The sequence below is a fragment of the Erinaceus europaeus genome, chromosome 13 (genome assembly GCF_950295315.1).
Source record: "Erinaceus europaeus chromosome 13, mEriEur2.1, whole genome shotgun sequence".
NCBI classification, from domain to species: domain Eukaryota; kingdom Metazoa; phylum Chordata; class Mammalia; order Eulipotyphla; family Erinaceidae; genus Erinaceus; species Erinaceus europaeus.
The window spans coordinates 32,540,946-32,678,516 of NC_080174.1; the positions used below are offsets into that span (position 1 = coordinate 32,540,946).

The 137,571-nt window shown below is 41.7% G+C and overlaps 2 protein-coding genes across 4 annotated transcripts; both read left to right on the forward strand.

Annotated features, from left to right (window-relative positions):
* Window positions 1–11,770: 11,770 nt before the first annotated feature.
* On the forward strand, window positions 11,771–51,777 carry UBE2J1 (ubiquitin conjugating enzyme E2 J1). Of its 2 annotated transcripts, none has more exons than XM_060205480.1 (8): window positions 11,771–12,246; window positions 28,241–28,314; window positions 29,608–29,739; window positions 35,103–35,187; window positions 35,414–35,519; window positions 38,282–38,411; window positions 39,689–39,733; window positions 45,880–51,777. In XM_060205480.1, the coding sequence occupies exons 1-8, from the start codon at window positions 12,216–12,218 to the stop codon at window positions 46,156–46,158; spliced, it is 882 nt and encodes a 293-aa protein (XP_060061463.1). In that variant the 5' UTR covers window positions 11,771–12,215; the 3' UTR covers window positions 46,159–51,777. The 2 variants fall into 2 exon arrangements, with proteins under 2 accessions (XP_060061463.1, XP_007533595.1); XM_007533533.3 differs by having other exon boundaries at window positions 11,850–12,246; window positions 39,614–39,733.
* Window positions 51,778–53,734: 1,957 nt separating this feature from the next.
* GABRR2 (gamma-aminobutyric acid type A receptor subunit rho2) lies at window positions 53,735–113,386 on the forward strand. 2 transcript variants are annotated; one of them, XM_060205492.1, is made up of 10 exons: window positions 53,735–53,982; window positions 64,633–64,739; window positions 84,110–84,177; window positions 85,748–85,971; window positions 94,049–94,131; window positions 94,923–95,063; window positions 100,388–100,540; window positions 103,690–103,886; window positions 109,990–110,240; window positions 113,249–113,386. In XM_060205492.1, exons 1-10 carry the CDS (start codon window positions 53,873–53,875, stop codon window positions 113,295–113,297), a joined length of 1,383 nt encoding a protein of 460 aa, XP_060061475.1. In that variant the 5' UTR covers window positions 53,735–53,872; the 3' UTR covers window positions 113,298–113,386. The 2 variants fall into 2 exon arrangements, with proteins under 2 accessions (XP_060061475.1, XP_007533596.1); XM_007533534.2 differs by lacking the exon at window positions 113,249–113,386 and having other exon boundaries at window positions 109,990–110,747.
* Window positions 113,387–137,571: the final 24,185 nt, after the last annotated feature.

The following is a 137,571-nucleotide window of genomic DNA, read 5'->3' on the forward strand; positions in this document are numbered from 1 at the left end:
AAAGCGCAAGGATGGGCGTAAAGATGCTGGTTCAAGCCCCCGGCTGCCCACCTGCAGGGGAGTCGCTTCACAGGTGGTGAAGCAGGTCTGCAGGTGTCTATCTTTCTCTCCCCCTCTCTGTCTTCCTCTCCTCTCTCCATTTCTCTCTGTCCTATCCAACAACGATGACATCAATAACAACAACAATAATAACTACAACAATAAAACAACAAGGGTAACAAAAGGGAATAAATAAATAATTTTTTTAAAAAGGGGACAATTCCACACATTAAAAAATTTTTTTTTATTTATAAAAAGGAAACATCGACAAAACCATAGGATAAAAGAAGTACAACTTGACACAATTCCCACCACCAGACCTCCATATCCCATCCCCTCCCCTGATAGCTTTCCTGTTTTTTAACCCTCTGGGAGTATGGACCCAAGATCATTGTGGGATGCAGAAGGTTGAAGGTCTGGCTTCTGTAATTGCTTCCCTGCTAAACATGGGCATTGACAGGTTGACAGGTTGACAGGTTGACAGGTCAATCCATACTCCCAGCCTCTCTCTTTCCCTAGTGGGGAAGGGCTCTGGGGAAGCAGAGCTCTAAGGCACATTAATGGGGTTGTCTGTCCAGGGAAGTCTGGTCACAACCTGCTAGCATCTGAGAACCTGGTGGCTGAAAAGAGAGTTAACATACAAATAAATTGTTGAACAATCATGGATCTAAAGGCTGGAATAGTGCAGATGAAGTGTTGGGGGTCCTCCATTTTGTAGATAGCTAGTAGGCATATTTTAGTTAATTTCAAAGGGCCTGTAGCTATACTAGTGTTGTTTTGTTTTGTTTTGCCTGAGCCTGAAATCTGGTATGTAGGTGGATCCAAGTTATTGTCTAGGGAGATGATATCATGGCTGGGAAAAGGACCAGAAAGCTGGATCAGGGAAGAGAGTAGCTCCCTAATGTGGGAAAGGGGTATAAATATTGTTGACTATAAACCCCATCGATTTGATGTGATCTGGGACCCATAATTAGCTTAGGAGCCTGTGTGACCTCTGTATCCCTCTAGATCTGAGCTCACATTCTGTGGTCATGAGTAGGAACATTCCATGCTGTCCCAGTATCGACCTATCTTCCTCAGGTGTAGCATAGAGTATGTTGTCAACATTCTCTACCATTGTTGATCCAAGTTGAGGGCAAGGTCATATGGGGGCCCACAAAGGGGTCTATTTTGTTATTCTTGATAGAAATGACTGGTAACAATGGAGAGAGGGATTTATTCGAGTTCTAGGCCCGTCAAGTCTTTTTGGGAATCTCAGGATTCCTGATTAGGGCCCCAGCTGGTAGAATGGCCTGATGGTGATTAAAGAGTCATCATTAAAGTATGCCAGTCTCTTGCCCTTATTCAGCTTTTGCAGTCCTTGCTTTGTTAAGGTTAGCTTTGGAATGAGTGAGAGAACTGTAATAGGAAATAGGTGAGGAGGGTATCTAAGTCTAAGTGGACATTATTTTATTATGAACTTGATTCTGACTCACTACAGACCATTGTGTATTTTTACTTTCAGATATATATTTTGCCCTAATTTATGGATACATGTGAACATATGCTCTATCTTATGGGACCTGGCCTATATCTAGGTTTTGGGACTTCCCACACAATCTTTAAAAAATATTTATTTATTCCCTTTTGTTGCCCTTGTTGTTTTATTGTTGTAGTTGTTGTTGCCATTGTTGGATAGGACAGAGAGAAATGGAGAGAGGAGAGGAAGATAGATACAGGGAGAGAAAGATAGACATCTGCAGACCTGCTTCACTCCTTGTGAAGTGACTCCCCTGCAGGTAGGGAGCCCGGGGCTTGAACCAGCATACTTACACCAGTCCTTGCACTTTGCACCACCTGTGCTTAACCTGCTGCGCTACTGCTCGACTCCCCCAAACAATTTTTATCTCTAAAATACAGTTGTGGAGCTGGACAGACAACATAATGATTATACAAAAAACTTTGATTATTATACAAAAAACTTGTGGCTCCAAGGTCCTAGGTTCAACCCAAGCACCACCATAAACCAGAGTTGAACAGTGCTCTGGTAACTCTGTATCTTCTCTCTGCATCTCTCTCATTAAAATTAAAAAAAAAATTAGGATATCAAACAGAATAGAGGATCTTTGATTTTTGCTTATTCAAACCATTACCCTGAGACTTTTTAATTATTTATTTATTTATATATGGTAGCGTTTCCCATGAGGCAGAGAGGAGAAAGAAACAGAGAAGCTCCAGCACACACAGGGTCGGTTACCTCAGAAATGAAAGTCTGATGCCCCACCAGTCAAGTTGTTTCCCCAGTTACAGCTTGAAATTTCAATGTGTGTAACACAGGAAATTGCCCTGGCCTGCGGGGTTATCGACGGAAACCTAGGGTAGGGGGCGAGAGAATGGAGGGGACAAGAGACCCGAAGAACGAGAGCAAGACAGGTTTCTGATCAAGCTCTGAAAATTTTATTTTACAGCCGCATTTTAAGCACACACCATGAGGAAGTTCTGCTAAGGTAGTGGGGGGAGGGAGGTGGGTGAGCAACTTTCCAAAGAGTTAGACGGTAATCGCAGTTACAACGATCGGAATGTCCATTCACCGGTTATGTGAGAGACTTAGCTAAGGTTTTGGCTCCCGGCAGGAAATGAAACATGGATCTGTGTTAAGATTCAGAAAGTTACCTTTCAGTTATAATCCTCTGTTGGGCTTCAGATCTATAATTAAAATTGCTACTTAGCATACCTTTGCTGGAATCTTCTATAAGAGTCTGAAATCTAGCCTATCTAACATCCTACTAAACTTTCCATGATGGTTTGGGTAGTCTTTATATGTGTGCCAGAAGTTTGATCCTTCTTGGCTTTTTCCTCTTATTTGCTTTCTTTTTTAAAATTTTTTTATTATCTTTATTTATTTATTGGATAGAGACAGTCATAAATTGAGAGGGAAGGGAGGGATAGAGAGAGTGAGAGACAGAGAGACACCTGCAGCACTGCTTCACCACTGGTGAAGCTTTCCCCCTGCAAGTGGGGACTGGGGGCTCGAACCCGGCCCCTCTTGTTTGCTTTCGATCAGTTTCCCAGTTCTTTCAGTTTAGTGTTCACAAATGTTTATTGAATCTATTATCTCTCTCTACCACTATCCTGGTCTCAACCACCATCTTTTTGTTGAATCTCAGTATTCTCTAAGCCAATATCTCTTCACCTGCTCACATAGGATCAAGTGATCTTTTTAAACCATTATAATTTGGGCTGGATGGTGTTGCACCTGGTTGAGTGCACCTGTTACAAAGCACAAGCCCCTGGTCCCCATCTGCAGGGGAATGTTTTTTGAGTAATGAAGCAGTGCTGCATGAGTCTCTCTGTCTCCCTCTTTCTTCCCCTTCCCTCTTGATTTCAATCCTTAAATAAAGATGATAAAAAACCATTATAATTCTGATGACATCTCTTCCTTTCTTTTCTCTCTCTCTCTCTTCTCCCTCCCTCCCTCATTTCCTTCTTCCCTCCCTCCCTTCCTTCTACCCTTCCTTCTTTCTAGGATATATTATCTTCATGAAGAGTTCTTTCTTGAAAAAAGACAAAGCAAAGAGAAAATACAAGACAACTCTCTCTTATGAAGCAAAGAGAGTCTGGGAAAATGTTTCTTTCTGTTCTGGCACAGCTAGCTGGTAATGATATCCATTTGCAGACATCTACACCAAACCAAACTCCTGGGGAAATCAGGCTGGTCCAGTGATGTTCTTACAAGATGATAGAAAACTGTGGCAAATCTGACATTTTTTAAATTTTGTGCTAAAATATTTTATCTATAATATTTATTGAAAAGGGCCAGGTAGTGGTTAAGTCCTCACATTACAGTGCACAAGGACCCAGATTCAAGCCCCTTGTCCCCACTGTTGGAGGAAAGCTTCATGAGTGGTGAAGCAGGGCTGCAGGTGTCTCTTTTTTCTCTTCCTCTCTATCTATGCCTTCCCTCTCAATTTATCTGTCTCTATCCAAAAAAATTATAATATTTATTGGATAGACACAGAGGGATGTGAAGAGAGAAGTGGAAGATGAGATGGAGAGAGACACCTGTAGCAGAGACACCTGTATCACTGTTTGAGCATTTGCAAAACATTCCCCCTACAGATGGGGACTAGGGGCTTGAACTTTGTGTATTGTAACTTGTGTGTTTTAACAGGTATGCCACATATGTCCACTGCCTAGAACTGCTTTTTAAGAAATTGACAACTTATTATCAAAGTTTTCTATCATTATTTATTGGATATTTTATATTATTATTTTTATTTATGTATTTATTTTTTAAAATATTTATTCCCTTTTGTTGCCCTTGTTTATTGTTGTAGTTATTATTGATGTCGTTGTTGTTGATAAGACAGAGAGAAATGGAGAGAGGAGGGGAAGACAGAGAGGGGGAGAGAAAGATAGACATCTGCAGACCTGCATCACCGACAGTGAAGCGACCACTCCGCAGGTGGGGAGCCAGGGGCTCGAACCAGGAACCTTATGCCTGTCTTTGGCTTTGCGCTTAACCTGCTGAGCTACCGCCCGACTCCCGTATTTATTTATTATCACCAGTATTATCACTGAGGCTCGGTAACTACATGACGAATCCACCATTGTGGCTGCCATTTTTTCCTGATTTTTTTCTTTTGTTGATAGAGATAAACTGAGAGAGAAGGGGGAGGTAGAGAGGGAGAGGAAAGAGACCTCTGCAGCATTGCTTCACTAATAGTGAAGCATCCCCCCTGCAAGTGGGGACCACAGACTTGAACCCAGGTGCTTATATATGGTAATGTAAGCATATGGCACCACCACCTATCTCCCAGGAATTGAATCTTGAGTGGAACACAACACTGAGTAAGTAATTTGTTTTGAGGATTCAGATACTATAGCTAATTGCCCTTTGTCTGCAGAATTACCCTGAGAAGTTCCACAGTTTATGAATGTACTGAGTATTGTCTGTGTGTTAAAGCATGTGTCACATGTTTATGAATTGTCATTTTGTGTGGACATATGTGGATACTACAGTTGCAAATGAAAAACACATTTTGTGAAAGCTCTGGATGCAGTATCTTTGTCATTTTGCATTTTTCTAATGAATATAAGTGGAAGCTTGTTTCCTATTTTTTACAATTTTATGTATTAACACAAGATAGAGAGGGGCATGGGGATGCTGAGGGTTGAACTTGAGACCTTATGCTTCCAAATTCAGGGTCCTACTCTACCTGCTGGATCCCCCATAAACTTGCTTTGAATGTAGGGAGCAGAGTTAAACTGCTCACGCTAGTTTGTAGGTGACTGTGTTTCCTCCATGAGTAAGAGGCTAACAGGGTTCTAGAGAATGCCAAATTAAAGTCACATAACCTAGACATAAGAGACAAAGGTAGTGTAGCAGAGACATGGCCCAGAAAAGCTATTTGGAAAGGACTCAGAGGGAGGAGAGTGTTGATCCTCTATACCACAGCTTTCACCCAACACGTCATCAAATCGCTGCTTTCTTGCCCCCTGAGTAACAGTTTCCTCTTGTTTGCAGGTGTTTCCTTTAGAACCAAATTTAGAAAATCAAGTCGTTTTTGTAAACTCATTTGCTCATTCAGTGAAGGAAGGGAAGGCTATGAGCATTTAATTTTTATTTCTAACTTTTAAAGCATTTTTATACTCAAGAAATACTGAGGAAATATAATTTAGGCAAATAAAGTCAAAACTAGTTCTAAGATTTTTTCTTTTTCTTTTTAAATTGATTTAATAATGATCTGAAAGACTGTAGGATAAGAGGGGTACTATTCTTTATCCTTCAGGGAGTATGGACCCAGGATCATTATGGGGTGCTGAAGGTAGAAGGTCTGGTTTCTGGCTTCTCCACTGGACATGGGCATTTGCAGGTCGGTCGATACTCCCAGCCTGTTTCTGTCTTTCTCTAGTTGTGCAGGGCTCTGGACAAGCAGGGTTCCAGGACACATTGCTGAGGTCACCTGCCCAGGGAAGTCAGGTTGGCATCATGGTAGCATCTGCCACTTATCTGGAAAAGCATTAATATATAAAGCAGAACACATTGTTTACTAATCAGGAAATTAAAGGTAAAAATATAGCAAATGAAGGACTACAAAAGCTGGATAAGGGCAAGAAGACCAGCATACTTTAATGATGGTTCTTTTGCTTACTACCAGGCCACCTCATCTCCCGGGGCCCTACTTAGGGAATTCTGGGATTCCCACACAGACATGATGGGCCTCTAATAAATCTAATAGATCCCACTTTCCACTGTCACTGTTCATCTCCATCAGGGCCTTTTTGTGGGCTCCTGCAGGACTTTGCCCTCAATGTGGATCAGTAATGGTAGGGACTGCCCCATTCTCTGAAAGTAAGTAGGGCCAAAATACTCTACCACTTGAGGAAGATGGGTCCAGCAATGTGTGCAGCCTAGAATGTTCCTAGCTATGACCACAGAATGCAAGCTCAGACCTATAGGGATGCAGAGGTTATACAGGCTCCAATGCTGAATATAGGCCCCAGATCAGATCTATAGGGTTTACAGTTAAAGGTACTTATATAATTTCCCCAGGTTTGGGATCTATCCTCTTCCCTGATCCCGCTTTCTAGTCCTATTTTCAACCCTGACACCATTTCCCCAGATAATACCTTTAGCCTACCTGAATGTTAGCTATTGTGCTCAGGCAAAAATCAGTAAAGTCATGGGCCCCTTGGAATAGATCTACTAGCTTTTTCCAAAATGGAGACCCCAAATCTCATCTGCTATATTCTTGCCTCTAGGTTCCTGATTATTAAACAATTTGTTCTGCTTTATATCTTAATGCTTTTTCAGCCATCAAGTTGCAGATGCTACCAAGATGCCAACCTAATTTCCCCAGGGCAAATGACCTCACCAATGTACTCTGGAACCCCATCTCTCAGGAGACCTGCCCCACTAGGGAAAGATAAAAACAGACTGGGAGTATGGATCAACCTGCCAATGCCTATATCCAGTGGAGAATAAATTACAGAAGCCAGACCCTTCACCTTCTGCACCCCATAATGATCCTGGGTCCATACTCCCTGAAGGATAAAGAATAGGAAAGCTTCCAGTGGAGGGGATGGGATATGGAGCTCTGGTGGGAAATGTGTGGAATTTTACCCCTCTTATACTATGGTTTTGTCAACATTTTCTGTTTTATAAATAAAAATTTTTTAAAAATAAAAATATAGCAGATGAGATTTGGGGTCTCCATTTTGGAAAAAGCTAGTAGGTCTATTCCAAGGCGCCCATGACTTTACTAATTTTTGCCTGAGCCCAATAGCTAACATGCAGGTGGGCCAAAGGTATTATCTGGGGAGATAGTGTTCAAAACAGGAGTAGAAAGCTGGATTGGGGAAGAGAGTAGCTCCTAAATCTGGGGAAAGTATATAAATGCTGTTAAATGTAAACCTCTCTTCCATCCCCTTTCTCTAATATATAGTACTTTGGGTGAGTGAGATGCTGGATTTATTCTGAGACACCTCATAAAATATATCTATGGGGATGAGGCTGTGGCACACCCAATACAGCTCACATATTACCATGCTTGAGAGTCAAGTTCAAGTCCCCAGTACCAACCTTCAGGGGGGACGTTTCATGAGTGGTAGAACAATGATGCTGGTGTCTTTTTCTCTCCCTATTTTTCTCTATCAATAAAAGAGAAAGAAAGAGAGAGAGAAAGAGGGAGAAAGAGGGAAAGAAAGAGAAATGGAGGAAGGAAAGAAAGAAAAAAGGAATGAAGGGACAACAACAGCAACAAGCCAACTAGGAGTAGTGAAATCATTGTATGGGCACTGAGCCCAGCAATAACTTGTGGCAAAAAAGGAAATATAATAAAATAAATTAAGTATATAGGGCAGGGTTAGTTGATATAATGGCTATGCAAAGAGACTGTCATATCTGAGACTTCAAAGTCCCAGGTTTAATCCCCCATATCACCATAAACCAGAGCCGAACAGAACTCAGGTAAAAAAAAAAATATATATATATATATATATATATGACTATGCCCGAGTGCATGCTGACCTATCTCTTCTTTCTTCTCTCAATCTTATATAACATTCTTTTTATTAAAATATGTATTTCCTTTTGTTGCCCTTGTTTTTTATTGTTGTAGTTATTATTCTTGTTGTAATTGATGTCATCGTTGTTAGATAGGACAGAGAAAAGCAGCAACTCTCCTGCAGGTGGGGAGCCAGGGGCTTGAACCGGGATCCTTATGCCTGTCCTTGCGCTTTGCACCACCTGAACTTAACCTGCTGTGCTACCACCTAACTCTTGTGTCTTCATTTTCATTGAACTCTGCAAACATTTTGTTTTCTTCCTTTATTTCTTCTTTGACCCAGTAGTTGTTAAGTAGTGTACTGTTGAGCTTCCACATTTTGGGACTATTATCTTTTGTTGTGTTAGTTTAATTCCACTGTGGTCTGAGAAGATGCTTGGGATGATTTCAATGCTCTTGAATTTGCTAAGGCTGTGTTTGTGGCCTAATATATGGTCTATCCTTGAGAATGGACTGAGTAAAATGTGTATTCCAGTTTCTTGGGGTGAAAGACTGAAAATGTCCAATAGTTCTAAGTTTATCTCATTTAGCTCCCTCATATCTTTATTGATTTTTCTGCCTTGATGATCTGTCAAGTTGAGAGTGGGGTGTTGAAGTCCCCTACTTTTGCTGTGTTGCTATTAGTATATTGCTGTAGCTCAGTAGATGTCTGATGTATTTAGATGGCTTCTCATTGGGTGCATAGATGTTAATAATTGTTAAGTCCTCTTGATTGACTGATCCTCTGAGCATTAAGTAGTGTCCATCCCTATCTTTTTAAATTTTACTTATTTTAAAGTCTATCATGTCAGGTATGAGAATAGCTGTTCCTGCCCTTTTTTGTTGGCCACTGGCTTGTATGATAATTTTCCATCCTTTCACTTTGAGTCTGTGTTTGTCTTGTTGGGTTAGGTGGGTTTCCTATAGACAGCATATTGTTGGGTTGTGTTTTCTGATCCATCTTCCTACTCTGTGCCTTTTAGTAGGTGAATTCAGGCCATTGACATTTATTGATATCATAGACTGAAGATATTTTAATGCCATTCTTGTAGATTTTTAGAATGTCCTGATATATGGCCTATTATGGTGGTCTGTTTATAGAAGACCTTTCAGATTTTCCCTTCCTTAGTTCATGCCAAATGTCATATACTACCCTAGCCCCAGCTTCAGCACACTTGCTGGTAGAGTTTTTTTTTTCACAGAGTTACAAATTGGGAATAAAGTTTTAGACCTTTTTTCTAGAGCTAGAGTAACACAAAGTGTTTCTCCCTTTTACTCTCCACCTTCAGTCCTGCTTGAGGGACAAGAATGTCTCCAAGTAAATTCAATATAAAGGACATGCTGAACATTTGCTGTCTCACTTAATTTCCACTTATTTGTTCATTAATCATTTTAGAAATTAGTTCTCTACCAGCTCCTTTTGAGAAAGAACACATAGATGACTCATCTTTGAACCTCCACCCACGGGGCCAAGATGGCCCCATTGCAGTCAGGTGTGCAAGTTACAATCTGCAGTGTCCTGATGAGCAGTGTTGAGATGACCCAAGTCACCATCACTACTTTTAATAGCATCTTCAGCCAAAGACAAAAGGCAGAAGTTAGGTTGGCAGGTAGGTTACTTGGAAAAGCACAGTAAAGAGTAACATTGTTATGTAAATTTGCTAGTGCCCTCTGTGAGATTTACCTTGTGCTCTAGAATCACAGTTTGGAGTCTCTTTCAATCACAGAGGACACTAGATTTTTCTTCCTAGATATGAATTTCCCTTACAAAAGAGAGATGGGGGGGGGGGTGTGCCTGGAAAGTGGTGCACCAGGTTAAGTGCAAAGACCCATGCAAGGATCCTGGTTGCAGCCCCTGGCTCCCCACCTGAAGGTGGGTTGCTTCACAAATGGTGAAGCAGGTCTGCAGGTGTCTCTCTGTCTCTCTCCCTGTCTATCTTCCCTTCCCCTCTCAAAATTTCTGTCCTATAAAAAAAAAAAATGAAGAAATGGCCACAGGAAACAACAGATAAGTGGTTGAGTAAGTTGTGGCATATATACACAACAGAATACTACTCAGCTATTAAAAATGGTGAATTCACCTTCTTTACCTCCTTTTAGATGGAGCTTGAAGAATTCATGTGAAGTGAGATAACCCATAACCAGAGACTAAAGATGGTTTGGATAGGAGTCTGTCACCTTCTCAGCTTACTAGCACCTGGGTAAACCTGCCCCTCCCTCCCAAAAAATTTAGCTCTCTAGAACTGAAATTCCAGCAGTAAGCATCAAGCACCTATCTTGGATCCATTAAGACTCAATCCTTCCTCCATCTTTAAACCTTCAGAACCCAAAGTCCTCTTTCTCTTTATCACTTTTCAGACCAGGAATCATGGAGTTAGTTTACCTCTGAGGTCAAGCCTCTCTTACTCACACACATTCCCCCAAATCTAATGCAATTCCCTTACTTTTATTTGGGCCAGGTTCCAAATTCTTTTTAATTTTTTAATTCCTTACATACTTACAAGTGTCTTAGATCTAAGCAAATTAATGGAAGAATGAATATTGTTACAAAAACCCACTCAATTCTCTCCCCCCCCCCCAATTCTTAACAAAGCAAAAGACAGTACAAGATTTGGGGACTCTGAAGAGACAAGGGAGGATTACTACATGGAATTTGGGGACCTAAATCTTTAAGGCAGAGGAATTTTGGGACCTTAATCCTTAAGGTGGAATAAGATAATAGGGGCGGGTGGTGGTGGTGGTGCCATAATGGTTATGCAAGAGACTCTTTTGCTTGAGACTGAGTTCCAAGTTCAGTCTCTCACACCACCAAAGCACTGCTGAGCAGTGCTTTGTTAAAAAAAAATCAAAACTGTGGAAAACTATAGTGGTTGTCTATGGGGGTAGTGATGGGGACACAGACGTTTGGTAACGGGAGTGGAGGAAAATAAATATAAAAAATTTAAGCACTGGGAGTCGGGCTGTAGCGCAGCGGGTTAAGCGCAGGTGGCGCAAAGCACAAGGACCGGCATAAGGATCCCGGTTCGAACCCCGGCTCCCCACCTGCAGGGGAGTCGCTTCACAGACGGTGAAGCAGGTCTGCAGGTGTCTTTCTCTCCTCCTCTCTGTCTTCCCCTCCTCTTTCCATTTCTCTCTGTCCTATCCAACAACGACAACAACAATAATAACTACAACAATAAAAAACAAGGGCAACAAAAGGGAATAAATAAATAAAATAAATATTAAAAAAAATTTAAGCACTAATAAAAATTACACATATATGTGAAATAAAAAAAAACTTTAAAAAGATGATGGTTTGTTTGAGGGTGAAAGCTACTGATATCATTCTTGCGGAGAAAGCTATCTTGTGGAAACGTATCACTGTGACAACAAAAATCTCGTAACTCAACATTCCCTTAACTAAATGATAATGGAATGCAGGACCTAATACCACTACTCCATGCTCTTATCACTGCCTTTTCCCTTCCTCAGGTAACTGTTTCCACCACAAGGTTTTAAGAAATAAAGTCCTTCAAAGACAAAGCAGGGCAGGGCGCGGCAGCAGGTCTGTAGCCCAGAGTTCCTCTGAGCTTTCGAGGGTTTGGGGGTCCCCGGCGCCCCTGTGCGGCAGGCAGCCCCAGGGCGGCTCCCTGCAGCTCGTCCCTCCGCAGAACCGGCGGCCAGCGGCCAGGGGCTCCCGGCGGCCCCGCGGAAGGTCGGCTTCGGCGGCGGCGAACGGAGGGCGCCGCCCGCCCTTGCAGATCGGGGCGCGGGCTTCGCGGAGCCAGCGGCACTAACCCACCGCCACGAAGCCACTGCCACGTCAAGCCGACTTCACAAACCCGGGCGAGGGTGGGTGACGCAGGCCGGACGGCCACGGCGGGTGGGGCTCGGCCAGGCGAGGAGGCTGACCTCCAGCGTGGCCGTCCGCTTCAGCGACGCCGCGGCCGGCGCCGGCGCCTGCCGGGCCCTCAGGGAGGCGGGGAAGCCGCGGAGGAGGCGGTGCCGACGCGCAGCCCGCGCCCCTCCGGCACCTCCCACCCCGCCAGCAGTCTGGGCCGGGTCTGGGCGGCGACGGCGGAGCCCCTTTGGCCGGGCCCAGTCAGCCCGGGCCGCTCTGAAACCGAGCGGCGGTGCACCCGGAGGTCGGAGCCGGGCCAGCGACCCGCCATGGAGACCCGCTACAACCTCAAGAGTCCGGGTGAGCGAGCCTGGAGGCGGTGGGCGGCGCCGGCGGGGGCCCGGGGAGGACCGGCCGAGCCACTCGGGCGGGACTCGGTGCGGTCCCCGTGCGACAGCCGACTCTCCCCGGTTTCGCGCTCTAAGCGAGACCGCCGCCTGCCGCTGGGGGTGCAGGCCGCTTGCGGGGCGGTGGGGCGGCCCCGACTGCGGGTCCTGGGGGTCGGCCAGCGCCCCGCGACTCCGGACCTCTGTTTTCTCCATCTCGGTCCGGAAGGGCCGGGTTGTAAACTCACCCTAAGAACTGGCGGGAAGATGATGTCGGGGAGTGAGAGCCAACAGCCTCCGGGCGGTACCTGCTCCCCGAACCGTCCCCGTCGCTCCCACCTTTTCTGAGGAGGGGACTGGGTTGCAGCATTTGGGGGCGAATAGAATCACAACTAAAAAGGAAATGTTCTGCGCTAAGCCAGAAAACTAGTAGGCTCAGAAACTAGTTAGTTGAGACGTGTACATTAGAGCGAACCGCGACGTCTGCCTTACTAATTAATATAAAGGTTCCCCCCAATTGTCTATTTTTGGTGTATTATACACGTGTAAGAAAACTAATATGCTCTTCAGATTGAGGAAGGCTCAGGGTGATTCCCTGGACTCAGTGGTTTTCCTCCTCTATCTGTGCTTGCTTACCTTGATAATTTGCAGGAGGGAGGAACTCCACAATTCAGTTCTAAATAATAATCCTAGGATATTAATGATAGTTTGACTTGGAGTAACTCTTGTTACTTCATTTTCCTTTCCAAAACAAAGACAATACTCAGCTTTTAGTAGGAAGCAGCAGGAGTTAGCATCCTGGTAGAAAGAATTGACTTAGTATTTGATTTTCTTTATATATACTTAAGAACTTGCAGACTCCAGAGAAAATCCGAGGGTATTGATTGAACCGAGCTTTTAAAGAACAAACCATGACTGTTTAATGATAAAACAATTTGATGATGAACAGTGTTAAAACAAAAAGAACAGTGAGTATAGAGATATTTCTGAATCATTTTCTGTATTTGAAGAAAAAGAAGAGTTTGACTTCATATGTATATTTTTGCTTAGATTTCTTGCAGTTACAATTTCAATTACCTTCTTTACGTCAGGAAATTCTTGTATAAATGATAGTGGCATGCAGAAATTGCCTACCATGAACTTCAAGACTCCTGGGGCTTGGGTGGTGGCTCACCTGGTTGAGCAAGGACCCAAGTTTGAGCCCCTGTCCCCACGGGTGATTTGGTGGGTTCCTGAAGTCGTTCTAGTCCTGTCTTGTTGCAGTCCCAGGTAGTCTCCTTTGGAATTCCTAGTTGACCCAGGAGAGGAGAGAAACACAGCTCAATTAAAAAAAAAATTATTTATTTATTTATTCCCATTTGTTGCCCTTGTTGTTTTATTGTAGTAGTTATTATTGCTGTTGTTCTTGATGTAATTGTTGTTGGATAGGACAGAAAGAAATGGAGAGAGGAGGGGAAGACAGAGAGGGAGAGAGAAAGACACCTGCAGACCTGCTTCACCGCCTGTGAAGTGACTCCCCTGCAGGTGGGGAGCCGGGGTTCAAACCGGGATCCTTACTCTGGTTCTTGCGCTTGGTGCCACCTGCTTTTAACCCGCTGTACTATCACCAGACTCCCTGAACCAAGCTTTTCTAACTTGAGTGCTGCCAGGCTAAGAAAGGTTATTTTATAAGGCATTAAATAGCCAAATGTGTAGAATTGTTCATAACATTTGGGAGGCCACAAACACCTTTAAAAATCTGGTAAAGCCTGGGTCCATGCTCCCAGAGGGATAGAGAATGGGAAAGCTATCAGGGGAGGGGGTGGGATATGGAGATTGGGCGGTGGGAATTGTGTGGAGTTGTACCCCTCCTACCCTATGGTTTTGTTAATTAATCCTTTCTTAAATAAAAAAATTAAAAAAAAAATCTGGTAAAGCTATGCGAATGTACCAAGAAGTACATTCTCTCAATTCAGTTTTTAGTGGTTTCACCACCAAACCCTTTACCCCAAAAGCCTCTTTTTTTTTTTTTAACCTTCATAAGCCTTAGTCTTAACTATGAGGATGATGGGAGAGCAAAGAGGAGGAAAATAAAGCTTAAGTTAAAGTTAGGTGATAGGATGATTAAATTATTTAATTATGATACATTTGGTGACTGTGTGGGTAAAATATATGGTAACTTGGGCTGGGAAGACAGCATAGTGGCTATGCAAACGACTTTCATACTTGAAGCTCTGCACTCCCAGGTTCAATCCCCAGCACCTCCTTAAAAGTATGGTGCCACCTGGTCACATGATAGCAGGTTCCTTAGAACAATTGAGATTACCTGGTGGACTGTCCAAAGATAATGATAATGCAAATGTAACGGTGCGATTGGGGAATGGAGGGTTGGAGGCTTCCAAAAAGTTGTCAGAGAACACTGTTCAGTTTTGAAAGTTTATCATGCTGGAGATTATAAGCTATAAACATTTTCTGGCATTTTATACATTTCCAAACTAAATATATCCTACAGTCAGCTGACTGAGCTTTGGTACCATGTACTTCAAGCTGTGTAATAAATTGCTTCCTCTTTTTTGTTTCATTTCCTCAAAGATGACGTTGCTGTTCTAACCTAGCATTAACAGCAACAACAAAAAATGGTTTTGTTGTTGTGTAGGTCATTTGGAGTTCTCAAAGAAGGTAAATTATATAAGATAGGGACTGGCTGGTAGCTGACCTGATGTTTTATACCCATTATTTATACCCAAACACCTGGGTTCAATCCCCCAGTCCCCACCTGCAGGGGGAAGCTTACAACTGGTGTAATAATGGTACAGGTGTCTCTTTTTCTATATGTCTCACCTTCACTCTCTTAGTCCCTCACTCCTTTTTTTAAAAGGTTTTGTTTATTTAAAGACTTTTAAAAATAAATATTCCCTTTTGTTGGCCTTGTTTTATTGCTGTAGTTATTATTGTTGTTATTGATGTCGTTGTTGTTGGATAAGACAGAGAAATGGAGAGAGGAGGGGGAGAGAAAGAGAGACACATTGGGAGTTGGGCGGTAGCGCAGCGGGTTAAGCGCAGGTGGCTCAAAGCACAAGGACCGGCGGAAGGATCCCGGTTAGAGCCCTGGGCTCCCCACCTGTAGGGGAGTCGCTTCACAAGCGGTGAAGCAGGTCTGCGGGTGTCTTTCTCTCCCACTCTCTGTCTTCCCCTCCTCTCTCCATTTCTCTCTGTCCTATCCAGCAACGACATCAATAACAACAATAATAACTTCAACAATAAAACAAGGGCAACAAAAGGGAATAAATAAATAAATCTAAAAAAAAGAATTAAAAAAAAAGATACCTGTAGACCTGCTTCACCACTTGTGAAGTGACTTCCCTGCAGGTGGGGAGCCAGGGCTCAAACCGGGATCCTCATGCTGGTCCTTGTGTTTTGTGCCACGTGCGCTTAACCCACTGCGCTACAGCCTACTTAACGATTTTATTTATTTTTAATGAGACAGATAGGAGAACAGAAAGGAGAACCAGACATCACTCTGGAACACGTGCTGCTGGGGATTGAACTTGGGACCTCATGCTTGAGAGTCCAATGCTTTATCCACAGCACCACCTCCTGAACTAGTGCCACCTCCTGGACTACATCCCTCACTATATAGAGATAGAGATATGCAGCTGCCAGGAGTGGTGGAATCATGTAAGCACTGAGTAAGTCCCAGTGACAGTCCAGGTGGGAAAAACAAAAAACATTTAGATGAGATATGGGATTTATTGAAAATGCAGGGAGGAATTGTGAAATTGCTTCTTGTCTTTGTTTTATTCTCAGGTCTATGGTATATTTATTTATCTTTAAAGATTATTTATTTATTAGAAAGATAGGAGGAGAGACAGAGAAAAAACCAGACATCAGTCTCTGGTACATGCGCTGCCGGGGATCGAACTCAGGATCTCATGCTTGAGAGTCTAGTGCCTTAGCCACTAGCCATCTCCTGGACCATAGCCTATGGTATTTTTAGAGCAATGCATATGTAACTAAAAATAGTGCACAATGTGGGAGACACAACCTTTCTATCTGGTGTATGTTTGTCTTAGAGGTATGAGGTATGGATGAATGGGACAGCAAAGAGGCTAGTAGTTGCCTTAGGATCAACCTTTTTTTTTTTTTTTTTTTTTTTTAATCTGTTTTGGCCAATGTAGGGAACCCTCTTAGTACAGAATAGGGAGTTGTCCTCAGAAGGGGTCAATGAGCATATTTAACTGGCAATTGGCAACGGTACCCACTGCTTCCATCAGAAACCCAGGGGTTATTTGATCCGTTTACTTGATGTCTGCTGTATCTCCATGCTATTTGTTCTTGTGCTTTATCGTCCAGTTCAGGCCTGTTTAAAATTCTTTTAATTAAAAGAATTAACTTTCTTAATTTAAAATAAATGCTATTTTATAAGGTTTATCTCGGTGTACAGTTTCTCATCTCCCCAGAATATATTTTATTCTCCACCAAAGTATCATCTCCCTTCACCACAGGGAATTGGATCCCTCACCCCCAAGCCCTTTTTACATCTCTACCTTAAAAAAAAAAAAAACATCTCCAAGGTAAAAAACAACAGCTCAGATTCATCAGTTTTTTTTGCACCCCCTCAGATTGAAGTTTTTTAGTAGCTAGTTATGAATAAAATTCAAAGTAGACTGCTTAGCTTGGCCTTCAGGGCTGCTCATAGTTTCTTACCTTCCTCTCCACTCCTATATTCCTTTGCATTTCCACCAACTATACCATTTTGTCTGAGTGGCTGTTCTTCTCACCTATTTTGCCTTGGTCTCTGTTGGAGTTTCTGCTTGGACTATCTCCCTTTAACCTGTCTGAAATCCCCATTAGTTTTTCAAGCTTCTTTAAGGTTCCCCCTTGTCCAACTCTATCAGACAGAACTAAGGTAGTGTCTGTATTTGTGCTGTAATTGTTCCCATATCTTTCTCACTGTGAACTTTTTGAAGGCATGAACTTGATTTTGGTCATCTTTCTGTCTCCGTTGTTTTGCTATTCTGAAAGTGAATGCCTCTAAATGGATATGTTTTTTTTTCTTTTTTTTTTTATAATGGGCAGAAACATTAGTCTTAAATATTTACTTAAGTATTGCAACAAAGCACTCTGGGGAAGGAGGGGAGGGCATGGCGGTGGTTAGGATCTCAGTGCATAATGGTGGAAAAGGACCTAAGTTGGGGTCCTTTTAGAGTGTTTTGCATACACCTGTTATAAACAGATAAGAAATTCTACCCATGTATTAACAACTGTATTGTAAATCATTAACCCCCCCAAGATGATAAAAAATATTTACTTAAGTACATACACTATAGGGACAGGAAGAGGCAGTTAGGAGTTATGACATTGGGTTCATGTCTCCAATATATCTGTTGGGTTGTTAAACCTATTTTCCTACGTTTTTCTATGTAAAAATGTGTTGTCACTTTGCCGTAAACCCATTATTTCTTCTGCATTTTAGCCATGCTTTGGACATTGATAATATTCAGATATTTACTATCCAAGAGAGATACCTGTGACAGTGGTCTCACAAAATAGATGATATAGAAAATAAAAGTTTCTCTTTGTCCTATCATCTGTTAATAATTACAGAGATTGGGCCAGGCAGTGGCATACCTGGCAGAACACACATTATTATCATGTTTGAGGATTGACACATACACACACACACACACACACACACACACACACACACACACACTTACCTCTGTCTCTATCATAAGAAAAAGAAAAAAAAGAGAAAGAAAGAAAAAAAATTATTGGGGTCATAATTGCTTTGATAATTTTTTTTGTCTCTGTCCTAAAATTGAGGTAATAATGCTTATTCTTTTTTTTTTTTTTGCTTTCATTAAGTGTTGACTATATTGCTACAGAATAATTCATAATAATTTCAAGTTAGTATAATGCTTTATAATATTTTATATTATAGGCAAAGCCAAAATCTATTTTCTTATGTATTTCAGTGTTTATTTTTGTTATAACAAAATATTGTTCTGTTTATTGTCTTTTCCATGAGAGAGAGAAATTTGATCTTTGTTAAAGATCCTATTAGTAGAAGTTTTGTCACAAATGAAAATGAAGGGAGTCGGGCGGTAGCGCAGTAGGTTAAGTGCACATGGCGCAAAGTCCAAGGACCGGCTTAAGGATCCTGGTTCAAGCCCCCAGCTCCCCACCTGCAGGGGAGTCACTTCACAGGCGGTGAAGCAGGTCTGCAGGTGTCTTATCTTTCTTCCCCCCCGCCCCCCGCCTTCTCCTCCTCTCTCCATTTCTCTCTGTCCTATCCAACAACAGTGACATCAACAACAACAATAACTACAACAACAATGAAAAACAACAAGGGCAACTAAAAGGGAAATAAATAAATATAAAAATAATAATAATGGGGCCGGTAGTGGCGTACCTGGTTGAGTGCACATGTTACAGTGCACAAGGACCTGGATTCAAACCCCTGGCCCTCACCTGCAGGGGGAAAGCTTTGCGAGTGGTGAAGCAGGTCTGAAGGTGTCTGTCTCTCTCCCTCTCTATCTTCCCTCCCCCTCTCAATTTCTGGCTTTCTCTATCCAATAAATAAATGACGATAATAAAAAATAATAATAAATAAAAATACAATAAATAAAAAATATTTAAAAAAATACAGATGAAAATGAAAGGTAGCCTGACCACGTGAAAAATGCTGTCTTCACCCATGAAACCTAGTGCTTGAATCCACAATGAGTGATCATGTGGACGCCATAAAAATCAAGAACATAAGCAAACATACAGGTCCTGGGGCCGGGGCGTGGCTCACTTGGCTAAGCGTGCACATAGTACTATGTGCATAAATATGCACAAGGACCTGGATTCTAGCCCCTGCTCCCCACCTGCAGGGAAATACTTCACTAGTTAGTGGCAGTCTGCAGGTGTTGCACAGAGATAAGAAAGGAGTTATAATGGGAAAAGTTTTCTCTCCAGCTGAAGCAAGATTAGGGTATCATAGGTGGCAGACTATCCTCTAACATTAGTTACAATTGAAACTTGATTATTCAGTAGTATTGTTATTTCTCCTTTGGACCTGAGGTGTGATACCATGAAGCCAACTACATATATTCAAGGCCAGTTTCAAGCCAGAGAGAATCATGGAGAGGGCTTTATATTTTTTACCTTAACTTGTTCGTTGGGGAAGAAAGAATTGTGGAAAGAAGGGACTGAGTGGTGGTGTACCTGGTAGAATGAACGTGTGACAATGTGCAGGGTCTGGTTTCAGGCCCCTGGCTTCCACTTTCAGGGAGAAAGTTTAACAACTGTGAAGTGGTGCTATAGGAGTCATTCTTTCCTTCCTTATCTCCCCCTTCCCTACTGATGTCTGTATCCAATAAATAAAATATATTTTAAGTGTGGAAATAAAAGAAGTATTATGGTAAGAAATTATTGATTTCCATTTGACAGATTTAAGCATTGAGTCAGAATAAGACTCAAGTGACATGTTCAAGAATTTAGAACTAAAAGATGTCAGAATCAGAATTTTGATGCAGTTCTAATACCAAGTTCTCATTCTTTTTCTTTAATTCATTCATGTTATTTCAGGAAATATATTATGAAAACTCTAATCTCACCTTTTGTTTGACTACACGGCTTTATCTCTCACATGGCATGTGACTGTGCAGCCTATAAACTAATAAAATCAACATATTCAGTTGTTGAACCAATAATTAGTCCTTTACATACAATGTTGTATCTATTCTGATCCTTTCATACATCTCGTAATGCGGGCACTATTGGGTGTATACTTTATTCTGTTGTACTGAGCTGAGAAGGGAAGAGGCAGAGAAAATGTGCTGAGGGTGTGGAATGAAGTAAGATCTGACCTCTGCAGCTTAAATCACTGTTCAGTCAGCTGATGTGGAATGAAGGAAAAACAGGCACCTTGGCATCTTTGATTGCCGACAACAGCCAAAGTAATTAACTCCTATGATTTCACTTCTCTCTAATATTAATTTTAAAAGAATGTTTGTTTTATGTGGCTTTAAACCAGGGAGTTTTCAATCCTTTTTCCATGGACTCTTTAGATCAGGAGTAGGGAACTTTTTTTCTGCCAAGGAACATTTTGGTATTTATAACATATTGCTATGAGAAAAGCTCTGGTTTTCTTGGCAGGGCCAAAGCAAGTAATTTCATGGGTGTCCAGTCTGTAGGTGGGCCAGGTGTTCCAACCCCTGCTTTAGATAGTCTAGGTGGGAGAGGAGTAATTAGCCACACTGACTTCCTCCACTGAGACAGCTGTTTTCTGTTTTATACATTGAGGTTTTTTTTTAAATTGAATCTTACTGTTAGTTAAATTTAATAGCCATTGCCTTTGAAAACCAGTGTCCTTAACCATATTTTTGGAGATTTTGTTCCCATCTATTGGCTGGGTTCTTTGCCTTTTGCTGTGAGAAAAGAATTCAAGGACAAACCAATTTGTGGATTTGTGGGGAGAAAGATAACACTTAAGTGAAGAGTAAAACACATTCAGATTTCAGCTGCATTTATTAATCAAACTGAGGAGTTGAGCCTGAGGGACTTAAATTTGGGAACGGTCTTCAGATTGCTCTGAGGGAACTGGTTCAAAGATTAAGTCCTGGTATAGAGAGACTTTATACACTGTGTATATATGTAAGGCTGAGGTTATAGTAAATATCTTCAGGAATGCTACAAAGTAGAGTGAGTCAGACAACATCTCCTTGTGTTATTTATCCTTGTTGAGACAAGCAAGTGAGGTTATTACTATTTTTTTCTATCTTGTTGACTTTCTTCTGGGTGTCAGGCATTCTAAACCAGCTGTTATTTGTGTTTCCTGGATGCTGATAAACATCATGTCTCAAGTTCTCATGTCCCTGTTCTGTCACACAGTCAGGAAGTTTTGGGGGTGCAGACTTTTCACAGAACTAGGGCAGCTGAATTCTGACTTTTGGCTCACACACATGTCCAAGGAAGTTGGTGGTTTCAGGCTGACTGACTTGATCATTCATGGTCCCTTTAATACTTGTAATATTTAGCTAAATTAATATGTGCTAGACCCTGAGAAAACTTCAGAGAGATAGCTCATTGAGTAGTAGAGCTTGCCTAACCTCATAGGAGGCCCACAGTCCTGGCACCATGTGAGAACATCATGGCCTTGGGTAATGTGCCAGTGCTTTGGTGTCTCTCCTGCCTTACCTGAATGAAAAAAGTTGACCTGGGAGCAGTGAGGTAGCACATGTATAAGGCCACTACAATAACAAGTAAAAAGCTGCAGTGTGTAGATTGCTTTGCAGGAAGGACAGATGTTAAGTGAGTTGAGTTGGGGGCTTGATTTAGTTTCTAAATCCTTGATTAAATGGAAAAGGAGCTAAGTTAGGGTGTTTGGCAGATATATGTTGCAGGGAGATGAGAAATGGCACCTGTGTATCAACAACTCTGCTGTAAACCATTAGGCCCCCCCCCCCCCAATAAAGTGATAGAAAAAAAAAGGGACTTCTGGGAGGCATGGCCATGGAATAACTGGGACCAAATCACCTCTCACCTCTCCTCCCAAAACAACAAATAAATACAAGAGACTCAACTGAAGTCATAATCTACAGCCAAAAGTTCTGCAGCCTCAGGTGGGTGTTCATGTGTGGTTGGAGCAAGAAGGGGTGTGGGTTTGAGTTGAAAAAACAGCAAAGTCAGGGAGTCGGGCAGTAGCACAGCGGGTTAAGCACAGGGGCCAGCATAAGGATCCCGGTTTGAGTCCCCGGCTCCCTGCCTGCAGGGGAGCCGCTTCACAGGCAGTGAAGCAGGTCTGCAGGTGTCTATCTTTCTCTTTCCCTCTCTTCCCCTCTCTTCCCCTCCTCTCTCCATTCTCTCTCTCATATCCAACAATGACGACATCATCAACAACAATAACTATAACAATAAAATAAAGGCATCAAAAATGGATAAATATTAAAAAAAGAAAGAAAAAGAAAAACAGCAAAGCCAAATCAGAGCTCTGGGCGATGTGGGCGCCATTTGGTGATTTCACTTTAAGCACAGCAAGTAAGTAACATTGTTCCTTAACATTGTTCCTAGTGCCGGAAGAAAAAAGAGACAGGGGCTTAACCCTCTCAGTCTTTGACTCTGGGGGGCTTTAGCCTTCTGAATTCAAGGCAAGGACACAACATAAAACAGGGCATTTGTGACTGCAAGACAGCCCAAAGCACACACCCCCCCCCCCCTTCAGATTATACAAACAAGAGAAATCTAGGGATCACAATAGCACCACCTGCTGGCCATCAATAACCAGCACAAAAAAATGTGCAAGCAGAGAAACAGAACTAAACAGTCAACTGTGCCATGTCAGCCAGACAGAAATGAAACAGGAAATCCAAGTAATTACAGGTTTAGAGAGACTCTCAGAGACAGACTACACAGAGCTCATTGTGAGGACTCTCCAAGAAATTAAGAATTAAAAGCGCATGTTGCTATGGAATTAAAATGCATGAGAGAGGAACTTATAACAGAGATCACTAAGAATCTTCAGATCTTGAAAGAAGAACTTCAGTCAGAACTCCAGGGAGTAAAAGACACTCTAACTGCAATCTATGCCCAGGTAGAAGGCTTAGCAAGTAGATCCACACATTCAGAAGAAATAATCTCCAATCCAGAAGATGTGGCCAGCCCACTCTTTCAATTCAAAGATGAGGGAGAGGAATGGTTTAGAAAGACTGAAGCAGCTGTCTGAAATTGCAGACTCTTATCAAAAGATCGAATATAAGAGTGATAGGTATATCTGAAGAGGAGGACAAGGCCAAAGTCCATTTTCAGAGCAATTTTAGCAGAGAACTTCCCTCACTTAGAAAACCATCAGAACATTCTCATCCAAGAGGCAGAATGATCACCCAGATTTATAAATACAAAAAGACGACCCCCAAGGCACATTATTGTAAAACTATCAAAAGTCAACGACAAGGAAAAATTTTTGCTGGCTGCTAGGGAAAGGAAAGAAGTTACATACAAAGGCAGAGCTGTAAGGCTTTTTATCAGATTTCTCTTTACAACTCTAGAGTTAAGGAGAGAGTGGAATGACATATTCAAAATTCTAAAGGAGAAGGAATTACAGCCACAAATATTGTATGCTGAAAAATTATCCTTCAAATATGAGGGAGAAATAAAGGTTTTCTCAAATATTCAAGAACTAAAGGAATTTGCCACAATCACCCCCACCTTACGAGAACTACTGAACTGAATCCCATAAGACAGGAGGAAGCAAAGGAATACACGTTCCAAATACCAAGATGCTACCATGATGTCAACCTGACTCGCCTGGACAGAGGACCTCACCAATGTACCCTGGAACCCCACCTCTCCAGGGCCCTACCTCACTAGGGAAAGATAGGGAAAGGCTGGGAGTATGGATCAACCTGTCAGTGCCCATGTCCATCAGAAAAGCAATTACAGAAACTGACCTCCCACCTTCTGTACCCCATAATGACCCTGGATCCATGCTTCCAGAGAGATAAAGAATAGGGAAGCTTCCAATGGAGGGGATGGGATATGGAACTCTGGTGATGGGAAATGTGTGGAATTTCACCCCTCTTATTCTATGGTTTTGTTATTTTCTATTTTACAAATAATAAAAAAGAAAAACTTTATGCAAAAGTTCCAACACATATGGATCTGTATAACTTTGGGAGTTGCTTTTCAGTTAATCTCTCTGCCTTTAACATTCCAACCTGTTCCTAGTTGTTTTCCTCTTATTTATTCTGGGCAATTCCTGCTGCTGTTCAGCTCTCACTACCTGACACCTTTTCTGTCTGCTCTCAGCTGGCGTAGTAGACCTCCCTTACTGCATGTACTGAACTATGTCAGTTGTTCTCCAAGAAGGGTTTGGGGGAGTCTTGAGCTACCTGGCTTTGCTATCTTAAACCAGTATCCAGACAATTGCACCTGGAACTCAGGTGGAAAAGGCTGAGATCAAAGGCTTGACCTTTGAGAGCCAACAGGGAAGGAATCAGGGTGCAGTTAGGGTTGTAGGCCATGCTAGGCTGCTAACAGTCATTTGTCATGGAAACGAAAGGTTGAGTATACCATTATAACTGAATAAAATGGAAGAGAAGCAAAATAAGTGAGGTGTGTGAAGTCTTGGAGAGCTAGTTGATGGGTGGTGGTTATTAGAGAAATAGGGGAATGAGTGTCCCACTGGAGGTTGTTGCTAATAACTGAGTTGCACCACTGTGCCTGCCTTTGTAACTTTCTTACTTCCCCCTCAGCAATGCTCAACTGTTTGAGTATAGACACCAAATAAAAGGAAGGTTGGATTAAGTTGGCTAGAATTGGATTTTATTAGGGAATTATGAATTCCTAAGAGCCAAGTGTCTGGGTAAAGAGGCAAGTGGGTTGAATGCAAAGGGTGAAGAAAGTTGTGTCAGAGGAACAGAGATTTTTTTTTTTATTATTATTACTAATATTTATTAGTGATTTAATATTGCTGTACAAAATTATAAGATAATGGGTATAATTGCACACCTTTCCTACCACCAGAGTTCTGTTCCCATTCTCTGCATTGGAGTTTCCCAAGAGAGTATTTTTTTCCTTTCTTTTTATTTATTTTAATTTTATTATTTTTTAATTTTTTTTGCCTCCAGGATTATTGCTGGCGCTCAGTGCCTACACTACAAATTTACTGCTTCTGGAAGGCCCTTTTTGTTTATTGTTGTGGTTATTATTGTTTTTGTTATTGCTGTTGTTGTTGGATAGGACAGAAATTGACAGGAGGGGAAGACAGAGAGGGAGAGAAAGACACCTGCAGACCTGCTTCACTGCTTGTGAAGCTTCTGCCCTGCAGGTGGTGATCCAGGAGCTCAAATCGGGATCTCTGTGCTTTGTGCTGTGCGCTTAACCCGCTGCGCTACTGCCTGACCCCCTTTATTATTTTTTTACACTTATTTCTATAACTAACCATACACACATATATTTGTTTATTTTTTCCTGTGGTCCTGCCTTCTAAGTCACACCTACTACTTCCAAGTGTCCTTCAGTTTTGTTTTTGTTTTTTTTCCTCAGCTCTTTCCAGGTGCTGATGGACATTTACCCCTCTGGGAGTATGGCCCAATTTTTTTTTTTTTTTTTTAACCAGAGCACTGCTCAGTTCTGGTTTATGATATTTCAGGGGATTGAATCTTGGACTTTGGAGCCTCAGGCATGAGAGTCTCTTTGCATAACCATTTTGTTATTTACCCCTGCCCGCCCAAAATTCTTTATGGGGTGCAGAAAGTGGAGGGTTTGGCTTCCGTAATTGTTTCTATGTTGAACAAGTGTGTGGGCAGGTCAGTCCATTCCCCCAGCCTTTTTTTTTTCTTTCCCCTCGTTGCTTTTTGTTTTTTTCTTTTCTGTTTAATAGAGCTCAGCTCTGGCTTGTGGTGGTGTGGTGCTGGTGGAGGGGGGAAGATTGAACTGGGGACTCTGGAGCCTCAGGCATGAAAGTCTTTTTGCATAACCATTATGCTTTCTACCCCTCTTAACACCTCCTCTCCCCCTTCCATCTTTCCCTAGTGGGGTAGGGCTCTGGAGAGGTGAGGATATGGGACACACTGGTGAGGTCATCTGCCCAGGGAACAGCTCCCAATTCTTGAGACTGTTATTTGCCAAGCCCTTTAGAGATGCTTTTCTCTCCATTATCTAATTTAACCTTCTTAGTTAATGCTTTATGTAGATGAGAAAACCATAATTTAGATAGTTCACTCCACTTTGAAGCCTGTTTTAGGTAGTCCTCTTCCATCACAACTGCTGTCTCCCCAGAAAGGGGTTTTATCTGATTGCCAAACAGTGTAGTGAGGCATCTGAAGCAAACTTATAGGGGGGATTTAGGACACTTTTAAGTCCCAAAGGAAACATAGTAAAAACAATATGCTGAATGCTGCTTAACTGGAGGTGTTCCCAGTTTTGTACTTAACAATGACACAATATATTTCAAAGCATGAGCTTTCAGGCATGGCTCTGATGAAGAAAGAGTTGGGGGCCGGATGGTGGTTCATTTGACTGTGCGCATATGTTAAAATATGTAAGGACCTGGGTTGAAGCCCCCAGTCCCCACCTGTAGGAGAAAAAGCTTTGCAAATGGTGTTGGAGATGTCTCTCTGCCTTTCTAGCCCTCTCAATTTCTAGCTGTCTCTAGCCAATAAACAAGGATAATAAAAAACAATTTTAAAAAGAGATTGTAGGGAGTTGGGCGGTAGTGCAGCAGGTTAAGTGCACGTGGCAGCAAAGTGCAAGGACCCCTGTAAGGATCCTGGTTCAAGCCCCTGGCTCCCCACCTGCAGGGAAGTTGCTTCACAGGAGGTGAAGCAGGTCTGCAGGTGTCAATCTTTCTCTCCCCTTCTCTGTCTTCCCCTCCTCTCCCATTTCTCTCTGTGGCTCTAAGCGCAAGGACTGGTGTATGGATCCCAGTTTGAGCCCCCCCACACACACACCTGCAGGGGAGTCGCTTCACAGGTGGTGAAGCAGGTCTGCAGGTATCTATCTTTCTCTCTCACTCTCTGTCATCCCCTCCTCTCTCCATTTATCTCTGTTCTATCCAACAACGACGACATCAATAATAATAACAACAATTACAGCAACAATAAAAAACAAGGGTAACAAAAGGGAAAGTAAATAAATATAAAAAATTTAAAAAATAGTACTTTTTAATTTCTTTTTCTATTTTGTTAAATAAAACAGAGAAATTGAGAGGGGAGAGGGAGAGAAGAAGATACCTGCAGACCTGCTTCATCACTTGTGAATATTCCCCCTTCAGGTGGGGAATAGTGATTCAAACTCTGGTCCTTGCACATGGTAACTTAAGCTTAACCACTGCTTGGCCCACACATTACTTTTTGAAGTCATTGTTCAACTTAGTTAAAACCTTTTTTTTTTTTTAATATTTATTTTATTTATTTATTCCCTTTTGTTGCCCTTGTTGTTTTATTGTTGTAGTTATTATTGTTGTTGTCATTGTTGGATAGGATAGAGAGAAATGGAGAGAGGAGGGGAAGATAGACACCTGCAGACCTGCTTCACCGCCTGTGAAGGGACTCCCCTGCAGGTGGGGAGCCGGGGTCCTTATGCCAGTCCTTGTGCTTTGCGCCACCTGCGCTTAACCCGCTGCGCTACAGCCCGACTCCCAAAACCTTGGTTTTAAAATAGACTTCCTAGCTTCTTTTTACCCTAAAATCTCTATTCCCATCTGCTCTACTTCTGCTTTTTGGTTCCTGTTTATTAAACCTTTTGTCCTGCTTTATATCTTACTTCTTTTTAGCCACCAAGTTGTGGATGTTATCATGATTTCATCCTGAACTCCCTGCACAGATGACCTCACCCGTGTGTCCTGCAACCTCACCTCTTCAGAGCCCTACCCCACTAGGGAAAGACAGAGACAGGCTGGGGGTGGTGGTGGTGGGAGAAGTGTAGATAACATAATGGTTATGTAAAGAGACTACTGAGCCTGAGGCTCCAAAGTCAAAGGTTCAATACCCCTCCACTCTTCATAAGCCAGAGTTGAGCAGTGCTCTGGTAAAAAGGAAAGGAAAGAAAAGAAATGAGCTAGGGATATGGATCGACCTGCTAATGCCCATGTACAGCAGAGAAGCAATTACAGAGCCAGACCCTCCACTTTCTGCACCCCATAAAGAATTTTGGGCCATACTCCCAGAGGGATAAATGTTATTAGGGGAAGGGCTCTAAATTCTAATTCCATCAGGGTCTGGGGAGAGAAGAGGAATTTAACACATATACTACCATTAATATCACCTTATACTTATGAAGTACTACACAGTTTGTAAAATATTTGTACATAATTACATAACAATTGTATTCATGAGGCTTCTTGGTATATGTAACTTAATATGTACTCTTTTAAAGTCTTCCGTTCCCTCCTTTTTTGCATTTTTTTTGTTGAAGTACAAATTTTTCATTGATTTGTAAGTCTGTGATAACTACTTAGGAGAGTATATTTTAAATATCTCTTATGAATTGTCTTCTAGCTGTTAAACGTTTAATGAAAGAAGCAGCAGAATTGAAAGACCCAACAGATCATTACCATGCACAGCCTTTAGAGGTGAGTTTCCATCTCCATCTACATATGGATTTAATACTTTCCTGTGTTAAACACATTCCTTAGATTGTTTTTTGTTGTTTTGAGTCATTAAAGATGTATTTGATGTAGCGTATCAATGTGTTTTATTTCCTATCTTTCCTGAGCGTCTCACTAGCCCTCAGTGCAGACATTTAGAAATAAATTTCTCATCTCTATAAAATGGGTCTTGGCTACTGATTTTGTTAATGAAGAAGTGGAAAGAATCCTATGCTGTAATTTGAAAGACTCAGTCTATGCAGGTTTCTCTGAAGCTAGTTTGATTTTTTTGTGTGTGTGCAAACATCTCTATCTCCTTTTATCTGTAAAAAGAGTGTCTACATGTGCATCATCTGGCTTATTAATAATGAGAACAAAATGTAATTATGTGAAAATATTAAAAAAAATTTTTTTCACCTTAAAATTTTTTTTTTAATTTTCCCTTTTGTTGCCCTTGTTGTTGTAGTTATTATTGTTATTGATGTCGTCATTGTTGGATAGGACAGAGAGAAATGGAGAGAGGAGGAGGAGAGAAAGACACCTGCAGACCTGCTTCACCCCCTGTGAAGTGTCTCCCCTGCAGGTGGGGAGCTGGGGGCTCAAACTGGGAGCCTTAGGCTGGTCCTTTCACTTTGCATCATGTGTGCTTAACCCCCTGTGCTACTGCCCGACTCCCTATGGGCAAATATTTTACAAACTATATAGTATTTCACAACTATAAGGTGATACTAATGGTAATATATGTGTTAATATCACTGACCACTTATAAAAAAAGTTTTTATAAATCTATGAGGAACAATTTTTAAAAGTCTTAAATATTTCAAATTTATAGTAATTACTTGATTATAAGTATAATTAATAGTAAAGGGTTAATTTTCATTTCAATTAAACCTAAAATCTTATGAATGCATAAAAACTGTCCTGATATCTTTAAATCCTTTTTTTAAATGACATAAGTTTTTATGAAACATGAAAGTTAGATTAAATCTTATAACTTTATACTTGATATTTTGTGTATTAGGAACTGTGCTTGTAACCCAGTAATAGTTCTAATACTCACTGATAAAATCAGTAAAACTTTTTGGTCCTTGCTGGTTATTGTTTTTGTTCATAATGATCTTGTTGCTGTTGTTTTTCTTTTTTCTTTTTTTTTTTTTTCCTATCAGAGCACTGCTCAGTTCTGACTGATGGTGACTCAGGGGATTGAACATGGGACTTGGGAGCTTCAAACATGAGAGTCTCTTTGCACAACCATTTTGCTATCTCCCCCACCTGCAGGATAACCTTTTTGAATGGCACTTCACAGTTAGAGGGCCTCCAGATTCTGAGTTTGATGGAGGAGTTTATCATGGACGGATAGTGCTGCCACCAGAGTATCCCATGAAACCACCAAGCATTATTCTCCTGACGGTAAGAGCCAGTGACTGTTGCAGATTTTTTTAAAAATTTTTATTTGTAAAAAGGAAATACTGACAAAAACCATAGGATAAGAGAGGTACCACTCCACACAATTTCTACCACCAGAACTCCGTATCCAATCCCATCCCGACAGCTTTTCTATTCTTTAACACTCTGGGAGTATGGACCCAGGGTCATTATGGGGTGCAGAAGGTGGAAGGTCTGGCTTCTGTAATTGCTTCCCCACTGAACATGGGACATTGGCAGGCCGATCCATACTCCCAGCCTGTCTCTCTCTTTCCCTAGTTGGGCGGGGTTCTGGGGAAGTGGGACTCCAGGTTACATTGGTGGGGTCGTCTGCCCAGGGAAGTCTGGTTGGCATCATGGTAACATCTGGAACCTGGTGGCTGAAAAAAAGAGTTAACATGTAAAGCCAAACAAATTGTTGACTAATCGTGAACCTAAAGGCTGGAATAGTTCAGGTGATGAATTGGGGATCTCCATTTTGTAGGTAGTTAGTAGCCCTATTTTAGTTATATCCCAAAGGGCCCATGACTATACTAGTTTTTCCTGGGCCTGACATCTGATATGTAGTGGATCCAAGTTATTGTCTGGGGAGATGATGTCATGGCTGGAAAAAGGACCAGGGAAGAGAGTAGCTCCCAAATATGGAAAGGTGTATAAATATTGTTGACTGTAAACCTCATTGATTTGATCTGATCTGGGGCCCATATTCAGCTTAGGAGCCTATGTAACCTCTGCATTCCTGTAGGTCTGAGCTCACATTCTGTGGTTATGAGTAGGAACGTTCCAAGCTGCCCCAATATCAGAACCCATCTTCCTCAGGTGGTAGATAGAGTATGTTATCCAGCCTCCCTTTGGAGGATGGAACATTCTCTACCACTGTTGATCCACATTGAGGGCAGAGTCCTATGGGGACCCACAAAGGGGTCCAGATATTAGTTTTGTAATTCTTGGTGGTGATTACAGAGTATAGTCAGCTTGCTCATTTTCATTAAGAAATAAACTAAAACAACTGAAGTGTAAAGCTGCACTCCTAAAATTTTGATGTTATAAACCAATGATAAATCAGTAAATTTTGATTAAGAAAAAAGAAAGTGAATGCATTATTTTGCATTTAGAAACATGACCTTGGGATTACAAGTTTTTTCTTCAAAAAAACTAGTTCTTGGAAAGTTGAAGCATCAGAAGAGTGCTAATGATGCTAACAAATACAGAATTGCTATAGTATAGTTGTTAGGATTCTACAGAATGCTAGGCACCATGTTTGAAACATAATGTACACAATGAAAAAGGTAGTTAATGTTATCATACTTCTTAGTCATATTGTATCCTTCAGTTTCTTCCTTTCCTTACATTCTGTTCTTCACTTTCCTCATCTTTAGATACACTTAGGATAAGAACAGACACAGAATCCTTAATAAATGTTAATGTTATTGCTGTTATTTTATTTATTTATTTATTTATTTATTTATTTATTTATTTATTTTTGCCTCCAGGGTTATCTCTGGGGCTTGGTGCCTGCACTACAAATCCACTGCTCCTGGAGATCATTTTTCCCATTTTTGTTGTCCTTTTTATTATTATTATTGTTATTGCTGTTGTTTTGTTGGATAGGACAGAGAAATTGAGAGAAGGAAAGACAGGGGGAGAGAAAAAGACACCTGAAGACTTGCTTCACCGCTTGTGAAGCAATCCCCCTGCAGGTGGGGAGTTGGACTTGAACCAGGATCCTTACATGGGTTCTTACACTTTGCACCATGTGTGCTTAACCCTCTGCACTACTGCCTGGCCCCCCATGTTATTGCTGTTAAGAACCTAGAATTTCTCCCCATCTTCACATATTTTATCGCTATGTGAAGGAAAACTTGACCCAGTTTTCTCTTACCTTTCTTGAACTATTGTTCCATTAGTAGGTACCTCTTATGTTATAATTTCTTTCCTTTATTTTCTTTTAATGAATAAATGTGTTTAGTTATCACAACCTTGGGAAAAAAAAAAAACTACGAAAGCCTTTCTGTATCTCTGCTAACATGTTAAGCTACTACTGTATTTTTCTGTTTGGCAACTTTTAAGGCATCCTTAATTGGGGTTAGCCTGTTGTAGTTTAATTTCTACATGTAGCAAACTATTGAAACATGATTATGTTGACAGTCTCAGAGACTAAGTTGAGAAATTTTATCAATTGTTAGTCTCTTTTCCATGTGTTTTTAAATTTATTTTATTTAAAAAAATATTTATTTCCTTTTTGTTGCCCTTGTTTCCATTGTTGTTGTAGTTATTATTGTTATTGATGGCGTCATTGTTGGATAGGACAGAGAGAAATGGAGAGAGGAGGGGAAGACAGAGAGGGAGAGAGAGAGATAGACAGCTGCAGACCTACTTCACTGCCTATGAAGCTACTCCCCTGCAGGTGGGAAGCTAGGGGGCTCGAACTGGGATCCTTACGCGGGTCCTTATGCTTTGCACCACCTGCGCATAACCCGCTGTGGTACTGCCAGACTCCCATCTTTTCCATGTTCTAGGTTAAACTTCTGACATACATGGGATAGAAAATGGTAGAACAAAAAGTGTTCATCTGTAAATTATAAACTTTTACCTATATTTGATATAGTGGAACTAATTAGTTTTAAAACCAATAACCCTGGATTCTAACCAGTGCTCTTATATAATCCCCTTGAAATTTAGTTTTCTCATCTGTGCATGGTAAACATAATCAAACTAGAGTTCCTGGCATGTTGAAGCTACTTAAGAAATATCAATGTTGGGAGTTAGGCTGTAGTGCAGCGGGTTAAGCGCAGGTGGCGCAAAGCACAAGGACCGGAGTAAGGATCCTGGTTCGAGCCCTGGCCCCCCACCTGCAGAGGAGTTGCTTCACAGGTGGTGAAGCAGGTCTGCAGGTGTCTGTCTTTCTCTCCCCCTCTCTGCCTTCCCCTCCTTTCTCCATATCTCTCTGTCTTATCCAACAACGATGACAACAATAATAATAACTACAACAATAAAACAAGGGCAACAAAAGGGAATAAATAAATAAATATTAAAATAAAAAAAGAAATATCAATGTTGAAAGTGTTAATATTGACATTAGGAATGGAACCAGGATTCTGGAGGTGACCAGCTGTTTCAGGAATCAGTTTTTTCAGTTGCTAGATTATGGGGAAAGACAAGCGATCCTGGGAAAATAAGTGGTGGTGGATTAGTTAGGGTGGTAGGTCTTTATCAATTAGTAACTGACTTTGCCTGTTTTATTTTAGAGACACAGAGTGAGTGTCTCTAAACCACAGCATGGGATGGGGAGACAGCATAATGGTTATGCTAAGACTCCCATGCCTGTGACTCTGAGGTCCCAGGTTCAATCCCCAGCCTCACCATAAGCCAGAGCTGAGCAGTGCTCTGGTCTCTGTCTCTCTCTGATTAAAATAAATACATACATTAAAAAAGGATTAGCTTTTTAAGTATTAAAAACAAACAGATAGAAAACCACAGCACACCAAAGCTGTGGGGGCTAGGTTTGAACCTGAGTCATGAACATGTCAAAGCAGCACATTAGCCAAGTAAGATAATTCTCTGGCCCAAGTACAGAAATATTTAAGTAGTTAGCCATAGGTATGGTCAAACATAGAACACTGCCTGAGAATCAATTCTGGCTTTCTGATTTTTCAAAGTTTGCACTTTCTGGTTTGCTTCTCTCTTTTGAAAAGTCTTCTCTAACTTTTCATTAGACAAACATGGATTACACCCATGCTATGCAAGCTATGGTATGGGCACAGCAAAGAAAAAGTCAAGACACTCTGCTCACATGGCGTTTATGTCTTAAAGTCTTTTCTTCCTTGCTCTCCATTTTTAAAAATTTTTATTTATAAAAAGGAAACACTGACAAAAACCATAGGATAAGAGGGGTACAACTCCACACACTCTGGTGGAGTTCCCGCCACCAGAACTCTGTACCCCCTCCCTTCCCCTGATAGCTTTCCTATTCTTTATCCCGCTGGGAGTATGGACCCAGGGTCATTTTGGGGTGCAGATGGTGGAAGGTCTGGCTTCTGTAATTGCTTCCCTGCTGAACATAGGTGTTCGCAGGTCGATCTATACTCCCAGCCTGTTTCTCTCTCTTTCCATAGTGGGGTGGGGTTCTGGGGAAGTGGGGCTCTGGGGAAATGGGGCTCTAGGATACGTTGGTGGAGTTGTCTGCCCAGGGAAGTCTGGTTGGCATCATGGTAGCATCTGGAACCTGGTGGCTGAAAAAGAGTTAATATACAGAGCCCCTTGCTCTCCACTTAAGTATTATAAATTTAAACTTCAGTTTTTTTTTTTTTTTTTTTTAATATTTCTGTTAAGTGGTTCCAGTGACCACTTCTGTGAAGTCAGATAGCAGAAATGTCTGTCTTCTGACATCAGCATGTCTGTATTCCTACCTGCCTGCTGGGCATCACCCATAGCTCTTCTACGAAGATAGCAGATCCATGTCAGACACCAAAACCATTATCACTGATCTTCTTTTCTTATGTTCCTAGTTTAGGAAATTGCAATATCCTTTTGAAAATCTCTCCTGTCTTTGAGTCTTACTCTCCATTCCTGTTTTCACCAACAGCTAGTTAAGATTTTATCCTGGCCTCTGCATCTTTCTCTTTAGATCCTCACACTACACTTAGGCACTCAGGAGGACATTTTTATGTCAGTTATTTAGATCTCACTTGTGCAACTCAGATTCAAAAAGGTGCTATAGTTTCTAAAAAAAAAAAAAAAAAAAAAAAAAAGCTTATATTATACATTTAGCACCCATTAGATATTTGTGGACTGTCTGTGCCTAAGATGATAAAAATCTGTATTGCCTTGGAGATTACATTACTCCTATTGTAATTTTGTGGAGTCAGTGCCTTGCACATGCATTCCTTTTTTTTTTTTTTTTTAATTTGAGGAAATGTTTTACAAAACTTGTTTTCTTGGGGACACAGTTTACAACTCCTCAAAATAATGTGCCAGTGTAAGTCATAGTGTCATCTCCCACCAGCTTAGGGCACAGGATTTCGAGACTCCTTGATAACCTTATATCTCCCCTTATAGTATTTTCCAGGCTGACTTTTTCATTCAGAGAGAGAGAAAAAGAGAAAGGGAGACACCACAGTATCAGAGCTTCCCCTGGTGCCATGGCTTTCCTAAGTAATTCTGAGACTCTCAAACCTGGGCTACACACAGGGCAAGACATGAGCATCCCCACCTGCTAAGCTATCTTTCCAGCTTGGAGTATACATTTAAACATTACTGTTATAGTGTTTACATATAAATAAATAAAACATAGTTGTAAAGAGTAAAGCATTAAGCTCATGTTTTTTAATGACTTATTTATTCTTCAGGCTAATGGACGATTTGAAGTTGGCAAGAAAATCTGTTTGAGCATCTCAGGCCATCATCCTGAAACTTGGCAGCCATCCTGGAGTAGTGAGTATTAATTGAAAGCATACATGAATCTTATGAAACTAGTCAATTCATGATTATAATGTTTTCTTGAGATTGAACCTGTCTTGAGTAGATGATTTTGATTTTTTTTTTTTTACTAAATAATAACACTTTTCTTTGTCTAGATTTTTGTCAGTGTTAAAAACCTACATGTCTTTTTTTCTCTTTTGCAAAGCAACTTAGATTGATGTCTGTTTTCTTATTTCAGTAAGAACAGCATTATTAGCCATCATTGGGTTTATGCCAACAAAAGGAGAAGGAGCCATAGGTTCTCTGGATTATACACCTGAGGAAAGAAGAGCGCTTGCTAAAAAGTAAGTTTTTGCATTTGACTATTCAGAGAGGTTCTGTTTGTTGTCTACTTTGTGAGTTACCTTGGCTACAGGATCTAGTGTTAGTTTTCCTATTTTAGAAATGGAGTTGTATGGGCCAGTTGGTGGTGCACCTGGTTAAGTGCTCACATTACAGGGCGAAGGAGTGAGGATCAAACCCCTGGTCCCCACCTGCAGGGGGAAGCTTCATAAGTGGTGGAGCAGGGCTGCAGGTGTCTCTGTCCCCCCCCCAAGTTTCTCTCTATCTAATAAATTAATAAATAAAATATTAATACAAATTAAAAAAAAATGGAGCTGTACCAATTCCCCAAGGGGTGAATACCGAGTCAAGTCTAAAGAATAGAAATACAACACATTTTTGCATGCCAATTATGTAGCTTGTTATTTTTCTGCATCCTTTATGTTTTAAATATCTTCTTACTGGAGTCTTTTGGAATTTCTATGTATATTATTCTCTCATTTGCAAATGGTCATAGTTTTACTTCTTTCCAATTTGGATTACCTTTATATCTTTTTTTTTTTTTTTTATCAGAACACTCATCAGTTCTGGCTTATGGTGGGGCAGGGGATTGAACATGGGACTTTGGAGCCTCAAGCTTGAGAGTCTCTTTGCATAACCATTATGCTATCTACTCCTTATCCTTTTTAAAAAATATTTATTTATTCCCTTTTTTATTTGTTCCCTTTTTTATTTATTTGTTGTTTTATTGTTGTAGTAGTAGTTGTTGTTGTTGGATAGGACAGAGAGAAATGGAGAGAGGAGGGGGAGACAGGGAAGACACCTGCACACCTGCTTCACTGTCTGTGGAGCGACTCCCCTGCAGTTGGGGAGCCAGGGACTAGAACCGGGATTCTTCTGCTGGTCCTTGCGCTTTGCGCCATGTGCGCTTTAACCCGCTGCGCTACTGCCCGACTCCCTATTCTTTTATTTTTTTATTATTATCTTCATTTATTGGTCAGAGATATCCAGAGATAGAGAGAGGTGGGGGAGATAGAGAGGGAGAGAGCAACACCTACAGACCTGTTTCACCGCTCAGCTTCAGCCCCTGCGGGTAGGGACCAGGAGCTCGAACCTGGGTCCTTGCACACTGTAATGTGTGCACTTAACCAGGTGTGCCACTGCCTGGCTCACCCTATCCTTTTCTTTTTAATTGCTCTTCTTAGGGCTTCTAACACTATATTGAATAATAGTGGTAAAAATAGAAACCTGTCTCCCTGATCTTAGAGGAAAAACTTTCAGTTTTTCACCATTGAACATAATGTTTACTGAATTTGTTATAATGGCCTTTACTATGTTGAGATATGTTATTCTATATATGTTTTGTTGAGGTTATTTATTGTAGAAAAATGTTGAGTCTTGTTGGGTGCTTTTCCTTCATCTATTGAAATGATCACATGATATTTGACCTAACTCATGTGGTGTATTACTTACTGATTTGCATATCAACATTTTTCTGCTTTCTCTTTGAGTCTGATTGAAAATTTGTCTGGTTTGTTATTTATTTTTTTTGTAGAGTAAGTTCTTAGTTTCATTGAAAATCTGAATGTATTTTTCTGTCTAAATTATTTCTGCTTTAATCTCTGTTAATTTATTTCCACTGAGAGGAATTGCATGATAGGTCTGTTTTAATATTTTAAGTAATTTCCATACTTTGCTTCCAGAGGGCCTAGGCCAATTTATATTCCCACTTACAGTGTAAAAGGGCTCCTTTTCTTCCACATCCTCCCCAGCACTCATTTTTATCATTTTTTAAAAAAATATTTATTTTATTTATTCCCTTTTGTTGCCCTTGTTTTATTGTTGTAGTTATTATTGTTGTTGTCGTCGTTGTTGGATAGGACAGAGAGAAATGGAGAGAGGAGGGGAAGACAGAGAGAGAGGGGAGAGAAAGATAGACACCTGCAGACCTGCTTCACCGCCCGTGAAGCGACTCCCCTGCAGGTGGGGAGCCGAGGGCTTGAACCAGGATCCTTACGCCGGTCCCTGCGCTTTGCGCCACGTGCGCTTAACCCACTGCGCCACCGCCCGACTCCCGGCAGTGAGCATTTGTTTGCACTTGCTTTTTTATGTTGACCTTTTCTCTTGATACTTTTATTTAACTATTTCATCTACAATGTAAAAAAATTTTTTTTGGTCTATTTCTCTACTTCTCTATTTTGTGTATTTAGGTTCTTAGTTATGATAGACTTATATTTATTTTCTCTTTCATGTAGTATCAGGGAATGAACTCACACATGTTCAATATTTGCTATTTAACTTTCTAATATAGCTTTGTGTAAAACAAATATGTAAGTAGTACTACTTTCGTATTTGTTGAGTGTTTCATCAGAACTGGTATTGTTGTTCAATATTCTATTCAATACATCTAATTTTTTTTTTTTTTTCTTTTTACCAAAGCCCTGCTCAGCTCTGGCTTAAGGTGTTTCGGGGATGGAACCTGAGACTTTGGAGCCTTAGGCATGATAGTCTCTTTACATAACCATTATGCTATCTACCCCTGCCCTGGAAATATATCTATATAAAGATTTTTTTTAAATGAGAGAACCATAGCACCCCTCTGGCATATATGATACTGGGGATCAAACTTGGGGCAACCATGCTTGCAAATCTAATAATCTAGCCACTGTGTTATGCAGCAGAATGAATTTATCTCATATTCTTTAAATTTAATAATTCAACACTTAAGTCTCTTGAGTTAACCTTCAAATATTTGATTGTATAAGTCAAATTTCATTTCTACCAGGTCACAGGATTTCTGTTGTGACGTTTGTGGCTCCACAATGAAGGATGTCCTATTGCCTTTAAAATCTGGAAGTGATTCAAGCCAGGCTGACCAAGAAGCCAAGGAATTAGCTAGACGAATCAGCTTTAAGGTACTATAGATTTGTAAGCAAATTGTAATTATGTGACCCTTTTGCTTACTGCCAAATGTTTCTTTGAGATTAAAAAGTAATCCAGTATAGTTCTTTAACAGGTTTCTTGCTCATTAATAGATTGCTATCAGACATATAACAGCTTTGTTATTTTATCTCATCTGTAAGCAATAATGGTGCTTATCTTATAGGTTCTTATGAGAATTAAGTGTATTAGTACTTAACATGCATTGCACTTAGAACTGTTCCTTGTGCCTTACTTTAGGCATTATTGTAGAAAATATAGATGTGTAGGCCAGATGATGGCACATAGTAGGAAGCACAAGGACCAGAGCAAGGATCCCAGTTCAAGCCCCGGGCTCCCTACCTGCAGGGGTGGGTGGGGGGGGTTGGTCACTTCACAAGTGGTGAAGCAGGTCTGCAGGTGTCTCTTTGTCTAGTTATCTCCCCTTCCCCCCTCAACTTTTTTCTACCCTATCCAAAAAAAAAAAAAAGAAAAAAAGCCACCAGAAGCAGTGAATTTGTAGTGCTAGCACCGAGCCCTAGCAATAACTCTGGAGACAAAAGAAAGAAGGAAAGAAAGAAATATGGGTAAGCTATAAGAAGAAAATAACCATGTGTAATCTCATGTACAAGATTTATCTCCCTAGTATCTCCCCTTTCTGCAAATATTTTACCCAAAACATGTTATTGCTTCTGGAATTTAATGAGGTTCTATAAAAAGTATCAACCTGCTTTATGCAGTATTCTGCCTTTTCTCTCTCATCACCTCTATCCTGTCCTTCCAAGTTTAGTTCTTAGGAGATAATTGGCCTTTTTTTTATTGTGGTACCTGGAGGTGCTTTGTAACTTTTAGCTATTTCTTCCTTCTGAGGATTCCTATTAGACTTTTATAAAATCATTTCTCTGAAGATTTTAGGGCTAGATATGATTTGTGCACCAAAAGCTCAGATTTTAGAAACTATGAAGCATATTTCATTTAATTTTATTGTATATTAGTATAAATATTGGATTTGCTGAGGAAATACTAAGTGGTTTGATTGTAGGATGCTGTTCCAGTTCTCATTATGGGTGTTCAGCACTGAATTGACTGATAGTTGATTGATATTGAAGTTATAGTTAAGTGGAATTTAGTAATAGGTTGTAGGTTATTATTTACATTTCTTCATATAACACTGCTCTTCGGTTTACCTCTTTAATAGGCAGAAGTCAGTTCATCTGGAAAGACTATGGCTGAGTCAGATTTAAACCAGGCTTTTTCACTTAATGATTCACAGGACAATATACCTACAACATTCCAGGGTGCTACAGCCAGTACATCGGTATGTATTTTATCTCTTACATATACTTACATCTTTATCATTATTGGCAGTAGCAGGAGGAGATCCATAGGTGAAATAGTTATTTTGTTTCTCCTTACAAATGGATTTTAGCCCAATTCCCTTTAATAAATTGTAATATCCTAAGCAGTTACTTATACTTTCTGGGTCTCCATTTTTTTTAAGTGTATTTATTTTTGTTTTGATATTACTACACATACATTTCTTTTTCTTTCTAATTTTGAGAGTACAAGTAAAGCACTAATTTACTACCTATGGAGTTTTACTTGTTTTCTCTTTAAAAAATGATTTTTTTTGGGGGGAGGATAGGCAGTGTCACACCTGGTTAAGCACACACATTACGTTGAGCAAGGACCCAGGTTCAAGCCTTGGTCCCCACCTGCAAGGGAAAGCTTCATGAGTGGTGAAGCAGTATTGCAGGTATTTCTCTGTCTCTTTCCCTATCTCCCCACCTCCTCTCATTTTCTCTATCTAATAATAAATAATGTATATATAGAAAAGTGTAAAAGGTTTTTTTATATGTCTTAAAAAATATTTATTTGGGGGGGAGTCGGGTGGTAACGCAGCAGGTTAAGTGCACTTGACCCGAAACACAAGGACTGGCATAAGGATCCCGGTTCCAGCCCCTGGCTCCCCACCTACAGGGGAGTTGCTTCACAGGCAGTGAAGCAGGTCTACAGGTGTCTGTCTTTCTCTCTCCCTCTCGGTCTTCCCTTCCTCTCTCCATTTCTCTCTGTCCTATCCAACAATGATGACAACAATAATAACTAAACAATAATAACTACAACAATAAAACAACAAGGGCAACAAAAGGGAGTAAATAAATAAATAAATATAAAAAATGTTTAAAAAACTAAAAAAAAATTTATTTGTGTGAAAGAGGAAGAGACCAGAACACTGCTTAGCTCTGGCATATGGTATAACAGGGATTGAACTTGGGACCTCTGGGGCCTCAGGTGTGAAAATCCTGTGCTCCAGCATCTTGAATTATCTAATACCTGGCTCTAGAATTCTAAATTTATTCATATAGTTTTTTCTCCCCTCAAATAAAGCAATTCGCTTACAAAAATGAGTGGTGATCTTTTTTATACCTGTAAGGATAGCTTCTTACTATTTGTGATATATTTACATCTGTTTTTAGTCTACTTCAAATCTAGGTCAGTCCCTCTGATATGTATTCTACCTAGACTTATTTTAGTTGCACTTTATTTTCTGATTACTTGTTACCTATACCACTTCCAAGAATATATATCACTTGTGGCAGGACTTTTTTGTTCTATATTGTACCCTCCATGCCTGGCTTAGTGCTCTGTATATAGTAGGTCAGCACATCTTTGCTGATTGAATAAATGGATTTTAGGGTTAGTATTTTAAAAGAGTAGTGTGACTACAGGTAAGGAATTTATATAAATTAGATTGCATAGATAAGATTATTTCCATAATATTTTTCGTTCTGATTTTAAAGTATATGACTTAGAATTATTTTCATAGATGTGATTAATTGATAACCAACCCCTGGTTAAAACACTGACAAGCAATAAACTGTAACTGCAAGTTAAGCTCTTAATTGAATTTACTTGTAAATTATCTCAATCTGATGGTCTAATCTGATCACTATGGAAATAATTGAAGCCTGGTTTTGATTATTGGTGACTGCTTTACATGGAAGTGTAATATAAATCTGTTAAGATGTTACACATCAAATCCCAGATAAGCTATGGTTTTTTATCCTTGAGTGGGCAGGAGATTGCCCAAAATCTAAATACAGGAGATAACCTCTGGCCATCTGCTGCTTTTTTATGCAGATATTTTAGCTATTTATATATGGGAAAAATACTGATAGTAGTTTTATGTTCTTCCAGCCTATCAGATATTTTACCTTTTCCTAGGAATTGAGGGTGTGCATAAGTCAATCCATTTCTTATTAAAAAGCAGACACAAAGTTCCATTACAGCAGCTATTTATTTTAGGTCATTTCAGAAAATTATATATGTATTACAAGGGACCTACCTATAATTTTTGTTTTTGATTCACATGCTTCCACATACTTGGAAATGGTTACTTGATCTTTGTTAAAGAAATGAAGACTATTATGACTTAAATTTTCATTCTGTAATATGTGTATTTGAACAGTTGAAGGCAAACAAAGGCTTAGGTGTCCTGCCACAAAACCTATAGCATTAAAAAAAAGCTAAAGGCCACTTGATTACCTATGTGGCAGTTCAGTATGAAAAGCCAAAACTTTGCTTGTTTAGTTCTTCAACTCTAAATAATTTAGGTTCCTCAGGGTCTGGTATAGTTTTCCTTTGCTGTAGTTGTGTTAAATAAATTTTAGAACATAATAACACTAGGTTTTAGTCAGTAATATATCATCTAAAAGGCACTTGAAATATAGGAACCTAGTTAAAGTAATATATTGCTATAAATATTTCTGTTAAGTGCATATAGTAAAATAGCATCTAGTCAATGCTTTTAAACTTTTGGATCCTCACTACAGAACTGAGGTAACCAGAGCAGAGAATGCCTGAGGCCCTAGGTTCAATCCCTGGTACAATATATGCCAGAACTGAGTGGTACTTTTGTTTGCTTTTCTCTCTCTTGTAAAGGTTTGAAAAGTTATTATAAAAATAAATAGATGGTGTGGTCTGGGAGGTGGCACAGTAGATAAAGCATTGGATTCTCAAGCATGAGGTCTTGAGTTCAATCCCTGGCAGTACATGTACCAGTTATGTCTGGTTCTTTCTCCTGCTATCATTCTCATTAATAAATAAGTAAATAAAATATATTTAAAAAATAAATTTATGACTATGAAAATTATTTTAAAAAGAGAAATTGAGATTATTTAAACTTTTTGATGTTGAAGTGGACATCATATCCAAAATGTAATTTCTTCAGGATGGCAATATAGCTTACCTGGGAAGATACCTGCTGTGCCATGGGTATACCTCCCAGGTTCTATCTCCCAGACCCACAGCACTGTGAGAACCTTGATGTTCTGATGTCTCTCATCCATTCCTTCTCTGTCTGAAAAATGCAGCCCAGGGTAGTGAAGCTCCAGCAAAAGGGGGGTGGGGGGATAATTTCCTTTATAGGTAACCAGACTCATAGCTGTTACCAGTGTACCCCCCACTTTTTAAATAAAGTTATTTGTTATTGGATAGAGACAGAAAAATTGAGAGGAGATGGGGAGATAGAGACAGAGAGTTACCTGAAGCCCTGCTTCACCTGAAGCCCTGCTTCACCACTCGTGAAGCTTTCCCCCTGTAGGTGGGAACCAGGCTCTTGAACCCGAGTTCTTGCATACTGTAATGTGTGTGCTTAACCAGGTGCAGTACACCTGACCCCCACTATTTTTTTAAAGCCTTTTAGCAAAAATATTAGAATTACTTTATTTACTTGTTCAGGGTGGGGGGGGCAGCGGGACAGTCACTGGGGTTTCACTGCTCCAGGGTCTTTTGCAGATAGACACAGAAAAAGGAAAAGACACCATAGCACTGAAGCTTCTTCCAGTGTGGCAGGGGCCAGGCCCAAACCTGGATCATGCTGATGGCAAATCGGGCACACTAGCCAGCTGTTTTGCCAGCCCTACCTACTCAGTTCTTTTTTCTTCTAAATACTGAAAATTCCTCTAGTGGAAAGTATTTTTTTAAAATGCTTTTTATGTCTATTCAATTTTAAAGTTGCTCTCAATAAAATGCATTCATTTTGAAGAACATGTGTTGACAATCAGCGTAAAGTTTCCTACAATAGGAAGAATTAAGGGCCATTCGTTATTAGAGGGAAAATTAAAGTGTCTGCAAAATCAAATTGAATTGACATTTTGTAGAGCTTTTTTCTTTATAGATCATGTTTTGGGGTGTGAGTGACAGCTCTCTGGGTAGGGGAGGTGCTTTGCCATGTTTGTGGACCTGGGTTTGAGACCTGACACCATATAGGAATTCCACGGCACTAGAGAAAGCCCCAGTACCATGGCATTTCTCTCCTCGCTGAATGAATAAGTTGACCAAGTGTAGTGAAAGTATGCTTGTGTGAGACACCAGCTCTGCAGAATCAAGCCCAAAACCATATTTTGAATAATATTTTTAATTATTTGGTTACACACTGTAGTCATACTGTAACCTAGCTGTCATTGGAAGGGTAGAAAAATGTCAACATCCATAACTTTGATGGGGCAACTAGTGTGCCAAAGCAGAGGATATAGATACATTGAACTCCCATAGTTAACACCAGATTTTCCTCAGCACATATTCAGGATTTTTTTTTTATTTATTTAAAACTTGTCTTTTTATTGGCTTGGGCTAAAATTGAATATTTATATTAGTCGCTAGTCATTTGCAATTCTTTTTCTTTTTTATTTAAGAAAGGAGACATTAACAAAATCATAGGATGGGGGTGTACAACTCCATACAATTCCCACCACCCAATCTCTACATCCCGTCCCCTCCCCACTAGCTTTTCCATTCTCTATCCCTCTGGGAGCATGGACCCAGGGTCGTTGTGGGTTGCAGAAGGTGGAAGGTCTGGCTTCTGTAATTGCTTCCCCACTGAACATGGGCGTTGACTGGTTGATCCATACTCCCAGTCTGCCTCTCTCTTTCCCTAGTAGGGTGGGTCTCTGGGGAAGCGGAGCTCCAGGACTCATTGGTGGGGTCTTCAGTCCAGGGAAGCCTGGCCGGCATCCTGATGGCATCTGGAACCTGGTGGCTGAAAAGAGAGTTAACATACAAAGCCAAACAAATTGTTGAGCAATCATGGACCTAAAGGTTGGAATGGTGGAGATGAAGTGTTGGGGGGTACTCACTGCAAACTCTAGTGTACTACTGCTTTCAGGTATATATTTGCCCTGGTTTATGGATACGTGTGGACATATGCTCTATCTCCTGGAACCTGGTCTATATCTAGGTTTTGGGACTTTGTTAGGACGTGAACCATCTGGGAGGGAGTTAGAGAATACTATGAAAGGAAAGGTCTCACCCAAGTGATGAGGCTGAAGGGTTGTCATTCCACACCCGAAGTCTCTGGACACAGTCTGAAGTGAAGCATGCTGGGGTGGCACTCGTTATGTTGATTAGGTTGCGATCAGCGGATGCAATATTATTTGATAAGAATTGGGAGAAGCATATGGGAAAGTGGGCCCTACCCTAGAGTCCCAGGACTGGGGGAAGTTTATGCTCTATAGTGGAAATGTGATGTTCCTGCTGTCTTAGGGTTCAAGAAGACAATGGATAGTTATTGTTAACATCACATTATTTGGTAATTGGGTTAACTTTGAAAAGTCCCTTTGTTAGACATACAATCAATTTTCTCCCTCTCATATTAATTAAATAGTGATTTATATGACTGTATGGACATGCAGCTTCCTGGGCCGGCAGGGGTGGGGGTAGGGGTGGGGGTGGGTTGGTGGGATGGGACACAATCTTTTGGTGGTGGGAATGGTGTTTATGTACACACCTATTAAATTGTAGTCATATAAATCACTATTTAATTAATATGAGAGGGGGAAAATTGATTGTATGTCAGGATTTTTTTGACATTATAACTTGACATAGTTCAAACACACTATAAAGGATTCTTCTAATGCTTGCGCTCAACCCAGTTCTGGGAATTGCAAGAAAGGGAAAGCCTATTTTGAAAACCACATCTAATTTTTGCAACAGTATTGCTGCAAAGATCTAGCAGTTGGAAATCATTGATGTAGTAAAATAATATTGAAAGAAATTTTGGTAATGAACAACATGCTGCTTGAGTGTGTGTGTTGCCATTTAAGATGGCAGATTTCCAAGCAGAAACTGAAAATAGTTTTTCTCTTTACCGCCTCCCCCACCCCCCAATGTGTGGCAGATACTATTGGAATTATAGCTGAGGGAGGGTAGAAAGTCATCTGTGAAGAATATGGGTAAACTCTGTCCTTACCTGTTGTTGATAAATTTCTTCTCCACATGGTGAATACTCAGGTAAGTTGTTTTGCTGGTTTTTAGGATAATTGAGTTAACTAGTCTTGACATTCAGTTTTGCCCTTTGTCATATTTAGTACTCTTAAGTTCCTGTCTTCCTGAATAGATAACAGTATATGCACTTATATATGTCTTCTTTGCCAATTTCAAACACAATTTCTTACAATTTCCTAGTATGTTGTCCAGAACCTCTCGGCAGCTTCCCTTCAACAGCCTGCCCAGCCAGTAGCTAACAATACCTCCCTGAGCCCGCGGCAGCGCCGGGCCCAGCAGCAGAGTCAGCGAAGGTTGTCTACTTCACCGGATGTAAACCAGGGCCAGCAACCAAGAGAGAACCACACCGATCATGGCGGGTCAGCTGTACTGATTGTCATCTTGACTCTGGCACTGGCAGCTCTAATATTCCGACGAATATATCTGGCCAATGAGTACATATTTGACTTTGAGTTATAACATTGTTTTGTGTCTTGAGAGCTGTGACTCAACTGCTTCATTAAACATTCTGCATTGGGTATAATCCAAGAATTGTTTACAAAAGGGTTATTTTGTATTTACCTTCCCTCCCTCCCTCTTCTCTCTCTCTTTCTTTCTTTCTTTCTTTCTTTCTTTCTTTCTTTCTTTCTTTCTTTTGTCCTTATAAATTCAGTATACAGATAGATGTTCAGACTCTGTCCTTTTTCGTTTAAGGGACTGGAAGTAAAACTCTTTGTTCTGCTTTACAGGGATATATATAGTTTGTTTCTCATGCCTAAGCTTCTTTTTATGTATGTAAATTTGTGGGTTTTTTTTTTCTGTATAGCCCTTTGAAAGTTTTGGATAAAAGATGGTATTTTGAGTTCTGATGAGTCTTACTAGCTACACAGTATCATTTGTTGAGTGTTTAATTTCTACTTATGTAGAATTATGTAAAAAAATAAATAAGAGTTGAAAGGGAATGTGAAACCCCTCAAATAGCTTGTTTAAAATGTCTTTCATAGGAAACATACCAGCATTGCCCATTCAGTTATTGTCTTTGTGTACTTAAAAAATCCTTCAGTAAACCCCCAATAAAGAAAAAAAAAATCCTTCAGTAAAAATAGATACTCTAGTCAAACATTTATGAGGAAATAAGTTTGCATCTTAATTATGGACTTATTACAAGAGGAGATAATGCTTTGTAAACTCTTTCATAATGCTGTCATTCCTTTTTCTCCAATAGGCCCACAGGTTTAAAGAAATACAGAACAAATCTTCCATAGATCATTGTTTTAAGGAAGGAATGGTTCAAGCCACAAAATTGCTTGATTTTTTTTCCTCTAGAAGTAGGAGGATTTTCAGATTCGACTGTATGCTCTGCTTAGAATGTATCTTTTGAGATGTATTTTCTTTTATGCTTAGCTTTGTAATCACTATAAATTTAATTATTCCACTAATATGCACAATGTTGGACTGTTTCATGCACCATTTTAATAGAAAACTCAGGGCCCAGGTAGCAGTAGTAAAAATTACAAAAATACTTACTTAGAATTTAGTCACCAAATCAAAATGGAAGAAATCATTTCCAGTGCAAAATTTTATGGAATATATGGGATAATTTTAGCATAATGCCCGGTGAGAACATACAATCACAGAAAATATTCAGCAGCATTGAAGAGTATTGTTAATAAAGATTTAACTTTTATTGTAGGTACCCTCCCCCAAGCTTTCAAATAGGTTACTCTTTAAAAGTGCACTTGCTAGTTTTGTTTTTATAACTCATTGTTGTAAATGGTGTTTAGGTTCTAGACCAGTTCACAGAAGTTAGTCCACAGTGTATCTGGAGTACTTTTAGGAATGGTATTCACCAAGTCCTTATATGCTTCCAACTAGCTGAAGTTATGGGTAAGTTAGAAATAATCTTTAAAATTACTTAAAGGGCAAATTTAATTTTTACTCCTGTTACGGTTTCTTTGGTTCTTTGAACCATCAGACAATTTTTATTTTCATCTTAAGTCAATTTTCCTTTATTGCCTATGTTTAAATTAAAAACTTAATTGTATACTATTATACAGTACATAGTTGTCTTCAACTTCAGTAAGTTAAAAATGTAAAGATGTTTGCAGATTATTTCTATTAGATTTTCTTTTTTTTTTTGTATTACATTTTCAGCTGAAGTTGGTAAACCTAAAAAGCTAATGGTTATGCAAATAACTTTCATGCATGAAGCTCTTGAGTTCCCAGGCTCAATCCTCAGCACCACCATAAACCGTGGCTGAGAAGTGCTCTGATAGAAACAAAACAAACAAAAAAAAACCCCACCACCACCACCACCACCACCACCACCACCACCACCACCACCAACAACAACAACAAAAAACCTCAAGGACTTTATGAAGACCTCAACATGTAAGGGAAATTGTAGGTGGCCATATTATAACTTCATTGCCATGAGAAAATGCTTTCTGAGGGTGTGTTTTGGAACACCAGGAGTTACTGTATAGACATTTATGTAAGTAAGTGGATACACACAAGTGGTCAAACTCGAGGAAAGATGCTCAATATTATTAGGGTAATGCACATTAAAAATGTTTTATGTTTTCAGTGCTGTTGGTCTCTCTTGCTTAGCTGGAGGTCACTGACTCTTCTGGGGAGACCAGATAGTATTACCAACTGGGAAGGAAGTCTCCGTGCTCACAGTCTCTGCTAAGATTAAACTACATGGCAATGTTTCCTTTATTTGCTCAGTCAAATTTGAGCCAGCCTTTGAATCTATGACCTCAGTACATATTTTTTTAATATTTATTTATTTTCCCTTTTGTTTCCCTTGTTTTTTTATTGTTGTAGTAGTAGTTCTTGTTATTGATGTCGTTGTTGGATAGGACAGATAAATGGAGAGAGGAGGGGAAGACGGGGAGAGAAAGATAGACACCTGCAGACCTGCTCTACTGCCTGTGAAGTGACTCAGGTGGGGAGCTGGGGGCTGGAACTGGGATCCGTATGCCAGTCCTTGCGCTTTGTGCCATGTGCGCTTAACCTGCTCTGCTACCACCCGACTCCTGACCTCAGTGCATATTTCACGGACTACATTATTTTAAAGCTCATGAGGCCCAGAAATGTTTGCATTGTGCATGTCCTTTATATTTGATTTGTCTCTTCTCTCAACCATCAATTGACAGGTCACCTTCTTGCTTGTTATTGGTATATTTTAGCATCTTAAACCTATCTGAAAGTGACATTTTGCTCTTTCCCTTTCCCCTCATATATCCTGCCTAAAAATGTGTACGTTGTCAATCTGACCCCCATTGTGGAGTTAGCAAAATTAATCTGTGGGTCCATTCTTACTCAAACCTGAAGGATCTCTTCAGGAAAACATTTTTGTTCTGTTTTGCAACCAACATTATCACTGGGATTTGGTGCCTGCACAACTCTACCATCCCCAGTGGCTTTTTTCTTTTTTGGTGGGTGGGAGGTGGGGAAGGTGAGGGAGAGGAGAGAAAAGGAAAGTAAATAGACTCCTGCAGCATTGTGTTACTGCTCATAAAGCTGCCCTCCTGCAGGTGGAGACCAAGGGCTTGAACCAGGTTCATTTTGCATAGTAATGTGTGTGTGAGCCACTGTCAGCCCCCCACCCCCAAAAAATTTTTAATGCCCCCCACCTTTTTTGCCTCCAGGGTTATTGCTGGGGCTCGGTGCCTGTACTATGAATCCTCTGCTCCTGGAGGCCACTTTTCCCATTTTGTTGCCCTTGTTGCTCTTGTTTCTGTTGTTTTTGTTGTTACAGCTGATGTTGTTGGATAGGACAGAGAAATCCAGAGAGGAGGGGAAGACAGGAGAGAAAGATAAGATAACTGCAGACCTGCTTCACCACTTGCGAAGCAACTTCTCTGCAGGCGGGGAGCTGGAGGCTTGAAGTGGGATCCTTATGCCAGTACTTGAGCTTTGCGCCATGTGCACTTAACCCACTGTGCCCAGACCTTCAGTGACCCCCGCCCCCACACACACTTTAAGTCCTTAAAGCATGAAGTCAAAACTGACTTTAAGATCTGAAAGATAAAGAATGACTTAGAACACCATTCCCCAATCTTTGGATTTAGGTAACTGATTTTTTTTTTTTCCCCTTTGGTCTACATAGCATATGACTACATATTAAGTTAGTTAAAATCGCATGCTTGAGAAAAAACATTGTCTGTTTCACCTATAACTATTCAAACCTTTCACATTTTATGTGTCGTGAGGCTTATATGTAGCACTTTATATTTTCATGCTGCTTATTATTTTATTCTGCTGAAATAAATTTCATCAAAATTCTCAGTGTTTTTTTTACAGAAGACTTAAAATTGTTTTTCATTTCCTATTTCAAGAGAATAAGAAACTGTTTTTGTTATTTTTGACTGTGAACTTTCTGATATGTTCCTACCATTTTTATAGTCCAGAATCAGCAAACAAGCAAACCTCACACATTTATTCCAAATACTTGAGCAGATATATTGACAGAAGTACTGAAGAGCTTATATTGTTTGTATTACTTTCAAGTAAGTATAGAATGGTGAAGGCATTTAGTGTACTTGACTTTTACTCGAGAATGATGTGTATTTTAGAGCCTTTGTGGGAGGCTTACTTTACTTCAAAGCCATTAGGTATGCTTTTTGAACAATTGCCTTCAGATCTAGTTTAAGCTGCTCAATAAAACCAGTGACTATTCATACCTTGTTTGACCAAAGACTGTATTCTTTGTCACCCAGTTTTTTTTTTAATCTCCTGTCTCCTCTACCATATCAGCTAGCGTTTTTTCACTTCTTATGCTCACTGACAATATCCTAATTAGCTATCATCTCCTCTCAATTAGTGCAATAACCTCTAACATGTCTCTAGTCTTGTCCCTTTCATCATACTACAGCCAGAGTCTTCCAACATAGAGACCTCATCTTGTCTCTCATTACTGACAAAAAAAAAAGGGCCAAACCCTTAGGGAAGGACACAGCTGTGTGCGACCGAGTCCTTGCTTTGCTCTCTGGCCTAATCTAACCTCATCGTATTCTTACTGGGGCTCTCCCACAGTTAAGAGCTTGTGCCTTTGGGGCTAATCCTCTGGTCTCAGAGAAATGAATAAATATTAAAATTATCATGCCTACCAACTCACAACATATATAGTAGATCCATTTTGAGTTAGTTTTTGTAAGGGGAGAAATTCAATAACATTCTTAGAAGAAAACAAAGTAGGTAAATTAAGAGCACAAGCAACCAAAGAAAACATAAATTATATTTTGCCAAAAAAAAAAAAACCACCTTTGTTTCAAGGAATACCATCAAGAAAGTAAAATGACAATACAGAATATCTAAAGAACTCATCACTCCGCTATCTCAAATGGCAACGAATTTGTGTAGGCATTTGTATAAGATACACAAATGGTCAGTGAACAGATGCTCAGTGTCATTAGGGAAATGTATGTCAAGGTCATAGGGAGTTACTATTTTACAGTAGTTTTGATGATGTGGAGAAATTGGGGTTCTCATACATGGCTCATCAGAATGTAAAGAGGTGTAGTCACTTTACAAAGCTGTTTGGCAATTTTCCTCCCCAAGTCAAACACAGAATTAACCATATGACCCAGTGGTTAACAGATACCACTCCTGGGTATCTGTTCTAAGATCTGTAAAAATATCTCCCAAATTTGTATGTGAATGTGTGGATATTTATAGCACTACTGTTGTTAATAGCCCCAGGCAAGGCATTCAAGTGTCCATCAACTGATGGGTGGGGCACAATGTGTTGTATTTATGTGAGCGGATATCGTTTGACAACGAAAAGTTAACGTTACATATTACAAGATGGATGAATCTTGAAAATATGTTGAGTAAAGTTAACCACAAAAGGCTGTTGTATGATCCCATTGATCTGAAATAAGCAAACTTGTTTGATTACCTAGGATGAAAGGGGGAGGGGTAATGTGCAGTGACTTGGAATGGATATGAGGTTTCTTTTGGGGGAGTTGAAAATAGTCTAAAATTTTGACAGTAGTGATAATAGTACAACTCTGAATATGCTAAAAAACCACTTGGAGGGGGTGACTAGTATGTGAATAATAATTCAATAAAGCTGTTGTTAAAATACCAGTATGGTGTCCTTTCTATTGCAATCACAGTAGTTAGGTTACTGAAAATAAGACAAGTTGACAGAAAAAAAAAAATTGGTAGGACCAGAAGTTGCACTTGGAATGAAACAGTACAACTGATTAATTCTTAAAAAAAAAAAACAAAAACCCCAATTTCCAAGCCCAATTCTAGGGTTCCAGGTCCTTTACAGGCCTGTCCTGAATGATATGAAGTACATGGAGATCGTTGCAACAAAACATATGAAGTCATTTAAATGGGCATTACCTTTTTCCACTAATTGTTATCAGAAGTGAGACTCTAAAGAAAATTGCCTGGGTAGTTTCTGAGTGACCAGATTGGGAAGTGACAAATTATTCCCTACACTGAATTATTCCCAATCCCATTTTCCTATGTAACCTGAAAACTATTATTAACTGAAGTGGATGGATACCCAGCTGCCAAGATTCAGTCACCTCTTTTTGTCCCCCCTTCACAACATTAAGCCTGTTGGCTACTCTCTCCATAGACTTAATTTTCATAGCCAACTTCTCACTCTGTGCATTTGTCCTGCCTGCTCAGCTATTTTTTTTTTTTTAAGAGTTAAGATTCTCCAGGAGTCTGCTCTTAAGACTTGGAGAAAAGAAAGAGAACCATGTACTGTGCACGTGTGTGTGCTGCTAGGGATTGAATTTAGGATCTCATGCTTGAGAATCCGATGCTTATTTACTGTGCCAACTCCTGGACCACTCCCTGGAATTTCTTAGCAAAGGTAAATACTGTGATTAAACTGCTACAATATACTGATGATGCCAAATAACCTTTTATTTTTAATCCAGACCTTTCCCCTCAGCTCGAGGTTTACATTCCTGCCATTTTTGTCCTCCCTCCCTCCCTTCTTTCTTTCCTTCCTCCCTCCCTCCCTCCCTCCTTCCCTCCCTCCCTCCCTTCCTTCATTCCTTCCTTCCTTCCTCCCTTCCTTCTTTCCTTCTTTTTTTTTGATAGACAGAAATCAGGAGGGAAGAAGGAGACAGGAAGTGAGACACCTGCAGCACTGCTTCAATGGGAAGCTCCCTCTCCCCACATTGGTGTGCCATGACCCAGCACCCCCCAACAATCAAGCCTAATTTGAGATCTGATGCTTTAGGATTAAAGAAAATTGATCTGAGTGATGAGTTTACATAATGTGAATAATTTATGATCTTAAAAATCCAGATGTGGGGAGTCGGTTGGTAGTGCAGGCGGCGGCAAAGCACAAGGACCACCGTAGGGATATGGGTTCGGACCCCCAGCTTCCCCACCTGCAGGGGAGTCGCTTCACAAGCAGTGAAGCAGGTCTTCAGGTGTCTATCATTCCTCCTCTCTGTCTCCCCTCCTTTCTCCATTTCTCTCTGTCCTATCCAATAACAATAACTACAGCAATAAAAAACAAGGGCAACAAAAGGAAATAAATATTTAAAAAAATCCAGATGTGTTTTATGCTTTGACAGAATGGCTTCTCACTGAAACAATGTATGTTTGGGGGAGAGGTGAGCAGGCATCCTTAGCCCGAGAGCAAATAGTCTCTTAGGACAAGCAGTGAAGTGACCCAGTGAGAACAGGTCACTTTTGTATTTGCTTGGTGTCCCCAGGCATGTTTAGCCGCTGAGTCCTCCCTGTAAATCCACTCAGAATCCAAGCTGACTCCCCAGCAGATGTGACAGGCTGGTTTCATGCAGCCAGAGTGACAGATTAGTGATCTCAGCAAAAAGCTGGAATGTTCAGAGAGATTTAATTATTTTTTTATATATAACAGTTCTAACAAAAGCCATTCTAGGTCTCAGCAGAAGCAGAGTTTCACAGGAGGACAAACTTGCTGGCTAATGGCCAGTCACTAAACAGCAGGGAGGGCAAAGCCTTGGAGTTTGTGACTGGGGTAGGGGTGGGAATGGGGGTGAACAGGCATCAATATCAAATATTTGATTGGGTACAGCAGCCTAGCCATCCACGTGCTTGCAGCCCCTCCGAGAAGCAGCAGCAGTGCCAGGAGGCAGATCCGATCAACGGTTAAGCCCTGGGGGTCCAGCCCAGTTGCAGGCTACCTGAAAATAGCCTGTGTGGCATCCTAGGTGTTCCCAAAATGCCTTATCCTGCAAGACTTCTTCTGTTCTTCTGCCTGGTGGTTCTCGTGGAGAGCAGAAAACCCAAGATGAGGAGATGGACAGAGCAGCTGGAGATGCCCAAGGCAAGGTAAAGTGGGTGGGAAACACCACTAATGGTCACAGCCACAGCAGCCACGTGCAGTGGGGCAGCTCCCAGAAGGGTTCAGGGTCATCACATCCTAATATAATCTGTTCTCCAGCTGGAGACAGATGGGGGCTCAACCTCCCCAAGAATAGCCACTCTCGGGACTCAGGTGCTCTATTTTGCCACCTGTGGATAGAGAGCAAAACTAGATGGTGCTGAACCTCTGTTACCCGGTGTGTGTGGATGGAGCATTGTGACTTAAGTCAGTGGAAGACTTGTACTTCTCAGTCTGTGCTGCTTTGTTTCTAAGTGGGGTGGGGTACATCCTGTAGGGGACCACAGTTGGCCTGGGGAATAATTATACTTGAGTACTAGTACTAGGGAGGGAAACTGTTACTGGAATTTAACCTGAATGATTAAGAAAAAAATCAACCAGGGGCCAAGTGGTGATGTACCCAGTTGAATGTACACATTACTATGTATAGGGCTGTGGGTATTGCTCTCTCCCTGTCTATTATACACCACCCAATTTCTAAAAAAAAAGATGGAGTGGTGGATTAATTTAACAGGCACCCCAGTTACAGTGATAACCCTGGTGGTATTAAAAAGGAAAAAGAAAAAAGGGTGTGTCACATGCCTGAGGTTACTGGTTCGAATCCTAGCATCTCATGTACTGGAGTTGAGCTCTGACTTGTTTTCACTCTCTCAGTGATAAACTCTCATTGTATATCTCATGGGATAAATACAAATAATTCTAAAAATCATTTGGGAGTAGCTTTATAATGATATCAAGATTTTATGTTTTCAGTGTTAGTGTTTGAAATTTACTAGGTTAACAGAACTTGGGTCATTATATATGGTTGAGCATGTGCTCAGTTGGGTGTGCCACCACCCCAGTCCCTTATTTTGAATTTTTTTTTTAAGGTAGAGATCGAGGTAGAGGAAAAGAGACCACAGCACCAAAGCTTCCGTCAGCATGGTAGAGGTTAGGCTCGAAACTGGGTCATGTACAAGGCAAAGCAGCACACTATCCAAGTAAGGTATTTCTCTGGCCCTTGTTTTGATCAAAAAATTATGTATTAGGAGTCAGGCGGTAGCACAGCGGGTTAAGCACATGTGGTGCAAAGCACAAGGATGGACATAAGGATCCCGGTTTGAGCCCCTGGCTCCCCATCTGCAGGAGAGTTGCTTCACAGGTGGTAAAGCAGGTCTGCAGGTGTTTATCTTTCTCTCCCCGTCTCTATCTTCCCCTCCTCTCTCCATTTCTCTGTCCTATCCAACAACAACATCAACAACAAGGGCAACAAAAAGGAAATTATTTTTTTAAATTATGTATTATTAGACAGAGAGAAAGGGAGATAGAGATAGAGATGGGGGGACTGGAGCACTACTCTGTTGGGTGTAATATTGGGGACTGAACTTAGGACTTGATGCTTGGAGATCAGATGCTCTGCCTGTTGGGCCACCTCGTGAGCCACTTTTGATTTTTAAAGATTTTGAGAGAAGCAGAGTACCACTCTGGTATGTGTGGTACTGGGGTCCAAACCCAGCACCTCATGCATTCAAGTCCTATACCTCCCAGTAGTACAAATGACCTTCTATAATATGCTATGTGGGAAACATTCCAAGAAATATTAAGCTGTGAATTTGTAGTCAAAATCATTACCTGACAAACAAGTACAAAATGATACACTCTAGGCCTGATGTAGCTATAGGAGTCATTCAGCAAGAAGAAATGAGTCAACAGCTAAGATAGAAAAGCTTGTGTACAGATGTTACACATCTGTCCTCTATCAGCTAAGCATCAAGGGAATTAGTGATTCTGAATATCAACTAAGGCCTGAATGTTTTCAGGTTTGTAGCTCTTTTTTTTTTTATAAATTTATTTATTTATTTGAGACAGAGAAATCAAGAAGGAAGGGGAAGACAGACACCTGCAGCACTGCTTTACTACTTGTGAAGCTGTCCCCCTCTGCAGATGGGAGCCAGGCGCTTGAACCCTGGTCATTGTGCATGGTAACAGATGTGCCATTATCTAACCCTTTGTTCTCTATGTTTAATAATGCTAGTTGTCAGTGACAGTATTTTAAAACTGCTTCAAGTTTATGCTTCAGAATCCATTGCTTTATTCACTGTGCTGCCTCCTGGACCACCAAGTTTTTTTACTGCTTACACAGTGGACAGTTATAAAGATATACAAGTGTGATTGTATCTTTATTTTTAGATTGAAAACTAGATATAAATAAGGGTTGAAATCTCTACATCCTGTGTTCCTGTGTACTGTCCTGAGCAACACAAGTGCATGTCTCTACTTTGGAGAAGCTACACTGGGAGAAACATGTTCGCTATAGGATTCAATCCTACTCAGTCAGAAAATCTACAGACAGCAGTCATCCAAGCTTAAGCAAAAGAGATGCTTCTTTGGAAGATTCATTCTGCTTGGGCTGTGGAGGTGGCTCAGTCATAGAATGCTTGCCTTCCCTGTATGAGGGTCTGGGGTTGGACAGCACACCACCTGAGTACTATGGACAGTGCCAAGGGTGAGAGGATGAAGCTCCATGAGTGGAGGAGTGGTGCTTTGCTCTCCCTCACTTTCTCCCTCTCTTTCTCAAGGTATAGAGTTAAAAACTGGGCTAAGGAGGCATTTCAGTGATACCACTGCACATGAATGAGGGTCTGGGTTAGTTCCTTAGTAAGACTCTTACATCAGCCACTGAGTTAGAAGGTACTTCAGAGTTCATCTGGTTTAGCAACCTACCCTGAATTCTGATTCTGAGAAATGTGAATGAGTGCTGTGTGAATAAGGGGTTCTGGTGGTCAAAGAGGCTTGGGAAAGCCTGACACATACCATTTTAAGTGCAAACCTTTATAGTAAAATGCTTATAACCTTTATTATGCAAATGACATGTTGAAGGCTGACACACTATGTAGTGTTTTTAAGAAAGCAACAACCCACACAGTTTTTGGATTATCTAGTGGGATTCATAGTCTGCAGAGCAAGCACTGAAAATATTCATTAAATAGATGCTAAAATATTGGCTCAAAGGCATACATACTCCATGTAGCTTGCTAGAGGTTGACAGGACTAGAATGTGGCCTCTGAGTTACTTACCTTGGAGGAAGAGAATTACGTAGTGGTAGTTACTGAGGTAAGCCCCAGGTCCTCCGTGATGCCCAGGGATCCCACCTGGCAGTATGGGCTGCTGTCACACTCTCTGTAACTCCTCACAAGACCCCTGGCCTCATTTCCAGGAATCTGCATGAGGTTGGGGGCAGGTTGTACCTGACCTTTGTGGGTGAGGAGAATTTTTCGAGATTCATCCCATGATATGTCAGAGTGAATGAAAAGGTGAATAGTGCAAATAATAGAAACTACTGAACTGAAGAAAAGGGGAAAAGGGGCAGAGAAAATATTGCTTTGGAAATTCGGTTCTGGACCTTTCTGTATCCATCAGGGCATGTCCCCTAATCAGAGAGCCACAGAGCAATGTCTGCCTGAAAAATTTCATCCAAGTATCTATTTTTTCAAAATTACTTTTACTGAGGCTGGGGAGGTGGCTTAGTGGGTAAAGCACATGCTTTGTGTTTAGGGGATCCCAGGCTTTATTCCTGGCACTGCTTATGTTGGTGCAATGCTCTGGTTTCTTTATCTTTCTCAGGAAGGACTGGGAGACACTTAATCCGGTAGAGCATACACTTTACCATGTGTGAGGACCTGGGGTTTGAGCCCCCAGGTACCATATGAAAACACGTGCATGGGTGGTGTCTCTTTTTTTTTTTAAAGAAAAATTATTCCCTTTTGTTGCCCTTGTTGTTTTATTGTTGTAGTTATTATTGTTATTGTTGGATAGGACTGAGAGAAATGGAGAGAGGAGGGGAAGACAGAGAGGGGGAGAGAAAGATAGACACCTGCAGACCTGTTTCACCGCCTGTGAAGCGACTCCCCTGCATGTGGGAAGCCAGGGGCTCGAACTGGTATCCTCACGCTGTTCCTGTGATTTGCGCCATGTGCGCATAACCCACTGTGCTACCGCCCGACTCCCCTCTCTTTCTTTTTAAAGATTTACTTCTTTTTCTCTTCTCTTCTCTTCTCTTCTCTTCTCTTCTCTTCTCTTCTCTTCTCTTCTCTTCTCTTCTCTTCTCTTCTCTTCTCTTCCCTTCCCTTCCCTTCCCTTCCCTTCCCTCCCCTCCCCTCCCCTCCCCTCCCCCCCCTCCCCTCCCCTCCCCTCCCTTCCCCTCCTCTCCTCTCCTCTTCTCTTCTCTTCTTTTCCCTTCTTTTTTTTTTTTTTCCCTCTAAGGTTCTTGCTGGGGCTCGGTGCCTGCACTATGAATCCACTGCTCCTGGAGGCTATTTTTTCCCCTTTTGTTGCCCTTGTTTATCATTGTTATTGTTATTATTGTTGTTGTTATTGCTATTATTGCTGTTGGATAGGACAGAGAGAAATGGAGAGAGGAGGGGAAGACAGAGGGGGGAGAGAAAGGTACCTGCAGACCTGCTTCACTGCTTGTGAAGTGACTCCCCTGCAGGTGGGGAGCCGGGAGCTTGAACTATGATCCTTATGCCAGTCGTTGTGCTTTGCACTATGTGTGCTTAACCCGCTGTACTACCGACTGGCCCCCTGTGTTTCTTTTTCTTTTTCTTTCTCTTGTTTATGCATTTATAGGATTTATTTGTCCACTTATTAATGAGAGGGAGAACAATAGCATTGCTCTGGCAAATGCAATGCTGGGGATCAAATTCAGAACCTCCTACTTGTAAGCTGGTCACTACCACCTCCCTGGTTATATAGGTCTTGGAAAAAAAATCACTTTTATTACTGACAAACTGGACTTAAGCTATACTGATAAATGAGAACAAGATGGCCTAACCCTTTCTCATTACAGTCTAGGGTGCTTTACTTCTGGAAGGCCAGCTCCTTTTCTTAGAAGCCCTGTTCTCACAGACTCAGGCTTGCATACCACATAGGGCTTCATACAACCACACACACACACACACACACACACACACACACACACACACACACACTACACAAGGTCCTATTTATATAGTTATACACATCAACATACAAGATCTCACACACACTCACATATAATCACACACACACACACTCATGACCTCACATACATTTGTATGTATTGACACACAACACACAAGATCTCATTCATATAGTTACACACATATATGATCTCACATTCACATACCACACAAATACACACACACACACTCACATTCTCACACCTTGTTCGCATCGCTAAACCTTCCTTGCATCACCCAGGAAGGACAAAGTAAATACTCTGCCCTGCAGCTGCTTCCTCAAAAACCTGCTTCCTGTTTCCTGATCCTACATCTTCCTGCCAAACAAGTTGGTCTTTCTCTTCGCAGTCGCAGTCTGTGTGTCCTCTCACTCTTGCAGCTTCACTTCCACTCCTCCCTGTTCCACCCCCTTGTGACCATACATTTGCTCCCCTCTTCCCCGAGATCTGCACACAAGCTTAGCTCTGGGCCTGTGGGTTCTGGTCTGGATGACACCACCTGGCTTTCCTGACCTTGGTGTATGTGTCCATTTCATACTTTTTGTCCCTTTTGCAGTTTCCTTGGTATCACTTGCCCGTAGCTGTCTTGATTTGCATCCTGGCTCTGGCTTTCAGAAGTCAGGAGAGGGTCAGGCCCCTGTTTCTAGATCTTTTGGAACCTCTTTTCTCCAACAGAGAAAGGGGTGTGGTCAGACTTTTCCCAGTGGACCTCAGTGGTGACCACAGCAAGGAGATTCATTCCTGATGGTTTGGCCACTACGACGGCTGTTACTTCACTAGTCCTGCTTCTCCAAGGCAGAGGGACACTTTTCAGATAGAGACAAAGGAAGAAAAGGAAAGCTGGGCAGTGGTACATCTGCTAGAGCTCACACGTCACTATGTACAAGGACCTGTGCTCAAGCCCCAGGTCCCCACTTTCAGGGGGGTAGCTTCATGAGGGGTGAAGTAGGTCTGCAGATGTCTTTCTCTCCCCCATCTATCTGCCTGTTCCCTCTTGATTTCTTTTCTATCAAAATAAGAAGGAGAGAGAGAGAGTTTGGGGAGGATAAAAGAAAAAGAAGAAAGAAAGGAAAAAAATGTCCACTGAGTGTGGTGGGTTTGTCAGACAGGCACCAAACCTTAGCAATAATCCTAGTAGCAATTTAAAAAGAAAAAGAAAAAGAAAAGGGAAAGGAAAAAGAAACTGAAACATTCCCCAGAGCAGTGGGGACTGGGTTTGAACATGGGTTACATGCATGAAAACAGGTTCCTCCCCAAGCGTTCTACATTACTAACCTGAATATTATCTTTGTTTCTTTCATCCTCCAAGACTGGGTTGAGGTCCTGTGAAAGTTCTGACTATCCCCTCCTGGGCTGGATCTCAGTACTCAGCCATCCGTTGTGGAAGGGTGAGTTAAAACCATGTGGCTCACACAGATAAATGAGGGTCAGGATTAATGAGTGATCAAATAATGGGGCCCTTAAAAAATTCTGTCCCTTAAAAAATTCTGGTAGAAAGCACTTATTATCATGCGCAAGGACCCAGGTTCAAGCCCCTACTCCCCATCTGCAGGGGGGAATCTTCTTGAGTGGTGAAGCAGGACTGCTGGTGTCTCTCCTTCTCTCTTTGTCTCTCTTTCTATCTCTCTCTGTATGAAGAAAAGAAAGAAGTGGGGTAAGTGATAGCATGGTAATGTGTGCACTCTACCTGGTATGCTGCCACCTGACTCTAACCAATAACCTTCCACCAAATTCCACAACACCTGACCCCCCACCATGTCCTCTTCCTGTGGTAACTTCAGGTCTGTTAAAATCCTTTATTTTTCTCTCTCTCTCCCTCTCCCAGTCATTGCTGGGGCTTTATCACTCTGAGTTGACTTTTCAAATAGGAGGAAGAGAGGAGCTGGATGGTGATGCACCTGATTGAACACACATATTACAGTGCACAAGGACCCAGGTTTAAACCCCAGTCCTTATCTGTAGGAGGAAAGCTTCATGAATGGCGAAGCAATGCTGCAGGTGTCTCTCTCCCTCTCTATATTCCTCTTCCTCTCAATGTCTGGCTGTCTTTATTAAATAAATGAAGATAATTAAAAAGAAAATATCAGAAAAAAAGAAAGAAGAATAGAGACAGAGTGGGAGATGGAAAAACATTGAAGCTTCCCCCAGTGATGTGGGGGCTGGTCTTGAATCTGTGCGTTGTGCATAACAAAGCTGAAGCTCTCCTGGTTAGCTGTTTTGCTGGCTCAAAGATGACAAAACTCTCTCTTTCAATCTCTCTCTCTGTCAAAATTTATTTATTTATGAAAGCAAAAGAGATAGGGAGCAGGCTGCTGCACATAACCAGGTGCACCACCACTAAGCCTCCTAAGCTGCGGTACTTCTGTCCATTTGTGTGTTGCTGAGCTCCCCCATGAGGCCGTCAGCTCTGGGAGGCAGTGGCTATGTGCCCACACCCAGCTCCACAGTCAGGTCTGAATGTATGTATTGGGTCTCAGAATTGAGAGATCCTGTGACTAGTGTGAGGGGTAGCTGTCTCCACAGATGCTAACATCCCCTAGGTGGGTGGGAGGAGCTGACTGGTTAGGATGAAAAACAGATGGTACTGGAACCCCTGCTATGGGAAGTGACATAGGAGTGAGGGGGATCTGGAGTTGTGACATCCCTGAGACTTGAGGATCTCCCTTACTGATCCATTTATTGAGGAAGAATCAGGGGTGGTGGTGGGGGAGAGTGCCCATGAATCAGGCAAAGCAAGTTTGCTTTAGAGGAAAGAAGCATAGCTTGTGCACAGACCATCAAGGATCACTGGAGATTATAGCAATATGCTGATTTTCCCTTTGATTTTTCATTATTTATATATTTATTTTTTATTGGGGTATTAATGGCATATAGTAAGTACAGTTGACACGTGGGTAAGATTTCTCATCTCATCAGGATAGGTGTCTGCCAAACACTCTCACCCCCAGAATAGGCCCCCCCTTCACCATCATGTACTAGGACCTGAAAGCTCTCCCCACCCTCACTCTCTCCAGGGTCCTTTGCAATATACCAAATTCAGTTCAAATTCTGCTTTGTGTTTCCCCTTTCTGTTATTGTTTCTTAAGTTTTTCCCACGAAGGAGATCATCCCACATTCATCTTTCCCTTTTTGGCTTTTCTCACTTAACATGATTCCTTCAAGCTCCAACCAAGATGAGGGGAAGAAGGTGACTTCATCATTCTTAATAGCTGAGTAGTATTCCATTGTGTATACAGACCACAACTTTCTCAGGTGCTCATTTGTTGTTGGATACCTGGGTTGCTTCACCTTTTATATCCCTTGAGAGCTCTGGTCCCACCACCAGGCACTTCACCTCCCCCTCACCCTCTTGTGCAGGCGGGTAACTAGGAACCTGTTCTGGAGCATCAGAGCCAAAGACCTGGGCCCTGCAGGTAACTTGAGACCATTCTGGCTGATTCTGTCTTTGCTGCGGAATGTCTATACGACTGCACCCAGGCCTTTTTCTGCTCCTAACAGAACCAGGACAGGTGGCTCTGAGAGGAGGGCTTTACTGTGGCTGGGTAGAATACTAGACTTTTGTGCCCAAGGTTCCTGGTCCAATCCTAAGCACTGTGGCTGTGGAGTGTCAGTTCTGCTGGGCTCTGTATCAGGGTGGATTCTACAGAAAGCTGCTGGCTAGATTGATGTGAGACCATCAGGGCTGGCTGGGAGAAAACCAGAATCTTCTTTGTTGTCATCCCTAGGGTTTTACTGCTTCAGGCTGACATTTCTAGATAAGAGAGACACAGAGAGGTGAGAGGGAGACAACATAATGGTTATGAAACAAATAAAATAAAACAAAACAAACAAACAAACAAAAAACCTTTCATGTCTGAGGCTCTGAGGTCCTGAGTTCAATTCCCAGCACCACCACATGCCAGAGCTGAGGAATGCTTTGGTCTTTCTCTTTGTTGTTATCTCTCTCATTAAATAATTAAATAAAATACTTAAAGGGGGGTGGGGAGAGTGAGAGAGGGAAAGACACCACAGCACTGAAACTTTCTCCAGTGAGGCTGGACTTGGGCCTGGGAAAAACCAGTGTCTTCAAACAATTTGCCTCAGAATTTTATTTATTACAAAGTTGACATTAGAGCAACATAAATGAAATATTTAAAAAGGAGAAAAAAGTCAAGCCAGAAGTAGCTCAGCCAGTAGAAGGCATGTGGCATGTCATGTATGTAGCCTGAGTTTGAGTCTCAACACTGCATGAAAGGGCTATAGCACTGGTGGAAGCTTGAATGCTGTAGTGTTTTTCCCTCTCTCTCTGAAACCAAAAGAATGAACAACTCTGCCCTGGAGTAGTAAAATTATGCATGTAGGCATACCTAATACTACAACAAACAAACATAAGAAAAAAAGATATTGGGGGTACAGGGGGCATATGCATGCATGAGAACCTGAGTTCAAGAATTTGGTCCCCACATGCAGTAGTGGGAGGGGTGGGGCTTCATAAGCAGTGAAGTAGGGCTACACGTTTCTCTCTCCATTTCTCCTTTTAAAATAATTTAATTAATTAACTAATTTATTTTTTTTTAATTTTTATTTATAAAAAGGAAACACTGACAAAAACCATAGGATTCAGAGGAATACTACTCCACACAATTCCCACCACCAGAACTCCTTATCCCATCCCCTCCCCTGATAGCTTTCCTATTCTTTATTCCTCTGGGAGTATGGACCCAGGGTCATTATGGGGTGCAGAAGGTGGAAGGTCTGGCTTCTGTAATTGCTTCCCTGCATGGGCGTTGACAAGTCTATCCATACTCCCAGCCTGTCTCTCTCTTTCCCTGGCCGGGAGGGGGGTGCAGGGGGGCTCTGGGGAAGTGGGGCTCCAGGTGGTGTCCTCTGCCCAGGGAAGTCCGGTTGGCATCATGGTAGCATCTGGAACCTGGTGGCTGAAAAAAGAGTCAAGTATAAAGCCAAACAAAATGTTGACCAATCATGAACCTAAAGGCTGGAATAGTTCAAATGAAGAGTTGGGGGGTCTGTGTTTTCCAGGTAGTTAGTAGTCCTATTTTTGTTATATTCCAAAGGAGTCATGACTATACTAGTTTTTTTTTTCTTTTTTTTCTGAGCCTGACATCTGATATGCAGGTGGATCCAAGTTATTGTCTGGGGAGATGATGTCATGGCTGGAAAAGGAACAGAAAGCCGGATCAGGGAAGAGAGTAGCTACCTAATATGGGAAAGGGGTATAAATATTGTTGGCTGTAAACCCCATTGATTTGATATGATCTGGGGCCCATATTCAGCTTAGGAGCCTATGTGACCTCTGAATCCCTCTAGATCTGAGCTCACATTCTGTGGTCATGAGTAGGAACATTCCAAGCTGCCCTAATATTGACCCATCTTCCTCAGGTATAGCATAGAGTATGTTGTCCATCCCCCCTTCAGAGGAAAAGAACTTGCCAAGGTAGAATGCTGACCTGTCCAGAATCGTTCTGGAAGGACCCAGTCTTCAGGTCAGCCTACCTGTGAGGGCTGCTGCTGGCTGGAGAGGATGATGGCAGAGTGGAGGAGAGCTGCCTGACAGAGAGATGCTTCAGGGAGCACTCTCCCCAAATCATTGGTCCTAATGTCTTTTGCTTGTTTTTGCAGTCATTTCCATAAAAAGAACCTTGACATGACCAAGATCCGAAAAGGAAAACCCCAGCCCCTGCTCAGAGTGGACGACCATGACTTCACCATGAGGCCTGCCTTTGGAGGTAGGCCTGCATCCCCTGGTCCTAGTGGGCCTGTTCCCAGGGTTGCCTGCTCCTCTGTCAGGCATGGCCCTCTTCCATTCTGTCAGACTCTGTCCAACTCTGTTCTGGAGCCACAACTTATTCTCATGAAGAAAGAGATGGGAGGAAGGGAGGTGAGAGGCTTGTTTACTGAAGAGCAGCTGCCGGTGACTAACTTGTCCACATTCTGAAAGGAGACCTGTCCCCAAATCCTCTCAGCTGCTGCTAATTGCCCTAAAATAAATAAGAGTCAGCCACAGAGAATTTGGAGCCAAAATAATTCCCCTCCTTTCATTTGGGGCCTCTTTGGGAGTTTTGGATGTGAAGGGGTCACCTGCTTTCCAGTGAAGTCATTTCAAAGTCCCCTTCTAGACTTGCCTTCAAAGGAGCCAGAGAGGGACGGTGAGGCCTGATGACTGCCTCTTCCAGGAACCAATGAAATACTACAAGGGAGTTGGGGAAGTTGTCAGAAATCTGTTCCAGCCTACAGAGAATGGGGGGGTGGTGGTGGAGAATGCAGACTGGATGACATAGGTGTTGTAAAAGAGGGTCATGGTGCTACTCTATCTCTCCCAAGTCTGGTTTGTCACAGTAGTTTGCCATGAAGCATTGGGGGACCTGTGACTTCAGGCAAAGCAAAGTTTACTCAGGAAAAAAGAGACATAGCTCATGTATAGACATGTGAGGTGTCACTGGAGAAAACGACCACTTGCTATTTTTTTTTCTTTTTATCCCAATCTGTCCCACCTGAAATACATTCTCTTCCTTTTATTTTTCTTTTCTTTTTTTAAAAATATTTTATTTATTTATTTATGAGAAAGATAGGAAGAGAGAGAAAAAGGACCAGACATCACTCTGGTACATGTACTGCCAGGGACTGAACCCAGGACCTCATGCTTGAGGGTCCAATGCCTTATCCATTTTGCCACCTCCTGGACCACCCTTTTGTTTTCTTTATCTCTTAAAAATATTTATTTTCCAAAGTCCCAGGTGCAATTCCTTGTACCACTATAAGCCAGAGCTGATCAGTGCTCTGGTAAAAAAAATTAAAAGATATTTATTTATTTGGTTTGATAGGACACAGAGGAATTGAGAAAGGGAAAGGAATGTAGTAAGGAAGAGAGAATGAGAGACAGTTGCAGCACTGCTTCACTGCTCATGAAGGTGGGGACTGGGGGTTGAACTCTGCTCCTTGTGCATGGTAATGTGTGCACTCAACCAGGTGTGCCACCTTCTGGTCCCCTTTCCTCTCCTTTCCTTGCCTTTCCTTGCCTTTCCTTGCCTTTCCTTGCCTTGCCTTGCCTTGCCTTGCCTTGCCTTGCCTTGCCTTGCCTTGCCTTGCCTTGATTTCCCTTCCCTTCCCTTCCCTTCCCTTCCCTTCCCTTCCCTTCCCTTCCCTTCCCTTCCCTTCCCTTCCCTTCCCTTCCCTTCCCTTCCCTTCCCTTCCCTTCCCTTCCCTTCCCTTCCCTTTCCTTTTTCTCTCCTCTGCTCTCCTCTGCTCTCCTCTGCTCTCCTCTGCTCTCCTCTCCTTTCCTCTCCTCTCCTCTCCTCTCCTCTCCTCTCCTCTCCTCTCCTCTCCTCTCCTCTCCCCTCCCCTCCCCTCCCCTTCCCTTTCCCCTTCCCTTTCCCCCTTCCCTTCCCCTTCCCCTCCCCTTCCCTTCCCCCTCTCCTTCCCCTCCCCTCTCCTCCCCTTCCTTTTCTTTCCTTTCCTGTTTTCTTTTTATTTTTTTCTCCTTCCTTCTTTTTCTTTTCTTTTTAAAAATTAGTTAATTTATTTATGAGAAAGATAGGAGGAGAGAAAGAAGCAGCTATCACTCTGGTACATGTGCTGCTGGGGATCAAATTCGGCATCTCATGCTTGAGAGTCTAGTGCCTTAGCTACTGCACCACCTCCCAGACCACTCTTTTTTTTTTGGATATAGACAAAGAAAGGAAGAAAGTTACTGTAGACTGTAAACCATTAATTCCCCAATAAAGAAATTAAAAAGAGAGAGAGAGAGAGAGAGGCTCCATAACACCAAAACTTGTTGTTAATGTTTCAGGGGCACCAGCAGGCCAGGCTAGTGTTGTGGTGGTAGACAGAGACTGACTCGGGGACTCACGGCTGGGCTGAGAAGCTGCAGTTTAATCTTTATTCACGAGCGGGTAAATCACCACACCATGAGCTTCCCCATCATTCTTTCTCCCCTCCTGCTGCTGGGACTCTGGACGTCCTTAGCATACGGGGTGGGGAGAAAGAGGGGCGCGAAACTAGCAAGGGCCAAACCATTTCTCTCAGAGGTAGGGGGAAGGGGGCCAAACCAACACAAATACCAACATATTCCCCCTTTTCTTTTTAACTAAATGACCACAGTATCAGGGGTGTGGGGTGAACAAAAACCTATATCGTACAGGCATTTTCAAAAAAGAAACTGACACAAACATGGAGAAACATGTAAGCGGGCAACAAGAACCAGTGTGCTGCCAAGGGAAGGCCTGAGGGGGCCATTTTTTGCCTCTGGGCAAAACTTTATCAGCTTAAAAAAAACATTACCTGCCTCTGGGAGGCGTACTTGCCTCGATGGGCATTTTCTAGCATGGGGGGGGAGGGTGAGGCCTAGAGTCCCAAGGCATGGCTGCAGTCAGTCTTTGAGAAACCCAGCAGCATAAGGGAAGCTGCTAGTTTTGTGCAAAGTATCCGAGGTGTACCAGTGAGTCCGATAGTCCAAAGCAGATATCCACTGAAGAATTGCCAGGGGGTGAATTGTTGTACGTCTGTCTCGATTGGGAATGTCAGCCATCAGAATTCTGTAGAGAACTTGACAGCTGCAATTTACTTACTATGAAACAAACTTGTAGCATGTTAGAAGTTTATCACAATTGATAACTCTATTACAATTAGAAGTCTTTTTTAGAATGATTTTAAGGTTGTTTAAAGTTTAAACAATAGAATGTGAAAAGGTAGACATAAGAATCAAGGAAAGAAAACCTCAGGCATGAGAATCATTAGCATAGCCATTGTGTAATCTACCATTTCTAATAGAGAAGGTAATTGAGAGTTTTACATATCAACAAGTCTATTTAACCTTTTGTTACACCCATTCAAGATGGAGACACACCCTAGGTGTGTGCAGGTTTTGTTTAGACCAACTTGGTTAAAATATATTGATTTTTAACTAATTTTTTACCTCAGACTTTAAATGTAAGTTAATTTTATCTTTATGAGAATTACATTGAAAACCTTTTTCATTTAACTTTGTCTGATAAGAATATAGCCTTAAAGTTACATTGTTAACCTTAAAGTTAATGTTACCAAACTTTAAACACACACGTAAACATGGTCATTAATACACAAGGAGAGAAACCTTTGTTATGAAGACATGTCATTTTAAACATGAATTTAGATCTGTACTGTCTTAGTTGTTGTTGGGGGGGTCACCATCCGGAGGTGGCTTCTCGCACAGCTCCACTTCTAGGAATTGTAGGTTGCGATCTCTGGATGAATCTCTGCGTGTTCTAGCTTGTCTGCCTTCAGACCCAAGCTGGAGATCTCAGCCAGGGGGCCCAGTTTCGGCAGGGAGCCCGCGGTCTCCGGGTGGTCCGGGATCTGCCCAGACTTCATAGCACGAGGGCAGGCGGGCCAGCCATGCAGAAGGCGCGGGCCGAGGTGCCCTGGGGTGGTGGCCATGATAGGCCGCCACAGCCCTGCCCCATGGCCCTGCCATGTCTGCTGCCCTGCTCCCAGCGGCTGAGCAGCGTGGAGGGAGCCCACACCCAATGCCCCGCACCACGCGGCGGAAAGCCGGCTCATGCGTGCTGGCGTTGGGCTCCTGCGGGCTAGCGTTGGGCAGAAACCACAGAGTGGTCCAGAGATAAATGTTCCAGAAACAGCGAAACAGTCTCGTGAAGAAAGGGCAGAGGCCTTTGGAGATCTCTTCACAAGCAGAAGGCCATAGTACATAGGTAGCCAAATTGTCTTTACTTATCTGAGAGATGCGCAGGTCAGGTCCACGTGGGCGCCATTTGTTGTTAATGTTCAGGGGCTCCAGCAGGCCGGGCTAGCATCGTGGTGGTAGAGAGAGACAGACTCGAGGACACACGGCTGGGCTGAGAAGCTGCAGTTTAATCTTTATTCACGAGCGGACAAATCACCACACCATGTGCTTCCCTATCATTCTTTCTCCCCTCCTGCTGCTGGGACTCTGGACGTCCTTAGCATATGGGGTGGGGAGGAAGAGGAGCGTGAAACTAGCAAGGGCCAAACCATTTCTCTCAGAAGTAGGGGGAAGGGGACCAAACCAACACAAAGAATACCAACAAAAACTTGCTGCAATTTGATGGGAGCTAGACTGGAGCCTGGGTCACGCACCTGGCAAAGCAGTGTGTTATTTTTTGGGTCCAGGAATTAACTTTAAATCGGTCTATTTAAGTGACCTGACTCTTCTCTACTGGTCCTGTCCCCCATGTTTTCTTTTTCTTTTCTTTTTTTGTTTGTTTTTTGTCTCCAGGGCTCCACACCTGCACCACAAATCCACTGCTCCTGGAGGCTATTTTTCCCCCTTTTGTTGTTTTTTATCTTTGTTGTGGTTATTATTGTTGTTTTTGATGTTGTTATTGTTGGGTAGGACAGAGAGAAATGGAGAGGAGGGGAAGACAGAAGTGGGGGGGGGAGAAAGATAGACACATGCAGACCTGCTTCATTGCCTATGTTTTCTTTTCCTTTCTAAGCTTGCCCTCTCTCCACCCCCCTTTCCCTTTTACTAGTGGATAATAAAACCACCCCGGAATTTCCTGCTAGCCTATATATTTTCTTGCCTTTATTTTACCTCTAATAAGGGGACCATCTTTATGCCTGTGGGGACACTGAGGCCCAGGATTTTCAATCCATCAGCCCTGGCCAAGGCAGATCCAGGAAGGCTGGCAGGTCTTTCCTGCCACCTGAGATCTCCATCTTCTCTTGGTCCCCAGCATTCTTCTGGAAAGAGCAGGGGGGAGCAAGTTGTGCCTCTCCCTGAGCCTCAGCTTATAAAATGGGGACAGGCTCCCTTTGTCTGGTGGTGCTGTCAGGATTAAACAAGATAAGATAATATATGTAAAGCTGGTCCACATCCCTGAGGACGACCCAGCTGTCAGCCCTTCCTCTTGTGTAACTGTTAAGGGATTACAATATTAATTTATTTCAGAGACCAGGGCACTATCAAAGACCTCCAGGCTTCCCCCTAAACTCCCTGAGCTCTGACACCTGCTGAGCACAAGGAGCAGAGGAGGCCGTAGATTGTAGTGCCGGCCTGGGGTAAGGAGGTCACAGGGTAGGGGAGTTCCGGTTTTGGGGGCTGGGGTGGGCTGACCCTACCTGGGTCATTCTACCATGGAAGTTTTAGAGAATGCTTTCTTGGACTGAGTGATAGTCTCCCCAGTTGCGCACACACACATCACCATGCACAAGGACCCAAGTTCCAGCACCTAGACCCCACCTACTGGGGGGAAGCTTTACAAGCAGTGAAGCACTTTTTCAGGTTTCTCTCTTTCTCTTTTTCCCCTTGCTTTCTTGATTTCTGTCTCTATACAATAAAAATAAATAAAATAACATAATCATAATGTTTTCCAGAAGAAGGTCTAGGGAAGCTGTGTCAGCTTAGGGGGCTCCAAACAGGACAAGCTTGTCAGCAGGAAGCCCCACCTAGCTTGATCTGTAGGATGTCAGTTAAAATTCTGAGGAATGAGCTGGGGAAATAGCACAACAGTTTGCACAACAGACTCTGAGGCCTGAGGCTCAGGCTCTGAAGTCCTAGGCTCAGTCAATCCCTGGCACCACCAAAAGCTCTAACTGAGGAGGCCAGTGGTTTGTTCATTTATTTGTTTGTTTATAAGAAAAAGGAACAAGTGAGAAAGAACCAGAACAATGCTGGCACTTGCAAATATTGGGGATCAAGCGCAGAAACTCATATTTGAAAGTTCAACACTTTATGTACTGTATTTTCTGTGCTGCAATACAGTGATTAATAAAAATATGTGTTATACTGTAGGCAGGGTGGTGGCACACCCAGCTGAATTTACCATGTGCAAGGACCTGGGTTTGAGTCCTTGCTCCCCACCTGTAGGGAGAATCTTTATAAGGTCTGCTGCTATCTTTCTCTTTTCCTCATTTCCTTTCCCTCTCAATTTCTATATCCTATCTAATAATAATAAAAAAAATAGTAAGGTTAAAAAAATGGCTACTGAGAGCAGTGCAGGCACTGAGCTCCAGTGATAATCTTGGTGGCAGAAAAGTAGAATAAATATATAAAATAAAACATGTTATGTTATGCTATGCTATTTATTTATTTGATACATAGAGAGGAAGTGAGATACCTGCAGCACTACTTCACTGCTCAAGCTTACCCCTTGCAGGTGGGGACTGGAGGCTTCAATCCAGGTCCTTTTGCATGTGTGCTCAACCACATGTATCATTGTTTGGCCCCAGTCCAGTGGCTTTTATAACTCATCATTTCCTGGAGCATCTGGAGATGGTTTAGAGCCAAGAAGCCTTCCCTGAGGTGCTTTTTGATGGTCCCAAGTCCTCTTAGCACCTCTTCCCAACAGTGGTGGTGCCCAGGGGAGGTAGACAGAATGCAGGTGACTGTGCAAATAACAGAAGGCACGACTACCTTGGGAGCAGCTCTGTACCATGGCTACTGGAGGAAGTAGAACCCAGCCCCATGCTGCCCCATGGCCCAGCCTAGCCCCCTTCTCTTTGTAAGCAATACACTGAACCAGCCATGTAAGCAGAGAACCCATGACAGTTGTGGGGTGTGTCTTCTCATTCTCATCTTCCTGTCCTGTTTTATGTTTCTAATGAACTAATGTATGCAAGTATCTGGGAGAGAGAAATTTGTCTTAGGCTAGATAAACAAATACCCCTGGAATGACCTTTTCAGTCTAGAAAGAGAAAAGATTAAAAATCTAGCAGCTTCCTCATAATCCTAGGGATCAGTTGAAACAAAAATACCTTCTCTAAGCTCCACAGCTGTCCCATTCAGTAGAATGTCCTGGTTAAAGGAACCTCTACAAGGCTAGGAATTTCTCCTGTGTTTCTTGGGGGGAAGTGTTGGAGCTCTGGTTTGCCTTATTTTATTATTTTTATTTATTATTATTATTTTTTTCAAAGTCAGGGCCTTACACATACATGATTTCAGTGTTCCAGGCCACTTATAAAAATTATTTTTATTTTTTATTGCCACTAAGGTTATTGCAAGTGTTCAGTGCTTGCATTATGAATTCACCACTCTTGGTAAACATTTTTTCTTTTCCTTTTTTATATTTATTTATTTTTATTTGATAAGACAGAGAGTAATTGGGTGGGGAGGGGGAGATAGAGAAAGAGTGAGAAAGATAGACACCTGCTTCACCACTCCTGAAGTTGCCCCCACCACGGATGGGGAGCAGGGGCTCTAACCCAGGCCCTCCTGTATGGTAATGTGTGTGCTTAGCCCAGTGCACCACTGCCCAGCCCCAGGCCACTCCCCCCCCCCCCCAGATAGGAAGAGACACCAACTGTTCTAGAGCTTCTAGTACCACAGCACCTTCCAAGTGGTGCCAGAATCTGATCTGGGTGGTATACGTGAAAAGACAGATGTCACTGTCTCTTCACTTCTTGAATTTTGTTTACATTAATATTTATTTATTTACTTTGTAGTGTGGGCTGGCAAAATAGCTCACTTGGATCGGGCACTGCTTTGTCATGTATGCAACCCAGGTTTGTGCGATCCCCAACACATTGAAGGAAACTTTGATGCTGTGGTTTCTTTCACTCTCTCTCTGCCTCTTTGTCTCTGTCTTAAGAAATAAGATGAAATATAGGACTGGTGTAAAGATCCTGGTTCGAGCCCCTGGTTCCCCATCTGCAGGGGAGTTGCTTCACAGCAGGTCTGCAGGTGTCTGTCTTTCTCTCCCCCTCTCTGTCTTCCCCTCCTCTCTCCATTTCTCCCTGTCCTATCCAACAACAGTGACATCAATAACAACAACAATAAATACGATAAAAAACAACAAAGGCAACAAAAAGGAATAAATAAATATAAGAAAAAATATATATATAAAAAAAGAAGTGGAACCCTATAGTTCCGGGGTAACTTTTGTGACTGCTGTATTTTACTCAGCATATTCACTTTGAGGCCCACTCCTGTCATAGCATGTGCCAGAATTTCCTTCCTTTTCAAAGCTGAAGAATATTTCATTATTTGAATATATCACATTCTGTTTATTCATTCATCTGTCAATGTACATTGGAGTTGTTTCTATTTGTTGCCTATTGAATGATACTGCAGTGAATTTGAGTGTGTAGGTAACTGTCCAAAACCCTGTTTTGGGGTCAGACAGTGGTGCACCTAGTTATGCATACACATTACAGTGTGAAAAGACCCAGGTTCAAGCCCCAGGCCCCCACCTGTAGGGGGAAAAGCTTCAGGAGTGATGAAACTGAACTGCAAGTGTCTCTCTGTCTCTTTCCCTCTCCCCTATCAATTTCTCTGTTTCTATCCAATAATAAATAAATAAAAGATTTTATTTATCCTGACACCGGTCCTTGAGCTTAGCGCCACCTGCGCTTAACCTGCTGCGCTACAGCCCGACTCCCCTTAAATAAAACATTTTTACAGAAAAACTTGTTGTCAGTTCTTCTAGATATATGCCCAGAGGCAGTATTTCTGTACTTTGTAGTACTTTTAGGTTTTATTTTATTTTATATTTAAATATTTATTTATTGGATAGAAATAGATAGAAAACAATAGGGTAAGGGTAGATAGGGAGAGAGACAGAGAGAAAGAGAGACCACTTCACAACTCATGAAGCTTTCTCCCCGCAGATGGGAACAGGGGGCTTGAACCTGGGTGCTTGAACATTATAGCATATGCACTCAACCAGCTATGCCATCACCCAGCCCCCTCTTTTAGGTTTAATACTTGAGAAATTACCATACTTTCTTCTTATTTTTTAAACATTTTTTAATTGGGGAATTAATGTTTTACATTCAACAGTAAATACAATAGTTCGTACATGCATAACATTTCTCAGTTTTCCATATAACAATACAACCCCCACTAGGTCCTCTGTCATCCTTCTTGGACCTGTATTCTCCCCCCACCCACCCCCAAAGTCTTTTACTTTGGTGCAATACTCCAATTCCAGTTCAGGTTCTACTTCTGTTTTCTCTTCTGATCTTGTTTTTCAACTTCTGCCTAAGAGTGAGATCATCCCATATTCATCCTTCTGTTTCTGACTTATTTCACTTAACATGAATTCTTCAAGGTCCATCCAAGATGGGCTGAAAGCAGTGAAGTCACCATTTTTAATAGCTCAGTAGTATTCCATTGTATATATTTTATATATACAATGTATACATATGTATATATATACAATGTATATACATATATATACTATATATATACATATATATATCACAATTTGCTGAGCCACTCTTCTGTTGTTGGACACCTGGGTTGCTTCCAGGTTTTGGCTATTACAAATTGTGCTGTTAAGAACATAGGTGTACACAGATCTTTTTGGATGGGTGTGTTGGGTTCCTTAGGATATATCCCAAGGAGAAGAATTGCAGGATCATAGGGAAGGGCCATTTCAAATCTGAGAGTTCTCCAGACTGTTCTCCACAGAGGTTGGACCAATTTACATTCCCACCAGCAGTGCAGGAGGGTTCCTTTGACCCCACAACCTCTCCAGCATTTGCTGCTGTTACCTTTTCTGATGTATGACATTCTCACAGGAGTGAAGTGGTATCTTGTTGTTGTCTTTATTTGCATTTCTCTGACAATCAGAGACTTGGAGTATTTTTTTCATGTGTTTCTTGGCCTTTTGGATCTCTTCTGTGGTGAATATTCTGTCCATGTCCTCCCCCCCCATTTTTGGATGGGGTTATTTGTTGTCTTGTTGTTGAGATTTGCAAGTTTTTTATATATCCTGGTTATTAGCCTCTTGTCTGATGTATGGCATGTAAAGATCTTCTCCCATTCTGTGAGGGGTCTCTTGGTTTTGATAGTAGTTTCTTTAGCTGTGCAGAAGCTTTTAAATTTGATGTAGTCCCATAGGTTTATGCTTGTCTTAGTCTTCTTTGTAATTGGATTCGTTTCATTGAAGATGTCTTTAAAATTTATACTGAAAAGAGTTTTGCCAATATTTTCCTCTAAATATATGATAGTTTGTGGTCTAACATCCAAGTCCTTGATCCACTTGGAATTTACTTTTGTATTTGGTGAAATATAGTGGTTCACTTTCATTCTTCTGCATGTTTGAACCTATTTTTTTCCAACACCATTTGTTGGAGAGACTCTGCTTTCCCCATTTAATAGTCTGGGCACCTTTGTCAAAGATTAGATGTCCATAGGTGTGGGGCTTACTTCTGGGCTCTCAATTCTATTCCATTGGTCAGTGTGTCTATTCATGTTCCAGTACCAAGCAGTTTTGTTTACAATGGCCCTATAATGCAATTTGAGATCTGGGAGTATTTATGGTGGTCTGACTGTTTATAGAAGGAAGACCTTTCAGAACTTCTTTCAGTGCAGGCTTGGTGATAGTTGATTCTTTCAACTGTTGCTTGTCTGAGAAGGTTTTTATGCTTTCATCTAGTCTAAATGACAGTGTAGCAGGATACAGTAGCCTTGGTTGAAAGCCTTTCTCATTGAGCACTTGATAGATACCTTGCCATTCTCTTCTGGCCTGTAGTGTTTGTGTGGAGAAGTCTGCTGCTAATCTTATGGGTTTTCCTCTGTAGGTGACTCTTTGTTTTTCTCTTGCAGCCTTCAGGATCCTTTCTTTAACCTTATTCCTTTCCATTCTAAATATGGTGTGTCTTGGTGTCTTTAAGTCTGGGTTAATTCTGTTTGGAACCCTCTGGGCTTCTTGAACCTTTATGTCTTTGATGTTGTCTAGACTAGAGAAGTTTTCAGCTATTATGTCCTGAAGAATGCTTTCTTCTCCTCCCTCTCTTTCCTCCTCTGGTAAGCCAATAATGCATATATTATTTGTTTTGAATTCATCCCATAGGTCTCTGTTGTTTTCAGTATCTCTTAATCTCTTGACTTCAAAATAAATAATATACTTATTATTGGCTTACCAGAGGAACTCAAGCTTTCCCCTGGGGACCATGTTCCATCTGATAGAATAATACTTTCCTTGAGAACAGGAGACTGTTGGCAAGTTCTCCCAGTTTAGTTTGCTGGAAATTTTTATCTCACATGCTTTCTTGGCAAGCCAGTGGGAAATAGCACATACTTTTTTTTTTTTTTTGTAGATAGAGACAAAGAGGCAAGAAAGGGGAGAGGGAGAGGCTGAAAAAGGGAGAAGGAAAGAAAGAAAGATCACAGCATCAAAGCTACTTTCAATGCAGTGGGGGCCAGGCTTAAAACTGGGTCATGTACTTGGCAAAGCAAGACATTATCCAAGTGAGCTATTGTGTCACTGCAGAAATAATGTACTTTCTGGACCATGTAAGGAGAATAATGGCAGGAAAATTAGAAACCAAGAACTTTTTTTTGTCTAAGGCTGTATTTCCCTTGTGCTGCCTTGAAGTTGTTACTTTCCCAACACTCTGCCAAGAACATCTATTTGGTTTACTAGATCCTTCTCTTAAAGTGAAATACACACACACACACACACACACACACACACACACACACACACACACACTGTCCCCACTCCTTCCCCTCACACACAGTGTTAAAGGGCCAAGCTTAGATGTCTAACGAGTTTAACTTGACTATAGTCCTCCTCCTCCTCCTTCTTCTTCTTTTAGCATTTGCCCTTCTTCTGTAGCCAGTTAACAGCGTCAGGTTGAGCCTGATGTAAAGTTTCGAGACCTCCTTTGAATCTGGAGAGGTGGCAGTCGTTGACTATGTGGATCATAGTCTGTCTGTAGCTGCAGGGGCAGTTCGGGTCGTCTCTAACACCTGATAAAACTTGGTACCCCACAAAACATAAAAAGAAGAGAGGAGGAAAGATCAGAAATTTTGGAAGAATTTGTCCCTAAACCAGGTTGGCAAGCGGTGCAGTACAGAAAGTTCTGAAGCATCTGGGAGCATTGACCTTGAACAGTAGGGCAGACCAAAGGTGAAGGTTAAGGCCATTGCCACTCTGCGTGAAAGAGCAGGGCTGCTGGTTCTGCTCTAGCCTGAAGCACCAGCTCTCCCCATGCATTTCTGGAGCTGCCAGAACACAGTCAGTTCATTTGCAGCAACCCACATCCCTGAGGATGTGACCTGTACTCCCTTGTTTACACTTTTCCAGAGCACTGATGCCAATACCCCCTCCCCCACTCCAGGCTAGATCAATTTCTCCTTAAAAAGCAGGAGCTGTGGAAAGCAAGGCAGCCCTGATAGACACTGTGACACACACTCCCAAGTTGAGACATTGATCTGGAAAATGGCCTTTGCCAAAATGAGTTCCTGCTCAAACACTGGGCACATTATCTGGGAACCAGGCCACTGGGAGGTGGGTCTCAAGAGGATGGTGGCTAGATTGTTTCCTCTTCTTGGCTCTTGATAGGATTGGATATTGTATGTTACTTGAAGCTTTTAGAGAAAGAGTAGACAGAATGGAGGGAGGAGGGAAGAGGAAATGGGGCCACACACAGCGCATCTTCTACGAGGGGAAGCACTACCTAGGGATAAGAGCAATGATTCTGGGGCAAAGTGGCAGCACATCCCACTGAGCACACATATTATTACCATGAGCAAGGACCTAGGTTCAAGCCTCCAGTCCCGACCTGTAGGGTGGAAGCTTCTTGAGAGGTGAAGCAGTGCTGCAGGCATCCCTATCTACCCATCTCTATTTACTCCTTCCCCTCTCAATTTCTCTCTGTCTTATCAAAAAGAAAGGAAGGCAGAAAGAATGAAAGGACCTCCAGGAGCAAAGAATTTGTCCTGCAGGCTCTGAACCCCAGAAATAACCCTGGTGGCAATAAAAAAGCAATAATTCTGAGGCTTCTTTTATTATTTCATTTTCTTTTTTATAATTTTAACTTTTTATTTATGTATTGGATACAGAAAGCTAGAAATCAAGAAGGTAGTAGGAGATAGAGAGGGAGAGAGCCAAAGAGACACCTACAGAACTGGTTCACCACTTGCAAAACTTTCCCCCTGCAGGTGGGGACCAGGGGCTTGAACCCAGGTCCTGTACATTGTAACATGTGCACTCCAACCAGGTGTACCACTACCTAGCCCCCTTTCTTTTGTTTTCTTTTGCCACTTGGCTTCTTCCTTCTTGATTTCATTTCTTCTCCCTTCCTTTATTATTTTTTTATATGGACAATGAGACAAGAAATAGAGAAAAAAGTAGAGAGAAAGCGACAGATCACTTCATATCCTGCCACCTTCTAGAAACCAAGTTGTAGATGCTACCATGATTCCATCCTGACTTCTCTGGGCAGATGACCTCACCAGTCTGTCCTGGAACCTCACCTCTTCAGAGCTCTACTGCACTTGGGAAAGATAGAAACAGGCTGGGGTAATGGATCAATCTGCCAATGCCCATGTTAGTGGAGAAGCAATTAAAGAAGCTAAAACTATCTTCTGTGCTCCCAATTATTTATTTATTTATTTAATTGACTTTTAACATCTCTTTTTTTATTAGTGAGTTAATAATGACTTACAAGATTGTGGGATAAGAGGGGTACAATTCAATACAATTCCCACCACCAGAGTTTCACATCCCATCCCCTCCATTGGAAACTTCCCTACTCTTTATCCCTCTAGGAGTATGGACCAAAGATCTTTATGGGGTGCAAAAGGTGGGATGTCTGGCTTCTGTAATTGCTTCTGCACTGGACATGGGCATTGACAGGCTGATCCATACCCCGAGTTTGTCTCTATCTTTCCCTAATGGGGTAGAGATCTGGGGAAGTGGGATTCCAGGATGCATTGGTGAGGTCCTCTGCCCAGGAAAGTCAGGTTGGCATCATGGTAGCATTTGCAACTTGGTAGCTGGAAAGAATTAAGATATAAAACAGAACAAGAGGGGCTGGGCGATAGCACAGCAGGTTAAGCACACATGGCATAAAGCACACAGACTGACGTAAAGATACCAGTTTAAGTCTCTGGCTCCTCACCTGCCGGGGGGTGGCTTCACAAGCGGTGAAGCAGGTCTATAGGTGTCTATCTTTCTCTCCCTTCTCTGTCTTCCCCTCCTCTCTCAATTTCTCTCTGTCCTATCCAACAACAACAACACCAATAACAATAATAACAACAAGGACAACAAAAAAATTGGGGAAAAATAGCCTCTAGGATCAGTGGATTCATAGTGCAGACACCAAGCCCCAGCTATAACCCTGGAGGAAAACAAAGCAGAACAAATTGTTTAGTAATCAGGAACTCACAGGTAAGAATATAGCAGATGAGATTTGGGCTCTTCATATTGGAAGATGCTAGGAAGTCTATTTTAGATATATTCCAAGGGTCCTATGACTTTACTAATTTTTGATTGATCTCAACAGATAACATGCATGTGGGCTAAAAGTATTGCCTACAAAGACTGTGTCAGAGTTGAGAATAGGACTAGAAAGCTGGATCAGGACAGAGAATAGCTCCCAAATATGGGAAAAGTATATAAATAATGTTAACTGTAATCATTTTGATTACAGTTGTTGTCTTACATTGAGGGCAAGGTCCAGTAGAGGCCCACAAGAGGGTTTATGATGTTATTCCTGGTGGAGATGACCATTGATGGTGGAGGAAAGGATCTGTTAGAGGTTTAGGCCCATAATATCTATGTGGGAATTCCAGGATTCCCTGACTAGGGCCCCGGATGATGGAGTGGCCTAGTAGTGACCAAAAGGGCCATCATTAAAGTATGCCAGTCTCCCTTATCCAGCTTTTGTAGTCCTTACTACAAAAGTGTGACTGGGCTAGGCTTAGAGTGATTTAGGAAAGTGAAATAGGGAGTAGGTGAGAAAGGTATCTAGGTCTATGTAGAAAATCTTTGACTAAGTACTTTATTATTTTTTTTAGGTCTTTCTACTTCCTTGCTACAATTATTGAGTCACTGTAGACTATTGTGCACTTTTACTTTGAGGTATATATTTTCCCCTAACTTATGCATACATGTGCACATGTGCCTTAGTGATTCCTCTCCTAGGGATATATCCTATAGAGTCAAACACACCCATCCAAAAAACATGTGTACACCTATGTTCATAGCAGCACAATTCATAATAGCTAAAATCTGGAAACAACCCAGGAGCCCAGCAACAGATGAGTGGCTGAGAAAGCTGTGGTATATATACACAATGGAATACTACTCAGCTATTAAGAATAATGAATTCATTTTCTTCAACCCATCTTGGATGGAGCTAGAAGAAATTATGTTAAGTGAGATAAGCCAGAAAGAAAAAGACGAGCACAGGATGATCCCATTTATAAAAAGAAGTTGAGAAAGCAGAGCAGAAAGGGATATGAAAGTTAACATTTGATTGAATTTGGAGTATTGCACCAAAGTAGAAAAACTCGGGACAGGGGAGGGTAGATTTCTAGCTCCACTGTAGGGGTTTGGGGGTAGGGACACAAACCCTGGATGGCAGGAATGGAGTTAATATATAATCCTATTAACTTATAGTCTTATAAATCATTATTTAATCAATATGAGAGGGTAAAATAAATCGAATGTCTCTAGCTTTCTAATGCAATGGCTTCTGTTCTAACTTTATATATATTCCTTCAATATACAGCACTTAAGGTTTCAAATTAGTAAACTGATTGATTTCAACACTGGGATCAAACTGTAAAGTCATTTTTAATAATAAGTTTCTTTTGAAATATTAAATCACCTGTGATCTTAGACCAGGGAGATCAGAAACAACTGGCCTTACAAGACATTTATAAATAGCATTAAATAACATAAGTCATGGTAAGGTCTTGTATGGAACCTCTGGGGCATGGCTCATTTTTCTTCATGCTTCTCTTGATCCATACCATTTGATACTGCATCTGATGATGTCAACCAATCAATGCAACCAGCCATCTTGACATGTTTCACTTTGGACTGTGTCCAGAGATGCCAGGCCTAGGATGTTAACCCTCTAGCTCCAATACCTGGGTGAGACTTTTCCTAAATCACAGGGCTCTTAAGTTCCATTTCGGGCGGCATGCCTTCTGGAAGAGTTATAGAACCTAGATATGGACCATACTCCCTGTGGGGGAGAAGTGATAGGAGGAAGAGGATATGAGGGCTCTGAACTCCAGCTCTATCAAGACTCGGAGAGAGAGGAGGCAAAATAGGGTTATGTGTGGATTGGAGAGGAAGAGAGGACTGGATGTGGAAGAAAAAGGGGGAAATTGTGTACAATATAGGCAGATAGTTGCAGAGAAAACAGTTAAACCATGTCTGCTACCTTAGGAGAACTGCTGTGGTGAGACTGGGGATTCAGAACTCTGGTGGTGGGAATGATGTGGAGGTATACCCCTGTTGACATGTAATTTTGAAAATCAATATTAAATTACTAATAAAATTAAAAAGAGAGAAATAGAGAGAGAGAAGGGAGAAATACCTGTAGCATTTTTCTACCATTCATGAAGTTTCTTTCTTATAGGTAGGTCTGGGGTCTTGAACCCAGGCTTTGTATGTGCTCTATTGAGTAAGCCACCACTCAATCCCTGAGCTGTCTCAAGCTAATGAGGCTCAGAGGAAGAGGAAGTGAAGTGACTAGTTTCCCCCAGGGCAGTGTTGTAGCACAGCCTGTGAGGGACTGGGTGCTGGAAGAGGTCCCAGCCAGGTACATAGGCAGGCCCTCCCTCATACTCCAGGCCACTGAGGAGGACCCCCTCACCTATAAGACACTCCTAGAACCTGGGTTAAAAGGAGAATATGACTGTTAGAGCAGGTTATTATCTGAGGAATGCAGGAAAATTAAAATAACAATATATACCCTAATTTATCAGAGAGAGGGAAACACAAAAGGTAAAACATTGTAGAGGCCTGGAGATAGCTCACCCAGTAGGGCACACACATAACTATGGATGAGGGCTCTGATTCAAGCCACGGGCCACCACACTGAGCAGTAGTATAAAAATTGCTAACACTTTGAATGACTGAATGAATTCCTCCCTGGGCAAGCAGGTGCCCAAACCCTGTCAGAGACTTTTAGGACTCATTCTTGGATCCCATTTTGTTCTTTTTAGCTGTCACAAGATGCTCAGGGTCTTGGTTTAAGTACTAGAGCAACCTATTACCTCCACCCTGCAGACTCAGCCTTGGACATAGGAAGAAGTCATTAGTTCATGGACTCACCCAACAATCACAGATTCAACATCTGCAATGGCCCAGGAGAGGCCCATGAGGCAGACACAGGTCTTGCCCTCCCTAATACTCAGATAACTTGAACTGCAGCTTCACCCTGGTCTAGTGTGGCTACTCCCCAAAATGAGGTGGAGGACTGTGTTGTCACTAGCTGTCTTTCCCACCCCCACTCATCCTCAAAGATTTTTAAAGTTTTGCTGCATCATAGGGTAATTCCATATTTGTTTGTTTTTGCCTCCAGTTGCTAGGGCTCCATGCCAGCACTATGAATCCATGAATCCACAACTTTTGGTGACCTTTTTTTTTTTTTTTCAGAGAGAAATCAAGAGAGGAGGGGAAGACAGAGAGGGGGAGAGAAAGACAGACACCTGCAGACCTGCTTCACTACCTATGAAGCGAACCCCTTGCAGGTCGAACTGGGATTCTTGCATGGGTCCTTGTGCTTCAAACTACATATTTATTTGTTAGAGGACTCTCCATACAGTTTCCAAAGGGGCTGCACCAGTTTTCATTCCCACCAGCAGTGTAGCAGAGTTCTTTTTCCTCCATAACCTCGAACACAACTGTCATTTCCTGATTTGTTGGTGGAAGCCATTCTCTCAGGTGTGATGGAGCTCTCTCCATGTAGTTTTAATTCTGTAATGATAAGTGAAGTGGATCATTTGTTTTAAGTATTTTTAGTTGTTATTAATAGTTTGTTACAAGATTATAAGATTACAATGTATAATTCTATACCACACCCACCACCCAAATTCTGTATCCCTCCCCTCTAACCTCCCATAGATAACCATTATAGTTCTCGAAAGTCTTATAAACAGTTTCCTTGCTTCTGTTTTGTTTGGATTTTTTATTTTATGTTTTGGCAAGCTTATATAAATCTGATCTCTAGATTCCACATATGAATGAAACCATCTGGTAGTTGTCTTTCATCTCTTTACTTATTTCACTAAGCATAATTACCTCCATCCAGTTCCATCCATTTTGTCCCAAAGGATATAATATCATCTTTTTTGACTACAGAGTAATATTCAATGGAATATATATCTCATAACTTTTTTTTTGCCTCTAGGGTTATCACTCAGGCTCAGTGTTGGCACTATGAATCAATTGTTCCTGGAGGCTTTTTAAAAATTTATTTTTATTTTTTTATTTTAATTTTTTTTGAGGCTTTTTTTAAAAAATAAGATAGGCCAAAGAAAAATTGAGAGAGGAGGAATACAGGAAAATGAAAATAACAACATATACCCTAATTTATCAGAGAGAGGGAAACACAAAAGGTAAAACATTGTAGAAGCCTGGAGATAGTTCACCCAGTAGAGCACATACTTTACTATGGACAAGGACCCTGGAGGAGAGGAGGGGAAGATAGAGAGTGGGGGAGAAAGACGTCTGCAGATCTGCTTCACTGCTTGTGAAGTGACCCCCCTTCTGGTGGGGAGCCAGGATCTTGAACCCGGATTTTGTATGGGTCATTGCACTTCTTACTATGTACTAAGCCAGTGTGCTACTGCCCAGCACCTTAAAACTTCTTTAGCCATTCATCTGTTGATGGGCATTTAGGCTGCTTCCACTCTTCATATTGTGACTAATGCAGCTGTGAACTTAGGGGTGCATATGTCCCTTCTAATTAGTGTTTGAGTGTCCACTGGATAAATACCAAAGAGTGATGTTGCTGGGTCATGAGGTAATTCAATTTTTATTTGTTTAAAGATTGTCCATACAGTCTTCCAAAGGGGAGGGGCTGTACCAGTCCCCCCCTCTGCTATTTTTTCCCCAAGGTCATAGATATGAGTTGAATATATATATTTTCTTTTTTCAAGTTTATGCATATCAATTCTCTATATTCCACATATGAGTGAAATCATCTCACTCATAAAGTAGTAAAGTTGTTCTTTACTCCTTATTTATTTCACTAAGCATAATCACTGTCAGTCCCACCTCTTTAGTCTCAAAAGACTAAAGACTTCGTCTTTTTTTTAAAACTACAGAGTAGTACTTCATTGAGTACATGTCTCATGACTTTTTTAAAAAAATATTTATCTGTAAGGCTCAAATTAGTGACTTTATTCCATTGTCCACCAGCTGTCTTTCCTCTTCCATAGGCCCTGCCATCCCTGTGGGTGTGGATGTGCAAGTGGAGAGCCTGGACAGCATCTCGGAGGTGGACATGGTACGCAGTGCCTTGGAGGGCAGCTTCTGTTCACAGATGGGGAGAGGGCACTTCCTGGTGCACAACAGATGCAAACAGGTGGAAACAGAAAACTCAGTTTCAACACCAGACAGGCCTGATGGGAGACTGTGTCCCCACATGCCTTCTTGGTTGGTGGCATTTGACTGGCTTGGCCCATCTTGCTGAGCAGAGGGAAACTTGATGTCATCTTTCATCTGGACCCCTGCCAGGTGATGTCAGGATTGAGGGGTCCTGGATAAACAGGACAAGGTCTTATGACCATCTGTAAAATAATCTCAGGAACAAGAGCAGTAAAAACAGATTGGGGGTAGAGGTGTACTTGGTTAAGTGCACATGGTAGTATGTGGATGAACCCACATAAGGACGGGTTCAAGCTTCCATTCTCCACCTGCAGCAGGAAGGCTTCACAAGTGCCGAAGCAGGTCTGCAGGTCTTTCTATCCCCCTGCCCCACAACTTCTCTCTGTCCTATCAAAGAAAAAGAAAGAAAGAAAGAAAGAAAGAAAGGCCACCAGCAGTAGTGGATTCATAGTGTCAGCACCAAGCCCATATAATTGAAGGCAACAAAACAAAGCCAAAAAAAAAAAAAATTGAGACAAGGTACCTCCAGAGAGCCTTCCATCATCACTGGATCTCTGTGGACACTGTCAAGCAGCAACAATAAAATCAAAGAAACACAGGCTTTCAATCTGAAGATGTCTTGGTTGAGACCTGAAGGATAAGGAGACATTCCTGGTGAGGTTGTCAGCAATATAGAACTTGTCGGGGGGGGGGGGTCCCTAGGGAGAAGAAGCCTCTGTGAATCCTCTATGTTGCAAACATTTATTGAGCATGAACCTTACTGGGTACTAAACTCGGGTCTGGGAAATCAACAGTAGGCAGGACACAACTCTGCTTTCAAAAATCTTATAGGTCTGATGGTGGGAGCCCTCTGAAATAGGAGACTTCACTGTCTAGGTTTCAGGAGGTGTCCACTGTACAGTGGAAACTGACTAGTCAGTCAGTAGGTTGGCCATATGTGCAAAGGTCCAGATGACAAAGACAGGTCTCTAGGGCAGTCCCACCCAGCTAACCCCGGGCTGTGGACATCACAGCTGCTATTTTCATTTACAAAGCTTCCCAGTCTCTTGGGAAACCACTTCACTATGCCTCAAAACAAACCTTTTCTCCCCACCCCCCATATTGTACATGTGCCCCACCTTGGTCATTATCCTCAAAGCTGCAGAACCATCATCTCCAGGGTGCTGGGTGGTGGTATACTTGGTAGAGCATACATACATATACATACTACCATGAGCAAGGGCCAAGATTCAAGCCCTCTGCTCCTCACCTGCAGGGGGGAAGCTTCATGAGTGGTGAAGCAGTGCTACAGGTATCTCTTCCACTCTCTCCCTCACCTACCCCTCTCAAATTCTCTCTGACCCTATTCAAAATAAATAAATAAATATTAAATATTAAAAAATGAAAAACTCTGGAGGTGTCTGTCATAGCATAAAAGGAAGAGTTGGGTGAAAAGACGTCTAAGCCTTCTCTGCCTGGCTGCCCCACAGGATTTCACCATGACATTGTACTTGCGGCACTACTGGAAGGATGAGAGGCTGGCTTTCCGCAGCAGCAGCAACAAGAGCATGACCTTTGATGGGCGGCTGGTCAAGAAGATTTGGGTGCCTGATGTCTTCTTTGTCCACTCCAGACGATCCTTCATCCATGACACCACCACTGACAACATCATGCTGAGGGTGTTCCCTGATGGCCAAGTGCTCTACAGCATGAGGTAGCATCCAGGGTCACTACTTCTTTATCTAGTGCTACCCATCCCTTCCCTTCCCTTCCCTTCCCTTCCCTTCCCTTCCCTTCCCTTCCCTTCCCTTCCCTTCCCTTCCCTTCCCTTCCCTTCCCTTCCCTTCCCTTCCCTTCCCTTCCCTTCCCTTCCCTTCCCTTCCCTTCCCTTCCCTTCCCTTCCCTTCCCTTCCCTTCCCTTCCCTTCCTTCTTCCTTCTCCTTTGCTTCCTTTTCCATCTTTCCTTTCTTTTTCTGTTTTCCTTTCTTCCACCCCCTCTCTTTTTATTCTTTTTATTTTCCCAGATCATTTTTATTGGTGGTGGTAGTGGTGGGAAATAATGATTTGCATTTCTTTTTCCTTTTTATTTTTTAATATTTATTTATATATTCCCTTTTGTTGCTCTTGTTGTTTTATTATTGTAGTTATTATTGATGTTGTTGTTGTTGGATAGAACAGAGAGAAGTGGAGAGAGGAGGGGAAGACAGAGAGGGGGAGAGAAAGGTAGACACCTGCTTCACTGCTTGTGAAGCGACTCCCCTGCAGGTGGGGAGCTAGGGCCTCAAACCGGGATCTTTACACTGGTCCTTGTGCTTTGCACCATGTGTGCTTAACCTGCTGTGCTACTGCCTGACTTCCTTCTTTTTCCTTTTAAATTTTATTATTATTATTTTTAACCAGAGCACTGCACAGCTGGTGGTGCTAGGGGTTGAGCCTACAGAGCTTCAGGCATGAAAGCCTTTTGTGTAGCCATTATGTTATCTTTGCAAAACTCTCCCACCTCTGAAATAATGATTTACAAGAAGGCTGTAGAAATGGTACAATTTCTTATCTCCCCAGGGTAGGTGTCTGCCAACCACTCTCTCCACCAACTGAACTCTTTCTCCATTGTCATGCACTGGGTCCCAACATCCTTTACACCTCCCCCCTTTCTCCTTTAGAGTCCTTGGATCTACTGCAGTACACCACAGCTGGTTTTTCACCTTGTGTTTTCTCTTCCTTTTTAAAAAGTCCAACCTATAAATGAGGTCATCCAGCACTCAGTATTCATCTGTCTCCTCTTGACTTATCTCACTTAAATAGGTCAATGCCATTCTGATGTGAGGAGTCAATCCTTTTGGCCTTGAAGAGTTTTAGAAGCTGCCATTGCAGATGGGTTTGTGGCTTGTATGGACTATATAGATCTTTTCAAGTCATTCAGAACTCAAGTAGATGTGTGTGTGTGTGTGTGTGTGTGTGTGTGTGTGTGTGTGTGTATGTGTGTACAAGGGCACAAATTTGTACCTATATCTATATCTATGTCTATGTATCCATATTTATGTCTACATTTATTTTTAATGTAATTCTGGGAAATAATCCAGACTCATATATATATATATCAAGTTCTCCTCCCCGGTTTGATTTTTTAAAAATTTCTTTATTGGGGAATTAATGTTTTACATTTGACAGTAAATACAATAGTTTGTACATGCATAACATTTCTCAGTTTTCCATATAACAATACAACCCTCACTAGGTCCTCTGTCATCCTTCTTGGATCTATATTCTCCCTCCCCCCAGAGTCTTTTACTTTGGTGCAATATTCCAATTCCAGTTCAGGTTCTACTTCTGTTTTCTCTTCTGATCTTGTTTTTCAAATTCTTCCTAAGAGTGAGATCATCCCATATTCATCCTTCTGTTTCTGACTTATTTCACTTAACATGAATTTTCCAAGGTCTATCCAAGATCAGCTGAAAACAGTGAAGTCACCATTTTTAATAGCTGAGTAGTATTCCATTGTGTATATAGACCAAAACTTACTCAGCCACTCATCCGTTGTTGGATACCTGGGTTGCTTCCAGGTTTGGCTATTACAAATTGTGCTGCCAAGAACATATGTGTACACAGATCTTTTTGGATGGGTGTGTTGGGTTCTTTAGGCTATATCCCCAGGAGAGGAATTGCAGGATCATAGGGTAGGTCCATTTCTAGCCTTCTGAGAATTCTCCAGACTGTTCTCCACAGAGGTTGGACCAATTTACATTCCCACCAGCAGTGCAGTTTGACCCCACAACCTCTCCAGCATTTGTTGCTGCTACCTTTTCTGATGTATGACATTCTCACAGGAGTGAAGTGGTATCTTACTCTTGTCTTTATTTGCATTTCTCTGACAATCAAAGACTTGGAGCATTTTTTTATGTGTTTCTTGGCCTTTTGGATCTTTTCTGTAGTGGATATTCTGTCCATGTCCTCTCCCCATTTTTGGATGGGGTTATTTGTTTTATTGTTGTTGAGTTTGGCAAGCTCTTTATCTATTTTGCTTATTACAGTCTTGTCTGATGTATGGCATGTGAAAGATCTTCTCCCATTCTGTGAGAGGTCTCTTGGTTTGGGTAGTGGTTTCTTTTGCTGTGCAGAAGCTTTTTAATTTGATGTAGTCCCATAGTTTTTTAAAAAATATTTATTTATTTATTTATTACTTTTGTTGCCCTTGTTTTATTGTTGTAGTTATTATTGATGTTGTTGTTGGATATGACAGAGAGAAATGGAGAGAGGAGGGGAAGACAGAGAGGGGGAGAGAAAGATAGACACCTGCAGACCTGCTTCACTGCTTGTGAAGCAACTCCCCTGCAGGTGGGGAGCTGGGGTTTGAACTGGGATCCTTATGCTGCTTGCTTATGTCCTTGCGCTTTGCGCTATGTGCACTTCACCCGCTGCGCTACCGCCCGACTCCCTAGTCCCACAGGTTTATGCTTGCCTTAGTCTTCTTTGTAATTGGATTCATTTCATAGAAGAAATCTTTAAAATTTATTCTGAAAAGAGTTTTGCCAATATTTTCCTCTAAGTATATGATAGTTTGTGGTCTAACATCCAAGTCCTTGATCCACTTGGAATTTACTTTTGTATTTGGTGAAATATAGTGGTTCACTTTCATTCTTCTGCATGTTTGAACCCATTTTTTCCAACACCATTTGTTGGAGAGACTCTGCTTTCCCCATTTAATAGTCTGGGCACCTTTGTTAAATATTAGATGTCCAGAGGTGTGGGGGCTCACTTCTGGGCTCTCAATTCTATTCTATTGGTCAGTGTGTCTATTCATGTTCCAGTACCAAGCAGTTTTGTTTACAATGGCCCTATAATGCAATTTGATATCTGGGAGTGTGATGCCTCCAGTTCTGTTCTTTCTTCTCAAGATTCTTTTGGCAATTCTAAGTCTTTTATGGTTCCAGATAAACATTTGTAGCCTTTATTCTGTTCTCCTAAAAAATGTGGTTGGGATCTTGATGGGGATAGCATTAAATTTGTATATGACTCTGGGTAGAATATTCATTTTGATGATGTTAATTCTTCCAACCTATGAACATGGGATAACTTCCCACTTCTTTGTGTCTTTTTTAATTTCCTTGAGTAGTGACTCATAATTTTCAGTATACAAGTCTTTCACTTTTTTGGCTAGGATTATTCTTAGATATTTTATTGTTTTTGTTGCTATAGTAAAAGGAATTGATTTCTGGATTTCAACTTCTTCTGACTTAGTGTTTGCATAGAGGAATGCCACTGACTTTTGAATGTTAATTTTGTAGCCTGGCACCTTACTGTATTGCCTGAGGATTTCCAAAAGCTTATTGCTGGATTCCTTAGGTTTTTCTATGTATATTATCATGTCATCTCCAAATAGGAGAGTTTGACCTCTTCTCTTCCTATTTGTACACCTTGAATTCCTTGCTCCTGCCTGATTACTATGGCAAGAACTTCCAACACTATGTTGAATAGTAATAGTGATAGTGGGCAGCCTTGTCTACTATCTGATCTGAGGGGAAATGCTTCCATTTTTTTTTTTTTTACCATTTAGTATGATGCTGGCTGTAGGTTTGCTATATATAGACTCCACTATCTTGAGGAATTTTCATGTATTCCCATTTTTTGTAGTGTTTTGATCATAAACTTTCTCTGTACCATGTGATTTTTGTTCTTGTTGATGTGGTGGATCATGTTGATTGATTTGTGTATATTAAACCAGCTTTGCATGGCTGGTATAAACCCCACATGGTCATGATGAACAATCTTTTTGATATACTGCTGTATACTGTTGGCTAGAATTTTGTTCAACATTTTCACATCTATGTTCATCAGAGATATTGGTCTGTAGTTTTCTTCTTTGGTTGTGTCCCTGTCTGCTTTTAGTATCAAAGTGATGTTGGCTTCATAGAAGCTGGAAGGTAGTATTCCAATGTCTTCAAACTTCTGGGAGACTTTTAAAAGTAGAGGTATTAGTTTTTCTTAGAAGATTTTGTAGAATTCATTTGTAAAACCATCTGTCCAGGACTTTTATTCTTGGGAAGGTTTTTGATAACTGTTTCAGTATTGTTAGATGTGATGGGCCTGTTCATGTTATCTTTTTCCTCTTTACTTAGTTTTGGAAGTTCATAGGTATCTAGGAACTCACCTATTTCTTACAGGTTCTCTAGCTTGGTAGCATGTAGTTGTTCATAGAAGTCTCACATGATATTATGAATTTCTGCGGTGTCTGTTGTGATATCTCCTCTTTCATTTACGATCCAATTTATTTGGGTCTTCTCCCTTTTTTGTTTTGTGAGTCTGGCTAAAGGTTTGTCAGTTTTGTTCACTCTTTCGAAGAACCAACATTTACTTTCGTTGATCTTTTGTATGGTTTTCTTATTCTCAATGTTATTTATTTCTGCCCTAACTTTAGTGATTTCTGTCCTTCTGGTTGCTTTAGGGTTCCATTGTTATTCTTCTTCTAGGTCTTTACGATGTGCAATCAGGCTGTTTATTTGTGATTTTTCTTCTTTCCTAATTTCTGCTTGTATGGCTATGAAATTCCCTCTCATTACTGTCTTAGCTGTGTCCCAAATATTTTGATGGGTTGTGTCTTCATTTTCATTGAACTCTCAAAACATTTTGATTTCTTCCTTTATTTCCTCTTTGACCCAGTAGTTGTTAAGTGGTGTACTGTTGAGATTCCACATTTTGGGACTATTACTAATCTTTTGTTGATTGTTAAGTGTTAGTTTCATTCCACTGTGGTCTGAGAAGATGCTTGGGATGATTTTAATGCTCTTGAATTGGCTGATGCTGTCTTTGTGGCCTAACATGTGGTCTATTCTTGAGAATGACCCATGTCGACTTGAGTAAAATGTATATTCCAGTTTCTTGGGGTGAATGACTCTGAAAATGTCCAATAGTTCTAGTTTATCTATCTCCTCATTTAGCTCCCTGATGTCTTGATATTGATTTTCTGCCTGGATGGTCTGTCAAGTTGAGAGAGTGGTTTGTTGAAGTCCCCTACTATGACTGTGCTGCTGTTAGTATATTGTTGTAGCTCTTTCAGTAGATGTTTGATGCATTTAGATGGCTTCTCATTGGGTGAATACATGTTAATAATTGTTAAGTCCTCTTGATTGACTGATCCTCTGAGCATTAAGTAGTGTCCACCCCTATCTTTTTAAATTTTACTTATTTTAAAGTCTATCATGTCAGATATGAGAATAGTTGTTCCTGCCCATTTTTATTGGCCATTGGCTTGTATGATAACTTTCTATACTTTCACTTTGAGTCTGTTTGTCTTGTTGAGTTAGGTGGGTTTCCTGTAGGCAGCATATTGTTGGGTTGTATTTTCTGATCCATCTTCCTACTCTGTGCCTTTTAATAGGTGAATGCAGGCCACTGACATTTATTGATATCAAAGATTGAAGATATTTTAATGCCATTCTTGTAGAGTTTTAGAGTGTTTGATATAGGGCATATTTATGGTGGTCTGACTACTTATAGAAGGAAGACTTTTCAGAACTTCTTTCAGGGAGGCTTGGTGATAGTTGATTCTTTCAACTGTTGCTTGTCTGAGAAGGTTTTTATGCCTTCATCTAGTATGAATGACAGTCTAGCAGGATACAGTAGTCTTGGTTGAAAGCCTTTCAAATCATTGAGCACTCGATAGATATCTTGCCATTCTCTTCTGGCCTGTAGTGTTTGTGTGGAAAAGTCTGCTGCTAATCTTATGGGTTTTCCTCTGTAGGTGACTCTTTGTTTTTCTCATGAAGCCTTCAGGATCCTTTCTTTATCCTTATTCCTTTCCATTTTAAATATGATGTGTCTTGGTGTCTTTAAGTCTGGGTTAATTCTGTTTGGGACCCTCTGTGATTCTTGAACCTTTATGTCTTTGATGTTGTCTAGACTAGAGAAGTTCTCAGCTATTATGTTCTGAAGAATGCTTTTTTCCCCTCCCTCTCTTTCTTCCTTGGGTAAGCCAGTAAGGCATATATTATTTCTTTTGAAGTCATCCCATAGGTCTCTGTTGTTGTTTTCAGTATCTCTTAATCTATTTTTGGGATCTCTTACTTCTTTTTTAGTTGTCTCTAATTCGTCCTTGATCTTGCTAATTCTGTCTTCAGCCTCATTGATTCTATTCTCTCTGCCCTCTACTGTTTTCTGGAGTTCATCTATTTTGTTACCCTGTTCTGATACTGTTTTAGCTTGTTCAGCTATTTGTGTTCTTAGCTCAGCTGTTCAACTTTCAGCTCTCTAATAACCTTGAGATAATTAGTTCTTTCTTTCAGGGTCTCATTTGTTGAATCTGCATTTCCAATGACAATTCTTTCAAACTCTTTACTCACTCTTGTGATTATTTCCTTAACTGGAGTTTGGATGTTAACCTCATTATTTTGTGCATCAATCTTTGGGGGGATTTTAGCTGGACTCTTGTCCTGGTTCATTTCTCCAATATTTCTTCTTGTTGGTTTAACCATTTTATATAGTATGTTATGAGGTCCCTCTCTCAGTACTTTTCAAATTACTGATAATTCTTGCCTGGATTGACTTGTGTCTAAGTAAGGTAATTAAAGGGTTCACCATTGTGAAAATTGACAGTTGTTTCAATATTATTTTTATCCTTAAGTTGGAGCACAGTGGCTTAAAAGCCTCTTTTGTGCTTTTTCTTCCCTGTAGACTATGGGAGCCTGAGGGCTTTTAAACTATAAGTAGTTTACTTAACTTAATCCCTGACTCCTGAACAAGAGATAAAGCAGGTTGTGGCAGAGATAATCCAATAGTTATGCAAAGAGTCTCTCACATCCCCACCGCTAGGCCACTTAGGTAAAGATCTTCTCCAGAGTTTCCTGGTTAGTTCTCTGTCCTCCAGTGTCAGCACAGGGCTTCCCCCCGCCACTGCTCCAGCCTCTGAGGGCAGTAGCAAACAAGACTGATAGTTGTATTTGGTGAGTCTCAGCGGTGTCTTCTCCTCCCTTCAGTTGTCTTTTTTTTTTTGGTGAAACAGACTGGAGGTGGTGTCTCAACTGGTAAACTGCCAGTCTGTTACCAGACACTTAGTCTCTCCCTAGGCTCCTCTCTGTCCATGAGCCACACATATTTGCATTCACCATTGATTTGGTGGGTTCCTGAAGTCGTTCTAGTCCTGTCTTGTTGCAGTCCTATGTGGTCTCCTTTGGTATTCCTAGTTGACCCAGTAGGGGAGAGGAGAGAGACACAGCTGCTGCTGCTCTGTAGCCCTGTCTCCAGAAATCTCTCCCCTGGTTTGATTTTTATTTTGTTTTTCTTTTGGGAGAGAGAAACCAAAGTATCCCTCCACTGTTCATGGAGTTTTACTCACTTTGAAATAAGCAATTTCTCTCTTTTCAACTTTTTTTTTCTTTTTGTGAAATGACTGATTTGACTCATTTGTAAGCAGGTATGAAGAGCTGGGTTCCAGCCTCCCATCACCACCACAGAGCATCTGCAAGGGGAAATTTAACAAGCTGTGGAGCATTGCTGTAGTGTCTTTCCCTCTAGTCTCCACCTATAGCTAACAAATTGCTGGGAGAAGTTCTCCAAGAGCTGTGGAGTCTTGCAGGCATGGAACCCTAATGATACCCCTACTGCCAAATAATAACAACAACTATAACAATGATGGTGATGATGGTGACATTCAGTAACTTAGATACTTGGGCTTCCAAACTGCTGACATCAATGTGAGGATTTAGGTGTGCTTGGCTGGCCCTGAGCTCTCCTTACTCTGGGCAGGGCAGTGAGCCAGCGACTCACTGCCCAAGCTGACATGCCCTGTTTGGGTTATCTAGGATCACAGTCACTGCCATGTGCAACATGGACTTCAGCCACTTTCCCTTGGACTCCCAGACCTGTTCTTTGGAGCTTGAAAGCTGTAAGTATCAACTTGTCTGATGGCAGACCTTTGCCTTATTCCCTTTGGGACCTTTTGTGCTGTGTTGGTAACCGTAAGAATGAGTGCTACTTAGGGACCAGGAGATATCTCACCCAGTACAGTGTATACTTTACCCTGTATGAGGGCCGGGTTCCATATACAGCCACCATATGGGAGAATATGCCCTGGTGGGGAGGCTTGATGAGCAGTGGAGTGGTATCTCTTCTTTTCTCTTTCCTCTTTAATTCCCACCCTCTATCCAAATTGATGATGAAGATAATAATAATAATAGGCAGGGTGGTGGTGCACATGTTACAATACCCAAAGACCCAGATTCAAGTTCCCACATTCTATCTGCAGGGGGAAAGCTTCATGAGTGGTGAAGTTGTGCTACAGGTGTCTCTCTTTTTCTCTCCCTCTCTGTCATTCCCTTCTTTCTTAATTTTTCTTTGACTCTATCCAACAAGTAAATAAAACATTAAAATAAAAGTAATAATAATTGTACTAACTACACTAGAAATGGAGGAATGGTACAGGCACAGAACCCCATCAGTAAGTAACACTGGTGGCAAAAGTAAGTAAGGAAGCAAGGAAGGAAGGGAGGAAGGGAGGAAGGAAGGAAGGAAGGAAGGAAGGAAGGAAGGAAGGAAGAAAGGAGGGAAGGAAGAAAGAGTAGAACAAGTGTTACTTGCTAGTGTTTAGATTGTCTGCTCCCAGACTGGCCTGGTCCACTTATTCCCCTGGCCTCGGAAACAAAGAAGTCAGATTCATTCATTTTCCTCTTCCAAAAGATGCATACACAGATGAGGACCTGATGCTGTACTGGAAGAATGGGGATGAATCCCTGAAAACAGATGAGAAGATCTCCCTGTCTCAGTTCCTGATACAGAAGTTTCACACCACTTCCCACCTGGCCTTCTACAGCAGCACGGGTATAGCACACTCCCACCTCTGACACCAACATGGAAGGAGATACATTAGATTCCTTCCTTCAGCCTTAAGCCTGCCCCCTTCTGTGAATTAACTCTGTGTGTGTGTGTGTGTGTGTGTGTGTGTGTGTGTCCAGGCCAGGCTTTCAAGTGGCCCCTGTAGTAGCTGCTGTGACAGTATCCCATGGGAACAAGGCTGTGGGGGGTAGGTCCTAGGTGTACACTGGGCTTCCTGACATTGGCTTTCAGTTACTGCAGTTTCTTTGATAAGATCTCTTTTGTTGTCACTTCAAGGACAAATGTATTGTATTTTTCTCCCTCTTTTACCTGATACACATTTTTTAGATCAAGAGAGAAGCTTAGTCACAACAATCAAACTCTCCATGAGGGCTGAAAGGTCTCAGAGAATGTGTGTGGGAAAAAAAATCCCTGAAAACCTTTAAAATTCAGTTATTTATGGGGGGGGGGCGGTAGCACAGCAGGTTAAGCGCACGTGGCGCAGAGATTAAGGACTGGGGTAAGGATCCTGGTTTGAGCTTCCAGCTCCCCACCTACAGGGGAGTCACTTCATAAGCAGTGAAGCAGGTCTGCAGGTGTCAATCTTTCTCTCCCCTCATTCATTAAAATGAACAAATATTATAAAATATTGATAAATAAAAGTCATATTAAAATACACATAGTGAAACAAATAGCACTTAGAAACAGAGACTATTACTTCCATTTGAAATTTTAGGGCTAGAGGAAATTGTTCCTAATAGATAAGCAAATATCTGGCAAACATCTTACTCTAATTTAGAAGTGAGGTCATACGTGATTCTGATTCATCTGACTCATAGATAGACAACTTTCTGAAGAAATATGTATTTGTTCTCTATTTTTTTTTTCTGATATAGGCAGAGAGAGAGAATGAAACGGACTATAGAATCTAAGCTTCCTTTGATGCAGTGGGGGCTGGATTTGAATTTGGGTTGTGTACATGGCAAAGCAGCACACTATCCAAGTAAGGTATTTTGCTGGTCTATCTGGCTTTTTGAGGTCAGGGAGGCAGCAAAGAGAGGACTCTGAAGCCATGTGATTCCTCTGTTCCTGGTGAATTAAAAAAAAATTTTTTTTTTGCTTTAGATAGAGGGTGAAAGTCAGAGAGAAACAGAGGAGAGACACCACAGTACTACTTCACTGCTGTGAAACTCCCTCTGTGTAGGTGCTCCCATAAGGTAACAAGAGGCTTGAGAACATGTCCTTTGAGCATGGTAAAGTGTAACACTACTGGTGAGTTATGTCCCAGCCTATTTTATTTTATTTTATTTTATTTTATTTTATTTTATTTTATTTTATTATCTGCATTATTACCAGGGCTCAGTGTCTGCATGGCTCTACTGCTCCTAGAAGTCATTTATTTCTTTTCTTTCCTTTAGCTAAAGGGTAAAATCCAGAGAGAGGGGCCAGGCAGTGGCACACCTGGCTAAATGCACACACTATAGTGCACAAGGGTCCAGGTTCAAGCCCCTGGCCCTCCACCTGCAGGGGGAAAGCTTCAAGAGTGGTGAAGCAGGGCTCAAGCATGGTGAAACAGGGCTCAATTCTCAATTTCTCTCTGTCTCTATCCAATAATAAATAAAATTTAAAAAAGAAGACAGAGAGAGAGAGAGCAAAGGAGAGACACCAAAGCAGTGTTTCACTACTCATGAAGATCCCTGCCCCGCCCCTTGCAAGCTTTCTAATGTGGTGGCCTGGGACTAGAACCCAGAACCATGGCAAAGTGCATGCTCTAGCAAGTGAGCTAACCCTGAGCACTCTTGCAATATTTTCTTAAAGAAGTACTGAGAAACCAGTTCAAGGCTCTTGAACTCCCCACCAACTTCAATATCTTAGAGAATCAGTGGTTCACTGGGGAGAGGGGAAGCGTCATGAGCAAGTGGAGCAGTACTGTGGTGTCTCTCCATTTTTCTGCCTTTATTTAATTCTCCATCTAAAAATGGGGGGGTGGGAATAAAAAAGAGTTCACAAGAATTAGTGGAATCATGCAGGATTGGAAGCCCTAGGGAAGCCCTAGGGAAGACAGAAAGAAAGAAAGAAAGAAAGGAAGGAAGGAAGGAAGGAAGGAAGGAAGGAAGGAAGGAAGGAAGGAAGGAATGTCAATTTCTGGGCCCACACAGGACCTTCGAATAACAAACTATGTAGAGGATGGGGTTTAGCAATCTGTCTACACCATCTCTTATCTAGACTTGCTGACATCTGTTCTCAGCATTCCTAGCTGGTGCTCTGTCCAGGTCTGTGTATTGGCTGAGAGCAATGGACTTTAGATGATGTTGTACACAGAACTCATGTGGTAGACAGTGCAGATTCTCAGGCCCTGTCTCCAGAGATTCTGATTCTGCAATTTGTAGGGGACTCAGAAGTCTGTTTGATAGATATACAACCCTGGTGCTTTGCAAGCACCGGACAGTGAGGTCGTACCCTGAGAAATAATGCTGGCTGGACAGAGGCTGATTGGCCTCAATGAATGTGAAGTGAGTACTGACTGAGTCAGGAAGAAAAAGGCTGGGCCAACAGGAAAAGGCTGGAGTGGCAGGGTGGGTCTGCACAGAATCATCATATGTTTACTATGAGGCTCCTGGGTTGTTTTAATCCCTTTAGTAGAGTGGCTACATAAAAAGGATCTTCAAATAGGACAGAGGCTTTTATTTTTTTATTTTTTAATTTAATTTTTTATTTATTAAAAGGAAACATTGACTAAACCATAGGATAAGAGGGTTATAACTTCACACAATTCCCACCACAAGAACTCTATATCCCACCCCCTCCCCTGATAGCTTTCCTATTCTTTATCCCTCTGGGAGTATGGACTCAAGGCCACTGTGGGATGCAGAAGGTGGAAGGTCTGGCTTCTGTAATTGCTTCCCTGCTGAATATGGGCGTTGAAAGGTTAATCCATACTCCCAGCCAGACAGAGGCTTTTAATCATTGAGTCATTCCATGGCTTTGGTCCAGTCAGGTCACCTCTATTCTTCCTATTAAAATTGACATCCAGGGGACAAATCACATTATTCCTTAGATTTGTCCAGGGTCTTTCTAGAAAAGCTATCAGCCTTCATCCCAGTGTCCTTCCCATCTAAGAAGAACACATAGAGTTGCCTTGGAAACATGTGGAGGGAAGCAGAGATTTGGAAGTGGAACTCTGTTCCAAACCCAGCACTCTTGGATGAGATCACAGCTCCCAGGGGAGGAGATGATAAAGCAGCCTGTGAAGAATGGGAGTGGAAGGTTCACTTTACTCTGGTCTCCAGAAAATCTCCAGTGAGGGCAAGGGGGCAAAAGAAAGAATTAAGCTGTTCCAGAATAACAAACACCTGAGAAGAACATACATAAAGACTAAGATTGCCTATCCACTTACCAGTGGTGCAGCTTCTGTTTTCAAATTGGGGTGGGGGTAACAATATTCATTCCAAAGGTTTGTTGGGTCAAAATGAGTTAATTCAAAACAATGGCACATACTAAAAGCCACGTGAGAAGCTCTTTTTTAAATAAATATTTTATTGTATTATTTATTTTTAATTAAAGAAAGATATAGAGGGAAGGAGACAAGGTGGGAGGCAGGCAGTGGTGCACCTGGTTAAGTGCACACATTATAGTGTACGAGGACCTGGGTTCAAGCTCCCAGTCCCCACCTTCAGGGGGAAAGCTTCATGAGTGGTGAAGCAGGGCTGCAAGTGTCTCTCTGTCTCTCTCCCTCTCTAACTTTCCCTTCCCTCTCAATTTCTCTCTCTATCCAATAATAAATAAATAAAAATCTAAAGAAAGGTGGTAGGGAGAGAGATTCCAACCAGAGCACTACTCAGCTCTGGCTTATGGTGATGCTGGGGAATTGAATCTGGGACCTAGGAGCCTCTGGTATGAAAGACTTTTGCATAGCCATTATGCTGTCTCCCCAGCATGGAAACCTTAAACACATTTTTAGAGTGGATTTGAACTTGCCAAGAACAGATGAGAGAAAAATTGTGTGGTGTGACCATGTGCAAGGACCCAGTTTTGAGCCCCAGTTTACCACATGGGAAAGACAGACAGGGAAAGAAAGACACAGAGAGGAGAGGCACTACAACACCACTCTACCTCCTGCAAGTGCTCTCATGTGATTGGATAACCATCGTCTTGTAGGGGTAAAGTCCACATCTCACTATGCTCAAGGACCTGGGATCAAGCCCCTGGTCTCCACCTGCAGGGGGAACACTTCATGAGTGGTGAATCAATGCTTTATCAGAAAGGAAAAAAGAGGGAAAAAACGACTACTGGGAATGGTGGAGTCATGCAGGCACTGGGCCCTAGCAATAACCCAAGTTGCAAAAAGAAAAAACACTTTTTTGATAATTTAAAGTCATATAAATCTTTCACTGCACTAACTAATCAGGGATCTTAAATTGCCACAGTGAAGTAAACAATGTCTGCATCCTCATTTTCTTCCTCATTAATGATCAAAATGGTGAATGACTTGCATGAGGCAGATAGAGTGACTTCCACAAAGTAATGGAGTATCAGGAAGAGAACAGATACAGCTGGACTTCAGAATCATGCTGGTCACCTACCTATTGTTGCCACTGGTATGTATGTTGACTAAAAAAACTGACCAATGACACAACATAAGACATCAAGGCTCCTGCCTCCACAGTACTGACCTCAACAAAATGGAACCACTCCTACTTCTTACACTCCTGATTGTCCACTCACTTGAGAAATATGGTTGTGCTTTGCAAACAACAAACACTAGTTATCAAGAGTGAAACCTACACTTCCATTTACTGCTCTGCCTCCACAAAATACTACGATGAGAAGTTAGAGAATAATGAGTGAAATAATGCAGGAATGCTATCCCGGTGAGGCACTTATGTATGAGTTTAGAAAGGAAAGGTGTTACATTAAGCTGGTGGGTATTCATGTCTGGTGTTCTGTTAAAGATGAGAGTAATGTCAGGGAGTGAAGGGTTCCCAGGTAAGGAATTTGCTGAACATGTTTAGGGAAAGTCCTTTTGTGTTCTATGGCCAGACAAAAATAACTTTAGACCAAAGAGGACCTGTGTTATTGGTGCTCTGGCCTAGCGAAAATTCAACCACATGCAACTTTAGTCTTCAGACCCATCGGGAATAATATACTATAATACCATACTATACTACCACACCACACCACACCACACCACACCACACCACACCACACCACACCACACCACACCACACCACACCACACCAGAATACAAAGTGACATTCTACAAGGCAAGGTGCACACTATTTTGACTTGAGAAGGGAGTGAACCTCACTGACGCCTTCCTGTGTCACCAGGCTGGTACAACCGTCTCTACATCAACTTCACGCTGCGGCGCCACATCTTCTTCTTCTTGCTCCAAACCTACTTCCCTGCCACCCTGATGGTCATGCTGTCCTGGGTGTCATTCTGGATCGACCGCAGAGCTGTGCCTGCAAGGGTTTCACTGGGTAAGAGCATTTGGAGAGTTGATTTCCCCTTCCTTCCACTTATCACTGCATAATGAAAAGGATTTTGGGCTGGGGAGATAGCATAGTGGTTATGCAAAAGGTTTTTATGCCTGAGGCTCTCAGGCCCCAGGTTCAATCCCCAGTATTGCCATAAGCCAGAGCTGAGCAGTGTGCTCTCACTCTTGTTCCCTCTCTCTCCCCCCTTTCAGTTTTTTTTATTACCTTTATTTATTGGATAGGGAGTCAGAAATCAATAGGGAAGGGTAGAGAGGGAGAGATAGAGAGACACCTGCAGCCCTGCTTCACCTCCCGCAAAGCTTTCCTTCTGCAGGTGGGGACCAGGGCTGAACTCAGGTCCTTATTCATTGTAACATGTGCGCTCAACCAGGTGCACCACACCTCGGCCTCTCTCTCTCTCTCTCTCTCTCTCTCCACACACACACACACACACACACACACACACACACACACACACACACACACACACACACTTCCTGTCAGAACTAAAAGGAACAGACTTTCTCCTAGTCTAGCCTCTACCATTCCCAAGCTGCCCTAGTTTCCAACACTGCATCTTGTGAAACACAGGGAATAAAAATGACATCAGCTCTGCTTGAATACTTTAAGAGAAAATGTAACTGACTTCACTTTGAACTCAGTATTTTGTTAAATAAGCCAGCTCTACAAATGTCCTTCAAATCTGTAAATGCAAAGACCTTGATAACTAGATGTGTTAATTTATTTGTTTGTTATTAGTGACTTAATAGTGATTTACAGTATTATATTATAAGATAACAGGGGTATAGTTCCACACCACTCCCACCACCAAAGTTTTGGGTTGCCCCCCTCCCCAGCCCCTCTCACCCACCTTGTAGGGAAACAAGGAAATCATAATTCTCTCAAGGTCTTAGAGATAGGTTGGCTATCTTTTTTTTCTTCCTTTCTGTCTTTCTTTTGAAAGTTCCTGTGTTTCAATTCTCTGTATTTCACATGAGTGAAACCATCTAGTAGCTGGGTCACTAGATTTGTTTAGATAACTGGAGAATTTGGAGGCAAGGCCCATATGACATGGTTTCTGGGAAGGAGAAGGCTATTCTCTCTCAAGTTATGGTTTCAGTTCTTGGCAAACCCTGAATTCCAAAGTGAATATTTATAACTCATCACTATCCATTTGGGTAAATAACTGAGCACTCTGAGGCACTGAGAAGAAAGTGGCAAAATAGGCTTCCAGGGATTTCCACCATCTATGTGGATTTGATAAATGCAGGCGTGTAATGGTGCACCCTCTTGAGCACACAGGTTACAGTGGGCAAGACATCAGTTCAAGCCTCTAGTCTCCAGCTGTGAGAGATTAGGAGGAGAGGGGAAGTTTTATGAGCAGTGAAATAGTGCTGCAGGCATCTCTCTTCCTCTCTATCTCTATTCCTCCTCTGAATTTCTATCTGTCCTGTTAAATAAATATATTAATAAATAAAAATTTAAAAAGAAGTTTGGGGAGCAGGTAATGGCGTACCTGGTTGAACACACATGGTATAATGTTCAAGGACCTGGGTTCAAACCCCTGTCCCCACCTGCAGGGGGAACATCTTGTGAATAGTAAAGCAGGGCTTTGTTTTGATAATCCCTATAGCAAAGACTGCTGAAGTTTTTATTTCTTTATAAATAGAGAGCACACATATTACCATGTGGGGGAAGCATCACAAGTAGTGAAGCAATGCTGCAGTCTCTCTCTCCTTCCCTCCCTCTCTATCTCTCCTTATCCTCTCAATTTTTGGCTGTCTCTATTCAATAAATAAATAAAGATAATAAAATTAACAAAGTAAATTTGAGGCAAAAAGTTTTATTGCCATGTTAGCAAGCAAAGACACTCTCAAAGGATAGGGTTCACTACTAAGAAAGGAAATAAGCCATGAAATACAGGACTGGGTGTGTTTTAAAGCAAAAGTTTGGAAGGACTCTAAGATTACATAACTGATTGACAAGATGGGGGTATATGATCAATAGTGTATGTGCTTACCTAAAATACGTATAGAAAAACCCATGGGGGGACAGCAATTCAAATTTATTACAATGATATTATAATGAACCTGGGGTCACCTGTTGGGACCATGTGTAAGCCTGATAGAGCTTAGGGAGAACCACCCCTGTCTTTGGATGGAGGTCTGAGAAGATAACCTCTTGGTAAGTCTCTCTCAACCGAGGTGAGCATAAGGGGGGAAACTCAGACTTGGTTCTTTCCTTCTTGACTCTCAGGCCCACAGAAACCGCAGTACTTCCCTCCATTAACTGCAGGCCACATGGCCACAGATTCACTTATTCAAAGTCACCTTCTGATCACAGAAGAACACACCTTATCACACACTTCATCACCCACCTCAGACCCCAGACAAGAGAAATTCCAAACTATATAGCCTTTTGATATCCATCTTCTTTCTGTCTCACCCTACGGGTTTAACCCCTATGTTTCTCTCAAATACCTTTGGATAATTAAGTTGCTTGTGTCATGGAGAATAACTGTCTTGTATCTCATCAATTCCTGTCATACCAGCCCCCTACCTTAGGGGCATGCTGACCGTTAAGAAACCTGTAATTTCTGTCATATTTCAACAATAATTAACTTCATTGCTTTTCTATTTAACTCATGTCCACTTTGCTAATAAGCGGACTCTAGGATTCTACGGATTCTACAGATTCTAGGATTCTAGGATTCTAGAATTCTAGGCACGCTAAGAGTCCCCTGGTATCTTTTACTTCGTGTCACCCCTGTCGTGAGCAAGAAAGAACCAGCCCATTACCTTTCCCCTGGAGACCACCCCGCCGGAGAGAGAGAGAGATACCCCAAAAGTCACCTTTGGCCACTTGTCCCTTCTCTTTACACCTGCACCACACATGGTTATTTACATGTGGACATTAGTCTCCATCAGTAAGCCAGGTGACAGTTGTTAGACAACTTGACTTTCCTTGGTAGGACACCCTCACATTCTGTTCTTTCTGTCCTTCCTGGCCAGTTTGACACCTTCTAGCTACTCTCCTGTCAACTGACAGCTTTTTGCTCTTTGCAAGATGGGTCTCGAGCAGCCCCTCCCCACCTCCCACCATGATAATTATTGATTTTACCAAGTCTAATGCTCATCTTATATAACATGCAGGTATCACCACAGTATTGACCATGTCCACCATCATCACGGGCGTGAATGCCTCTATGCCCCGTGTTTCCTACATCAAGGCTGTGGACATCTATCTCTGGGTCAGCTTTGTGTTCGTGTTCCTCTCGGTGCTGGAGTACGCGGCTGTCAACTACCTGACCACTGTGCAGGAGCGGAAAGAGCAGAAGCTGCGGGACAAGGTGAGAAGCCTCCATTCTTTCTTTGGATCTAAGCTACTGAGGGGTTGAAGAGGAGGTGAGCAAGAGCTGGTACCAGCTTCTACCACAGAGGATCCCAGAGAGCAAGAAACCTTGAGACAAAGATTAGGGACAGAAAAACATGAATTCTCAACTCTTATTTATTTATTTATTTATTTATTTGCCTTGAGGGTTATTGCTGGGGCTCGGTGCCTGCACTACAAATCCACTGCTCCTGGAGGCCATTTTTCCCTTTTGTTGCCCTTGTTTATTGTTGTTGTGGTTATTCTCTCTGTCATTGTTGGATAGGACAGAGAGAAATCGAGAGAGGAAGGGAAGACAGAGAGGTGGAGAGAAAGATAGACACCTGTAGATCTGCTTCATCGCTTGTGAAGTGACCTCTCTGCAGATGGGGAACCGGGGTCCCTACGCTGGTCCTTGTGCTTTGCGCCATGTGCACTTAACCTACTGAGCTACCACCCAGCTGAATTCTCAACTCTTTCACTTATGCAAGGTCACAGTTTTCCCATTTATAAAAAGTATATGATGTGTGCGCTCAACTAGAAACACCACCACCCTGCCCCTGTAAAAAGTATATAATGGGGCACTGGTACATCTGGTAGAGTACACATATCACCAAGTGCAAGAACCTGGGTTCAAGCCCCCAGGGCCCACCTGTAGGGGGGATGCTTCATGAGTGGTAAAGCAGTGCTGCTGGTGATGTCTTTCTCTTTGTCTTTCCATTCTTCCTTCCCTCTTAGTTTTTGTCTCAATCAAAAAGAAAAAAGGGGGGAAATGACTGCCAGGAGCCATGCATTTGTCCTGTGGGCACTGAACTCCAGTGATAGTCTTGGTGGCAAAACTAAACAAACAAAAAGTATATATCCCTCCTTCCCCTCATGGTTGTTATCAGACTTACATGACATAATGTTTGTGATAGTTGTTTTGAAACTGTGGCTCTAGACACACAAACTATTACTGTTATTACTGAGCATATTTAGGAAAAATTCCTTCATATTCTATGACCAGATAAGAGGAAGGTTCTAGAGTAAACAGTTCCTATATTATCATTGCTCGGGCTTAGTGAAGATTTAACCAAATGCAACTCTAGCCTTTAGATACATTGGAAATACTGACCTATAATACTGTACCATATCACACCCCGCACACCATAGCCTTCCTCCTACTACCCCACACCACACCACACCACACCACACCACACCACACCACACCACACCACACCACACCACACCACACCACACCACACCATATGATGAACTAGAACACAAAGGGAAATTCTGCAAGGCAATGTGCATGTTCCTTTGGCTCAAGAAGGGAAAGTTTATTCCATTATATTCAGACTTTTATTCATCACATCACAATATGAAAATGTCACATTATAATCAAATTATTGCTAACTATTGTACTAACCAAAACTGTGTAAAGTTGCAAAGCTCAGGGAGATATGAAAATCTCTCATTTATATACACCTACTGACTGGTATTTCCTTGATATATTGAAAATTTAAATGTTAAAAAAAGAGAATGTGTTGCCCTTTCAAAAGCAGTCTCCCAATACCCACACTATGCTTTTAAATGTCACATTGTCTCCATATATGCATTAAGAATTATTTAAAAAATCTATTCAAGCCTTTTTTTAATATTGGCATTTGAGTAGTCATTCACATTTTTCAAAATCTGCACATCATTCATTAGCAAGTGCTTTTGGATTCTGTCTAAACATATTTGATTTATAATCCCTTAGGTTTCACTACAATGATACCTAGTGGAACTAAAATTTCCAAAGTGGGAGCCATTGATCAACTGGCCTGGAATCACTTTCTGAGTCTGTTGAAACTGGAGATTCCAAGTTGAAGAGATAGAGAGGGAGAGATAAAGATACACACCTGCAGCCCAGACTTTCATACCTGAGATTCTGAGGTCCCAGGTTCAATCCCTGGCACCACATAAGCCAGAACTGAGAATTGCTCAGGTCAGTGGGGGTTGGGGGTGGGAGGAGGAGATCCCAGGACTCTACCTCAGACCTACTGATTCAGAACCCTCAGAGATGGCAGGCTGAAATCAGTATGGTTACTAAGTTCACAGCTGATTTTGATGCTCCCTGGACTTTGACATCTGCTATGAAAAGGTCAAGGCTGATGGGAAACTGGTAGATTCCACAGCTACTTTAGGTGGAAGTCACCAGATATGGACTTGCCTCCTGTTTGGGTTTCTTTTTTTTTTGATTGATCATTGAGACTTTCCCAATGTGGCAGGGGCCACTTAACCATGGGTTTGTTTTTGTTTTATTTTAACAAGCTGTTGTAGAAGATGGGGATTTATTATAAATGTTGGCACTTCCTGGTTTTATCTGAGTCTAAGGAGGAAAGGCGATTAACATTTGAACTGAAAGAATTCAAGAAGGAAAGGGGCGGTAGCACAACCTGTTAAGTGCACAGGCGACCATGCACAAAGACCCAGGGTTGAGCCCCCCTGCTTCCCACCTGCAGGGAGGAAGCTTCACAAATGGCAAAGCAGGTCTGCAGGTGTGTATATCTCTCCTTCTTTGTCTCTCATGACCTCTTGATTTATCTCTGTCCTAGGAAATATAATACAACGAGAGAGGAGAAAAATAAAGGAAAAAATAGTTGCTGGTAGTGCCAGAACAGAACCCCAGCAATAAGCCTGGTGGCAATTAAAAAAAGGAGGAGGGAGAGGAGGGGGAGGAAGAGAAGGAGGAGAAAGAAGAGGAGGAGAATTCAGGGGAAAGTACCATGTCTTTAAAAAAAATTCCCCAGTAGCAATATCTCACAATTTTAATCCAAGTGTGGCTGTGATTATCCTTACAGGCAATGGACTAAATAGATGACATTTTACTAAGCCTTTATCCTTAATCACTTTGAATTATCATTCTAGGAATGTATTTATGTGCTCTTAATTAATAGTGTTAAGGAGATGAGAATATAAGTAATAGTGAAACAATAATGTCTGATTAAAAATACACCCCCCAAAAAAATATAGAGGATTTCTTCAAGTATAGGAATATTTCAAGTAATTCTGATACTACATAAAACCACTCATTTGCTCTTCCATTTTAAAGCTTCATGTTATCCATTTGAGTATTTTCTTATTTTTCTTTTTTTTTTTTGTTTTTATTTAAGAAAGGATTAATTAACAAAACCATAGGGTAGGAGGGGTACAACTCCACACAATTCCCACCACCCAATCTCCATATCCCAACCCCTCCCCTGATAGCTTTCCCATTCTCTATCCCTCTGGGAGCATGGACCCAGGGTCATTGAGGGTTGCAGAAGGTAGAAGGTCTGGCTTCTGTAATTGCTTCCCCGCTGAACATGGGTGTTGACTGGTCGGTCCATGCTCCCAGTCTGCCTCTCTCTTTCCCTATTAGGGTGTGTCTCTGGGGAAGCTGAGCTCCAGGACACATTGGTGGGGTCTTCAATCCAGGGAAGCCTGGCTAGCATCCTGATGGCATCTGGAACCTGGTGATTGAAAAGAGAGTTAACATACAAAGCCAAACAAACTGTTGAGCAATCATGGACCCAAAGCTTGGAATAGTGGAGAGGAAGTGTTAGGGGGGTACTCACTGCAAACTCTAGTGTACTTCTGCTTTCAGGTATATATTTTGCAGTAGTTTATGGATACGTGTGAACATAAGCTCTCTCTCACAGAAACTGGTGTATATCTAGGTTTTGGGACTTTGTTAGAAAGTGAACCACCTGAGATGAAATTAGAGTGTACTATAAAAGGAAAGGTCTCACCCGAGTAATGAAGCTGAAGGGTTGTCATTCCACACGTGAAGTCTCTGGACACAGTCTGAGGTGAAGCATGTTGAGGTGGCAATCGTTGCGTTGGTTAGGTTGTGGTTGGCGGATGCAATATTATTTGATATGGATTGGAAGAGGCATACGGGAAAGTGGGCCCTATCCAAGGGTTCCAGGACGGGGGGAAGTAGAGGCTCTATAGTGGAGATGTGAGGTTCCTGCTGTCTTAGGGTTCAAAAAGACAATCGATAGTTAATGTTATCATCACATTATTTGGTAATTGGGTTAACTTTGAAAAGTCCTTTTGTTATGGTTTGCTGTACAGTACCCAGTATCTTGTATATAGCTGTGCTATTGGATGCTTCTAATCTACTTGGTCTAGGCTTTTGAGAGAGTCCGCATATCAAATACACAGCCTATATATTAAAAAGATTCAGTTTGTGTTTTGAAAAACTTTGAGACATACAATTGATTTTCCCCCTTTCATATTAATTAACTAGTGATTTATATGACTACATTTTGCTAGGAGTGTACATAAACACCATTCCCACCACCAAAAGACTGTGACTCATCCCTCCCACCCACTCCCACCCCCCACTGTCCCAGGAAGCTGCATGTCTACCCCTCACCGCAGGGCTTTTACTTTGGTGCCCTACTTACAATTTGGTCAGATCCTGCTTTTAGTTTCCCTTTCAGATCTTCTTAGTCAACTTCTGTTGATGAGTGGGATCATCCCATACTCATCTTTATCTTTCTGACTTAGCTCACTTAACATAATTCCTTCTAGCTCTGTCCAAGATGGGTCAGAGAAGGTGGGTTCACTGTTCTTTGTAGCTGCATAGTTGAGTATTTTCTGATCCATAACAGTAGAAGGTAGGTTGTGAATCATCATTGTTTCACTTTTATGGATAGAAAGCAGGTACTGCAGGGCTGAGAGCCAGGGAGCAGTATATTAAAGCAAAAGCACTGAACAAAAAATATACAAGCCCAGCTGCATAATGAAACAGGCTTCAGGCCTCTGGCCAACAACAACCAACCCAGGAGCCAGCTAGAAGTCCTCTTTGCTGACTCAAACTGTGGGAAGAAACCATTTCCTTCCCACCAACTCATTAAGTTCTTAAAGCATTTTCATACTTGCAGAAAGAATTGAAACACACACACCCCAAAACAAAACAAAACAAAAAATCCCCCAGCATAATGGTTCTCTATAATACCATAGCTACATTCAGTGCCATTAACATTTTGTCATTTTTATATGAACTTTTTCCACATTAAAAAATAGCATCTTTAATTTTTTTTTCATTATTTTAGAGTGGGAGACAAAGATAGAGGGTGAATTTAGGATGCATCCAGGGAAATAATCCTTAGATGAAGTGCTCTGGGGTATACTTTCTAGCTCTGCTTTTCTTTTTCTTAATATTTTGTTTATTTTAATGAGGAAGAGAGATACAGAGAGAAAGACTAGAGCACTTCTCAGCTCTGGTTTTGTTGATGCTGAGGATTGCTCCTGGGATCTTGCAACCTCAGGTATGAAAGTCTTTGCATAACCTTTTTGTGCTTTCTCCCCCAGCCTTGGTTCTGCTTTTTTTCCCCCTGTCAGATAGAGAGGGAGGTAAAGAGACAGAGGTAGGCGGAGAGAAATTCCTCTTAGTGCAGTCAGATCTGGCCTTGAACATGGGTGGTGCACATGGTCAAGCAATACACTATCCAACATATTTTGGAGCTATTTTGCCAACCCTCCCTCCTCTGATTTTGCCTATTCCCTCCTCCTTCTATTCTTTATCCTTTTCTTCTTCTTCTTCTGAAGTTAAGTTCATTCTCTCCCATACAACTTGGGAGGACAGACTTAAAAAAAAAGATTTATTTATTAGCAAGAGATAGCTGGATGGATAAATAGATGATAGATAGATAAATTGCACATACCAGAATGTCACTCTGGTATACGCAATACAGGGGGTCATACTCAGGCTTACAAGCTTGTATGAGACGTGTGCTCAGGCCAACCTAGATTATTTATTCCTTGCTGTAAGTCCAAAATTTATTATTACTGTGTATCTTATTGCCACCAGGGTTATCACTGGGGCTTGGTGCTTGAATCCACAGTTCCCAGCAGTCACCTCCCCCTTTCTTTTGTTGGTAGAAACAGAGAGAAATGGAGAAGGAAGGGAGAGCTAGAAAGAGCTTTGTCAAGCTTTGTGAAGCTTCCTTTCTGCAGCTGTTCTGTATTTCTTGGTGCAGAGCAGCCCTGAGGCCTTGTCACCTCCTCTGTGTCTATTATGAGGTCGCAACATGCCTGACACCTCCCCCTTGTGCTTGTCACTGCAGTTTCCCTGCACGTGTGGAATGCTTTCCTCCAAGACCATGATGCTGGATGGGAGCTACAGCGAGTCTGAGGCCAACAGCCTGGCAGGTTACCCGAGGAGCCACATCCTGACGGAAGATGAAAGGCAGGACAGACTTGTAGTCCACCTAGCCCTGGCCAGTGACTCCAGCTCCTCCAGGAAGAAGGGGCTGCTGAAGGGCCAGGTGGGCCGCCGCCTCTTCCAGAACACCCACGCCATCGACAAGTACTCCAGGTTGATATTTCCTGCCTCCTACATCTTTTTCAATTTAATTTACTGGTCAGTGTTTTCCTAGGACCTCACAGGCTGCGTCTGGCAAAGGGCATAGGCATCTATGGGGCCTGGCCAACTGGCCGTGTGGACCCTCGCCATTCCGTGTCAGACATCCCAACCCTCAGCCTGCAGCGGCCCCTGTCGGACGAGCCCAGTGGTCCTCCAGCCGTCCTTGCTCAGACCTTGCCAGCTGGCTAGCTCACCCTTTATTTCTTGTGTTGTGTGTCCACACTTCAGGCTTCTGTGGGGCTGATGCTTCTGTGTGAACAGGTTCACAAGACATACCCCCCCCCCAATGAATATATAGACTAAAATGCCTCCCAGATGTTCCAAGACCATTGTGAGACTTAAGATTCTATTAGGAAGGGGAAATGCACTTGGGGGACATTCTGGATGGGGCACAGGGAATTAAGATTCAAAATTAGGAATGAAACATCTGTAAACCCATGCCACTGGGTTAAGTGCCTACCTGGGAAATAGGAAATGCTTTAAGCTGCATGAGTCCGGCAGCTGGTATGACTTTATAATATAGGTGGGGACAGAATTCATTTATCCATCCATTCTTTCACTAAATATTGATTATCTGCCCTGTGCCAGGACCATGAAAATAAAAGGCAAAGGCTCTTGGAGAGTTTCTCTAAGCCTGTTCATTCAGTATGTAGCAGAGACTTGTTGCTTTTCTTCATCTTCTTCCTGCCCTTCTTTTCTTTCTTTCTTTCTTTCTTTCTTTCTTTCTTTCTTTTCTTTCTTTCTTTCTTTTTTTTTTGTTCTTTCCAACCAAGGTTATCCCTTGTCAGTGACTGTGCTAAGAATCTACTCCTCCTGGTGGCCATTTTTTCCCCATTTATTTGATAAGACTGAGAGAAATTGAGAGGGAAGGAAGGGGGAGATAGGGAGAAAGAGAGAGAGAGAAATACTGGCACCCTGCTTTATCTGCTGCCTGTGAAGCTTCCTCCTCTGCAAGTGGGGTGTGTGCACTCAACTGGGTTCATCACTGCTTGACCCCCATCCCCAAAGCAGAGAGTATTTGCCCTTCTTCAACTCCCCCTCACCTCCAGCTCAGACCTGTTATGTTTGCTAGTGTTTTTCATCCTCGGCCTGTCTAGAAAAGCATTTCCACTCTCCTATAAAGCCCTTGTAAAGCAACTCAATGAGTCTTTTCTGGACTCCCCATGGGAGGAAGGAGACATGGATCTGCAGTGGCCATTTATTTCAGAGGCTGATGTATCCTTTTTCTAGACTTTAACCCTTCTCCCCACCCCAGGGCTCTCTCCCTATGTTAACCAGAAGTGTCCTTGCTCTCTAGAATGATTTCTTCCTTTTGCAGACTAGTGACTATTCTCTAATGTAGCCAAGCACAGCTAGGAAAGCAGTCGGGTGGACTGCATCTACAATATGTTGTGAAAGGCCATATTTCTCTCTCTTTCCCCTCTGCTTCCTCTTCCTTCTTTTCCCCCTTCCTCCTTTTCTTCCTCTTCTTCCTCCTCCTCCTCCTCCTTTTTTTTTTTTAATCACCAGTGCTTCATTGCTGTAGTATTTCAGATAGAGATAGAGGGAGAAAGAGAGAAAGCCACTGCAGCACTGACACTTCTTCCGAGTGGTGGGGGCCAGATTTTAACCTGGCTCACTTACATGTCAAAGCAGGCACACTATTCAAGTGACCTGAAGGATCACATTTCTTAGGTGTTTTAGGTGTTGGCTAGTTGATTCAAATGAGAATTCTAATGAGAATTTCTGGAGGTATAAAAGACACAGTTTTGAGAAGGGGGTCTTTTAAAAATGAATTTGTAGTTGATTTACCATTGACTTCTGACACTAACAAAATTCAGTGGGCAGTTTTAGACTTCTATATATTTGTAAGAGTTTCTGCATCCACCCCATGTTTCTAGTACAATCACATTATCATATGAGGAAGTATTTTCTTTTTTTTTAAATTTAAATTTTTATTTATAAAAAGGAAACATTGACAAAACTATAGGGTAAGAGGGGTACAACTTCACACAATTCCCACCACAGGAACTCTGTATCCCATCCCCTCCCCTGATAGCTTTCCTGTTCTTTAATCCTCTGGGAGTATGGACCCCAGGTCATTGTGGGATGCAGAAGGTAGAAGGTCTGGCTTCTGTAATTGCTTCCCTGCTGAACATGGGCATTGACAGGTCAACCCATACTCCCAGCCTGTCTTTCTCTTTCCCTAGTGGGGAAGGGCTCTAGGGAAGTGGAGCTTCAGGACACATTGGTGGGGTTGTCTGTCCAAGGAAGTCTGGTCGGCACCACGCTAGCATCTGGAACCTGGTGGCTGAAAGAGATTTAACATACAAAGCTGAGGAAGTATTTTCATTTGAGCATATCACTTGAAATCAAAAGACTATTTCTGGAACAAGGAAGGAATATTCATCTCAGGTTTCTTGTTTGGTGAAGAAAGATGTCTGTTTAATCCCGTTCCCACCCCCCGCCTTCACCGCCACCAGGGTATGGGTGTCTGGTCCCTTGGCCAAGAGTAGACAATTGTACAGTGGAAAAGAACACAAGCTTGCATTTATTTATTTACCACCAGGGTTATTGTTGGGGTTCTGTGTCTGCACTACTCTACCATTTCCAGTGGCCATTTATTTTTAGTAGAGGTAGAGAGGTAGAGAGAGAGAGAGAGAGAGAGAGAGAGAGACCCAAATCAAGGGATTATAGCAGCACTTCCTCAGCATGTTTGTCTGTTCAATTACTTAGGCCTCTAGCTTCTCCCCCTGGTTGGTCTCCACTCATTTACTCTGTGTCCATAGCTGCTCCTTGTATGAGTCTGGGCCCAGGCACTGGCTTCTCCATCCATTCCCATATTGAAGACCAGACCTGATTCTTGCCTCATCACACCAGCCATATTTCTAGTGCTCTGCTCAGTGGTTGTCTAAAGTAAGTGGCTGCTGAGTTGGACAGTGTGGACTTATTGAACTTATTGAAAATCTCCACAGCCACAGAAAATCCTGCTGGATGGCACTGCTGTGGAAGAAAGGGTCACCTGTATGAAGGCCTGGATGAGGCAGCACCGTTGGCATAGCAGAGTTTAGGTTTGTCAGCCAAGTTGCCTGGTGAGTGAGCAGGACCCTAGGCTACGGAAAGAGAGGATGAGATACTAGAGCTTTTCACATCACTTGAGGTCATGGTGGCTGTTCTCCTGCTGGAGTTGCTTTCGCTGGGATCTTTTGGTACCTGGCCTCACAGACGAATGCAGAGGTATAGTGTGTCATCAAGGTTAAGGGGAAGGTATAGGTCATCTACACTAGTTGAAAACTTTTACCCTCTAAAGACTCCACTGCTATTCAAAGAAAGATCATACTTAAAAAATTATTTTATTTATTTATTTATTTTAGATAAGAAAGAGAAATTGAGAAGGGAGAAAGAGATAGACAGAATATATATATATATCACTGCCTCACTGCTCATGAAGCTTCCCTCTTGCAGGTGGGGACCTGGAACTTGAACCCAGGTCCTAAAGAATGATTATTCTATTGTCACTGAACATGTTATATTATATATTACTTTGGTTGTCTTACTTAACTCCAAAACTACTTTGCTACCTATAATGTTATCTTCATAAGCTGAAAGTCATAAGACATGGTGGCTTGTTCACACTTAAAAATGCATTTTTTTTACTAGCTTCATACTAAGATGGAGTTAATTCTACAGCAACTGTGTTTAGGATCACACATGGACTATTATGCGGAACCATGAGACAATGACAACTGTATTTGGCATTGCTGTTTATTTATTTAATAGCTACAGAGTGAAATTGAGAGGAAAGGGAGAGACAGAGAAATAGAGAAAGATAAGCAGAGACATCTGAATCACTCTTTCATTGCTCATGAAGCATCCTCACCTGCAGGAGGGGGCCAGGGGACTTGAACCTGGGTGCTTGTGCACAGTAATATGTTTATTCAGCCAGTTGTACTGCTACCCAGCCATATAGCACAATTTATTTAGCATTGCAATAGATTGATAGAAAGATAGAACACTAAGGGAGATGGAAAAAAATAAAAGAACAGAAACTGAGAAAATGTTGAACACACAGGCAGAGGCAGAGACAGACAGAGAAATAAGTGTAACTGTTACCAGGGCTGATGGGTGACACTTCATTTCATTGATCATCAAATTTAAGAAACACCGATATTTTGTGTTCTACTGAGAAAGGAAGAATAGCTGTTAATTATAGCATGCTGATATTGGAAGATTTATCTTGATTTCACTATTATTACACTATGGAAATAGGCTTGTTAGAGTAAAGGAAATAGGGGGCTGAGGGTTGGTGCATTGTAGCCGACTTCAAGCCCCCTGTCTCCACCTGCAGGGGAGGAGCTTCACAAGTGGTGAAGCAGTGCTGCAGGGTTCTCACCTTCTCTCTGTCCTCTCTCTTCCCTCCCCCTCTCCTTCTATAAAAAAAGAAAAGGTCACTGGGAATGGTGGAGTCATGCAGGCATGGAACCCCAGCAATAACCTTGTCGGCATTCCATCCACCTCCATTTCTGTTTGGCTCTATCCAATTGATGAGTGTAGTAGAAGAACCAAGAAGTGTTATGTCATTAAAGCCAGGAGGAGAAAGACTCTCAAATGGATATGGATGGGGCTGGAGAAGAGGCAAATAATAACCTTAACAACTGGGAGGAGTAGTGACTGGGGAACTAGGTCAACTGGAACTAACTCAACTGGTAGAGCATTGGGCTTCCATGCCTCAGGTTCCCAGTTCAATCTCTGGCATTGTATGTGCCACAGTGGTGTTTTCCTTCTCTCTGCCTCATGTGAAACCTTCTCGCTCTTTGACATTTAATAGTAAAATACATTTTAAAAAAATTTTGAGGAGAGATGGCCCAGTGAATAAAACGTTGAACCTTAAGCATGAGGTTCCAATTTCAATCTCTGGCATGTGCCAGCCTGGTGCTCTGGCTCTCATTTTCTTCTCTTCTTTATTAATAAATATTTAAACAATTATTTGTTTACTTTGGATAGAGACAGAGGAATTGAGAGGGGAAGTGGAGATAGAGATGGAGAGAGAGAGAGAGAGAGAGAAAGAATGAGAGAGAGGGATATCTGCAACCCTCCTTGACCACTTGTGAAGCTTCCCCTCCCTACAGGTGGGGATGGGGGAATTGAGCTTGGGTTCTTGTGCTCTACCAGGCACAACACTGCCCAACAACCTCAATAAGTTTTCTTTTAATTGAGAAGAATAAATACTGTGAACTGATGTGGTAAGATAGAGCTCAGAAGACACTTTGGAGCAAGTACCCTGGTTCTTCTTTATAGAGAAAAGGGACACTTCTTTCAACACAAGTGATTTAAGTGGGTAGAAGGGACATGCTGAGAGATTTCGTACTATTTATTATGGGAAGACTTTTACAGACTTGTGTCTACTTGGAGAAGTTAATGCCTCACACAGAGGCATACTTAGCCTGCTTTAAGGCTGTGGTTTTGACAACTGTTTTCCAAAACTATGAAATTGGAATTTGGTGATGTGATATAAGCAGTTCTGCAGGTATCTCTCTTTCTCTCCCCCTCTCTGTCTTCCCCTCCTCTCTCCAGTTCTCTCTGTCCTATCCAACAACATGATATCAATAACAATAACAACAATAACTACAACAGTAAAACAACAAGGGCAACAAAAGGGAATAAATAAATCAATATTAAAAAAAAAGAACAATGCTTATTTATGAACTGACTGTCACTCTGGTCAAAGCTTGAAACGCAGTAGTCTTGAAGATTTGTGCCAGCCTTATCCACACACACATGGAGTGGGTACCAACTAGATATAGTGTTAACATTAAAACAACACATGGTGGCCCTGGAACTTTGGGGTTCTGGTACATTGTGGTGGAAAAGGGCCCAAGGTGGAGGTGAGCTTGTTTTACATCCTAGGAAGATGAGAAATTGTATCCATGTATCAACAACTATACTGTAAACCATTAAGTCCAAATAAAAAGATAAAAAAATATAAAGCAATAAATGGTGTAAGGGGTCTAGTGATTTGTGCATTCTCTGTGTTCAGTTCTAACGTGACCAAGGGATGTGTGGTTACCAATCCAGTTCTCATGGAAATCCCACTAGAGCAGGAAGAATTGCTCCCTGAGTCTCCTGCTGTCTTTTACACATCTAAGTAGGTGTACATCCTATGGAACAATCCATTTATCATGTTATTTGCAGGGAAATGGTGATTTTGTTCATGTTCTTATATGGACAGAGAAGGGAATAGAAATGCTAAACTGGCCTGTATTCTGCTGAAATATGTTACCAGAGAGTTACTGCTGGATCCAGGAGGGAACTTGGAGTCACACCAAAACATATGCTTCCCAAGGCTGGAAGCTGGTGTGTGTGTGTGTGTGTGTGTGTGTGTGTGTGTGTGTGTGTGTGTGTGTGTGTCTACTCAGGTGGCTAAGACAAAAGCACCTTTCCTTTTTCATGACTTTTCTCAAATCACTTTGGCTGGAAGAATTCCAGTGTATCACATATTGGAAGAGCATGTCTTGAACCCCATTTCTTTTAGAGGATACAACTCATCAAATAAATGCAGAGCAGAATTCATGGTTGCCACCTGTTACTTTCCCCACTATTACTAGGAAGGAAGGAGGGCTGTGGCTAGAGATACTAATGCTGGATTGGAAGCAGCTGATTCCCACCCCCCACCTCCATGCACACCTGTAAGAAATGTGACATCATCCTAATTCTAGATGGAAAGCTGTGTGCCTGATGTATCTGAGGGTCTGCTGACACTGAGAGCTAAGTCTTGAGGTTGGGGGGGATGTGTATGGGGGAATCCTATGTTCTAGTCTGTCTAGTGATATCTGCACCTGCTGTATAAAAGCATCATCCATTAATAGGTTGGAAAAAAAGCTCCCAGTCTTCACTCTCAGACCTTTTGTTGGCATTATGAAATGGCATTTAGATCAGTTTGGGGATTTATTTTTAAAGACATAATGAAAAAAAAAAAAACAACTATGGCTATATAGCGAGAGCTATTGTTTAGTCTAAACTGACCAAGTTTGCAGTGGTAAATGTTTTTCTTCTCTTGCCCATACATTTAGGCCAAGGGATCTCCAACTTTATTTACTTATTTATTTCCTTTTCTTTTTCTTTTTTCAAGTTCATATCTTTCCATTCTCTATATTCCACATATGAGTGAAACAATTTAGTAGTTGAAAATAAAAATGGAAATATCTTAAGATTCAGCAATACCATTCTTGGGAATTTATCCAGAAGACACAAAAAGACTAGGCACCCCTATTTTCTTTTCTTTTCTTTTTCTTTTTCTTTTTTTTTTTTTTTTTGCCTCCAGGGTTATTGCTGGGCCTCAGTGCCTGCACTACGAATCCACTGCTCCCAGAGTGCTGGTACTCTCATGGAGGGCCTCGCATCAGAGGTAAGCCTTGTTACTGGCCCCTTGCGTGAACTCTAGTGGCTAACAGTAGAAAAGGACCAGGAGATCATTTTAATCACAAATGATATACTTTACTGTACAGAAGGCAGGGTTTAAGTAGCAGAAGGGAACAAAGGACATTTTTCACATGAGGCAATAGTGGTGGGCTTTGAAGGTCAGAACCTTCATGGCAAGAGTTCTAAGGAATGAAGAGAATTGATAGTGGTAAAGGGGAGTTCCGGAGTGATTAGTGGCAAGAGAGATGCAGACAGAAAAGAGCCTTGAAGGCAGAGAGATAAGATAAAGGAGTTAGACCAAGGTGGAGGAGGTGAAGGAAACAGAAAGGCCTTTTTGTCAAAGCAGAATGGATTATGTGTGATCAAAAGCAGGTGAACTATAGTAAACTTTCAAGCAGGCAGCCATTTGGTCTGCAGCAGGGGAATGAGTTAACTGTGAGACGTTGCAGGTCTTTGTGAAGCTTGGGAGACCAACAAGGGGAAACTGAGTCAGGAAAGCATTTCCCTCCTAGCTCTTTCCCAGAAAGGGAGAGACTGATAAGTGAGTTGTCTTTCCAGACCTCCATCTCAAGGATGGGAGAGTTCCTCTAAGCTCTACCATGCTTTCACAGTTAACCCTACACCGGAGGCCATTTTTTCCATTTTGTTGCCCTTCCTTGTTGTTTATTGGTGGTATTGTTACTATTATTGTTGTCATTGTTGTTGGATAGGACAGAGAGATTTTGCTAGAGGAGGGGAAGATAGATAGGGGGAGAGAAAGATAAATACCTGCAGACCTGCTTCACCGCTTGAAGCGACTCCCCTGCAGGTGGGGAGCCAGGGTCTCAAACCGGGATCCTTACGCTGGTCCTTGCGCTTTGTGCCACTTGCACTTAACCCACTGCGCTACTGCCCAGCCCCCATCACCCCTATTTTATGGCTGCATTACTCATGATAGCCAAAATATGAAAGCAACTTAAATGGCCCTTGACAGATGACTGGATATGGGACATATAATCAATGGAATAATGAAAAAAGGCAGTGTTGAGTGCACAGATTACCATATGTAAGGATGCAGGTTCCAGCTCCTGGTTCCTATCTACATGGGTGGAAGCTTCATATTCGGCGAAGCAGCATTGCAGGTGTCTCTTTCTCTTGCCCTCACTATCTTCCCTTCCCCACCTTGATTTCTCTCGGTCCTATCAAATTAAGTAAATATTTTTTCTTTTTTTTTTAATAATGGCTCTTTTTTAATATGTATTTATTCCCTTTTGTTGCCCTTGTTGTTTTATTCTTGTGGTTATTATTGATGCTGTTGTTGGATAAGACAGAGAGAAATGGAGAGAGGAGGGAAGACAGAGAGGGGGAGAGAAAGATAGACACCTGCTGACCGCTTGTGAAGCGACTCCCCTGCAGGTGGGGAGCCAGGGCTTGAACCAGGATCCTTATGCTGATCCTTGTGCTTTGTGCCACCTGCGCTTTACCCGCTGTGCTACAGCCCAACTCCCTAAATAAATATTTTTAAAAGGACAATATTGTGTCCTTTGGGACATAAATGAATGGACTCAGGGTGATTATACTTAGGTAAGGAAGTGAAAGATAGCTTTCATAATTTTTTAATAGACAAGTAGTAGTCCATCATGAATGTTTACCACTACGTCCTTAAGCACTCATCTATCAAACACTAGCTCTTTTATAAGATTGATACTAAACTGAAATAACTTTCTCTGGGAGAGTATTATTTCAACATGTCTTACAAACTGTTTTGCAGTTTGTGTCCCTCTTCCAGCCACCTGGGAAAAACCCATTTCTTCTTTTCTCTGCCAACCTTTTCATTGTCCTAAGTATCACTGCTCTCCTTCCAGTAACTTTCCCCAAAATCTGTTCTCTGTGACATTTGGAGAGTTGAAGGATGGAGCATGGCCACAAACCTTTTTGCTCATTCCTCCTCTGAGTTGAAAGAGTGTATGTGAGTGAAACCTGCCAAAGAGAATTCATTCCTGATTCAATAAGAGTTACAGTGGAAACTCTCCTGGGCAGGGAAACCTGTCTATTTTCTTATTTGCTGTATCTCAGGAAACTTAACATGGCTTTTTTTCTTTTTAATTTCTTTATTGGGGGATTAATGTAAAAATACAATAGTGCATGCATAACATTTCCGTTTTCCACATAACAATTCAACCCCCACTAGGTCCTCTACCATCATGTTCCAGGACCTAAACCTTCCCCCCACCCCAGAATCTTTTACTTTGGTGCAATATACCAACTCCAGTCTAAGTTTTGCTTAGTGTTTTCACTTCTGATTTTGTTTTTCAACTTCTGTCTATGAGTGAGTTCATTCTATATTCATCCTTCTTTTTCAAACTTATCATGTTCGAGAACGTAACATGATTTCTTCACGCTCTACCCAAGATGAGGTAAAGACGTTGAATTTATCATTTTTAACAGCTAAGTAGTATTTCATTATTAACACAGTTTCTTCACAATCATTAGATGCTCAGTAAATACTTATGGAAAGGATGAATGAGAAGCCATTCTTTATGAATTCCTACTGTGTGCTAGCTGCTGTTCTTTTTTTTTTTTTTTTAATTTAAGAAAGGATAAATTAACAAAACCATAGGGTAGGAGGGGTACAACTCCACACAATTCCCACCACCCAATCTCCATATCCCATCCACTCCCCTGATAGCTTTCCCATTCTCTATCCCTCTGGGAGCATGGACCCAGGGTCACTGTGGGTTGCAGAAGGTGGAAGGTCTGGCTTATGTAATTGCTTCCCCACTGAACATGGGCGTTGACTGGTCGGTCCATGCTCCCAGTCTGCCTCTCTCTTTCCCTAGTAGGGTGGGTCTCTGGGGACGCGGAGCTCCAGGACTCATTGGTGGGGTCTTCAATCCAGGGAAGCCTGGCCAGCATTCTGATGACATCTGGAACCTGGTGATTGAAAAGAGAGTTAACATACAAAGCCAAACAAATTGTTGAGCAATCATGGACCCAAAGCTTGGAATAGTGAAGAGGAAGTGTTAGGGGGGTACTCACTGCAAATTCTAGTGTACTTATGCTTTCAGGTATATATTTTGCAGTAGTTTATGGATACCTGTAAACATATGCTCTCTCTATAGAACCTGTTCTATATCTAGGTTTTGGGAATTTGTTAGAAAGTGAACCACCTGGGATTGGAATTAGAGTATACTATGAAAGGAAAGGTCTCACCCGAGTAATGAAGCTGAAGGGCTGACACTCCACATGTGAAGTCTCTGGACACAGTCTGAAGTGAAGCATGTTGAGGTGGTGATCGTTGCATTGATTAGGTTGCGATCGGCAGATGCGACATTATTTGATATGGATTGGGAAAGGCATACGGGAAAGTGGGCCCTATCCAAGGGTTCCAGGACTGGGGGAAGTAGAGGCTCTGTAGTGGAGATGTGAGGTTCCTGCTGTCTTAGGGTTCAAAAAGAAAATCGATAGTTAATGTTATCATCACATTATTTGGTAATTGGGTTAACTTTGAAAAGTTCTTTTGTTAGGGTTTGTTGTACAGTATCCAGTATCTTGTATATAGCTGTGCTATTGATTGCTTCTAATCTACTTGGTCTAGGCTTTTGAGAGAGTCCGCATATCAAATACACAGCCTATATATTAAAAAGACTAAGTCTGTGTTTTAAAAAACTTCGAGACATACAATTAATTTCCCCCCCTCATATTAATTAACTAGTGATTTATATGACTACATTTTACTAGGAGTGTACATAAACAGCATTCCCAGCACCGAAAGACTGTAACCCATCCCTCCCAGCCACTCCCACCCCCCACTGGCCCAGGAAGCTGCATGTCTACCCCTCACCACAGGGTTTTTATTTTGGTGCCCGACTTACAATTTGGTCAGATCCTGCTTTTAGTTTCCCTTTCAGATCTTCTTAGTCAACTTCTGTTGATGAGTGGGATCATCCCATACTCATCTTTATCTTTCTGACTTAGCTCACTTAACATAATTCCTTCTAGCTCTGTCCAAGATGGGTCAGAGAAGGTGGGTTCATTCTTCTTGATAGCTGCATAGTATTCCATTGTGTATATATACCACAGCTTTCTCAGCCACTCATCTGTTGTTGGGCACCTGGGTTGCTTCCAGGTTTTAGCTATTACGAATTGTGCTGCTATGAACATAGGAGTCACACCTCTTTTTGGTTGGGTGTTATGGAGTCCTTGGTGTATAATCCCAGGAGAGGAATTACTGGATCATATGGAAGGTCCATGTCTAGCCTTGTAAGAGTTTTCCAGACTGCTCTACACAGAGGCTGTACCAATTTACATTCCCACCAGCAATGCAAGAGGGTTCCTCTGTCCCCACAACCTCTCCAGCATTTGTTGCTGCTGTCCTTTTTGATGTATGCCATTCTTACAGGAGTGAGGTGGTATCTTAGTATTGTCTTAATTTGCATTTCTCTGACAATCAGTGACCTAGCGCAGTTTTTCATCTGTTTGTTAACCTTTTGGATCTCCTCTGAGGTGAATGTTTTGTTCATATCCTCTGCCCATTTTTGGATGGGGTCATTTGCTTTTTTGGTGCTAAGTTTGCTGAGCTCTTTATATATTTTGGTGATTAGTTTCTTGTCTGATGTATGGCATGTGAAGATATTCTCCCATCTGTAAGGGGTCTCTTTGTTTGTTTAATAGTTTCTTTGGATGTGCAGAAGCTTTTCAATTTGATGTAGTCCTATTGGTTTGTTTCTGCTTTAGTCTTCCTTGCTATTGGGTTTGATTCATCAAAGATGTCCTTGAGGTGTAGGTGGGAAACTGTTTTACCAATGTTTTCCTCTAAGTATTTGATTGTTTCTGGTCTGACATCCAGGTCTTTGATCTATTTGGAGTTGATTTTTGTATCTGGTGAGATAAAGTGGTTCAATTTAATTCTTCTGCATGTTACAACCCAGTTTTCCCAGCACCATTTATTGAAGAGAGCCTCCTTCTTCCATTTAATGCTTTGGGCCCCCTTATCAAAGTTTAGATGTCCATAGGTGTGGGGATTTATTTCTGGGCTTTCAATTCTGTTCCACTGGTCTGTGTGCCTATTTTTGTTCCAGTACCATGCTGTTTTGATGATGATAGCTTTATAATATAGTTTAAGGTCTGGGAGTGTGATGCCTCCATTTCTGTTTCTTTTCTGTGGTGTCAGTTGTGATATCTTCTCCATTGTTTACAATTCTATTAATTTGAGTCTTCTTTCTTTTTTGTTTGGTGAGTCTGGCTAGGGGTTTGTCAATTTTGTTTAATCTTTCAAAGAACCAACATTTGGCTTCATTGATCGTCTGTATGGTTCTTTTATTTTCAATGTTGTTTATTTCTGCTCAGATTGTAGTGATTTCTGTTTGTTCCTCTTCCTCTAAATCTTTGAGGTGTGCAGTAAGGTCGTTCATTTGAGCTTTTTCTTGGTGTTTAATATGTGATTGTATGGCTATAAGTTTCCCTCTCAGTACTGCTTTAGCTGTGTCCCAAATATTTTGATCGGTTGTGTCTTCATTTTCATCTGTTTCCAGGAACATTGGAATTTCCTGCTTGAGTGAATCTCTGACCCAGTGGTCCTTAAGGAGTATGTTGTTTAGTTTCCAAATTCTGTGACTTTTAATAATTTTCTGTTTGTTGTTAAGTGTTAGTTTTACTCCACTGTGGTCTGAGAAGATACTTGGGATGATTTTGATGCTCTTGAATTTATTGATGCTGTCTTTGTGGCCTAACATGTGGTCTATCCTTGAGTATGTGTTATGTGGATTTGAAAAGAAGGTGTATTCCAGTTTTTTGGGGTGAAGGACTCTAAAAATGCCCAAGAGGTCTAGTCTGTCAATCTCTTCATTCAATTCTCTTGTATCTTTGTTGGTTCTCTGCTTTGTTGATCTGTCTAAGTGTGAGAGTGGGGTATTGAAGTCTCCCACTATTATTGTATTACTATTAATGTATTTTTGAAATTCTTTCAGTAAGTGCTTGATGTATTTAGATGGTCCCTCATTGGGTGCATAGATGTTAATAACTGTTGAGTCTTCTTGGCTGATTGATCCTCTAATCATTATGTAATGTCCTTGCCTATCTTTTATTACTTTATTTAATTTAAAATCTATTGTGTCTGAGATGAGAATGGCTGTTCCTGCCCTTTTCTGTGGTCCATTAGCCTGTATGATAGTTTTCTATCCTTTCACTTTAAGTCTGTGTTTATCTTGTTGTGACAGATGGGATTCTTGCAAGGAGCATATGATTGGGTTATGTTTCTGATCCATCCCCCCACTCTGTGCCTATTGATGGGTGAGTTTAAGCCATTGACATTTATTGATATAATGGATTTAATGTATTGTAGTGCCATTGTTCAAAAAAAATTTTTGTTTGCTCCAGTACATTGCAAGTATTGTAGTGATGTTCTTGTTTATAAGAGGTCTTTTAGAACCTATTTCAGGTCCAGTTTGGTTATGGTTGCTTCCTTTAACTGTTGTTTGTCTAAAAAGGTTTTGATCCCTCCATCTAGTTTGAATGAAAGTCTAGCAGGATATATTATCCTTGGTTGAAACCCTTTTTCATACAGGGCTCGATAAATATCTTGCCATTCTCTTCTGGCTTTTAGAGTTTGAGTGGAGAAGTCTGCAGATAATCTTATGGGTTTTCCCCTGTATGTGACTTTTTGTTTCTCTCTTGCAGCCTTTAGGATCCTTTCTTTATCCTTACTCCTTCTCATGGTGACTATGATGTGTCTTGGTGTCTTCAGGTCTGGGTTGATTCTGTTTGGAACTCTCTGGGCCTCTTGAATCTTGATGTCCTTTCTGTTATTCAGGTCTGGGAAGTTTTCTTCTATTATTTCCTCTAGAATGTTTGCTTCCCCTTCCTCTCTTTCTTCCTCTGGCAGGCCAATTATACGAATGTTACTTCTTTTGAGATCATCCCATATGTCTCTGTTGTTGTTTTCAGTGTCTCTCAATCTCTTTTTGAGCTCTTTCACCTCTTTAGTTTTCTTTACCTCATCCTCTGTCTGACTAATTTTGTTTTCTGCTTCTGTTAGTCTGCTTTCCCTTCCCTCAGCTTCTTTCTTCATTACAGCTATTTCAGCTTTCAGTTCTCTAATTGCCTTAAGATAATCAGTATTTTCCTTGGGGGTCTCAACTGTTGTTTCCCTAATACTGTCATTCCTTTCCTCCAATGTTGTTTTCATTTCTGTGATTAATAAGTTTATTATTGCTTGCATGCTATGGTTACTTTATTATTGCTATGGTTACTTCTGGCTGATTTGTAGTTTCTTCTGGGCTCTTGTCTTCATTCACTGGAGTAGCAGTTTTATTTGTTTTTGATCTACCCATTTTTTTTATTTATGTGTTTCTTTTTTTTAATGCTCTGTTGTTCCTCAGTTGTTGTGTCTTGAGTACAAGCAACACTGTACTAAATACCTTTATGACAATTGCACTCACCAACCTCAGGAATTACAATAGCAACTGAAGCAAGTATTAAAGCAGTTTAATCACTACCAGTTAGCCAAACAATGTCTCCAGTCCGTGAAAAAATAGTAACCAAATTCCAGTGAAGAAGAAAGAGAAAAGAAAAAAGGGATAGCAAGAATAGACAGATATGCAATTCTACTATCCACTGTATATTCTAGGGGTAACAAGAGGAAAAAGGGAAATAGAGCAGAGATACACACATAGAGAGTCCATTCTGAGTCAGATTTCTTCCCCAAAATAATTCACAAATTCAGAAAGGCAAAGAAGGAAGGAAGAAGTGTATGACAAGATAAAAAAAAAAGAAACAAGAGAGAGACAAGAGAAAAGATAAGAAAAAGAGCTTTAATTAAAGAGCAGTGAAAGGAAAGTTTATTTTTTTGATTACTTTACTTTTAATTTAATTTAATTTAATTTTTTAAATTAGCTATTAGGAGGAGGAAGGGGAGAGTCTGTAGAGGAGGTAGGAGTAACGAGATAAGTTCCTCCCACAGTAGATAAGATGCCCACTATGCTAGCAATGAAAGATACCCTAAGAGTTAATTCTGATCAACCTAAAGGGGGGGAAGATATATGCCTTTATATAATATTAATAATAAAATAGAGCAGGGTAAAAAAAAAACCCTGTCCCAGATTACCTCAAACCTTGTGAGAAGAGGCAGCTGATTGTTAAGAAAGAGAAAAATAAATAAATAAAAAACCTCAGGACTAGACAAGGATAGATGGAATAGACAGTTATGCAAATCTATTATCCACTTGCAGTGAGAGTCCACTCTGATTCAGAATTCTTCCACAAAATAATTCCCAAACGTGTATCAGTGAATTCATTGAAAGCACACTGTTTGGTGGTGTTGGGGATGGGGCCTGTGGCTTTGGAAGCTGTAGGATTAAGGAAGAAAGGATGACAAGAATGAGAAAAAGAAAAAAAAAGAGAGAGAGAGAAAAAAGAAAAAGATAAGAAAAAGAACAGTAATAAAAGAGCGGTGAAAGGAAAGAGTTATTTATTTATTTATTTATTATTATTTAATTAGCTATACGGGGGGTGGGGGGTTGGCTACTTAGAAAGAAAAAAGGCCAGAGGTTTCAGAAGGGAATAGACTTAGAATGAATGATACTCCCTGGTGGGATAGGAATCTTGGTAAAGAAAGAAGCTCAGCAGGGGAGCCTGCTAGGAGCTGGTCCCCAGGGACTGGTTTTGGTGGGGGGATGGGGGGGAGGTGTGCTTTGGGAATAATAATTTAAAAGAAAAAAAAATTTTCCCCTTTTTTTCTACTCTATTTTTTAACCCAAATTAAGTTATAGTCACCTCCTTGGTTTCACCGCTAGGACCCCTTATTGACTGGCCTACTAAAGGCAGAAAATCCTACCATTTCCAGACGATGTGGTCAGAGCTCAAGCCACTAGCAGCTTCTCATTCTGCCATCTTCCGGGAACCCCCCAGCTGCTGTTCTTATTCATGCCACATAATTTTCTGTGAGCTACAAAGCACTCTTATTTCATTTTACTAGGGAGGCAGAAGCCTGGAGATTAAAGAGAATGCACTTTGCTAGCCATGCAATTCTGAGCAATTTACTTAATCTCTTTGAGCTTCAGCCTTCCTCTCTGAAGAAAGAATGGTAATTCTGGTTTATTAGGGTAGAAGTGAGCTATAAGTGAGTTAATGTATCTGAAGTACTCAACCAAGTGCCCGACTCAGAGAAAACATGAAATGGAAGGAGAGAAGAAAAAGAGGTTGAGGAGAAAGAAGAGGGAGAAAATGGGAAAGGAGATCGAGGGAGTTACCAACTTTTAACTTTGACAGATCTAAACATTTAAAACTTCCACACAGAACTGGAAGATAGCTCATCTGGTAGAACACACACACTTTACCGTGCATGAGGATCTGGGCTTGAGCCTCTGGCCACCACATGGAAGCACCAGCAGTGGGAAAATTTTACAAGTAGTGAAGCCATGCTGTCTCTCCATTTCTCTCCTCCTTCCCACCTTCATTTCCCCCTATTAAATGAAAACCTGGGCTTGGGAGATATTATAATAGTTATGCAAAAGACTCTCATACCTGAGGCTCTGAGGTCCCAGGTTCAATCCCCAGTAGCACCATAAGCCAGAACTCAGCAGTGTTCTAATCTCTGTCTTTCCCTCCCTCCCTCTCTCTCTCTCCCTCTCTCTCTCTCTTTCTGTATCTATCCCAGTAAGATAAATAAAATGTTTTTTTTTTAAAAAAAAACCCCTCCACATAAACCACAATACTGCTTCCACCTATAATCACAATCTTCTCTAAAATATAGGAATACCTTATCTCTGAATATATGAAATCCTTCCTAGGAAAGCCCAGTTCACACTATACTCTGGCATTTTTGTCCAAACAACAATTAAAAATTTCATCAAGGACCAGCTGACATTTTGTGGGGCTTCTTCCTTCCTTCCTTCCTTCCTTCCTTCCTTCCTTCCTTCCTCCCTTCCTTCCTTCCTCTCTTTATTTCTTTCTTTCTTCCTTTCTTTCTCTCTCTCTCTCTCTCTCTCTCTCTTTCTTTCTTTCTTTTTTATTTTTATGTATAAAAAGGAAACACTGACAAAAACCATAGGATAAGAAGGGTACAACTCCACACAATTCCCACCAAAAGAACTCTGCATCTCATCCCCTCCCCTGATAGCTTTCCTATTCTTTATCCTGCTGGGAGTATGGACCCAGGGGTAATTATGGGGTGCAGAAGGTGGGAGGTCTGGCTTCTGTAATTGCTTCCCTGCTGAACAGTTCTTAGCAACATCGCCCTGCCAGATATTCGTCGGGATGCGGCATCATCTAAGTTCATTTCCCACATCTACGCTCGACCGGACCTGCCAATATACGCGGATATCTTCGCCCACCCTGTCCAACGCTTGACGTCTCGTCATCCAATCTGGTCCCCTACGCCTACACTGAACTTCTCTGTTCTAGACTCTTGGAAACAGAGTTGGCAGTCAGCTGAGGTAAAGAACAAACACCTCATCACAGACCCCTGCAAGCGTCAACCTGGCTTTGACCTAGCACGTTGTGATTGGGTCCTCCTCAATCGCTATCGAACAGGCTATGGCCGGTGTGCCGCTATGTTCCATCGCTGGGGAGCCAGAGATGACCCGAACTGCCCCTGCGGCTACAGTCAGACTATGACCCACATAGTCAACGACTGCTACCTCTCCAGATTCAAAGGAGGTCTTGAAACTTTACATCAGGCTCAACCTGATGCTACGGAAGAAGGGCAAACACTAGAAGAAGAATGGACGTTGACAGCTCAATCCATACTCCCAGCCTGTCTCTCTCTTTCCCTAGTTGGGCAGGGCTCTGGGGAAGTGGGGCTCCAGGACATATTGGTGGGGCCTTCTGCCTAGGGAAGTCCTGTTGGCAGCATGGTAGAATCTGGAACCTGGTGGCTGAAGAAAGAGTTAACATATAAAGCCAAACAAATTGTTGACTAATCATGAACCGAAAGGCTGGAATAGTTCAGATGAAGAGTTGGGGAGGGAGGTCTTCATTTTGTAGATAGTTAGTAGGCCTATTTTAATTATATTCCAAAGGGCCCATGACTATATATATATTTTTTTCTGAGCCTGACATCTGCTATGCAGGTGGACCCAAGTTATTGTCTCTGAGGACTACTTTTGCAAAAGCTAAACTCCTCTCTTTTGAAAATGAGAAAACATTCCCTCTATTGAATGAATAACTTGCTTAATGACAGATGTTAGTTTTAAAAGGAAAGGTGCAGGGCTGGGGGAAATAACATGTTATGCAAAAACGACCTTCATGCCTGAGGCACCAAAGGCTCTAGGTTCAATCATCCACACCACCATAAGCCAGAGCAGAGTAGTGTTCTGTTAAAAATGCTTATAAGACAATATGTCTTGCCAGTTAGAGAACTCAAACCACCAGCCTCAAAGTCAGGTTGGCTGAAATTGGTGACAGCTTGCAACCTAGGCTGGGGTTTCTCATTTGACCTGTGATTTCATCCTCTGGCCCACTGTGATATCTATGAATACCCAGATGTTGGTATTTTATATGTTCTCCCTGAAATTGGAATGGTAATTAGACTTTAGTTTTAGCAGTCTTTCCTGAACCATGCTTTTCATTGGATTTCTTAGAGTCTATTTCTGGTTATCAGAAAAACCCACCGGGGAAATACTGTGCTTGGTTACACTGAATACCACCAATACTTACTCTCAGTGCTGAATGTGTCTTGTGGACGTTTACCATACGGCCTCTTCGAACTTCTATGACTCCATTACTATTGGAACTATTCAGCTCATCAACGTATATAAGCCTCCCAGTGCCTCATGGGATAATGAGGTCCTGCCTAGCCCGAATCACCCAGCCGTTTACGTTGGAGACTTTAATAGTCATCACTAAGACTGGGGATATTCTTCCACTCGTGCTGACGGCTCTATCTTAGCCGACTGGGCTTCAGCGAATGACCTCTCCCTATTATACGATCCCAAACAGCCAGGCTCTTTTCACAGTGCTAGATGGAATAAAGACTCGTCACCCGACCTATGCTGGATTAGCACAGTCAAAGGCCAAGCCTTTCCCACTACAAGTTCTCAAGATCTTCCTGCACAGTCATCACCGCCCAGCTATCATCCACATTGGTCTCCAGCTCCCACTGATTCTGTACTCGGAGAAACTAAGATGGAACTTTCGGAAAGCAAACTGGCATCTGTTCAGTGATCTTACCAACAAATGTATTCCTGCAATTCCAATTAACTCTATCCCCTCTGAAGATTCCTACAGGCGCTTCCGCCAAGCCATCTTCAAAGCAGCTTCCCAAGCCATTCCTCGTGGGAGACGTGCTAACTATACGCCTTGTCTTGATTCTGAATGCGAGCAACTACTAAAGCAGTATGATGAGTTGGGCGACCCAGATGTGGCTGACCATCTCATTGCCTCCTTGGATGCAGCACGTCAAGCCCGCTGGCAACAACTCACAGAAAGTCTGAACTTTACCCACTCAAGTAGGAAGGCCTGGAAGCTTCTTCACAGTCTGGGTGCTGGTAGCCAACCCCCTCCCATCTCCCATCCTCCTGTATCTCCAAACTCAGTGGCCAGTCACCTAACTCAAATTGGATGTGCTAAGATCAACCCAGTCTGGAAAAGAGAAATTTCCCATGAGTGGTCATCCCACTTCCAGTTATCTTGTCCATCTCCAAAACTCTCTCCCTTTACACTGTCTGAACTGGAAGACGCTTTGAAGAGGGTTAAACCGGGAACAGCTGCTGGCTATGATAACAACACCCCAGAACTCATTCTTAACCTGGGCCCCACGGCAAAGAAGTGGCTCACTTCATTCCTGTCCCACATCTTGGAATCTGAGTCTATGCCCAAAGTTTGGCGCCGTGCGAAGATAATAGTGGTTTTGAAACCAAAGAAAGACCCAACACTGGCCGCCAGCTATAGACCAATTTCTCTCCTCTCTCTGTGTTACAAACTCCTTGAGAGGCTGCTTCTGTCATGTATTTCTCCTCTTACAGAGAAATTCCTATCACCTGCCCAAGCTGGTTTCCGCCCAGGAAGATCTACCTGCGAACAAGCCCTGGCCCTCTCAACTTACATTGAAAACGGATTCCAGAAGAATTTAAAGACGGGTGCTGTCTTTGTTGATCTCACAGCAGCCTATAACACGGTCTGGCGCCGTGGTCTCCTAGTCAAGATCTCAAGATGCCTGCCTCCGTGGGTGGCCAACACTATATCGTTTCTTCTCCAAAACAGAAGATTAGGGTACATCTGGGTGACAAGTCTAGCAGATGGAGACTTGTCTCAAGTGGCCTCCCCCAGGGCTCTGTTCTGGCTCCTACGCTATTTAATATTTACATCAATGACCTCCCAGAAACTTCTTCAAGGAAGTTCATCTACGCCGATGACATCTGCTGTGCAACTCAGGCATCCAAGTTCGACATCCTCAAGGAAACACTCACGAAAGACATGTCTCTGATATCTGATTACTGTAAAAAATGGTGACTAATCCCTAGCACTGCAAAAACGGTATCATCTGTTTTCCATCTACACCATGCCTCAGCCTCGCGTGAGCGTAATGTGCAGCTTGGCGATACGAGAATCCGGCATGAAGCCCAGCCAGTCTATCTTAGTGTTACTCTCGATCGCACTCTGTCATTTCACAAACATCTCATAAAAACTGCAGCAAAGGTGGGTGCGAGGAATAACATCATTGTAAGACTGGCCAGCTCCTCATGGGGTGCGAGTGCTTCCACACTACGATCATCATCTCTGTCATTATGCTATTCCACTGCAGAATACTGTGCCCCAGTATGGCTCCGTAGCCCCCATGTCCACTTGGTCGATTCCAAATTATATTCCTCCATGAGGATAATTTCTGGAACCATCCGTTCCACCCCGGTTCCATGGCTGCCAGTTCTTAGCAACATCGCCCCGCCAGATATTCGTTGGGATGTGGCATTATCTAAGTTCATTTCCCATGTCTACGCTCGACCGGACCTGCCAATATACGCGGATATCTTCGCCCACCCTGCCCAACGCGTGACGTCTCGTCACCCAATCTGGTCCCCTACGCCTACACTGAACTTCTCTGTTCCAGACTCTTGGAAACAGAGTTGGCAGTCAGCTGAGGTAAAAAACAAACACCTCATCACAGACCCCTGCAAGCGTCAACCTGGCTTTGACCTAGCACGTTATGATTGGGTCCTCCTCAATCGCTATCGAACAGGCCATGGCCGGTGCACCGCTATGTTCCATCGCTGGGGAGCCAGAGATGACCCGAACTGCCCCTGCGGCTACAGTCAGACTATAACTCACATAGTCAACGACTGCCACCTCTCCAGATTCAAAGGAGGTCTCGAAACTTTACATCAGGCTCAACCTGACGCTGTTGACTGCCTACGGAAGAAGGGCAAACGCTAGAAGAAGAAGAAGTGCTGAATGTCACCTATATTCACTTTGGTTAGGTTGTGCTACTGACAATCCAGGATAGTGCAGGGGCTCTGCTTCACGTGGCAGTTAGTGACCAGACACTTGTTGCTGCTGCTCTGGAATTTAGCCCTTGGCCTTGTGGCCCAAGATGGTGGCAGGAACCCTAGCTGTCATTTCCACAAATGCAGAAGGACACTTCATGTACAAGGACTCAGGCTTGAGCCCCGTTTCCCACTTTCTGGGGGAAGCTTCACGAGCAGTGAAGAAAGTACTGTTGGTCTCTCTCTCTCTCTCTCTCCTTTCAATTTCTCTCTGTCTTAACCAAATAAAGAAAAGAAAAGAAATGAAAAGGAAAGGAAAAGAAAGAAAGAAAGGAAGGAAGGAAGGAAGGAAGGAAGGAAGGAAGGAAGAAAGAAAGAAAGAAAGAAAGAAAGAAAGAAAGAAAGAAAGAAAGAGGAAAAACTGGCTGTCATGCAGACACTGAACTATGCCCTATTGATAACCCTAGTGGTGAAAAGAAGAAGGAGGAGGATCAAGGGAGGGTGACGGGGAAATGGAGTACCTGCCAAAGAAAGCTCCAGAAGGCTGCCACGTACTTCCTGTTGGCCAGATGTCAGTCCTATGGTCCCATCTAACTTCAAAGAATGCTGGGAAGTGTCTAGACTCTAGATAGAAAGGTAACTTGAAAAAAGCTGGAGGTTTTGAAGGAAGGGAAAAAGGAACTGCTGCCGGGTGAGTGGTTCTAAATGTAGCCCATGATTATTCTCACTTGTGTCCATGAAGTGCTAGCTGCGAATGGTGTGCATGCATATGCCTAAGAACCACACCTTTAGCCACTGCCTCTTGCCGTCTCTCACTCAGCTTCCTGTTTTATCTTAGGTATGTAGTGCGCTACTTGTAGAGAGGAAGGGGCCTTTCTGAAGTGTTGTTCCAATGCCAGGAGCTTCTGTTTTTACAACTGAGCTCAAAGAGACTTAGAACACTAAGTCCCTGGCATTGTTTTTTTTCTTTCTTTCAAAAAATATAGCATGTTTGACTTTATTGAGTTCTTATGCAAATACCAGTAGAGACAGAAATTTTTTCTTTCATTTTTATATTACATTTTAATTAATTAAATTTAATTTTCTAATGGGAAATCCATGGTTTATAGCACAGCTATGTAATTTCTCATCTCCCCATGACAGGTGTCTGCAAAACACTCTTACCCCCAACCTAGGTCCTTCTCCTCTCTCATACCATCATGCAGCAAGACCTTAGTGCTCTCTGTACCCACTTCCTTCTGCTTCTTCCCCAGAGTCTTTTGCTTTGATGCAGTATACCACACTCAGTCCAAGTTTCACTTTGTGCTTACCCTTTCTGTCATTATTTTTTAAGTTCCACCTATAAGTGGGATCATCCAGTATGATTTTTCTTTCCCTTTTTAGCTTATCTTACTTACTATGATTATTCAAGTTTTATCCAAGAAGAATCAGAGATTACTTCATTTTTAACAGCTGAGTACTATTCTATTCTATTCTATACTATATATATGTATATGTATATGTATATGTATATGTATATGTATATGTATATGTATATGTATATGTATATATATGTATATATATGTATATGTATCGCACACTTTTCTTAGCCACTCATCTGTTGTTGGGCACCTGGGTTGCTTCCAAATCTGGACTATTACAAATTGTGCTGCTATGAACATAGTCACACAAAACTCTCCTGACAGCTGTTTTTGTTTCACTTAGATAAATCCCCAGGAGAGAAAGTGCTGGGTCACAGGGTAGGTCCATTTCTAACATTCATGTCTTCAGTCTGTTTTCTACGGGAGTTGGACCAATTTACATTCCCAATAGCAGTGTAGAAGGGGTCCCTTCCCCTCTCCCACCCTTGACAACACTTGCTGTTTCTGTTTTCTCTAATGTATGACCTTCTCACAGATGTGAAGTGGCATCTCATGGTTGTCTCTATGGCATCATTTATTATGAAAGGGTACAGGATTTCTTCATTTTCCCAACAACTTGGCTAACATAAGGGCAAATAGAGTGATCAAATTTAAGTAATTCTCCCCTGATGTAGAAGAAAGTGTCTGTTCCCAAAGACAGTTTGTTGTCATCTTGCCAAACTGCTCCCTCCACAGGCCCAGCTGGCCTGTCCTCCCCACACAAGGGATTCCAAAGTAGTGAGGTAAAACTGCCCACATGACTCATGGTCTTCACTTGTTTCCCCAAAGGTGGTGAAAGGTTTGCCCTCAGGCACTCCCAGTCAACTGAGTCTCTTGCTTTGCAATGTCCTACAGACTCAAAGGATGTGACTATGATCATAGAGGAATAGTTCTCCTAAGCTTAAATACTCAGAAGAAATTGAGTTGGTGAGCAAATATGATAAATGCATCTTAAAAACAAGAGGAATATTGTCCTTGGACACTGTGATCTCAAGGAAAGAGCATAGGCATACAAATAATGCACATTTTTAGCCTATTATATTTCATAACTCATTCTTATTTATTATGTTGTTTTAAAATATGACCTTGTTTCTTTTAAGAAAGAAACTCCAGACAAGGGATCTTGGGGAAGAAGGGGGAGGGAGGGGTGGAAGAGAACACTGGGGTCCTAGACCCATGTGTCAATATGTCGGTGCATACACTGACACATTTTCTTCAATATTCTACTCTTGTCTGCTGTATAATAATCAATACTCCACATGAATATGTACCTCTTAATAACTGGGTTATTATTTACCTGGTAGAGTGCACAGTTGCCATGAGTGAGAGGGCCGAGGTTTAAGCCTCAGGTCCCCACTTGGAGGGGAGAGGATTCATGAGTGGTAAAACAATGTTGCAGCTCTCTCTCTCTCTCTATCTCTCTCTCTTTCTGTCTCTCTCTCCCTCCATCTCCCCCCCCTCTATCTCTCTGTATCCCTAATCTTATGTAAAAAAAAATGGCCTCTGGGAATGGTAACAGCCGTATAGTCATCATGTTCCAGTGATAGCTCTGGTGGTATGTGCACATGTGCATGCATGAGAGAGAGAGAGAGAGAGAGAGAGAGAGAGAGAGAGAGAGAGAGAGAACCCCAAGAAGAATATTAGAGAATATTAGAGTGAGACAAATAGCTGGATCTTATTGTTCTGGTTGTCCTTCTATCCTTCCCTCCCTTCCCTCCCTTCCCTTCCTCCTTCCTTCCTTCCTTCCTTCTTTCTTCCTATCACTTTCATGTGGGGGAGGTTGATGATCTACAGTGTATGCAATGACACATTGACACATGGGTCCAGGACCCCAATGTTCTCTTCCACTCCTCCGTCCCACTTTTTCCTCAGGATCCCTTGTCGGGAGTTTCTTTCTTAAAAGAAACAAGGCTATATTTTAAAACAACATAATAAATAAGAATGAGTTATGAAATATAATAGGCTAAAATGTGCATTATTTGTATGCCTGTGATCTTTCCTTGAGATCACAATGTCCAAGGAAAAAACAGCTTTACTTTCTTCAATATTCTACTTTTGTCTGCTGCATAATAATACTCCACATGAATATGTACCGCTTTTTAAAAAATTTATTTCTTTATTGGGGAATTAATGTTTTATATTCAACAGTAAATACAATAGTTTGTACATGCATAACATCCCCCATTTAACAATACAACCCCCACTATGTCATTTATGGACCTGTATTCTCCCCACCCACCGACCCGGAGTCTTTTACTTTGGTGCAATACGCCAATTCCATTTCAGGTTCTACTTGTGTTTTCTTTTCTGATCTTGTTTTTCAACTTCTGCCTGAGAGTGAGATCATCCCATATTCATCCTTCTGTTTCTGACTTATTTCACTCAACATGATTTTTTCAAGGTCCATCCAAGATCGGCTGAAAAACGGTGAAGTCACCATTTTTTACAGCTGAGTAGTATTCCATTGTGTATATAGACCACAACTTGCTCAGCCACTCATCTGTGGTTGGACACCTGGGTGGCTTCCAGGTTTTGGCTATTACAAATTGTGCTGCCAAGAACATATGTGTACACAGATCTTTTTGGATGGATGTGTTGGGTTCCTTAGGATATATCCCCAGGAGAGGAATTGCAGGGTCATAGGGTAGGTCCATTTCTAGCCTTCTGAGAGTTCTCCAGGCTGTTCTCCACAGAGGTTGGACCAATTGACATTCCCACCAGCAGTGCAGGCGGGTTCCTTTGACCCCACACCCTCTCCAACATTTGCTGCTGTTACCTTTTCTGATGTATGACATTCTCACAGGAGTGAAGTGATATCTCATTGTTGGTCTTTATTTGCATTTCTCTGACAATCAGAGACTTGGAGCATTTTCTCATGTGTTTCTCAGCCTTTTGGATCTCTTCTGTGGTGAATATTCTGACCAAGTCCTCCCCCCATTTTTGGATGGGGTTATTTGTTGTCTTGTTGTTGAGTCTGGCAAGCTCTTTATATATGTTGGTTACTAAACTCTTATCTGATGTATGGCATGTAAAGATCTTCTCCCATTCTGTGAGAGGTCTCTTGGTTTGGGTAGTGGTTTCTTTTGCTGTGAAGAAGCTTTTTAATTTGATGTAGTCCCATAGGTTTATACTTGCCTTAGTCTTCTTTGTAATTGGATTGGTTTCATTGAAAATGTCTTTAAAATTTATGCGGAAAAGAGTTCTGCCAATATTTTCCTCTAAGTATTTGATAGTTTGTGGTCTAACATCCAAGTCCTTGATCCACTTGGAATTTACTTTTGTGTTTGGTGAAATAAAGTGATTCAGTTTCATTTTTCTGCATGTTTCAACCCATTGTTTCCAACACCATTTGTTGAAGAGACTCTGCTTTCCCCATGTAATAGTCTGGACTCCTTTGTCAAAGATTAGATGTCCATAGGTGTGGGGCCTCATTTCTGGGCTCTCAATTCTATTCCACTGGTCAGTGTGTCTGTTCATGTTCCAGTACCAAGCAGTTTTGATGACAATGGCCCTATAATACAGTTTGAGATCTGGGAGTGTGATGCGTCCAGTTCTGTTCTTTTTTCTTGATCGTTTTGGCAATTCTAGGTCTTTTCTGGTTCCAGATAAACATTTGTAGCATTTTTTCTATTCTCCAAAAAATGTGGTTGGGATCTTGATGGGGATAGCATTAAATTTGTAGATGGCTCTGGGTAATACATTCATTTTGATAATGTTAATTCTTCCAACCCATGAACATGGAATATCTTTCCACTTCTTTGTGTCTTTTTCAATTTCTTTGAGTAGTGACTCATAATTTTCAGTATACAAGTCTTTCACTTCTTTGGTTAGGTTTACTCCAAGATATTTTGTTTTTGTTGCTACAGTAAAGGAATTGATTTCTGGATTTCAATTTCTTCTAACTTAGTGTTTTCATAGAGGAATGCCACTGAGTTTTGAATGTTAATTTTATAGCCTGACACCTTACTGTATTGCCTGATGATTTCCAAAAGCTTCTTGCTGGATTCCTTAGGTTTTTCCATGTATACTATCATGTCATCTGCAAATAAGGAGAGTTTGACTTCTTCTCTTTCAATCTGTATCCCTTTA

Coding starts and splice junctions, on each gene's coding strand:
- GABRR2 (XM_007533534.2), top strand. CDS start 53,873: ATGCCTTATCCTGCAAGACTTCTTCTGTTCTTCTGCCTGGTGGTTCTC. Junction 84,178..85,747: donor GCATCTCGGAGGTGGACATG/GTACGCAGTGCC, acceptor GCTGCCCCACAG/GATTTCACCATGACATTGTA. Junction 95,064..100,387: donor GGCCTTCTACAGCAGCACGG/GTATAGCACACT, acceptor CTGTGTCACCAG/GCTGGTACAACCGTCTCTAC.
- UBE2J1 (XM_007533533.3), top strand. CDS start 12,216: ATGGAGACCCGCTACAACCTCAAGAGTCCGG. Junction 35,188..35,413: donor TTGGCAGCCATCCTGGAGTA/GTGAGTATTAAT, acceptor TTCTTATTTCAG/TAAGAACAGCATTATTAGCC. Junction 35,520..38,281: donor AGAAGAGCGCTTGCTAAAAA/GTAAGTTTTTGC, acceptor CATTTCTACCAG/GTCACAGGATTTCTGTTGTG.